The 134,098-nt window shown below is 59.4% G+C and overlaps 8 protein-coding genes and 1 long non-coding RNA gene across 30 annotated transcripts; 3 read left to right on the top strand and 6 right to left on the bottom strand.

The window, feature by feature from the left end:
- Positions 1-469: 469 nt before the first annotated feature.
- CIRBP (cold inducible RNA binding protein) lies at positions 470-5,243 on the bottom strand. 2 transcript variants are annotated; one of them, XR_009694149.1, is made up of 8 exons: positions 5,089-5,243; positions 3,899-4,007; positions 3,707-3,813; positions 3,475-3,613; positions 3,317-3,398; positions 3,170-3,237; positions 778-911; positions 470-620 (listed from the first exon to the last, which is right to left on the bottom strand). XR_009694149.1 is itself a non-coding variant. In XM_061151224.1 (7 exons), the coding sequence occupies exons 2-7, from the start codon at positions 3,999-4,001 to the stop codon at positions 2,802-2,804; spliced, it is 516 nt and encodes a 171-aa protein (XP_061007207.1). In that variant the 5' UTR covers positions 4,002-4,007; positions 5,089-5,243; the 3' UTR covers positions 2,096-2,801. The 2 variants fall into 2 exon arrangements, 1 of the variants encoding a protein (XP_061007207.1); XM_061151224.1 differs by lacking the exons at positions 470-620; positions 778-911 and adding an exon at positions 2,096-2,818.
- Positions 5,244-16,004: 10,761 nt separating this feature from the next.
- MIDN (midnolin) lies at positions 16,005-23,692 on the bottom strand. Of its 4 annotated transcripts, none has more exons than XM_061151220.1 (9): positions 23,546-23,692; positions 21,713-22,343; positions 20,603-20,690; positions 20,353-20,415; positions 18,233-18,361; positions 17,843-18,148; positions 17,516-17,663; positions 17,107-17,352; positions 16,005-16,439 (listed from the first exon to the last, which is right to left on the bottom strand). In XM_061151220.1, the coding sequence occupies exons 2-9, from the start codon at positions 21,943-21,945 to the stop codon at positions 16,162-16,164; spliced, it is 1,491 nt and encodes a 496-aa protein (XP_061007203.1). In that variant the 5' UTR covers positions 21,946-22,343; positions 23,546-23,692; the 3' UTR covers positions 16,005-16,161. The 4 variants fall into 4 exon arrangements, with proteins under 4 accessions (XP_061007203.1, XP_061007204.1, XP_061007205.1 ...); XM_061151221.1 differs by having other exon boundaries at positions 17,516-17,660; XM_061151222.1 differs by lacking the exon at positions 18,233-18,361.
- Positions 23,693-26,719: 3,027 nt separating this feature from the next.
- Positions 26,720-28,951, bottom strand: ATP5F1D (ATP synthase F1 subunit delta). Its single transcript, XM_061151219.1, has 4 exons — positions 28,687-28,951; positions 27,927-28,080; positions 27,358-27,446; positions 26,720-27,267 (listed from the first exon to the last, which is right to left on the bottom strand). Exons 1-4 carry the CDS (start codon positions 28,825-28,827, stop codon positions 27,145-27,147), a joined length of 507 nt encoding a protein of 168 aa, XP_061007202.1. The 5' UTR covers positions 28,828-28,951; the 3' UTR covers positions 26,720-27,144.
- Positions 28,952-33,259: 4,308 nt separating this feature from the next.
- On the top strand, positions 33,260-40,289 carry CBARP (CACN subunit beta associated regulatory protein). Of its 2 annotated transcripts, XM_061151215.1 has the most exons (10): positions 33,260-33,519; positions 33,636-33,744; positions 33,834-33,973; positions 34,144-34,208; positions 34,556-34,700; positions 34,862-35,033; positions 35,292-35,429; positions 35,867-36,077; positions 37,276-37,459; positions 38,560-40,289. In XM_061151215.1, the coding sequence occupies exons 2-10, from the start codon at positions 33,643-33,645 to the stop codon at positions 39,620-39,622; spliced, it is 2,220 nt and encodes a 739-aa protein (XP_061007198.1). In that variant the 5' UTR covers positions 33,260-33,519; positions 33,636-33,642; the 3' UTR covers positions 39,623-40,289. The 2 variants fall into 2 exon arrangements, with proteins under 2 accessions (XP_061007198.1, XP_061007197.1); XM_061151214.1 differs by lacking the exon at positions 33,260-33,519 and having other exon boundaries at positions 33,588-33,744.
- Positions 40,290-40,420: 131 nt separating this feature from the next.
- On the bottom strand, positions 40,421-57,725 carry STK11 (serine/threonine kinase 11). 4 transcript variants are annotated; one of them, XM_061151218.1, is made up of 10 exons: positions 56,933-57,656; positions 49,254-49,337; positions 48,575-48,664; positions 47,958-48,090; positions 47,738-47,874; positions 46,888-47,015; positions 44,778-44,835; positions 44,402-44,595; positions 42,233-42,451; positions 40,421-41,530 (listed from the first exon to the last, which is right to left on the bottom strand). In XM_061151218.1, the coding sequence occupies exons 1-9, from the start codon at positions 57,220-57,222 to the stop codon at positions 42,249-42,251; spliced, it is 1,317 nt and encodes a 438-aa protein (XP_061007201.1). In that variant the 5' UTR covers positions 57,223-57,656; the 3' UTR covers positions 40,421-41,530; positions 42,233-42,248. The 4 variants fall into 4 exon arrangements, 3 of the variants coding, with proteins under 3 accessions (XP_061007201.1, XP_061007199.1, XP_061007200.1); XM_061151216.1 differs by having other exon boundaries at positions 40,421-41,538; positions 56,933-57,649; XM_061151217.1 differs by having other exon boundaries at positions 40,421-41,460; positions 56,933-57,647.
- Positions 57,726-73,454: 15,729 nt separating this feature from the next.
- LOC133062337 (uncharacterized) lies at positions 73,455-76,978 on the bottom strand. The gene is made up of 2 exons (XR_009694147.1): positions 76,582-76,978; positions 73,455-76,201 (listed from the first exon to the last, which is right to left on the bottom strand). It is a non-coding gene; the product is annotated as an uncharacterized LOC133062337 (long non-coding RNA).
- Positions 76,979-77,138: 160 nt separating this feature from the next.
- Positions 77,139-119,547, top strand: SBNO2 (strawberry notch homolog 2). Of its 14 annotated transcripts, none has more exons than XM_061151201.1 (34): positions 77,139-77,258; positions 91,446-91,637; positions 94,242-94,315; positions 94,930-95,038; positions 98,500-98,619; positions 105,045-105,137; positions 105,948-106,121; positions 107,639-107,722; positions 108,031-108,127; positions 108,456-108,610; positions 108,714-108,847; positions 108,927-109,017; positions 109,116-109,259; positions 110,544-110,661; positions 110,927-111,032; positions 111,426-111,579; positions 112,207-112,383; positions 112,637-112,734; positions 113,436-113,518; positions 114,375-114,566; positions 114,775-114,944; positions 115,386-115,517; positions 115,955-116,090; positions 116,167-116,279; positions 116,381-116,452; positions 116,549-116,657; positions 116,771-116,845; positions 116,960-117,103; positions 117,183-117,277; positions 117,381-117,473; positions 117,628-117,759; positions 117,938-118,014; positions 118,100-118,290; positions 118,381-119,547. In XM_061151201.1, the coding sequence occupies exons 2-34, from the start codon at positions 91,518-91,520 to the stop codon at positions 118,863-118,865; spliced, it is 4,347 nt and encodes a 1,448-aa protein (XP_061007184.1). In that variant the 5' UTR covers positions 77,139-77,258; positions 91,446-91,517; the 3' UTR covers positions 118,866-119,547. The 14 variants fall into 14 exon arrangements, with proteins under 14 accessions (XP_061007184.1, XP_061007182.1, XP_061007181.1 ...); XM_061151199.1 differs by having other exon boundaries at positions 77,139-77,269; XM_061151198.1 differs by lacking the exon at positions 77,139-77,258 and adding an exon at positions 80,696-80,852.
- Positions 119,548-120,776: 1,229 nt separating this feature from the next.
- On the bottom strand, positions 120,777-123,166 carry GPX4 (glutathione peroxidase 4). Its single transcript, XM_061151197.1, has 7 exons — positions 123,013-123,166; positions 121,947-122,041; positions 121,725-121,869; positions 121,431-121,582; positions 121,296-121,320; positions 121,097-121,156; positions 120,777-121,024 (listed from the first exon to the last, which is right to left on the bottom strand). The coding sequence occupies exons 1-7, from the start codon at positions 123,094-123,096 to the stop codon at positions 120,992-120,994; spliced, it is 594 nt and encodes a 197-aa protein (XP_061007180.1). The 5' UTR covers positions 123,097-123,166; the 3' UTR covers positions 120,777-120,991.
- Positions 123,167-127,994: 4,828 nt separating this feature from the next.
- Positions 127,995-132,846, top strand: POLR2E (RNA polymerase II, I and III subunit E). The gene is made up of 7 exons (XM_061151196.1): positions 127,995-128,188; positions 129,625-129,799; positions 130,615-130,730; positions 131,079-131,159; positions 131,515-131,573; positions 131,686-131,764; positions 131,872-132,846. The coding sequence occupies exons 1-7, from the start codon at positions 128,132-128,134 to the stop codon at positions 131,935-131,937; spliced, it is 633 nt and encodes a 210-aa protein (XP_061007179.1). The 5' UTR covers positions 127,995-128,131; the 3' UTR covers positions 131,938-132,846.
- The last annotated feature ends 1,252 nt before the right edge of the window (positions 132,847-134,098 follow it).

Raw genomic sequence — 134,098 nt, 5'->3', positions numbered from 1 at the left:
CACACCCTGCTCGGAGTTAATACAACCAGCCCAGAGCCCGAGGCAGTGGAACCACGGCTCAACCCTAATGTTCTGCACCCCAAGACTGGGGCAGAAAGCAAGCAGCTTGGGAGCAGGGCCACCAGCCCCTTGGGCTGCAAAGATGAAGATGCCCAAGGTCACTACCAAGACCTCAGCCTGGGCTCTGGGAGAGATGCCTGCCCCCCCGGGATGGGGGACCCAAGGAACCACCTCCTCCTCTGCTCAGTCTGGCCACACCCTCAGACCCTGATAGAACAATCCCAGGGGAACAGCCCAAGGCGGCAATGAGCTGTCAAGCTGGTCTTCCTGGTTTGATTCCAGCTCATGCCCAGAAGGCAGGCCGAAATAGGTTTTCTCCAGTGGACTCTCCACCACACCCCTCCCATCTGGACCACCCCTGCAGAATTGGTGTCCGCCCTCCACACCACGCCCCAAACGAGACTCAAGATTTGTGGGTGGACACACCATCCCTTTATTCAAACGTGACTTCCACACTTTCTTGTCACATCGCGGGTGAGGACCGACCGCCTTGCCAGCACCACAGGCCTGTCCTCCTGGAGCACCTTGAACCCCGTGCCCCAACCTTGCCAGTAAAACATCTGCTGAAAAGATAGGAGGGATTGGGGGGAGCACAAGGGCCACTCCAGCAGGAGGCGAAGACACTGTCCCCAATGGATCATGATGCCGGGAGGGGAGAACCCACTGCAAGGGCCTGGGCCAAAGGGCCACATGCCTCCCACCCCAGGAAGCACTTACAGGCGACGGGCTGCGAGGGCAGGCATCCGTGCCTCTGGCTCGATCCTGGGTAGAGTCCCTCCTGGGACAGGAACCCCAGGTCAACACTGTTCTCAGGCCACACTTCCTCCGGGTCACACTGACTTCCATTCAACCTGCCAAAGCAAACGAGTGTTAGCCCTTACCCCCTGGCAGAGCTGAGCTCCCCTCCCTGCTTCCCCCAGAACAATCCACAGCTCCTGGGAGGGTCTCAAGCTAGTCATCGGGGCCAACCTGAGGCCCCGCCATGAGCAGGCCTGAGCCTTTCAGATGGGTCAGGCTACCTTCCACTCTTAAGCAGAGCCAGCCACCCACTTGGGACGGAGCTGCTTAGAAAACGGCACAAGCTCTGGGGAAAATGTCATGGCAGCAGCAGACACCGTAGAGAACTAGTTAGGAGTGTGACTTAAAGAGGTCTGGAAAAGACAGTCAATTGATGAACAAAAAATTCCAAAAGGCAGGGCGTTTGGTGGTCTCCAATCCTACTATCGGGTGGAACCTACCGGTGAAGCTCAACTGCCCAGGCTGCTCGCCTGGCTGCAGGTGGGGAAGGGCAAATGGCTGGGGCCTGCCTTTGGTTCCACCTTGTTTTTATTTAAAAAAAATAAAAAAGAAAAAAAATAGAAAAGCAAAAAAGTCAAAGGAACATTCCCCGGGTAATATGGCTTTCCTTTCATATGAGCGCCCGAGAGAGGAGGAATGCGGACGAGCAAAAGGAGTTACCTCGGTGACAGGACTATCTCCACATATGAGCTAGCCCAGGGAGCGGCTTGCGTCTCAGAGGGTTCTGTTGGGCGCACAACACTTCTGTCCTCCGAGGGGCTGCAGCTTCCATAGGCTAGCAGAGAATGCTCAGAACTTGTAAAGCAACAGCAGAGCTAGCTAATGAGCCAGTCAGTCTGTGGTCACCCAGGGACACTGTCTGCATCCGCTCGCTCTCTGGCCTGATTCTAGATTAAGGGGCTCAGGGTCAGCGTTGGGCGCCCCCATGTCCACTGTCCCTGCTAGGCTGCCCGCCCATCGAGCCCTCCAGCTGCCATGGCCAGAAGAATCCCAGGGCTGCCCTGCAGTCCGAGAGCCCACTCCCGTCACCCACCTGCTCGCCTAACTGGGTGGGGGCAGTCAGTGGTCACAGGGGCCCAGCCAGCGTCACTGGCTCTACCTTCCTCCTCTAGCTCTGGGAGCTGCAGGCAGGATGGCAGCCCTAGTCCTCTAGCTGCCCGCTCTGCTCTACTCTGCCTGCTTCAAGCTGGCAGCAGGACGCGTGTGGTGCGATCAAAGGGAGATGCTCAGAGCGAGGTTCATTCAGACAGTCTTTTAATCAGCTTCGTGAAGCCAAAGAAAACGGCATACAAGGATTCCTCAACCACTTCAAATACAACAGTGATGGCATATGTGTATGACTTCCAGTAAAAAAGGACAATATAAACACACGTTGTCAAGAACCTCTTGGGGACTGTGGGTCGCCCAGGACAGGCGGGCAGCCCGGGCACCTCCACTGCCTCCTGCACGGTCTGACCACGCTACACTCAGAAATGTTACACCAAGTTGGAAAAAAGCCACAGCTTGCTCAGCTTCCGACAAAGAGAGCGGATCCAGAGTTCGTTCAACCTCAAAAAGGAGCAACCTCACGGGGTTGACCCCACTGAAAAGAAACGAAAATGGCAACACAACCAAAAACAAAAACAAAACCCTCACAACCCCCAGTTATTTTCTAAAAAATCTCTTGGCTAGTGGTAAAAAGGTTAAAAGTAAAACTGGATGTGCTTTTCAAAACGATTTAAAAACCCTTAAAAACAGAATGCACTTCCTTAAAAAGCAAAGGGCAGCAGTGAGGCCATCTGGGGGTCAGAAGCAGTCAGGCTGTGTTTGACAAGATCAGAACCAACAAAACTACAGAAGTGGGCACAAGGAGGCGTGGTCACTACACACTAACGATGCAGCGGCGCTCCCCAAATCCTTAAACACACAGCCATTGGAAGGACGATCTCGAGCAGGAAGGATTTTTACTCGTTGTGTGTAGCTGAGAACAAGAAGCAGGCACAGTGTAAAGGCGCGGAAGCAGACGGCAAGAGGCAGCAGTCCACGCCTGGCCCGGCCCTGGGGGCCCAGCCCTGCAGCCTCAGGAGCAACCAACCCCCCCACAGCCGAGGGTGGCAGTGGCCCACACGCACGGATGCTGCCTGCCCACTCTGCTCAGAGGCCCTGGATCTCCCTTTTCTCCTTGGTCAGTAGAAGTGGCTGCTGGCACCAAGACCCAAGAGGGCAGTCTTGTCCCTTACAGGGTCAGCAGAGTAACCAGCTCTGATCGAGACTGGCAGAGCGCACCAAGGCGCACTGAACTCCCACCACCAGCCCTTGGAGTGCCACTTACCATAACTGTCGTAGCTATCTCTGTAGGACCCGCCAGAGCTCCGGTCGTACCCGCCACCCTGACTCCGGCTGCAAGAAGGACAAAGATGGGCATGGAGGGCACCTCAGGGGGTTTCCACCAGCCCCCACCCTCTACCGCTGCCCCCACCTGCTGTAGTAGTCTCTGGAGCTTCCATAGCCCCCACTCCTGGACTCGAACCTGCTCCCCCCATAGCCGCGGTCCCCACCTCCTACAGAGGGCACAGAAGGAAAAGTGTCAGCTCCTGCAGCAATGCCCCCCACCTCATCCCCGCAGGTGGCACTCACCTCTGGAGAAACCACGGCCCCGGCCCCGGCCCCCGCGGAAGAAGCCCCGGCCTCCAGCAGAGCCACCTCGGTATCCACGGGATCGGTTATCAGATGACTTGCCTGCCTGGTCCACCCGGATCTGCCGCCCATCCACAGACTGGAGACCAAGAGTGAACACAGTAAGCCTCTACACCTCCCGCCCTAGGTCTGCAGCCCAGACCCTCCGGACCCCAAAGTGGCCACCCCTCACCTTCCCATTCATAGCCATCATGGCGTCCTTGGCATCGTCGATGTTTTCAAAGGTGACAAACCCAAAGCCCCTGGATCGCTGGGTCTCCCTGTCTTTCACGACCACCACTGTGCAGTAGAGAGGTCTGAGGTCAGGACCCCGCCCTCCCTGTGTGCAGCCCTGCTCAGCCACCTCCTCTGGCACCAGTCTCACCTTCAGAGATCTGTCCGTACTTTGAGAAGACCTGCTCCAGTGACTGCTCATTGGTGTCAAAACTCAGCCCTCCGACGAAAAGCTTGCCCTCATCTGATGCCATGGTGGCCTGAGGAAAACACCATTGAAATACTCTTAGGTCCTGCAAGGGCTTCCAAACTCACCCCTCCCTATTTTACTTTAAACAAGTAACATATGCTCATGGGGGAAACCGTGAGAAATTATTTAGCTGCCCTTTAACTGTCCCAAGCCCACACCCAGTACTTCATCTCAAACAAGCCCTTAATTCCTTTATCACTTCGGGCCCTTTGCCTCTACTCTGAGCGTGGGCCAAGTCCACCCCTCTCAGCCAATACTCGGAGCTCCGAGAGCTGGGTCCACACCGCGGTTCTGCCGCGCTCGTCAGTGCTACTTGACCATGGGGCCCCCAAACTCCAGCCTGGTGACACCCTCACAGAAGGTGTAACACTGGACCCTTAAATAGGGCATCGACCACCACTGCCATGGGCTGAGTGCACCTTGGCTTCCGCACTTTGCAAACACCGGAGGACTAAGTCCTAACCAGACCATCATGGCAAAGTGCTTGGTCCCCTGGATGGTACTGTGCAGGGAGTGGCGGGGGAGCTGGAGCGGGGGCGGGGGTCGTCTGCGCTGGGATGCCAACGCAGGGCGGGATTGTGGGGCGGTGCTTAGATTGACCCTTTCTGGGACACAGGCTTCCGCCAAGGAGCCAGAAACAGGCCAGAAGGCGACCTGCAGCCGCGGAACTAGGACCCAAACTTAAGCCGTGGGTGGCAACGGTGCTGTGTTGCCCTCGCAGAACGCCAATAGGAAAGCGGGGAGGAGCCCTGGCCCGGCCACGCCCAGCATGCGCATGCGCCCTCGCGCGCGTCCTGCGCCACTCCATCCGGGCATTGGCGCTCCCGCCATTTCGATAGGCGCTGTCTCGCGCTCGCGGCCGCCATTTTACGGAGATGTCACGCTCGCGGCAGGCCTGGCCCACAGGGAATGCCGTCCGGCCAAGGCTCTACCCGGTCTACGCTGCCCCTCGCCGCTGGCGGGGCGGACTCCACCCCGTGCCCGCCCTGGCACCGCCCCCGCCCAAGGGCGTGCCGCCACCGCCCCGCCCAGCTAGCCGCAGGCCGCCCGCCGCCCCGGGCCCGTGGAGCCGGTGCCACCAGGGCCCTCACCACTGAGTTGGGCAGGTCCCTGGCGCAGGCGGGAAGACAGGACAGCAAAACGACTCGAGCCTCCTAACGCGCGAGTGAGGAGGGGGGCGCTGTGCGCCTGGCCTTATATAGTTCGCCGCCAGGCCCCGCCCCTGAGCTATCCTCCCCGCGCTGCGCCGGCCAATCCCAGGCCCTGGAGACCGTGGCTGTGCCTCATATTCATGAGCTGGGGGGCCGGGCCTGTAGCGGTCCCGCCCCCTCCCGCGCGTGGGCGCTGGGCACAGGGACGCGCGGGGTCCGCAGTCCCCAGCCAGTGAGTGGGGGGCGGGGCAGGTTCGCGGCGGGGCGGAGCGGACCTACTTCCGCATGCCAGCCCCCTGGCCTGTGGCGGAGAACAAAGGGGCTCTGGCGGATGCTGCCAGAGCATCTCCTGGGAACCTTCTGGGGGTCCCTGAAACCCCCAGTTTTGCGATGCTCGAGCAATTACCGACTAACCAACCTCACTTAGGTACCCAGAACCACCCGAGATACAGTTCTCAGACACCCGAACCTTCATCTGAACCCCAGCATTAGTCCTTATAAATTTGCCAACCTAACGGACAACCCAGAACTCCTAGAACCTCAACTCTCCTGAATACACCACTTCATGTGGTCAGTCCCAAAGCCCGCCCAAACCCTAACACTGAGACAACTCCATTTATGTGGACCCCAGTATTCTCCACGATCCGAATTTTTCCTGCTTCCCAACTTTGTTTCCTTACAAATTCCAGACTGCATCCACACCTAATTCCCACCCCAATCCTGACTTCACCAGGTCTGGTAGGTGGCACCCACACCCCACAGTCAGCCGGCCAGACATTTTTGTGCATCCCAGGCTCTAGATTGCAGACTGACCTTGACTTGGGCTCTCAAACCCACAGAGCTGGGCTCTGTGCCCAGCCCTGGAGTCTCCACTGCACCCCAACATTCAGCTCAGCCCCCAACTTCACTGTGTGCTCCAGCCCCCTCCCTTCTCCTCAAAGCACACTGTTTTGCACACCTAGAACCCACTCACTGCCCATGCCAGGGGCGTGCCACTTGGCTCCTCCCCATGAAACTTTTTCCTGTCTGGGGGTCCCAACACCTCTGCTATTGCAGAGATATTCACCCCCAAGGCTGTTCCCAGTTTCTCCTCTTGTCACCCCTTTCCCCCTGCCCAGGCCTTGGCTCATACTACCTTCTGTGGCCCTGAACCCTTCCATGGGGTGCAAGAAGCTAGTGCAGACCTCTGCCTCCCCAGACCAGAGGTCCAAGGTAATACTCCTGCTCCAGACGGTCTTCAAAGGCAGACATTCTGCTAAAAGTTAGAGGGATTTGAGGGACTTCCCTGCTGGTCCAGTGGTTAGGACTCCCCACTTCTTATGCAAGGGTGCAGGTTCAATCCCTGGTCTGAGAACTAGGATCCCATATGCCCCAAATTGAGGTTTAAAAAAAGAAAAATTAGAGAATCCGAGAAGAAAGACCTCACACGCATACCAGGCAAGCTCCAGGCCTCCCAAAGCCCCACACTCGATCCCACACTCGGGTGGGTCTAGCTGACACAGTAGGCACGGGGGTATGGACACTGTCTACTGTGACAAGGTCGCTGGGACCCTTCCCAGTTTCAGGCAGTAGTTCATGACTCCTGGCAGCCATCTCTCTGCACCTCGTCCCCCACACCACAGCCCCCACCATACCACTCTGTCAGCAGCAGCAGGAGCTGCTGCGTCAGCCACTCACGCAGGGCGGTTATTAAAAGGAGCAGAGGGACTCATCGCTCAGCTCCCCCTCCCGCGGCGCCCATGGTGGAGCCCGAGGGCCGGGCATGCACAGCCGGAGAGTAATCCCCCCTCCACCGGCGTTCTGATCTGCTCCCCCAGCAAAGTCAGGTCGGTGGCTCCTGGCCCCAGCCCAGGCAACGGGGGCCCCGGAGTCACAGGGGACCCTCATCACTCTTTGCCTCCCGCCCCCACTGTTCTGTGGTTCCTAATCTGCCTTCTCCTGGTTTTATGAAGTACCTTGGTTCATTCATTTTTCCACCAGCAGTTATTCAGCGTGTACTTACTACGAGGCTGTTGCTTGGTACAGGGCTGAGTAAGTACCCACGACTGTCCTGGGTTCCCATCGCAGTGTGGACCTATACCTGTGGATACCTGTCCTCAGGTGCGCCTGCCCCGGGCACAGTGTGGGAAGTGTGTGCTTGCGTCTCAGGTGTGGTACCTGTATCCGTACCTGGCTGCCGGCGTGTCCCTGTGACTCAGTGTGTAACAAGGACTGTTTGTCCCCGTGAGCGGCGGGGTGGGGAGGGTGGTCGCAGGGGGCTGGGACCACCTTGCTCCCTGCCTCGGCCCTGCTCCACGTTCTCCCCGAGGACACAAGGGGGCGCTGCGGCCTCGTTGTCAGCCTGGCCAGGGGCTCCCGGACCCGCCTCGCGGTCCAGCCGACTGCCAGGAGCATTGGCGTGGGAGGGGTTTCCCGTCCCGCCCTCAGGCCCCACCCCCACCCCACTCCTCCGCCAGAGCGCTTGGGGTGGTCGGGGAGAGGGGGCTTAAAATAGCCTTGGGCGGGGGCGAAGCTGCTATTCGCGGCCGCGATGCGCGGCTTGCCGCCTGCCCGGCTGGACGCGAATTAGGCCGAAGGTCTACTTCTGGGCACTCACAAGACGCCCCTCCACAGGCGCCCGCCCGAAGATCACCCCACTTCCTCGGGGCAGGACACCTCACCCGCTCGCGTTGCCACGGAGGCGGGGGCGTGGCCGCTGCGCTCCCGCACCGAACCCCCAGGCCTCCCCGCTGGGCCCGGCCCGCCGGACGCCGGGTCCTCCCCCGACCCCGGCTAATGACCGGGCGGGAGGCGGTAATGAGCGTCTGGGCTCGGGTCGGGCGTGGCCGGGATGAAAGGCGCGTAGAGGGGGAGAGACCCCGGGGCCGCGTAATTACCGCCCCCTCCCGGCGACCAGGCGAGGGCCGGGCCGGTGCACCTGGCGGCCGCTCGGCGGGGCGCGGAAGTGAGACGGTCCGGGCAGAAACTCCAGCCCGCCAGCCTGGCCCAGATCCCCGGGGCCAAGAGCCAGGGAGGGAGAAGTGGGGACTGGATGTATGTGTATGTTGCCAGGTGTGGTGCACATGTGTGCCTCTGGGCAGGGGACCCGTGGGTGCAGAGATGGAGAAACAGGATCCGAGGACCATGCCTGTGTAAGCATGAAAGTGGCGCTGTGTGCACGTGCACATGGGTGTGGAAGTGTGTGCACAGAACTCACGTGTATGTGTATGTGCAAAGTGGCATGGAGGTGTGTGCATGCGTGTGCACACATGGAAACATGTTTGCATGGTCATTTTCTATGTGCAAGAACAGAGGGGTTGTGCACAGACCCCAAAATATGTGCAAAACCAGGATGTGGAATCAGCCCAGAAGGGCTGGGTGTGCGTGACTCAGGGGACCAGAACTCCCAGATCATATGTGCCCATGGCTGGTGGCATGTTGTGACTCATGACCCTGGGGTGGGCACATGCCTTGTGCTGTGTCAGCAGCAACCAGGGCCTCTAGGGCAGAGGAGGGTGACAGGAAGGAGGCCAGAAGCCCGGAAGAAGAGGTTAACTGCCCCCATTTCCCACCTGCATGTGTAGGGGGCACATGTGAGATCCCTAGGAAGCCCAGGTGTCTGCCCACGGTGAGTACAGAAGAGTTAGCTGACTGCAGCCTGGCTTCTGCTTCCCTCCTGTTCCTAGGAGGGGGCTTCCTGGTGGAGGGGGTCATGGCGGGCACCTGGGTGGAGCTCCCAGTGACTCATGGCCCAGGAATGTGATGGCTGTCTCTCTTCTGCTCCTGCCCGGGTCCCTCATCTCAGGAATACAATGGTCAGGCAGCTCCTGGACCATGCTAGTGACTGCAACCCCCACCAACTGCAGGCAGACTGTGAAGGGACCCAGGGGACACCTGGAGGCCCACACCAATACATGCATTCACGCATGAGACATATCAAGTGTGTGTGAAATGCAGGCCCAGTGCAGCCACTGCATGCTTATGGAAACCCCAAAGCTTCCCTGGGTAGGGGTGGTGGGGAGGCAATACCTCCTGGGTTTCTGAGACTGGGGCAGGGCTGTGTGGCCCACAGCCCCACTGCAGAGGCAGGAGGAGCTCTCCCACTGAAGCCCGGTCGACTCCCTTGACCTTGGCCCTATATACAGGCTCACTGCAGACACATGGAGGGGCCAAAGGACTCCTGACTGGGGCTGTAGTTTCCATGGCAACATTGGGAATGGCAAGCATGGAGAGAGCCCGCCCTCCTGGGGCAGCTGCCAAGGGCTCAGGAAAGACACCTCTGTGACCTGTGTGTCCAGGCAGACGTACATAGCAGCCTCCACATCCCTGCCCCCACACCCAAGCTGGCAGACACAGGTACCCACAGGACTTGTCCTGCTCGCTGCCCATCCCCGTCCCTCCTTCACGGGTCAGGGACTGCCTGGGTGCCCAGCTGTGAGGGCAGGCAGCGTCTGGGCTTCTGTTTGAGCCTAGGTGCCGCAGCTGAGAATGGGTGCAACAGCAACACTTCCCTGGGTCAGCAAGGATCATAGCGAGGCAACCAGGGCTCACCCTGGAGTGGCTCCTAGGGCCGTTTTTCTCTTCTTCCTCTGGGTCTTAGGCCGCTCAGGGGATGGTCCGCCGTGCAGGAGGAAGCCCCACTTTTTCTGACGGTGCACCTACGCTCCTGCACCTGCCCACCCCAGTGGCCGCTTTGCTTGGCTGGGCCTGCAGGAGGAAGGGTGCGTAGGCAGTGTCTGTGGCTGGGGCGCCCTGGGTTTGGGTGCCGCCTCCGCTGAGCAGCGTCTCTGAGGGTCTGAGTTTGGGCTGCCTGATGTGACCTTCAATGCTGTGGTTTTTGTCAGGGAGGTCTTGGCCCTGGGTGAGAGCAGGTTCTGAGGGTCACACAGTTGACTGAGGTTGTGGTACCCATAAGTGTAGGTTGGGGTAGGTTTGGGACTGTGGGGGGCGTTGTGTATGGGGGTCCCTGTGCTGCAGGCGAGATGAGCCTCTCTCGTGGACTGCAGAGCGGGTGCAGCGCGCGTGTGGGACGGGGAGGCGGGTTGGTCTGGGTCTGGTGGCAGTAAGGGGCCCTGCGTGGGCGTCCGGGGTTGGGTTGATTCTCCGCGAGGCCCGTGGGTAGCGTTCGGGGTGTGGGCCGTGCACCGGGCAGATGTAGCCAGCCGTCTCCGGCCGGCTCAGCCTGCGGGCGCTTGACCTCCTTCTCCCGACCTCGTGGGGCCGGCCCAGCCCACATTCCAGAGGAGTTAGGGGGTGCCCTCTCCAGCCCCCGCCGGCTCCCGACCTCTCTGACTCCAGCTCAAGCCTTCCCGCAGCATTTCGGGAACCCACCACTGCAGCAGCTGGCTCCAGGGAGGGGCGGCGAGGCGGGGGCGGAGGCTGGAATGTACGCCGGGGTTGAGGGAGGGGGCCCCCAAGAGGGGGCGGAAGCGGGGGAGAGGTCGGGAGGAGGAGCCGGTGAGGCCGAGAATGGACGAAAATAGAGGGAGACCGCCGAGAGAGATGGAGACTCCAACAGAAACACAGACAGACCCAGAAACCAAGAAAGGCGGAAAGAAAGGGAGACAGGAAGACACAGGAAAGGAGAACTCAAAGAGAGGAGGGGGAAGGGCACACGTGGGTGAGGGGAACCGAGGCAGCAGGCCAGGGCTGGGAGAGGATCCCGTCGGGAAAGCGCCCCAGGTGACAGCGGCCCCGCCCCCACTTGCGAGCTGGGCGGCTCACCTGTCCCAAGTGACACCGGAGGCTCCTTGTCCTCTGCCCGGCCCGGTGGGGGCGGCCGTGGGTGGGGCTGGAGGGGAGACTCCTGAATTGAGCCCTAGCACCCTTGGCTGTAGCTTGGCAACTCCCATTCCCAAGGCGTCTGGAGAGGAGGGCGTTCCCGCCAGGCCTGGGCGAGGGTGGCTGTGCTGGGGCACACGCCCGGTGCTGGAGGTGCTGGCGCGCCCCAGCAGGGCACCACTCACCCTCACCTCCCCAGGGACCTGGCTTCTCTCAGCGTTCCTCCCAAGCCACCCCAATGCCGCGTCCTTTGGCATTTCAAAACCGTGCAGCTAGCCCCAATTACCCATTTGGCCGCCCCGCAGGGGACTCGGGCCTTGTCAGGCCTTGAACAAAAAGACGTGACCCCAGTGACCTTCTCTTTCCCGCCCACAGCTGCCTCATCACCCCAGAAGCACGGCCCATCTGTGAGCCAGCACCTGGATCCAGGCCTCTGTCTGGACTCCACACCTTGGCAGCCACACCTGTCCACACCTCCAGTGCCAACCCTCATCTAAGTGTTGGGGCTGTCAGCCCCAGCTAGCCCCAGGGGTAACCCCGGACCAGAGGTTTTGGCTCACATCCTCCCCACCTGGCAAAGGCCACCTTGTTCATACTGATCGCTGCCTTCTCTGAGTGGACTACTGGTCACAGCAAAACTGAGGCATATCCAGGCAGAGATGAGGTCTTCCTGCTGCTAAGACCCTTCCTGGGTCCCCAACCTCCGAACTCCCTGCAGCCCCCTTGCCAGACATCTCACTGTGAACCAGAGGCCCCCTTCAGACAATGCCTCATCTGTCCCTTCCCAGGCTTGTCTAAGCAGAGCCCCAGACCAGACATCTCCTGGGATGTTCCGGCCTCTGCTCCCTCCACCTGCTCCTCCTCCTTGGGGTCCCCATCTCATCGCCCCCAAGCAAGATTTGAGGAATCATTCCTGTCGGGTCTTTGCCGTCGCCTTTTGTTTTAGGTCCCCCAAACTGACTTTCAGATGTTTCCCAAATGCACCCGCATTCACGTCTTCAGACATCTGCGCACGCCGTGCCCCCAACATGGGGCACCATTTCCCTCTTCCTGTAATTGGCAAACTCCTATTCTTTTGGCAAAGCCTTAGCCCAACTGCCCTTCTCCCGCTTCCCGCCCTGCGCTCCCCTAGCCAGGAGCTCGCGCACACAGGGTCGGGGGAAGAGACAACAGACAATGGCCGGGCTTGAAAGGCGGGTGCATGCGATCGCGCCCGTGCGGGGGTCCACGTGCGGCACCCTCAGGTACGCCCCCTCTTCCATCTCAGAGCTGCAGCGGTCGTCAGACCCCTTGGCGCTCCTCCCGCCCCCAAATTGCGGACGTGCGGCCGGAGGGAAAAGGGGGGGGGGGGGCACACGCCCCCGCGCCGCGCCTGCGCACTCGGCCTGGTCACGCCGCAGTCCCGCCTCCGGCAGCAACCCCGCGCGGCTATTGGTGCGAGCAGAGCAGCGATCGAGGTGGCCGCCAATGAGGCGTCCCAAGAGTAGGCGGGGCCTGAGCCTTTCAACGCTAGGTCGGGGGCGGGCGTGGCACCCGCCCCACAGTGACGTCAGGCCCGGTTCGCGGCGCGTTGCCATGGAAGCCGCGTTTCCAGCCCTGCGGGCTTCCGGGGGCCGCCCCCTCCCATTCAACTTTTTCCTCCTTGGGAGGAGGGGTTGGTTGGTGCAGGGCCGTCCCCGCCTCCTGTGATTCCGCAGCCCCTGCCTACACTGGGCCTCAATTTACCTTTTTGTGCTGCCCACGCCCACGTGGCTTGACCGGCCGCCTCTCAGGTCGCTGCACCCCTTCGGCTGGGCGCCTCTCCCTCTTTGCCCCCCCCCGCAGGCGTGTGCGTTTCAGGCCCGCACAGCGGGAAGGGACCAAGGGCCACAGTCCCAACCCGGGGTGGGGTTCTAGGACTCCCGGGTAGGGCTGTGACCCTCGGACCCCAGGGTTGGGCGCCAGACAGCGCCCTGAGAGGAGTACCCGGCAGTAGACCAAGTGCCCCCCCCCGCCCGCCCTGCACCGTGCAGACACAGCTCCTGTGATTCAGCGGGTGCCTTGATCTACACCCTCCTTCCTTATCCCCTACCCAGCCCTGCAGTGGCCAGCTGGTTCACAGCCCTAATCTCCGGGGGTCCGGCTGCGTGGGCAGGGTGTTCGACCTTAACTGTCCCATCCCCACCTCCATCTTGTGGTCCTCCGAACCAGAGGGGACGTTTGCGCTTTTGACCTTAAGGTCTGAAGGTATAAGGTGGACCCGGGCATCCTACCTTCCCGGCTTGGTTGTGCGATGATCTAGGGGTGACTGGGTGGCAGGAGGGGCAGAAGGGCCTTAGCAAGTGCTCCCAGGACACTCCTGGACTGCACCTGTTCCCTTCCCCCTGGGTGGGGCTCCTGGAACTGGGGCTTAGGAGGGCTGGGTCTTGGCTACAGGAAATGAGCCTAGGGACGGTGGTCACTAATTTAACAAACACCCCCAGTGCTCTGGACCAAATGGTATTTCTCTCTGGGCCTGGGTTTTCTCATCTACCAAGTGGGACGATAATTAGTTCTCTTAGGTGACTGTTGTGAGGAAATACATGTAAAACGACCATCAGTATTATGGTGTGTCTCTGCCCAGCCCCAAAGTGGATGAAGGTGGGACTTGCCACCTGGCCTGGCCCTCAGGGAGCCCCAGGTGGGCTGTGGTGGAAGACGCAGACTGGGGAAGTTCCCAGCGAGAGCTGGGGCACTAGGAGTGTTCCTGAGTAGGGCACGGACCGAGCAAAGGCCTGGAGGCTTGATCGCAATGGTCAGGGCTGGGGAGAGCTGGAATGCAAGGCTTGGCAGGCCGAAAGGAGTCCACTAAGGGCCAGGGTGGAGCCAAACTGACGGGCCTTGAGTGCCTGCCCTAGGCCCTGACTTGACTCTGGGTGCGACGGGTGTCGTGGAGGCCTGGCGCCACCCCCCCAGGGGTGGAGCTTGGGCCAGGGGTCCTCAGGCTGCCCACACACCCCCCCACGCGTGGGCGGGCGGATGTAACTACTTCCCCCTTTCTGTGGCTGGGGAACCCGTGGCCCCGTGTGCGCGGCCAAGTCTCCCTGGAGACTAAGTCTTTGGGCTCGCCTGCAGCCCACTTAGAACTGAGAGGCCCCACCCAGGGCACACAGACCTCGGGCAGCCCCGTGCCCACACCCTGCAGGACTTCCCGCCTTGGGTACCGGGAAGTGGCCGGCTCCTCCCTCCCTTGCCAGACAGCTTCCTGCCCACCCTCACCCCAGGGCGGGGAGGGAGTGTGGGAACTGTTATGGGACGCGCCCCTCTCCCCGCAGCCCTTCCACTCTCCGGGATGGTGGGCTACCCCAGCATCTGACCTGGTGGCCCTCCTGGTAAAGACCACCCTCTCTCATACTCAGAACCCCCTCAGTAACCACTCCACCCTCCAGGTGAGCAGGCCGGACGTACACTTGTGTTTCATTTTCTGTTTATTCCTTGAAGTCACCGTGTTTGTGTAGGCTTCTTTTCCAATTTCATGTTTTCATACAGGAAACTCCCGCAAGGTGCTGGGACACCCCACAGACCGACCTCCCCTCCAAGGTGGGTAATGCTTTCTGGGGAGGGGAAGGGCCCTCCCTAGGGCAGAAAGGGTGGACAGTTCCTGCCTGGGGCCTCCACCCTCAGACTAGCGGAGGCACATACTGTTATTTAAAAATCGTTAAAAAAAAAAAAAAAACAAAACCATCAGAACACACATTAAATAGATATCCAAGACAGCGTTTCAAAAACAAACCCGCCCCTTTTTCTTTTTTTTGGAAAAATGAAAATAAAAACAAAATCCTTGACCCCTCCCCTGAACCCCCCCCCCCCCCGTCCTCCCACCCACCCCCCCCACAAAAAATGTACAGAGCTACAGTTAACACAAGATGTTCACATCTGAAACCATTAACTTTAACACATAACCTGGGGTAGGGTGAGGACCTGGGGTTCATCTAACAAGGAGGGGCAGGCAGAGGGTGGGGGGAGTGTTGCGCAGCAGAGGGGCAGGGCCAGGACAAGACTGACAGGTGGGGGGCAGGGCCCAAACGTCTCCATTATCAGTAAAAAATAAGTGAATGAAAAAATAACTCCACCCCCACTGAAATGGCCCCAATAATGGGGAGGTCTGCCCCTCTGCCCTGGGGATGCCCCTGGGACAGGGGCGTGAGTGGGGGGGGGTCCAAATTAGACCAGCAGCGAACCCCCCCCACGGGGGGTTAATGCTACACAGCTTTGCCCCTAGTGGGGGTTTCACAGCTCAGCACCCCCACACCTCCTGGCTGCTGAAGGGCCCCCCAGACACAGTCCACAGGCCCAGATCCCTCAGGTTGGGTGGGAAGAAGGGCCGGGGGTGGGGCATCAACCCCAGCCCCCCCACCCCAGCCATTTCTCTCCCTATTTTTCAAGAGATTCCCAACCACTATTGGCTCAGTCAGAAAATTAATAGTCTATAAATACCCCAAGCGCAGAAAAACGGGGTGGGGTGGGAGGAAACGCACAGTGCGTGGACGGCGGCGAAGGCTGGCGGCAGGCTCCTCCCCCCCTTTCCTTTCCTGGCAGGAAAGGGTCCCCAGCCCGCACCCCAAGGCAGGCTCTGGCCAGCCTCTCCCCTGAAACGGCTTTTCTTTTCTTTTCCAGGAAAAAGGAACATGGAAAAGGAAATCAGGAACAAGAATTCGAACATGGAAGAGAAGCAATCCCTGGCAGTCATGGGCTTGGTCGCGGTTGATGCGCACCTGACCGCGGGGTTCCTCGCCCGGTGGTTTCAGAGCCAGGGTTTGCGGTGGGGGCTCTCCTCTCCGCGGCCCCCTCCCCTGTCTGTAAAGTGCATAATGAGGCATCTACGTTTTTGACTTAAACCTGAAAGGAGTGGGGAGGGAGGCAGAACGGAAGGGGGGGGCGGCTTCCTTGTCTCCGCTCTCTCTCAACCATCTGGAAAGACTGCTACATATTTGGAGCTTGGGAAGGTGGGCGGGAGGGACCCAGTGCAGGTCGGGAGAAGGATGAGGCAATGGAGGAAGGGGCGGGGAGTGTGAGCCGAATCAAGGAGGCAGGAACCCAAGTCCACGGAGAGTTCGGAAAACCATGGTAGGAATTGAAATTTTAAAAAAGAAAAAGAAAAAAAAAAAAAAAAAAAACCACCGGAAGGACACGGAACTGGGAGGGGGGAGCCTCTTGCTGCACCGAGAGACAGCCTGCCCTCCCGTGCGAGGCCACACTGGCGGCCACCCAGGGCTGGGGCGAGGGACAGGGTTCCTAGGCCACCACGAACTCTGATTTGATGTCGGGGTTCACTTCTGGCTTCCAGACGGAGTCCTCGAAGTCGAGGCCCAAGCCAGCCGCCTCGCTGGGGCCGCCACCTCCCCCGCTGCCGGTGCTGTCGCTGCGGCCGGCCTTGCGGCTGGGTGGCCAGTGGTAGGGACCGCGGGCATCACGCCGGGCCTTTCTGCGGAGCCGTTTCTGCTGGAGCAGCAGCTGCAGGCGCTCCACCTTACAGCGGGTGGCTCGGTTCTCTGTCTGCCGCAGCCGATCCCCTGCAGAGGACGCGGTGGACATGACTCTGAGGGTCCCTTGGAGGCCAGAGTCCCAACCAAATGCAAGGACCCCCAGCAGCTGCCCCTGGATATCAGGCCCAACCCAGGACACTCCCTCCAGCGAGGGAGCCAGGCAAGAATATCTACTGAACCTTCCATCAACTGGGCTGTCAGCTCCATGAGGGCAGGGTTGGCCCAAGACAGCCTTTAGTGACTCAGCTGTCATAAGCACTAGCTGCTCAGGCTGTATCTGTTTCCCCTTCAGGACCCGGTCTCAGGGGCCCACTTCACAATTCTGAAGGACTTGGAATGTGTCCGGAATAACCAGGTTTTGTGGGGGCAGGGGGGCGCAAGCTGCCCTTGAGCAGGAGGAGAAGCTGACCCCCTCCCTCCCTCAGGCTGACTGGGCCATTCACAGTGGTTTCACCCACCATCTGGAGAAGGTGCCCGAGGGGGGTGAGGAGGAAGTGCGGATGGAGCCCCCTCTGGAGGACACAAAGACACTGTGTGCCCCAACACACACACTCCCTTCTCTACAGGCGCCTGCAGAGCAGGGTGAGCGGCAGCTGGCAGCCCCCTCCCCACCACCGGGGGCTCAGCTGCTGGAAGAGGCACACAGAGAGGCCTTGAGAGACCCATTGAGGGGGGGTGTAAGGGGGACACTTACCCGGGGGCTTGCACAAGCGGGCCTGGCTCAGGGAGGCCGGGGCCGCAGCCGCCAGCTTCTCGCAGGAGGTAGTTTTGGGGCCGAGGTCTGGGGTGCACTGGGCATGGCAACGCAGCTGTGTGAGTGATGGGGGCATGCCCTGGTAGTGCCGTGTGGCACTTAAGAGGTCATTGAGGATCTGCAGGATGGTCCCGATGTCCCGCCTCGGCCGCCCGCTGCTGTCCTGGCAGTTGGGGTGCAGCGTGCCTGTGGGGAGACATGGATGAGGACACCCCTGGCTGACTTGGGCACTTGCACCCCCCATTGATGGACCTGTGGCCAGCTGTATAGCCAGCCACGTGCGTGGTGACCTGGGGAGCGTCTCATCCCTAGTGTGTGTTACCGCTCATGGGGACACTCTGACACCTACCAGAGAACGTCCCTGAGAAGACCCCTGGGGCGTGGTTCACAAAGCTCTCGATGACTGCGCCAGGTTTGCGGGAGCGGGAGGTGGGGCTGCCCCCAGTGGGGGACGTGGGGCTGGCACCGGTGCTGGCAGCGGGGGAACAGTCCATCTGCTGATGGGGGAGGAGGGCACATGAGCTTGGGGTGCGAGGGTAACCCTTGGGGTTCAGGGCCAGGGGATCACCCACCACACCACACAAGCCCAGGCTGTGGGGAGAACTATGGGATTCTGGATACAGAAGACATATCTGGGGCTCTGCTGTTCTCCCGCTGCACCCTTCCCCAGACTCACCTCGGGGCAGGTGGTAGAGGCTGAATGGGAGCGGAAAGAGCCGGCAGTGACAGGTGAGGATGCGGGGGCAGGGCTGGTGGGCACTGGGGGGACGCGGGCGGCACTGGACACTGGCCGGCAGGGAGAGGACACAGGGGTGGTGGTCATGCTGGGGTCCCCGCGGGTGGCGGCGGCAGCAGCAGCCAGCACGTGGCGGTGCTGCAGTGGGGCATGCTGGGCTGCAAGCTGCAACTGGACAAACATCATGTGGTCCCCCACACGCAGCGCCAGGGTCAGCGGCGAACGGCCTGACAAGAAGTCACTGACCTGCAGAGAGAGGCCTGTCAAGTCTAGGGCCCTAGCCCACAGTGCCCCCAGCCCGGCCCGGCCCGGCCCCCCACGCTGTGTGACCTGGGGCCTCTCGCCGCCCCTCTGTGGGTTCTGGGGTCCCTGTCGGTGCCACGGATGCTTAAATAAAATGAATCGGTATTTCCGGAAGCCGCCTCCGCCAGCCCGGCCCAGGTCGGGAGCCGCTGGGGGCTGTGGGGGGACAGAGGCAGATGAGACGGGGGCCTGGCCCACCCTGGCCAACTTGGTTCTTTCAAGGGGAAACCGAGGCCAGAGGGGGCGGGGCCCAGCCGGCATCTCTGCTCTCAAATAACCCCCAGCTCACACCTCTCCCCACCCTCTCTCTGCCTGCACACTGCAGGGGCTAGGCTCAGGCCCCCTCCCAGCTAAGCTACTTGGGCAGCGAGTGGGAGGAATTCCTGGACAAATTCTTGTCCTAACCTTTGCTTTCTCAAGATAAATATTTATCTGTCCTGGGCGGGGCTGAGGCTAAGGGGGAGGCGTTGCCTCTGCCGGCAGTGGGGGGGCCCTGACCATTCACTCTGTGGCCTGAGTCCCCCAAGGCCTCAATACAGCCCATGCAAACATGAATCTCCAACCTGGCAACCCCTTTGGAGCAGGTGAGGAGCCCATAAGATCCCCCCATCTGCACTGGCCCCCTCCTTTGGGGGCCCGCCAGCACTGCACTCTCCCCAGGGGCCGGGATTGTTGGGGGGGGGGGAGTGGAGGTTTCTGAGAAATGACACAGGCCAGGATGACTCAGAACCACCTCCTCCCTGCTCTCTGCTGGCAGAGGCTGGTGTAACCTTCCCTGCTTGGGGGCCGTGGGGAGGAGGCAAAGGAGGCGGACAGAGCGCACTCCCCACTCCCCGCAGCCCCTTCTGCATGTGCCCTCCCCAGCCCGAGATGCCCTTTGCAAAAAGGGCCTGGGTGGCTTTGTAAGAATGGCTGCCCCCCCACAACTCCACCCTGCAACTTCCTCCCAGGGGAGGGCGAAGGGGCAGGCATGACTTGGTGCCAGGCAGGGAAGCAATGCTGGGAGCCCAGTCACTCCGCCCAGCAACTCCCCGACTCCCTCCTGACGCAGGCACCCTGGGGCGGATGTGAACCCAACACGCCCCAGGGGCCCCCTGCCAACCACAGCACCGCCCCCCTCCCCAGGAGCAGGGAGCTCAGGTCACATCTGCCCCAAAAAGCACACCCCCAGCTGGCTCCCGGCTCTCCCTCCACTTCTCTGCCCCTCCCAATGGCGGACCACCCAGCTCCCAGGGCCCCTCCTCCTCCCCTGTGCTAGCCGGCTGGCAAGGGCAGGACGCAGCACGCCGGGGAGGGGGCGAGGGCCTCGGGGCAGGAGGAAGGGAAGCCGCTGAGCAGGTTCTGAGGCCGGGGGCCAGCCCAGCCAGGGAGGCTGAGGACTTGCCACCCCCACCCTGGCAGCAGGCGGATAGCTGAGGCCTGTGTCACCCTCCTAGGAGGAGGGCCCCACTGCCAGAAAAATGAGGAAAGGAGGGGAAAAAAAAAAAAAAAAGCTGCAACAAAACCGGGAACCCTGTGTGGGCCAGCCCCAGCCTTCCTCCTCATCGCCCTCCCGCGCGCTTACTAAATATTTTCCTAACATCCTGTCTGGGCTGTGCTGGCCCCAGGGCTGGGTGCCCCCACCCCCTCCCCCTTTTGGGGCAGAGAACAAAGGCCAGAGGAAGGAGGAGTAGGGGTGACTCCCCACCCTTCACAATGGGGTCAGAGAAGGCGGAAGGAATGTCACCCAGAACCACCCCCCCATCAGAATGTTAAAAAGGTTGCTCTGGGGAAACCGCAGTCTGGCCAGGGGGAGCCCTACGACAAAGCCAGTGGGGCTGGGGACCCAGGCCCCGGTGTGTGGGAGTGGTGTGAGAGCATGGGCCAAGGTCACCCCGCAGGCAGGCTTGTGAAAGCTGGGCCCCCTCCCCCATGGCGGCCACCGTGGGAGAGAAGGCTCTCAAGGTCAGGTGGAGAGTGCTGGGGGGGCGGGGAGGAGGAAGAGGAAGCTGGGTGACCAGGCCAAGCTGGCACGAAGGCGGAGCGGCACGTCTCCTCCCCTTCCCACAGGCCTCCTGGGAGCACAAACAACCCCTAAGCTCTCTGGAGTGGCCGGGTACTCCACCGGTTGCCCCCAGGGGTTGGGAGAGCGCTGGTGCGCGTCTTACCTGGGTCTCCGTCAAGCTCTCCAGGGCCTGCATCACAGACTGTTCTGGCCTGGAGGCCTGAGACTACAGAGAGAGGAAGGAAGAAAAGGAGACGCTGAGGGTGGGCCCTGACAGAGAAGTGGGGTGGAGTGGGGTGGGGTGTGCAGCCCTGCAGGGAAGGGGTCCTGTGTCAATGCTGGGGGCTGTGCTCGCAGGGGAGGGGGCTGCCTGCTAACGCGGGGCTTCAGGGCTCGCTGCCCCAGCCATTTACCATGAGGCCCGCCTCCACGGTGGGCACGAGCGTCAGCTTGCTGCCATCCCCCACGCCGAACTCCTGCAGCTTCCCCGAACTGAGCCGGCTGAAGGGGGGAGGAAGGAAGAGGGTGAGGCTATGCCGCCGAGACAAGGCAGGGACTCGGAAGCAGAGTCCGCGGGGGAGGGCTATGCTCATGTGGTAGAGACAGGAGTCCATCGTCCCCACCCCTTCCTGGTTTCCAGATCGAGGGCCCTGAGTTTGTGTGGAGGGTGGAGGTCAGACCCTGGGAGTCCCATGCTGGCAGTTCAGACCCCTTATTCCAAGGCACCCCAGTTCTGGACTGGGACACTCCAGCTAAGCCTCAGAAAAGCACCTTTTCACCATCCAGGCCCAGCGCGCCCCTTGGCACCCTCCTCCCACCCCGGGGCCGCCCCCTTGTAATTCAACCACCCAGGCCTGGGCTGTCCCTGCGGGCCAAGCGCTTAGCCTTTCGGGGCTTTGCCGGGCGGGCTCCCCTCCTCCCTCCCTCCCTCCCAGGCGCAAGCCGCCGCCGCTCAGACAAAGGAGACCCTCCCCCACCCTCCCCTCCCCCACCGGGCCCCTCCGCTGGGGATGGACATTGCGTGTCCCCGGAGGCCCGCGGAGGGAGGGCTCCCCGGCCTGGAGGCGATTTAAATCGCAGGGGGGAGGGGTAGACTGCGGAGAGCGCTCGGTGGCGAGAACAAAGGGGGGCAGAGAGACGCGAGTGGGGGGTGAAACAGTCAGACGCAGTGGGGGCCGCTGAACAGATGCGGAAGCCGGCGGGTCGCAGGCAGAAGAGGCCGCCGCAGAGCCCCCCACCCCCGCAGCTGGGACCCCTACTCCGCCCGGAACTCCTGCCTTCCCGTGGGCGACGCCGCCTAAGACCGACCCGAGGCGCCCTCGCAACCGCCTTTGTGCAGCGACCCCGGGCGGGGGAGGGGGCCGAGACACGCAGGCCGAGCAGAGGGCGCCCGTGAGCGCGCGGCGCGCCCCCGCCCCCCGTCTGGCCGCCCCCTTCCTTCCCCGAGCGGCGCGCTCTTTGTTCCCGCCCCGGGGCCGGGGCCCGAGGGGGCGGCGCGGGGGCTGGGGGCGCGCGGTACCTACGTGTCTTTGTGGAGCAGCGCCAGACGCTCCTTGGGCACTTTGAGGCGTTGGGACAGCCGCTTGCGCAGCCCTTCCACCGTCTCGTCGGAGGGCACCGACAGCTCGTAGCGGGTGCCTGTCGTGCTGTGGATGGCCAGGCTCATGGGCGCCGTCTCGGCCGTCGGGCTCAGCTCGCAGGCGCCGCCGGGGGCCCCGCGCCGGCAGCTCCGGGCGCCGCCGGGCTGCGGCTCCATCCCCGGCCCGCGCTGAGGGGCTGGGGTCCGCGGGGCGCCGCCAATTCTCGCCGCGCCTCCGGGCAGAGCGGGTTGGGGGAGAGATCCCAAACTGGTTTCCTCTGCGTCCCTGGAAGCGGGGGGCAGCGAGCGTCGCTTTGGAGAAGGTCCCAGGAGTGGAAGGTGAATCAGAAATCAAAAATCCGAGTAGAGCTCCGAGGTCGCGTCGGCTCGCCGGGGCGCCTTCCTAGGTGGGGACTACACTCCCAACTCCTTTCCAGGGCGGCGGGCTCGGGGAAGGGTCCCAGAAGAGGGGGCGCCGCTCACCCAGCCGCGCTCAGGGATGTCTGCTACTCGGGCCGTGCTTCCCCTCGCGTCCCCTCCCTTAGCAACAGCCGCCGCCGCCGCCGCCAGAGGATCTGGGGGAGAAAGTAACAGAAAAAAAAGTTATAATGTATCAACGTTCCGAGGGGCGGGGCCGCCGCCCCCTCCCATTCACTACTTACTCCACCGGCCCGCGCCGACCAATCAGCGTGCGCCGAAGGCCCAGTCGGCAGCGTGGTCCGGCCAATGGGAGCCGCCGAGGCACCGCCCCACGTGGCCGCGCGGGCCCGCCCTCTCGCCCCGCCCCCGACCCGGTGGCCAAGCGGAGTGCGGCGGGGGCGGAGCCGGCTCCGCTCCGGCCCGCCCCCGCCCCCGCCCCGCCCCGCCGCAGCCATTCATAAGGCCGGGACCCTCAACAAAGGGCGGGCGGCGGGGCGCTCGGGGCCCGAGACCCCCGGGCTGGGGTGGCTTGTCGTGGGATAAGGCGGCGGCCCGAAGCTGGAAGAGTAGGAAGCCGGGGCCTCCCCCTGGGCCCGTCCGGGAAACCGCTGCAAGCGGAAGCGGGACGCGATCCCCGCGCCTCGTGGCTGGGTCCCCGCTGAAGGACTCGCGGCAGGGTCGACCTGCGGCGCCCCCTTTCCCGAGAAGCGTGAAGCCCCTGCAAGGGGTGGAGCTGCGGGCGGGGCCTGCACCCCAATGACGTGGCCGCTGCTGGCCGGCCCCTCCCGCGCCTGTGCCACCTCGCGTCCCACCCCCGTCCCGCGGGCCGGGCCCGCTTCCCGAGTCGCGCCCGCCCGAGCCGTGACGTGACGCGGCGTCCCCGGCTGCGCCCTCGCGCGCCGCTCGGGGCTGCGGTGAGTCAGCAGCGCTGGCGCGCCCTCTGCCGGCCCCGCCCGGGAGCGCTGCCCAGAGACCGGGGCAGGGGGCGCCGATGCAGCCCGGGGTAGGGGGCAGTCAGACGCGACTGCGGGCGTTAAGGGAGCCTAAGAGCGTGAAGCCTCTGCGTCAGTAGACTGGGGCTACACAGTCGAGGAAACAGAGGCCAGAACGGAAACTAACTCAAGGTCACTCGCGGGGAGTGGGAGTGCCCCGGGGGCGGGGCGGGGCGGGGGCAGAGGTCCAGACTGGGCTCTGCCGGCAGCGCCGAGTCCTTCCCATTCTACGTCCCAAGGGGCTCCCCAGGGTTGGAGACACCTTGAACCCTGCCTGCTCAAAGAACAAAGAAAAGTAGGGCACCCTTAAGAGCCTAGAGTGAGAACCCTCTTCTTTGGCCAGCGAGGTCCCGCCCCCCACTCACCGGGAGCGGATCGTCCGAGGTCCCAACTGTCCTGAGTGTACCCACGTCCGGGACGAGTACGCGGTGGCGGAGCCGGTCTGGGGCTGAGCGGGCGGCCCCCGAGCCTTTATCCGCACCGCCTTCCCTCGGGGTGGAGTTTAGGCGGCCAGGGGGCGGGGGGCCGGGCGGTCGGTGACGCAGGCCGGCCCCCGCCCCTGCCTGTCGGCCAGGGCCCTGGGGCACCGTCCGGCCTGGGCCACCCGCCCCCTAAGCTTCGCCCTTTTAAACAGGGAGGGGTGTAGCCCTCCTGGTTTGCTACGAATCAAGGGTCACGGTCGGCAGCGCTGACGACTGAGGGCACCCGCACTCCGGCCCCCGCCATAGGGTTTTGGGGTGCACGGCTGGATTTGCTGCCCCGCCCCTTTCCTGCTACCCCAGGCCCGGTGCTTCCGCTTGGGGGCGCCCGCATTGGGGAACGGGAAAGGGGGGCCTGAGTCAGCGGCCTGCGTCCAGGAAAACAGGCCCGTCACCTGCCTGCAGTTGGGGGTGCCCCCAGCCAGCTGCCCTGGCCTCCTGCATCCCTTAACGGTGACCTCAGAGGGTATTTATGGAGCGATTCACCAGCTCCAGTCCTGCCCTGTGCATCTGTCACTACCTGCTGGGCTCTGTGACTCTGGAAGGCAGTGACCTTTGTGAGCTCCTGTGGTATGGAGTGAGAAAATACGGCAGGTCTCTCCGGAACCCCAGGGATACAGGGCCCTCACCTAAGCCTGGCAGTCGACATCAGCCCATTAGGTTAGCTCACCTGCTGGTGTCCAGCCTTAGCTGTGGGTGTATTCACCCTACCCATCTTACAGGGGATGAAACCAAGGGCATACAGCCATTGGTTTGTCTGCAGCTTTGTCCCTGCAGGTCGTCTTGTGTAGGCTTTCTAGGGTGACCCTGACTGAGGGCAGTTCCCTCTCCGTCCTCCTTCCCTCTCTGTCCAGAGGGGGACCCCAGGCCACCCCCATCCACTTATCTGTGCCTCCCTTTATCTGACCCAACCACCTCCACCTCCACCCTTGCCCTGGGGCCCCTCCCAGGGCTGTGCTCCTTTCTAGGATGGAGCCAGTCCTCATCCTGCTCCCACCCAAGGCCCCCCAGCCTCTGCCCCCCACCCTGTCACAGGCACACCTAGACACTCCCAGTCGCACAGGATCAGGGCTGCGCCTGAGAGATGGACAAGAGCTTGCCAGAGACAGAAGAGCTCCAGGGAGGAGCAAGTCCATGCCAAGTACAAGAGGCTTGAAAAGAGGGCCCCAAGGTGAGGTGTGGGACCAGGCCATGGGCCTGCATCCAAGGAGAGCAGGGAGGCAGCATGGGGGACGTGGGCTCTGAAGCTGCAGCATCTGAGCACAGTAGGGCTCCAGGGCGGGCAGGCCAGGTGGGACCCTCAAGTCGTCAGGTGGCACTGGGTGGGGGTGTTGTGGAGACCTCAGCTGGGTCTCCGATCTCACCTGGCTGGGTTCCTCTGCCTGCAGGGGAGTAGGCTGGTCCTGGCATGGGCCCCCTGAGGATCACACACACAGGAGGGGACCAGCCCCTGCCTGGCTTTGCAAATCCAAGTTGATTAAATTTGCCAGATCAGCCTGCTTCAGGCTCTCCTTCTCAGAAGACCCCTCTCACCTGGCTGCTGGTCCCAAGTTGCAAGCACACTCTAGGTATGAGGGCATGCCTTCCCAGGAAGGAGATGAGCACCATCTAGCCTGCGCTCTCAGTAGGGGGTCATGGTCCCTGGTTCCTGGCCCTGTCACCCACTCCCACCCAGGGTGCCCTGACCCCAGGACAGGACCTGGCCTATGCTGGCCATCCCTGCAGTCTATCAGCACAGAGGTCCCCAGGCCAGGCTCCAAGCATTGCCCATCCCTCAGGGGGCCTGCTCTGCGCTGTAGGGCCCGGCTGTATCCCAGTCCCAGAATGTGGCCTTGGGGCGAGGGGCCGGAGGCAGGTTCCCTGGTGTCAGGGCTGCTGCTTCAGTGGTCGGCGATGGTCTCCTTCTGCAGGCCCCCTGCCATGTCCTCACTCTTATTTATAGACCAGATAAGGAGCTGGCCAGGAACTGGAGGACCTGTGCCCTAAACCGGGGGGGGGGGGGGGGGGGGGGGGGGGGCAGGGATGGGGTAGGGCTGCACCTGAGCCCCCACAGCAGTTCCAGCATTGTCTGAGCTGGGGGTTCCTGGGCAAGTGGGGGCCGGCCACTTGGCCTTCACCTGCCCAGAAGGATCACCCGGACAAACGCCCTCTTCAGACCTGCAAGCTGGCATGGCAGCTCCCAGGACATCAAGCCTCAGAAACAGCCGTGGGACAGTCATTTGCACGGGACCATGACACAAGACCAAACAGCCCATCCGTACCAATGAAGAGCCCTGGAGTGGCCTGTCACCTTCTAGCTGCCAGTGACACACAGGGAGGCCCAAGCTCTCCCACACATTCACTCCCCTGGAATCCCGCCAGCTCTGCTCAGACCCAGGGCCAGGAAGGGGGCAAGGCAACTCCTGCCAGCCACCTGAAGCCAGCTCTAGGAACACCCCTCAGTTGCAAAACATGGAGTGACTGGCTGAAGGAGGTGGGACAGCACTGAAGCTTCCAGGTGCCAGGACTGCCCCCGCCCAACCACCCCACCCATCCGGGGCCATTCCAGGGGCCGGGGTGCCACGGAGGTGCCAACACCACCAGGGACTGGGCACCCAGCCAGCTGGGGCCACCCACAGGCCAGGAGAACACAGGGCGGGGCCTTCGTGGGAGCAGGCAGAGCCGGCCCCTTCCCAGTGCAGCTAGGGCGGGGCGCCTGCGAGGCACACGGCACAGTCTGGAACCTGGTGGAGCCCTGCTGTCCGCTGGGCAGCCCAGGCCCAGCCCACAAGTGGCAAACCACACCCCTGCCCACCATCCTCAGACCCAGCTTGGTGACCTTTGCCTGTCCCCACCCTCTCGGGGTGAAGGACAGAACCCAGCCTGGTTTTACTAGCAGTGCCGCTACCTCCCCCAGCTTACTGCAGACACTCAGAACGTTTCAGGACACAGCCTGCGGCCCCAGGAAAGCTGAAGCTGGCGTTCAGCACCCCACCTTAGTGGGCAGACACAGGAAGCCAGCGAGACGCTGGGCTGGATCCGGAGCCCACCACCAAGCAGGATAAAATCAGCGTACACAAGTTGAATCCCAGGTCTTTAATATGGGCTGGGCAGGGGGCAGGCTGTCTGCTGGCGGTGGCTAGGAGCAACAGTCTCTGCAGCAGACACTGCAGGGGCAGAGTGGTGGTGCAGATGGCAGGAGACCCCCCCAGGGGGACAGCATTCCCTGCGGGCAGGGCAAGTGTCCCAGCCTGCCCCCAACCACCGACCTGCCAGAGCTGGGTTGTTTCCCTGGGTTTATTTAGCATAAAGGGGCAGGGCCCCAAGAGGCGCTCTGGGCAGAAACTGGCACTGTGCTGTCCCCTAGTGGCTTTTTAACAGGACAGCTCCCCGCAGGCCCGCTCCCTGTCAGCCTGCACCCACAGGGAGCTGGGTCTTCATGCCAGGCCACCCTTGCCCAGCTCCGGCCTGGTCTCCCGGCTGGACCAGTGTGAGGCAGGCACCGCCTACTCCAGAGCCTTCACCAAGGCCTCGTTGGCCTCGATGCGGATTTGGATCTCAGCCCGAGTGGCCTCGTCTGCTGCCCCCAACAGCTCCGACTGTGCCTTCTCCAGGTTCGCTTTGGCTGCCTGCAGAGGGTGGGGGTGGGTGAGGGCTGAGCAGGGACCTCAGCCCGGCATCTGTTCCCACCAAACCCCAGCTTCCCCTGGGACACTCACCCCCAGATCCAGCATGTCCAAGGTGACGGCTTCCTCAGCCAGTAACTGCACGGAGGAGTCAGCATTCACTGTGACAGAGCCACTACTCACTGCATGAAGAGGGAGCTTGAGAGTTAGCCCCATAGCCCCTGTGAGGCTGGGAGGCTGACCCTACAACCTGGCTCCAGGGTTCAAAGGCCCCAACACACAAGTGGACAGGTGGCCACCAAGTGCATCCACTGGGGGTTGGACATGGAGACAGAGACCCTGCTCTTTGCCCAGCAGCTAAGTTTGGGGTGATCCCCAGCTGAATTCCAGTGCTGGACAGGAGCCATGCTGTGGAAGACCTTTACAGAACCAAGGACCCCTTCTCCAAAAGGCCCCTGCCAGGCAGCACTCTTAGATCTCTTTCCCCAGTCTGTCAGTCCCAACTGCTGAGCGGTTACCTCCCAAACCACAATTAGACCACTGCCGGTATGGGGGCGGTCTATGTCCCTGGCGCCCTTTCTCAAGCTGCCAGCTGAAAACTGGACTGAAAACAGTCGGCTGAGACGAACGTCCCCTACTCTCTGTGTGCCCACTCGACTCACCGAAGTATTTGGAGGTGGTGCCATCCTCAGCGTGGACCACAACCAGGCCTGGCCGCAGGACCTGCAATGTGGGCACATGGGCTGCAAGGATGCCGAAGGCGCCGGTCTGCGTGGGCACGTCCACCTGGCGGACGTTGGCGCCGTTGAAGAACACCTAGAGAACACACGTGAAGAAAGGGTCACCTAAGGCTAGTCCCTCGGTGTCCTCTGTAGTTAAATAGCTAGAACAGGACTGACAGCTGGGGGTGGGGGTGGGGGGCACAGGCGGGTCCGCTGCGGCCAATGTTTCAGAGGGGTGCAGCACCTTCCTCTACTTGAGGACGAAATCGACACCCTAGCCTTCGCGGAAGCAGATCCGGTTAAAGCACCACCAGCGAGCCGCCAGGGAGGACACACTGAATTCTGCAGAAGGGCCGAGGGGCTCAGGTTGTGAACCCCGCGAAGACGGGTACATGTCGAAATAGGGGCTGAGGGCAGGCGACCCGAGAACTGGGGGCTCGGATCCCAGACCACAGGTCCGGCATGGAGGTGGTCTCCGACCTGAAGGTTGGGGGATGGGATCCCGGACCACAAAGAGGAAGGGCGAGGGTCTGGAACGCGGGTCCCCGACCTGAGGGTTGGGAGTTCGCATCCCGGATCACACGGAGGAGGGGCGCGGGTCTGGAGTGAGAGTCGCCGACCTGAGGACTGGGGGCTCGGATCCTGGGCCACATGGGGGAGGGGTCCAGAATGGGGTCCCGAGCACCGCGGACGTCCGAACCTGCGTGGGTGAGGCAAAGGTGAAGGACATCTGTCCCGGACCCGCCGCAGGGGCCTGAGCAGCGGCGGCCTCGGCGTAGGCGCGGACCTGGCGTACGAGGCGGCCCAAACCCGGACGGCGGAGCAACGCGGCGGGCAGCATGATGGCTGGCGGACAGCGGAAGGCAACGCTGAGGCGAGTTGACTCCTGTTAAACACGAGCGGCCTGGAGGGCGAGGAGGACGACGCGAGAGGACTTCTGGGAGCAGGATCCCGGCGAGAGCGCACGCGCGAACTACGACTCCCGGCGCGCTGCGCGCGATGCAGAAGACGAAGCACCACCTGGGCGCGTGGCATGCTGGGGATTGTAGTTTCCTTCCGGTGAGCGCTCCTAGCCCTGTGGTACCTTGAGGGAGATCGGTTACACGACTCTGCACCCTGAGGACCAGAAGCCTGCACGGAGAAGTTACGGAAACACTTAATTCAAGATTTGGGGGACGCTCGTTGGATGTCAGGCGCTGGGGAGACATCAAGGAAATAGCGAGATTTCTGCTCTAGTTTGGGGTGGTGGGGGCGTTTAATAGACATTAACGTAATATAAGAGCGCCCGAGGTGGCAATAGTGGTAAAGAACCTGCCTGCCAATGCAGGAGACGCGAGTTCGACCTTTCGGTGGGGAAGATTCTCTGGAGGAGGGCATGGCAACCCGTCCCAGTATTCTTGCCAAGAGAATCCCGTGGACAGAGGAACCTGGTGGACTACAGTCGATAGGGTCGTAAAGAGTCGGACTCGACTGAAGAGACTTAGCACGCGCGCAACACAGTTTATAAGTTGTGCAGTACATTACGAAGTAACAATTTTTTTTTTTAAAAAAGGAGATAACAAATACATAAAAATAACAAAGGGGCGAGGGCCGAATAGAACAGGCTGTGACTGTGGGAGGTGCAGGCGGCGAACCGGGGACGGCATCCCAGGTAGAAGAGTATTCAGTTCCTGCAAGCGTCCAGCAGGAACCTCTTGGCTGTAACCCTAAGGGTGCCGGCAGAGGGCGCACTGCGCCCAGAGGTGCGCTCCCCTCGGCCCCGCCCGGCCACCGCCCCCGCGCGCTGCTGACGCAGGGGCGCGTGCGCGCGGGCGGCCCAGGGCTGCGCTGCCGTCACCGCGGCCCGCGCCGCCTCGCTCGCGGCGCTGACGTCACCGCGCCGCCCCCGCGCTCCGGCAGGTCCTCTCCAGGGGTTGGGTCCTAGCCCCCACCTTGGGCTCCGGGAAAATGCGAAGTCGGGCTCCGCGGGGCTGGGACTTAACATCGGAAGGGCCTTGGCTGAGGAGTGGACGGATGCAGAGCGCCAGGGAGAGGTGTCACACCTGGGCCCGTGGCTGCGCAGGTGCTGTGTCCAAAAGAGGCTCCCACACCAGGGAGGCCCGAGGCCTGGGGCCCAGACCCCCGCCAGACCCTCTACCACAGCGCTGTTAAGGGCTCCTAGGGAGTCGGTCCCTATGCGTTGGGCATCCTAGCTCTAGTTGGATGTTTGCAGAGGGAAGCTGTACTCCCATTTCTTAGGGGTGCGTCCTGTCCACGCCGCCTCTCGGAGCCCTGGATCCTACTGGAATGGAGGCCTATTCTAATCCGCGCCTCAAACCAATCTACTGGACTGGTCTCTAATTCCCCTTCCAGGGTAGCCAAGGGGACGGGGCTACCTGTTATCCAGGTCCCAAACCTGGGGTTATCCTGGAATTCTCTGCTGGACCGGTCAACAAGGGTCCTCCACCCAGCTCTGCCACTGCAGCCATTGCTGGCTTGGATGGCCCCCCCCCCCCCCCCGCTCCTTCCTGGCCTCATCACAGTGCCTCGTCCACGCACAGCCAAGAGGGACAATATCACTCCCATCCTGGGAACCACAAACTGGCTTCCCCCTGTTCCTCTGGCATGTTCATCTTCAGCCCACACACTCTGGGACCTCAAGGACTTTGCACATGCATTTCACACGTGCCCAGAGCCAGCCTTCCTGGGTAGTTGTCCCCCTGACTGCTCCTTGTCCTCCATTGGCAGTGTCCCCTTTTCATCCACTTAACACTCATGTTCCCTCCACTGTACTCCCCCCAGGGATATGCTCAGGGACCCAATGCAACTGAACTCCTGCTCTGGGAGGTCAAGAGGCAGAGGTGAGCAGGGACACAACACACAGGAACAAGCAGCAGGCAACGACACGCAGGGCCTCGAAGAGAAGCCAAGTGTAGCAGGGCATGGGAACATGGGGTGAGAGTAAGAGCTGAAGGAAGCAAGGCAGGGAGCAGGCCGTTCAGGTGTGGCAGCTGCAGGTACAAAGGCCCTGGGGTTGGAATGGTCCTTCCACTCTCACTGCACAGGAAAGCAGAGCCACTGAGCTGTGTTGAACACAAGGCCCGGCAAACTGGGATGGGACCCCAGCCACGCTGGTGGTAGCTTGATGACCTTAGCATCTAGAGGGAGGATGCATAGTTGTCTGAGAAAGAACAGCTTTGGGGCTGACTTGACATGGAGTTTCAGCAGGGTAGTCCTGTTTGGTGGCACTCACAATAGGTTGGGTTCCATTATCTCTGCCAGTCTTAACAAGGCGACCCTGACAGTGCAGCCCACACAAGGGAAGAAAGATGGACACGTGCCCCAGAGCTCCCTGGCTGTGCACCCAATAGGCTCCCCAATTGGGAAAGCCATCGACGGGGAGTCTGTGCACCCCCAGGACACTGGGCTGCGGGGAGTCGTGCGCCCCAGGACCAACACCCCTTTGGTTCCCCCGTCCCCTGGGATCCACGGGAAGGGTCGAGGAATCGTGCGCCGTGGACCTGGTACGGAGATTCAGCTGCCTCTGGAGAGGGCGGCTCCGCGTGGGGAGGGGGCGCCCGGGAGCGTAGGCTCCGCCTCCCGCCCCCTCCGGAAGGGAAGGAGAGGCGGCGGCCGGCGCGGAGCAAGCAAGCGAGACGCGGTGGCGAGAGCGGTGGGGGCGACCGGCCGGGGACCGGGCGGCTCCCGGCAGTACCGAGCGGGTCGGAGCTGGCTAGCCGCCAACGCGATCACGTGTGCAGCCCCTCCTCTCGCGCCTACCTCCCCCGCGCGCCGCGCTCTCCATTCATAAATTCTCCTCCCGCTACCGCGGCTACCGGGCGCCGGAGCCAGCCGGGAGCGCTGCGCAGCCGCCTGCCCGCCGCCCATGGGCCGCGCACCCCGGCGCTGAGGTAGGCGCGCGCGGGCCTGGGGTTGCACCGGGTCGGGCGGGGGGCAGGGCGAGGCCGCACGGCTAGCTCTGGCTAGAGATCTCCGGCCCTTGTCCGCGAGGCGGCGAGGCCGGAGGCTGCGAGCAGAGGAGCCGTGGCCGGCGTGGGGGCCAACCTGCGGCGCTCTGCACCCGGACTTCGGCGCCCGGCATAGGGACCCTCGCCCACGCCCTTCCCAGCCTGTTTCCCCTTGAGAAATTCGGCCAGAGTCGTGGCATTTCCGCCCCGTGGCTTAGCCCGAGGTTGAGACATGCCCGAAGTCGGTTATCTGCATCTCACTTCTTGCCATCCCCATCTCCGGGGCCGGTTGGGGACGCGGGGGTGGGCGCAGTGGCGAGCCCGATCCGGAGCCGAGGCCCCGCGGGACTTAAGGGTGGCCTGTGGCCAACCTCCGCCCTAGGTTCACGTCCCCGACTGCCCCCTAGAAGCCCACCTCCCTTCCCCCTTGGCCTCCTACTGTCTTTCCTGGTCTCCTGTCAACGTCCCTGTGCCTTTGCTACCTCCCCCTCTAGCCTGAACTCATTTCCCGACCTACATAGAGGGGCCCTCTCCCCCATGGATGCAGGGGAGCCGCGACCAGCCTCTGACCCGAAGTGTCGAGGACACCTGGCTTTTGCCAGGCCCCTCCCCTGCAATGGGCCTCGGTCTCCCCGGTCCTCGCGTCCAGTAGGGTGAAAACCCCGATGGATTGGGGGCGCTGGAACCTGTGCACAGTCTCTCCCATTCCTGTGGGCAGGGGCCGCGCGCAGTGCCCAGTCAGAGCTGCTGGTCATCCTTGCCCCAGACTCCGTTCCCTGACATTCCAGAGTGTGGCCGCCGGTCTATCCCATCCGGAGGGCGTGTTGGGGAGGGCGGTCAGGTGCAACGTCTAGGCAGTCCCTCTGCTGAGATCTGAGACCCTTCCTGTCTCGGCGCCCCAAGCGTCAGGCAGACGTGGAGCCGGCCGGCTCCGGCAGCGAGGGGGTGCGGCGGGGGCACGCGGGCGGCCGGCACCGGCGGGCGGCGGCGGCAGCAGCCATCTTGCCGCCCGGGGCTGGCTCCGGCCGCCCCAGTAGGAGGCCTCCCTCCCCCGCGCCCCCTCCCCTCCCCAATGCTCCCTGGCAACCCGCCTCCCCCCCCCCCCCCAGCTCGGCCTGCTAGCTCAGTCACCATGGGAACCAGATTCTTGAGGGTTGGGAACAGATGCGCCTCCTTTGGCCTTGTCACTCCCACTAGCGCTGGGCGGAGTGAGTCCTGAACCTCCTGGAGTCGTGACCTGGGGGTCCCGGGGCTCGGCATCTCCGTCCCCTCCCCTGGCTAGACAGCCCTGCGGATGGTCTTGAGTACCCGCTATTTTGGAAACCGTCTCCTGGGGCCGAGGCTCCCCGGATGGGGCAGGCCAGACCCCTGGGGTCTGGCGGTAGGTAGTGAGCTGATTCAGGTCTCAGTTTCCCCTTTCCTGGGCAGGACTCCCAGCCCGCGCCACCTTGCCGGGCCGGCCCCACCGGCTGGGGAAGCTGGTTGTTGATACGCACGCGCCTCCTCTTTTTCAAAGAAGGGGGGACATGGAGGTCTGATCCGAGCCGGTGGGGGCTGCCTCGGGGCTCCCCCACTACCACCACTCTGTGAGTCACCGCCCTGTGTGGGCCCCTGCTCCCGCTCCCGGGAAGGCAGGCAGGAGGGGGGATGCGGGAGCTGGAGCTGAGCAGGCCCTGCCTCCGCGCCCCACCCCTCCTCCTAGCCTCAACATGCAGCCCACGGCCACCATGGCTACGGCCGCCGCCGCCGCCACCACCACCGCCACGGTCGCCCTGACCACGACGTGGGACAACGCCACGGATCGCCCCACAGTGAGTGAGGGATGGGGGGAGAGGGGGTGGGGCAGGGCTGCTAGAGGTCATGCCCACTGGCCCTGACCCCTGACCTGCTGACCCCGCAGGCAGAGCCCGACCCGGTCCTGGACAACTATCTGCTCCTGATGGTGGTGATGGCGCTCTTTGTCGGGGGTGCCCTCGTGGTGCTGTCGGGTGCACTGCTGCTCTGCAGGCGCTGCTGGGAGGTGCACCGACGCCTCCACAGGTGCGCAGACCCCCCCAGGGGAAGTGGGACAGGTCAGCATGAGTGCCCCGCTAAGAACAGGTGCAGTGAGCTCAGGATGCTGCCTGTGGACAGGAGCCCTGTTGGGGCCCCAGGGAGGGCAGCCAGTCTGGGTCCACAGGCCCACCGTGCTCTCTCACTACGCTCCCCAGAGCCCCAGAGGAAGCAGAGAAGACCACCACCACCTACCTGGACAACGGTGCCCACCCTGCCCAAGGTGAGGCGCTCTGCCAGGCCCTGTCCCAGCCTGTCTGCCCCCACCTGGCCACTCCGCGGCCGCCCCCCTTGGGCCACCTGACCATCTGTGTCTGTCTGTCTCCCCCACCAGACTGGGCGCGGCTCGATTCCGACTCATCTCTGTTTCCTTAAGCCCACGCGTAGGTGCTCACAGGCGCGTGCTGCGTGAGTGAGTGTGTGAGCGGATGAACGAGTGCCCGTCCACCCTCCCACCCTGCCCCGCCCCTGGTGGTTAGCCGGGCCCTCTGTGCTCCCTTCCCAACCACTCCCCTCCCTAGCTGCCTGCCGGCCCACTCGTGGCCCACCCTCTCTTGGCTCTCCTCGCAGACCCTGAGTTCAGGGGGGAGGATCCGGAGGGTCAGGACACCGAGACCCAGCGCTTCTTGTCCACCAGCTCCACCGGCCGCCGGGTGTCCTTCAATGAAGCAGCCCTGTTTGAGCAGAGTAGGAAGGCGCAGGACAAGGGCCGCCGGTAAGGAGGGCCAGTGCAGCGGCTAACCTGGGAACTCGCCTTGCCGCCCCCGCCCTCCCCAGCACCTGGTGGGCAGACTGACAGTGGGGCTGGAGAGGGCACTGGGGTGTGTGTGTGGGGGCCCGCTCGCTCGAGGTGACAGGCAGGCGTGCTGGGCGCAGGTACACCCTGACGGAGGGGGACTTCCACCACCTGAAGAATGCCCGCCTCACCCACCTGCACCTGCCGCCCCTCAAGATCGTCACCATTCATGAGTGCGACTCCGGCGAGGCCAGTGCAACTGCCACACCACACCCCACAGTTGCCCCCAAGGCCAGCCTTGCCATATTCCAGGTGAGTCAGGTGTCAGCTGGCCCGGAGCTCAGGGGTGGGACCCCACCCCACCCCACCCCACCCCACCCCACCCCACCCCACCCCACCCAGCAGGTACCACCTTGCCCACCCACACCCTCCCCCAGCTGTGCCCCTCACCTCAGCGTGGGAAGTGGGGCCTGGCCAGGTCCAGTGGGTGGGGGTCCAGCACACCCCCTCACCCACCCGTGCTCTTTGACCTGTCACTGCTTCCTCCTCCCCCCTGGCTCTGTCCCACAGCCCCCGGGGAAGGCCCTCACCGGCCGCTCCGTGGGCCCTAGCTCCGCCCTGCCAGGTGACCCCTACAACTCGGCCGTGGGCCCTGCCAACTTCAGGATCAGCCCCTCGGCCTCCAGTGACTCCGGGGAAGGCAGCTCGGTGAGGCCTCCCCCCACGTCCTCTGCCCCCTCCTCCAGCATGGGTCAGCCTATGGGCCTCTACCTGGTCCCCTCCCCAGGAGGAAGAGGGGCCAGTTATACACGGGGCACATATGCACCTGGCTCACCTCCTCCAGGGTTGTCCAGCAGCAGGAGAGGGCATGGTCAGGACCATCCCAGGCTGTGGGACAGGACATCCCCTACCCTGTCCTGTTCTGGGCTGGGCAGGACACAGCTGGCCTGTGCCTGGGGAACCTCTCAGACAGGGTCTGGGGGGTGGGGGGAGGCCCAGCCCCCTGGTTTAGCGTGGCCCCCACGAGCCCCAGCTCTCTGCTCTTCCTCTGCACTCCAAGGAAGTGACAAGTGGCCCAAGCCAGGCAGGCACTCGGGCAGCAGGGAGGGGTCAGCGGGTCTCAGAGCATCTCTCTCCTCTCACAGCTGGACACTGGGGCCAGGAGCGCCAAGCCTGGTGCGCAGGGGGCCGCAGCAGGGCCTGGGGATGTGGGCCCAGGCTCTGGGGCAGGCCCCGTCCTGCAGTTCTTCACCCGCCTGAGGCGTCATGCTAGCCTGGACGGGGCCAGCCCCTACTTCAAGGTCAAGAAATGGAAACTGGAGCCCAGCCAGCGGGCATCCAGTCTGGACACAAGAGGTAAGCTGCAGCCCCTGGTGGGGAGTGAGGCCCAGGGAGATGTGGAGCAGCAACCGGCTCTGCACCGTCGGGGTGGGGGGGGATGGTCCCCCATCCCCACCCCAGACTGGCCAGCATCATCTGCTCACCAGTGGGCATCTGGCCCACAAGCTGGTCAGGAGGGTAACCTGGGGCTGCACACAGTGCCCCAGTAAAGCCAGGGCTTGTCCAGCTGGAGCGGACAACAGTGAGCTCCAGTGAGGCCTCGTACAGCGTGTTTCTGGCACTGTTGTCAGTTTGCTGTGCTAGTGAGAGCACTCCTAGATGGCATGTACAATAGTATGGCTGTGTGCCAGTAAAACTTCATTTACAACCACAGGTGGTGGGCCTTTGATGCTGCAGACCCCTGCTCATGGAGCCCTGGACACAGGGCTTCTAAACCTCAACCCAAGGGCCATGCAGGTGGGGGGTGGCGGTGGTGGGGTGTGGCACCAACTCCTGGGACCAAGGCTGCTCATTGGAGCTCAGCAGGGCGAGGCTGCTAGGGCACCTACTGCCCTGTGGTGGAGGTGGCAGGTCCCAGTGCCAGGAGAGGCAGGGTGAGGCGACCAGGGACAGCACGAGTCCCCTTGTTGGAGCCAGGCTCCTGCACCATGGGGCGAGGGACGGCTGATTTCTGGTTGAGTGCTCCTGGCCGGGAAGGGGAGGGGAAGGCTTGTCCTGCTGCCCCACTGGGAGCCTAGATGGAGCCTGTAATTCCAGAGGTGATTATAAGCAAATGCAGGCAGGAAGCAGCAGAACCTGTCTGCTGGGTTACTACCATCCCCACCCCTGAGGCTCCACCACCCGGGCTCCCTGGCCCACCAGTGAGGCAGGATCTGGAGCTGGCAGGAGAGAGCATCACCTCTCCCCCTTCCCTGTCCCTTACTTGGCCCTACCTTTGGCCTTCAGCCAGGCCGTGTCTGTTACCTGATGTCTAGGAAAAGTCCTTGCTCTGGTCACACCTGCTTGCTGCCTTGGCACTTTCATTCATGCCCGCCCTGGCCGCCAGGTTCTTGGTCCTGGCCTTCCCGTCCTCGGTGCCTTGGTTTCCCAGCTGCACCATGGGGCGGGATAGACTCACCTGGCCCAGGCTGGTGTCTGCTGGCCTGGCTCAGATGTGGGCAGTGAGCCTGGTGCTGGGAGGGCTTAGGCAAGTGGTCGGTTTTCCTTTGCACAGGCTCCCCCAAGCGACACCACTTCCAGCGGCAGCGGGCGGCCAGCGAGAGCATGGAGCAGGAGGAAGGAGATGCCCCCCACATGGACTTCATCCAGTATATTGCCAGTGCGGGCGACACCATGGTCTTCCCAAGCCCCTGCCCCTTTCTGGCCAGCCCCACCAGCCCGCCCCCCAGTCTCGGCAGGTATTTTTCAGTAGATAGAGGTGCTGGGGTGGACCTGTAGGCCCCTGCCCCATCCCATCCCCCATAGGTGGCCCAGAGGATGGGCGGTCGAGTCCCTCTGGCTCCACAGTCTCCTGGAGGCTGCCTCACTGGGGCCATCTCTCCAGCACAGATCGGAGAAGGGAAGCGGGGGAGAATGGGTAAGGGTAGAGGGATGGCTGGGGCCCACTGCTTCCTGCTGAAGCCTAGGGCGTGAAGGTCTCTGCTGTGGACCCAAGGTACCTCCCACTTGCTGGTGCTCCTGGGGCTGGACAGCTGCTACTCAGAAACTGTTGTGACCACTTCTGGGGGTGCTGCCCTCTCCCCCAGCCCAAGGGCAACTCTCGGGAAACTCTGTCAGCAGGATGAACAACTGGACCCCAGGAGCAGGGCAGGCTTCCTAGTCCTGGGTGCTTCCTGTTTGGGGAGATCAACACTTTCTATGTGCTATCTTCCTCCTGGGTCCCTGTCAATCTGTGGTGGGGGAGCTAAGGTGGCCCCCTGGGGGGGGGGGTCAGCCAGGTGTCCGGGCTCAGTTGGACTCCACTTGATCCAATCCAACCCCAGCAACCCTTTGGTACACGAAGTTCTTAGTAAGAAGGCATCTCCTGAGAAGAGCCTTAACTCTTTCAGGGCGAGGGGCCAACCCCCTGCACTGCCAGCAGATGCCCTGGTCACATTTTCTTTTAACATTTTATTAATTTTTAATTGAAAGATAATCGCTTTACAATATCGTGTTGATTTCTGCCATACATCGGCATAAGTCAGCCATAGATACATGTATTATACATATATCCCCTCCCTCTTGAACCTCCCTCCCATCTCTCATCCTGTAAGGCCCTGGTTGAACTGGCAGGCGCCAGGACGGCTCCGGGTTAACCCAAGAGCATCCAGGCCAAAGTGGACAGGCAGCACTCAGAAACATCATCTTCCACGGCCCGGCTAAGCCTGGAGGGTTCCTACCTGTGCCCATCCTCCTGGACCGAGAAGCAGGGTGGTCAGGAGGCGGGTGGGGGAGGGGGCGTGGAGTTGGGGGAAGGAGGAGGCCTAATGCAGCCTCCTGACTGCGGCCTGGTTTGCAGGCTAGAGGCAGCTGAGGAGGTGGGCGCCGCAGGAGGAGCGAGCCCTGAGTCCCCCCTGGAGCGCGGCATCATCACGGGGCCTGAACAGCTACAAGACTCAGATGGAGAGCGAGACGCGGGGCTCGAGCAGGCTCCGACCATCTACCGCGATATCTGGAGTTTGCGTGCCTCGCTCGAGCTGCACGCGGCTGCCTCCTCAGACCACAGCAGCAGCGGCAACGACCGTGACTCGGTGCGCAGTGGCGACAGCTCGGGCTCGGGCTCCGGGGGCGCCGCACCCGCCTTTCCACCGCCCTCGCCGCCGCCCACACCCATGCCGCGGCCGGCGGATGGAGAGACAGGCGGACCACGCAAGCTGCTGCAGATGGACAGCGGCTATGCCAGCATCGAAGGCCGCGGCGCGGGGGATGATGGGCCCCCCAGCGCGCCTGAGAAGCGCTCCTCCTTTACGAGTGCAGGCCGTGAGGCCACCGTGGGCTGCAGCTTCGAGAGCTCCGCTCCAGAGACACCCGTCCGTCCCCGCAGCCCGCGTGCCTGGCCTCGCCGTGCCCCGCGCCGCGACTACAGCATCGACGAGAAGACAGACGCGCTGTTCCACGAGTTTCTACGCCACGACCCGCACTTCGACGATGCCCCGTCTGCCACAGCGCGCCATAGGGCGCGCGCGCACCCGCACCCCCATGCACGCAAACAGTGGCAGCAGCGGGGCCGGCAGCACAGCGACCCTGGAGCACGTGCTGCGCCCCCCACCCCATCGACAGCCCAATCTGGTGCCCCCCGCCCCGCACGCGCACCCCTGCGCCGCGGAGACAGTGTCGACTGCCCGCCCGACGGCAGAGCAGGCGACGACCCAGCCACATCCTCCATCCCCGTCATCGAGGAGGAGCCCGGTGGTGGATGCCCGGGGTCCGGCCTGTGTGCCGGGACCCCGGGTGCGCTGCTGGACAAGCTGGCGGCCACCTTCGACGACAGGCTCTTTCCGCCGCGGCTGGCCCAGCCGGTCGCCGTGGCCCCTGCCTTGGCCACGGCCGCGCCCACGTCCCCTGACCACAGCCCGGTCTAAGCCTGCGCCCCGCGCCCACCTCGTCAGCTTATTCGGCACCGGCGGGGCCCCGGTGCCGGACATACCTGGGGTGCGACGTCCCGGCACGCCTGCGCTGGGACCGCCGGCCTGGAGCACGAGCGCGGTTCCCCAGGCGCCCCAACGTGCGCACGCACAGTCCCTTCCAGGCACTTCGTAGAGTCGACTAGAGGGAGTGTGGCGGATTCTCACCTTGGGGTCCCAAGGGCCACACTCAACTTCCCTTGGCCCCAGACTGTGGCCTCGGGGTGTTGATGGGGGTTGCCAAGCGCACAGCGCCGCGTCTCTGGCGCATAGCTACGGAAAGCGCATGCACAGGGCTTGCAGCCAGCCGGGGTGATACGGGCCAACTGCGCAACACGCATGCGCACAGCGCCTCTCCCAGAGACCAATGAAGCCTCGAGATTTGCTCGATGCGCACGCGCTGCAATTCGCGCCAAGACACATGCACAGGGACCGCAGGGTGTCAAAGCTCAATCTCTTGATTGAGCCGTCCCTGGCTAGGAGGTTAGCTCGAGGCCGCGGCCACCAACCCTTCGAAGCCGTTTACCTCACCGCGGCGAGTGCTCGCGGCAGTCCGCACCCCCACACACACCCCCGAGCAATAACCGCTGCCGCCGCCCCCAGCCCTGCACACGCCTCCCACCTCGCTCCTTCCCAGTGTCTGCACCCCACACCCGCCCTCCGCATGTTGAGCGGGCCGCACGCCCTGTAACCGCTCCGTCCAAAGAGCCGCCAGCACTCACCAGTGTTTGAGACATAAAACCCAAATGGTCAAGGTTTCAAGTTTCCCAAGCTTTATTTATTGCCAAAAGATGGGGCAGCCCTCGCCAGCGGCCGAGTCGCCCTGCCCCGCCCCTCCCTCCTAAGCTTCCTGCAGTTTGTGTACCATCCAGTGATGGAGCTTGTGTTTTGTTTTCTGGTTGATCATAAATATTTACTGCATACTCTTGCTTGCTCTGGGTTGTTTCTGAGGACCCGAGAGCGCAGATGTCTTGGGCAGAAGGGGATGAGGCACACCCCTAGCCACCATGCTGTGAAGCTGTGGGCCCTGGGCTGAGCAGAGGGGCCTGTGCAGCTTTGGGGAGGCTGGGCTCTCTCTGAGAGCAGAGATCCAGCATGGCTAGAAGCAAATATGCCTAGGAGGCCCAGGTCTCCAGCAAGTAGCCTGGCCAGCCCCTCCACTGTGGGACCCACAAAGGACCCCAGGCTCAGGCTCAGATCCCCTGACAGCATGCTGCCACCCACAGTTCCCAAACACCCCTCACAACCACAGCTCAAATCCACCTGTTTTATTTTTTGTTTAAAAAATAAAAATAAAAAGGAACCAACCAAACAACGAACACAAGGAGGCCGCCTGGTTCCCTTGGGCATGGGCATGCATCTGGGTCGGCAGGCCTGTGCGTCATGCCCATCCCGCTGCGGCTGTGGTTGATATGAACACATCACCAGGTGTGGGAGGTGCTAACCAGTGGCAGAGTAAAAAGAGGAGTTGGGGTGGACGAGAACCAGTAGTCTCAACGTAAAGTGCATGGCGAAGGCTGGCATGGGGCCACACCTGGCCCTCTCCCTCCTCCCCTAGCTGGGGGAAGGGGCTCAGCACAGGATTGCAGTCAGCAGGAGGTCGTGTCCACCGGCCACCGAGGGAGGGCCAGATCCCAGTCCCTGCTGTCACACAGCCACAGTCCTCCAGGACCCTCTGGCTTCCAGAGGAGCAGTCAGCATGGAGGGTGCTGTGGCAGCCTTCCTGGGCGGTGGGCAGCAGGCCAGCCGTCGACGGGAAGACTGAGCAGGACCTGGCCGGGGCTCCTGGAGATGGACTGAGACCAGGACACAGGCAGGTCACTTCTGGGCCAAGCAAGGTCCTGTGTCACAGGCAGCACGCTCTCCCTGGATCCCTCCAGAAGATGAGAAAACGGAGGCCTAGTCACGCAGTGCTGTCAGACACCTCCACTGGCCAGGGAGAGCTGCACTGCCTCAAGGGGCCACCCCAGGAATCTCTGGTCACCTGGTAGGATTAAGCAGGGCCCTTGTGCCACAGAACCAGGCCTCCCTGCAAAGAGCTTCTACCCCACCTGACCGGTTCTGATACTGGCAGGTTAAGTTCTGTGGGGGCCTTTTCAGAGGCAGCTCCCGGGGAGAGGGGGCATGGATGGACAGGGGCTGGACCCTCAGGCCTCCACCCCGCTGCTCGTATCCTGAATGGCAATGGGGGCGCAAGCACCTGTGAGGCCCACCCAAAACGCCCTTTGTGGACTGGGTGGTCAGGGCTGGAAGGAGGGAGCAGGGAGAGGAAACGACAACCTCAGTCAGAGCACAGCCCCCTGCAACCCCCAAACTCCTCCAATGCCAGGAGCAGCCTGGGCGGGACAGGAGGCAAGCCCCTCGGGTCTGCAAAACAGGCTGTCAGCTTGAGGGGCCTTCCTCCTGCACACACACACACCAAGCCCCCGCACCACACCAAGTAGCCAATGTTCTGCAGAAAGTGACTTCCTTCAACTCCAACCCAGACTCCAGGGACAGTGACACAAACCAAGATGGTAGTATCCACAATGTGCCCCCCCAACCCCTCTGGTCCCAGCCCCATCCTACCTGCGGGCAGCCACCCTCACTGCTGTTTGCAGGCCGACAGCCGGCGGATCTTGCTGCTGGCCGAGCAGGCCTTGCGGGCAGGGTTGGAGGCAGCGCTGGCCCGGCGCTCTGCCCTCGACCTGGTGTTCAGCTGGGTGGTGTCGGTGCCATTCACGCACACAGCCTTGGGAAGGACCCGGTTCTGTGCGCTCCGCCCAGCCTCCTCCTCCAGGACCTGACCTTCAAGGGGAGAGGGCCAGAGTGTGCTGACTGGGGATCCCAAAGCACACGCGCTCTGCATCATTCCTGCCCAGACCCAGGCCCCCAACCACCTGTCCCATCTGACCTGCCCGGTCCTGCCACAGGGCCTCATCCAGGGAGTGGGAGGGTGGGCCTTCAAACCAACCGGCCAGAGTCAGGCCCAGCCCATGCTCACCTGCCCATTCAGCTGTGAGCCGGGCTCCGCACTCAGGTGAGTGGGAATGTGGTGGCGGACCAGAGATCTGGGGCCCGAGCCTCAGCTCTCTCACCTGGGTGAAGGCCAGAGCCCACTGGGCCCTGTGGAACACAAGGGGCTGTACTTGGGCCAGGCGTCCAGACTCGATGTCACTCTCGAAACAGCCCACCCTGGCTCTCCATGCCAGGCACGAAAGAACAGAGAGGCAGGCTCGGGCACCTCCCATACCCCACGCCTTCCCACGTGGCCTGCCAGCCCTCACTGCGCCCTGGGGCCCTGCTTCATGCCCGCTGAGCAGTGGGGGAGGGAGGGGTGCAGGAGCCCATGCTGACCACAGCACACCCTCCTCCCATGGATACCAGGAAACCACCACAGCTGCCTTGAGCCCATCTGGTCCTCACACAGGAATGCGTTTCCACCAGCGGCGTCTGGGGCCTGACTCGGCCTCTGGACCTTGCCGGAAGCCCCCTAGGCATGTGTACAGGCAGCAACTCAGGTCAGAACTCAGAGCATGGCAGAGTGGGCGGGTGTCAGGAGCCTGCTCTAATGGAAGAGGGGGCTGCCAGGGTGCCGAGTACCCCAACGCTACTCAGACCACAAGGGCTCAGCCTCCAGCACAGCGACCACAGCTGGGGGGTGGCCGGCAAGAAATCTGCTCCACTTGCCCTCAAGGCACCAAGGGCACTGGCTCAAACAAAACCAGGGTGGGTGGCAGGAAGAGGGACAGACCAGGGAGACCCTGGTGAGCAGATCATGAGATGGGACTGGAGCAGAAGCAGCCCTAACACAGCCTGCCGTTGGCCTAGGGCAGTTCGGCAAGGGGCAGCTGCCTGATCTCACTGCAGGCTTGTCCCCCATCTGGAGTAGGGACATTTCTGGGCTAGGGGTCTAGCTTGGGCCCAGAGAACTGCTCTTGGACAAGCATTCCGCACCCAGGAAGAGTAGTCCAGGCCTCTGGCATAGGCCTGAAGGGACGGCGTGTGGTCAGTGCCCAGCGGGGCTTGGGGGATCCGGCAGGGTCCACACTCAGCCAGCCAGACACCTGTCCCAGAGCCCCAGTGCCTCCAAAAGGAGAACACCTTGATCCTATCCTGCCAGGGACAGAGGTCCAGGAGGCCTTACTTGGGACTGGGCTGTGGCCAAGGTTCCCAGGGCAGGGTCTCTGACCTGACCCCAGGACCCCAGTGGGAAACAGCTACAGCCAGCCACCATGGGCACCAGAGGCCTAACATGTGCTGGGAGGGTGGGCCCATGCCCACAGGCCACCCTGCACACAGGCTCTTTCTACAGAAAACACCTAAGTCCTGGCCGACGAGCCAGAAGGAGGCAAGCAGGACCGCACACAAAAAGCAGGCAGACCTTTATGCGGAGCCAGTGGAACCAGCCCCGGGGCAGCACAGAACCGCAGATGCGGTGGCGGGGCAGTGGCCTGGCCTCCCTCAAACCCCGGGCAGGGTCAGCGAGAGCCCGCAGTGCACGGGGCGCGGGCCGGGCGGGGCGGTGCTACCCTAGGGCCTGGGCTCTGCGTGGAGCTCCTCCAAGGCCCTGGCCTCAGCTTCCTCTCCAGAAAGTTCTGAGCACGGGCTCTCCCGTGGGCCTCTCTCTCTAAGCCCTGCCTCAGACGCCTCCTCGCCACCTGGGGAAGAAGGCCAGGCATCAGCAGGGCACAGGCACCGAGAGGGCCACCGGACCCTCAGGCAGAGCCCCCGGCCCTCCCCACGACCGGGGCTCACCGGGCACTGTGAAGTCCTGAGTGTAGATGACGTCGTCCTCAATGTCGAAGAGCTCGTCATCCACGTCGTCGGCACAGCCGTGCAGGTCTTCCAGGTAGGGCACCACTGTCATGCCCCGCCACCGGTCCTTGCAGTCCGCGCTGGGCGGGATGGGCACCGGCTGCTCGGCTGGCGGGTGCTTCTTCCGGAACCAACTGTGGGAGCGGGGCATAAGGGTCTCCAGGCTGGCTCCCCACACGGGCCCACCCTCATTTCCCACAGAGAACTACGTGGCGTGCAGAGATGGAGAAGGGTTGGGCCAACAGGAGAGACTGAGCCGGCAAGACCCCTGCACCACGCCCTCCCCCTCCAGCACCCAGCCGGGCCGGGGACTCACCTGTGCTGCCGGATCTGCTGTATGGAGAACCGCTTGGCCGGCTCATACTCCAGCATCCCTGCCAGGAGACCAGCCGGGGGCGGGGTCAGCGCGGGCAGAGGCCCCGCCCCTGCCTGGGAGGGGTGGGGGCGGAGGGCGTGGCGCGTGTGAGCGGAGCCCCGCCCCCGCTGCAAAGCGAGGTCAGGAAGGAGACCGGAGCAGGCTGGAACACAGGACAAGAGCCCACCCCAGGGATCCTGAACCTGTCCACACGTCCCAGGAAGACAAAGCACAGGGGTCGACCCTGCAGTGCCCGCCCGGCTCTAGCCAGCAAAGCCGGTGATCGGCAATCCCTGCCGGAACCCCAAATCCCCAAGGCGGCAGCAGGAGAACCAGGGGCCTCCAGAGGGACACACCCTAGAACCTGTGTGAAGGCCTTTGCCCAGGAACGGGACATGCAGAAGAGGCAAGGCAGCCCTGTAGGCCTCGCTGGGCTGCCCTGAGGTGGCAGGGCTACAGGGGTGCGGAGCCCACAAGCCCTGTCTACCTGCACCACCACCTCCCCACCCCCTACAGGTGGCTTTGTTCTCAGAAAGTGTAACTTTGGGATGCTGGCCGTCAGAGCTGAGCCTGAGTGGTGCAGAAGAGGAAAGGTCATGGTCACAGCCCTGTTGTGGGAGAGCCAGGGCAGGGCTGGGGCGGTGTTCCAGAGACCTGTGGGCAGGAGGCTCGCCGCCCAGCTATGCAAGACCTCTAGGCATGCCCAGGCAGAGAGGACAGGACACTGCCTGGACCTGGGGGACAGGGATACCAATGCCCTCCGCCATCTCGTCAGCCAGACTTGAGGCTGCTTCTTATTTGGTTGAGCTGGGTCTTAGGTGCGGCATGAGATCTAGTTCCCTGACCAGAGATTGAGCCAGGGCCCCCTGCACAGGGAACTTGCAGTTGTAACCACAGCAGAGAAGTCCCCCCTAACTTGGGACTGTTTCAAGTGTTTATGGGAGTGAAGGCAATAACAGGTCATCATCTGTGTCACTGGAGCAAAGAAAGCTTAAAACTGAGAGAACTCCAATCCATCAGTCCCCGTTGAAGGGAGGAGGGTCTGAAACATCAATCTCTGCTAGAGCTGGGGGAGGCCCGGGGTGGGGGTTGGGCCATGAGCCTTCAAGGAACACTTGGGCAGGGAGGGCCAGGTCTGAGTCGGTGGGGCTGCCACCTCCCACACTCCAAGACCCTGGGAGGGCGGGGGAGCCCAGTGCCTGGCTGACAGGGTGGCCCTGATGCAGAGGGCAGGACTGGGTTGCACCACTGCAGAGCACTTGAACTGCAGCTGCTCAGCTTCACTTCACCTTCACTAACAACCAGAGAACTGGCGTGACTCGGTCATCAGGAGGCTCCGGAGCCACGCAGGACTGTGAAGCTGCTTGTTCATCTGTAGGCCACATATAGGCTAAAGCAGGATTAGGTGTCTGGCACAAGCCAAGTGTCAGGTCAGTTACACAAGCCCTGGGGACTGTGGGCAGAGGACTTAGGACGGTACCAGTCACACAGGCGATACCCTGGATGTGCTGTATCATCAAAACTAACTTCACCAGGGAGCTCCCTGCCAGTGCAGGGGTGAAGACTCGGTGCTTTCACTGCTGTGGACCTGGGTTCAATCCTTGGTCAGGGAGTAGGATCCCACAAGCCATGTGGGGTGTGCAAAAACATAAAACACTAACTTCAGCCAAACTCCAGGATCCTGGTGTGGCTTTATGGCGGCCATGGTGGGCCAGGCCCCTGTGTGCGGGGACAGTGCCACCTGCTGAGCAGCCTGGGAACTGCAGCAGAAAGAGATCCTGCAGGAGACCCCCTCACTGTTACTTCCCATAGGGATGGGTAATCAGGACAGGGTAGAACCAAGACCCAGGGCAGGTGGCAGAGCCCAAAAGAGCCAGGGACCCCTCCCACGCTCCACTCGGGCTGCTCTCCAAGCCTGGCTAGGCTGTGCCCACCTCCCATGTGGGGGGGGTGGGGCAGGCAGCTGTGGCTGCAGCACGGAGATGGCTCAGCTCTCAAGAGGCCAGTGGTCTAGGGAAGACCCTCGGGAGCCCCCACACCTGCAGCCTGGCCTCCACTCCGAGGGCCTCACCTCTGAGCAGGTCTGAGAGCGGGGGCCCACAGTCCCCCGGGATGGTATAGTCCCCCTTCCCGATGTTCTCAAACAGCTTGTAGATGTTGTCGCCCTCGAACGGGTACAGGCCTGTTGTGATGTTGTACCTGTGGCCCGGAAGGACAGACCAGTCAGAGCCTGCCCTGTGGCCCTGGAGCCTCTGCCACACTCCCCCACCCCCACTACACACACCCCACCCCCTGCGGGGATCGGACATGAGGACCATGGTCTGGAACACACAGTGTTGTTGGCTCACTGTGAAGACACGAAAAGCCACTGGACTGTGCACTCTAACAGGATGGGTCAGGGGACATCTGTCAGTGAGCTCTCAGTGGAATAAAATGGATGCCTCTTTGCCCAGACCATCAGCTGTCCCAAGGGGCTGTAGCGCCAACTTGCCTTGGGGGGAAGAACACAGGCCCCCTCGCTACTGCCGGGCTTATGGAGGGACAGACGCCTGCAAGGCAGTCTGGGTGGGAGCCAAGCATCACTGGTGACTCGTGATATCTTTAAGAACTCAGCCCCAGGAGTCAGGACAGAAAGCCTTGCCCGAACAGTGACAGGTGACTCGGGCAGGGGCAACAGCACAGGGGGAATCAGCGCAGGGGGACACCAGCACAAGGCGAGGTGGGCAGGAGGACAGCTGGTCCCAGTGCGTGTGCCCCTACCCACAGGAGTTCCTGACCCTGGCTCCGTGGCCTCCCCAGACACAGGGGACCTGCCAGGAGGGGCAGGTCGTGAAGGCCTGGAGTCTGAACCGAGTGCCTGGGGCTGGGGTGGGTGAGGTAGAGGGACCCTGGGGTAAAGGGACCAGGCCCAGGGCACTTACAGCGTGACTCCCGCTGACCAGATGTCCACCTTGAAGCCAGAAAAGGTGTCCAGGCCATTGGCGATCTCAGGTGGCTGGAAGGCTGGGGAGCCCTGGCTGGTCCGGCACGTGTCATCCTCAGCAAACGGGTGCAGTGCCTGTGGCAACACCAGGTAGTCCTCAGGAAGTGGCTCCAGGGGCTGGACCCCATGCCCTGTCCGCCCTGGGCCCCCCCACGCACCTCAGCCACACCCAGGTCAGAGATCTTGAGCGTGCCACCAGTGGTGAGCAGCAGGTTGCCGGGCTTGATGTCCTTGTGCACGATGCCCTGGCTGTGCAGGTACTCCAGGCCGTCCACCAGCTGGCAGAAGTACCTGCGGGCACAGCTCTGTGACCACCACCCAGGGCCAGCCACCTGGGCTGCGCTGTCACACCAGTCTCTGGTCTGGAAAAAGCCATGCTGCTCACCGCCCCTGCCCCCGTCCCGTCCTACCATAGGCCAGCTGGTCCTACAAGCAACTCAACTGGGGGCTGACTCTCCAGGAGAACTTGGCCTCGGAGCAGTGAGGCCCGGTCAGGGGCTCCCCCAGCACCAGGAGGCCCCACAGCCTCAGGCAATGGGCATGCGGGGCAGTGCGTGTGCAGAGAGGAGCCGGTGGGCAGCTGCAGGGTGTGCACAGCAGCCAGGCTACACAGTTGCAAACTGGGCGCCAAAGCCCTGAGTTTTAAAACACACTTGAACTTCCATCTCATTCATGCTCAGAATAAGCTCTCTGAACATAGGACCAGGTCCTTTAAGGCCCTGGCCCGGAGTGACCTACAGGAGCAGGGGCAGCGGTGGGGCTCGAGCTCACTCACCCATGGGCCTGGCACACAGGGAAGCGCTTCTCGGGCACGCTGTCCAGCATCTCCTGCATGCCACACACGCAGTACTCCATCACCATGTACGTGGGCCGTGCTAAGGAAAACACGCAGCAGGCACCCTGCTCTGGACAGGACGGGCCGTGGGACACAGACAAATGCTGGGGGTGGGGCTGCAACAGTGCAGTGAGTGGGAGCACCCGGGAGGGATCACGGGCACTGCAGTGGATCCCCACCCCTCCATGGATCCTCCAGGGCCATCCTGTGGAGCTCAGGACGCCACCTTTGGGCTTAGCCTGCACAGTCCAGCATGAAGGCCCCTGGTTGTTCCATCCCAAGGAGGAGCTTAAGTCTTGCCCCACCAGGGGCGTGCAGGATAGAGGCCCATGTGGGCCTTGGGGAAGAGAAGGCTGGAATTATGGGGGGGAAGGGGAGGGAGTGAGGAAGGGTGGGAGCCAATGTCAGGTCGAGGCCCCCCAGCCACACCTCTTTGTGGAGAAGAGCCCAGTCATTCTGCATCCAGCGGGTCAGGGATAGACCCCTCAGCAGGACCCTAGGCCTCTAGACCTGGGCTCTGGGAGTCACAGCCCAGGAGGAGAGGGGAAGGCCAAGGAGACTGCCCATATGCCCACCCACCCGTGGGGACATGCCCACCTCCCCACCCCCTGCAGGATATATCTTCTGCTTTTCCTCATTGTACAGCACATCCACTAGCTGGATGACGTTCCTGTGCCGCAGCCTCCTCAGCAGCTGGATCTCCCTGGAGAGAGGATGGGTGGTCAGCCAAGTCCCAGCAGCCCGGCTGCACCCACCATGTGGAGGGCACTGCACGGAGGGTGCTGGGTCTGCCAGAGCCCGGCAGGGCTTCAGCACAGCAACAAGACCAGGGACATCCAACACTTGGACTGAAGGTGCATGGAGACCACAGCAAGGGCGCACGGGGCAGCACGAGGGGTGTGGGAGCTGGGACTCCAGAGACAGCCCTCTCCACCCCCACCCCCGCTGCCAGCGCAGCTCCTGAAGATTCTCTGCAGGAGCCGGTGGGCGTGAAGGGGGAAAAGCTGGAGGTCTGTGAGGAGGCTTCACAGAACGCTAAACAGAGTCACCAACTGACCCAGCACCTCCACTCAGGGTATGTGCCTGGGAGGATTGAGAACACGCGACCTATGCACATGTGCTCATGGCAGCACCATCCATGGGAGCCCAAGGGTGGACACAATGCCAGTGTCCCTCCACACCCAGGAGCATCCCTCAGCCCTGAAAAGGAGAGAAGCCCTGATACTTGCTACCACGTAGACAGGCCCTGAGAACACGATGCTCAGTGAGAGAAGCAGACACAGAAGGACACGCAGGGTGTGATTCCACTAATGGGAAACGTCCAGAACAGGCTGATCCACAGATACAGAGAGTGGGTTCCTGGTTATCAGGGGCTGGGGAGGGGATGGGGTGACAGAGGAGACAGGGCTTCTTTTTGGGGTGATGGAATGTCCTGGACCTACACAAAAATGACCATTACTAAGAAGATACCAAGTGCCACGAAACTGCATGGTATGTGAGTGATACCTCAATAAAGGTTTTGTAAAGTCCTCACCAGGAAGCCCACGCGTGAAACATAGGAACATCGGGGCAGGTGAGGGCCCATTCTCCTGAGACTCAGCTTCCACCCCTACCACTGTCCACATTTCATGAAAAGGTTGCCTATTCCAGAAAACCCAACCCACCCTCACAGACCAGTGCACGATCCTGGGCCCTCATAGTGTAGGTCCTCCTTCCATGTGGATCATGGCCCAGCACTCAGAGCGCCCACTCCCCAGAACCAGTGCACAGGAGGCCCTCCACTTGCAGAAGGAAACACAGCTTTACAGTGGCTTCTTGCAAGCCCACTGGCTGCCCCGTCCCTGCCCAGGGTCCCCTCCAGGCCAAGAGGCTGCACATCTAAATGCTCCCCTGAGCTGAAGCGGCGGGGCGGGGGGGGTGACTCAGAGGCTGGGATCCAGGTTCATACCATCTAACCACCAGGCATTTAGCCTGCTGTCCAGCGTGAGCAGGGACCACACACACGGCAGCTGCACCTGGGCACTGACCCTAGCTGTGCAGGCTCTGTGGGTACGTGGGAAGCAGACTCTGATGCGAGGAGTCCCCCTACATCGTGACACGACAACCAGGATGTCTCCCAGGGTCTCTAGGTGTCCCCGGGGACAAGGCAGAGTGGTGAGTCCTGGTGGGTGGGGCAGACTCCCCAGCCCTGCCTCTGCCAGGTCCTCCCTCAACCCGCCCAGCTTGGGCCCACTGTGGACCCGTAGGTCCAACTCACTCCTGCAACGGGCCTTCCCTGGCTGCTGTGGGCCAGGCACTGGGTCCGTGGGCACCCTGTCCTGGGGGCCCCGTCAGACGCGCCAGGCCCACCAGCACTCGTCGGCAGTGGCCCTGTGCTCCCAGGCTTCCTTCCCCCATCACCTCATAGCTCTGACTCCCAGCCTGCTGCCGGCTCCCCAGGGCCAGAGCTCAACTGTGGTAACTCAGGGCCCCTCCCCTGCCTATAAGTTCTCCACCCCCTCTATCTGACAGAGAGGTGGACACCCCAGGCCGTCCAAATGGAAGCCTTTGTCCTGACAGTGGTGACCATGCCTCTTGGGGTCTCTGCCTCATGCTGCCTGGTCAGAGTACAGAGCAGCTCCTTTCAGAGGTACCAGGAAAGAAGGCCCTGGGGAGGGGTCCCAGGGCAGCTCCCTCAGTGTTTGATGCCTGCTGGACTAACTGGCCAGCAAGGGCACCCACTGCAGGGATGGGATTTGCAGCCCAGCGGGGAAAGCGGCACGTGGCAGCAAGCTCAGTAGAGAGCCCACAGGCTGTGGCGGGGATGGGACACAGGGCCCAGTGCAGACTGAACACCTGTGGCATGGGGACAGCTCAAGTGACCATCCCCATCGGCCTTCCTGCTGGACACGGGAGGGGAGACACGAAGGAGGGCCCAACCCAGACCGTGACTCTTGTGGCAACAGGACAGCCCAGGTGTCCGTCCATCCCCTCTCCATCCAAAGAGACGCTACATAAACCCACGTGTGGAGACAAGGAGCCCTTGACACCTGAGCCAACACATGGCCACCTCGGGGAGGCAGGCCTCACAGCCAGGCTTCAAGCAGCAGCCGCCAATCCTAGTGTGCAGTCTCCAAACTCGGATGCGGCTGCCAACCACACGCGCGGTGGTGTTCGCCCCAGGCCTGCCCAGGCGTGGACAAGCCCAGGCTCTGCCTTCTGTGCCATGAGTACCCGTCCCGGGACCATCCGCCCAGCCGAGCCTCCCCCTCCGACCACTGCCACTGGGGCAAGACTCCTCTGCAGGAAAAGTTTAATGCAGGAGGGACCCCCAGGCAGTGGACAGCACTACCCCCCACCCCAGTAAAGCCAGCTCTGGAGGGAGGGCCTATGTAAGGGCCCTCAATCAACATGATCACAGCCTTCCAAGAAAGTGAGTGAGCCCGCTGTCAACACCAAGGAAGGGGTGACACCACCAGGAAAGGGGCCACGGTGTCAAACTCTAACAGAAGGGAACCGCACGCCCACAAGGCCAGGACCAACCACGGCAGAGACAGCACAGAGACACACTCCGAGTAGGTGAGGGGGTGCCGGAGGATCCCTGAAACATGCACTGCAGGAGCCGAGATGTTCTAGTCACCTAGGAGTAGCACCACTGGCCAGAGAAAAAGAAAAACATTATTTAAAGAAAGAGGAAAGCCAGGCGCTCAGCCAGGATGCAGGAAGTGAAGTGAGAGGAAGCAAGCCTTCCGGTCCAGCCGCAGCTGCTCAGGGAGGGCATTGCAGAGACCCGCCTGTGGCGCTGGGAGCAGAGTGGACCCGGGGCGGGCTCACTGACCGCCCACAAGGGGAAGGCAATGAAAGAGCCGGGTCCTAAAGCACTGGAGTTCACAGAGGGGTGCAGCTGCCCCCACGGCCACCCACCTCAGGGCCCAAGGACCTGCCACCTCACTCCCTCTAGATGCTGACGGGTCCACAGAGAGCAAGGAAGGGGTGATGGCTGCTCTGGCCGAGGGTCACTGAGCAAGACCCCCTCACCCCTCGGTCCTCCTGCTGATGCTTCCAATCATGTGGCGAGGGGCAAGAGACAAAAATGAAGAGAAACTCAAGAAAAGTGAAGTTCAACACAAAACACATGCTCGCACAACTGCCGAGCAGCACAATTCCTAATGGGCATCAGTAGGGGACGACCCATACGTCCACTGATGGGGATGAATACACATGTCCACACACGGGGGCATCGGGAGTAGATGACCCACACGTCCACTGATAGGGATGGATACACACACATGTCCACACACACATACGGGCATCAGGAGGGGGTGACCCACACATCCACTGATGGGGTCAGATACACATGCCCCCCCGAACACACGGACAGCATCAGAAGCTCTGACAGTTGCTACCAAATGGACGCACCTGAGAACATGAGAGGAAGAGACACAAAACACATAGCGTGTGATTACACTGATGGGAAACATCCAGAACATGCCGATCCACAAACACAGAGAGTGGGTTCCTGGTTGTCAGGGGCTGCGAGGGGGAGCAGGGGTGACTGCTGACGGGGATGGGGCTTCCTTTTGGGACATGGACTGTTCTGGAACTAGAGGTAGGTTGTGGTCGCACTCTCCAGGAAAGTACCTGACCGTGAGTTACCTGCTCACAGCTGAGTTTCACATCATGTAAAACGTGTCTCACTAAAGCTGTTCAGAGAACATGCCACCTCCGGCTGTGTAGTAGACACATGATAATGGGCGACTGGGCTGTGACTTCCAACAGGCTTCTGGGTGAGGGGCCAGTGTCCCCCACGCCCCAGCCTGGGGAGTCCCTATGGCCCCCGGACTCCACTGTGTCTAGTCACCCCTCAGCCAGGACGTGCAATGAGAGCCTCGGTGCCTCAAGCAGCAGCCGTGCCCTGGTGATGCCAGCTGGCCTCAGGGAGGAAGCTTTACCAATACCTGGGTAGTGGGGGTACCAGCAGATGCCAGGACCTGGCAGAGGCCACTTGGGATGCGAACAAGGGCCAGAAAAGTCCAGGCTCCGCTAAAATCCCGACCACTCACTCTCAGGTCCAAGAGCCTACCAGTCACCACTGCTGGCCTGGAGACTGGCACTGGGCACTTGGGCCAGGACGCAAGGCAGGAGCACCAGGAACGCTGATGAGGAGGGAGGCTAGCAGGGCCCCGAGTTGCCAGTCCCGGCTCTGCACAGCTCACCGAGCACATGCATCTGGCACACAGCAGGCACAGGCCCTGAGCTGCCCTCTCACAGAAGGAATGTGGGGTGGGAGAACGGAGACTGTCCCTGCTTCTCAACAGCTGATGGAAAAGCCCACAAAGAACAGGACCTTGTGACAGGTGAGAATCCTGGGAGCTGGGCCCACCTGGCCTCCCAGGGGTCAGGGCAGAAGGGTGTACACTCACTATCTGTACAGGCATGAAGCCCCAGGGCTGCCCCCGGCCAGGGAGGCACCAGCGTGGCCTCAGTGGCTGACCGGAAAAACACAAGCAGATACAACTTACATGGAAAATGACCCTTTTCATTAAAAAGTTCTTGGATTGGTAAAGAGAAGTTCGAAGGTGTCAGTGTTAAAACGACGACTGCTTTCTTTTTCACTTCTTGATGCTTTTCTGAGTCTTCCTATTTCACAACAAGAACAAGTTAGCAGGACTTCCCTGGCAGTCCAGTGGCTAAGATTCTGAACTCCCAACGCAGGGGGTCCAGATTCCATCCCTGGGTCGGGGAAGATCGCCTGGAGAAGGGCATGGCAATACCCTCCAGTAGAAAACCCACAGAGGAGCCTGGCAGGCTACAGCCCATAAGGTCGCACAGAGTCAGACATGACTAAGTGACTTACACACGTGAAAAAAAGAACAAAGAGGGATAGGCACAGACCACAGCAGCCCTCCTGGGAGAAGCCACAGGAGGGGAGACTTCCTCTGTCACACACTGCATTTCTTAAGGAATGCGTCCCATCCCAACTGGAGCTGCGGGACTCCTGAGGCTTTTCTGGAAAGTTCCGGACACTTCACTCCATGAGAAGAGTCTGGAGTTGAGTTTATTAAGTCTCTCCAAGACAAAGGAGCCTTTTTTCCCCCCTGTAGCTGCCTGGCAGCAAGGCTGACCCAGAAGCCTGGATCTTGGGGCCCTGCTTGAGCGCCCACACAGAGCAGTCCAGCACGTATCATCAGGATTCAGGACAAGGGAACAGGATGCTCAGAGCAGGGCTCGCCCTCACGACATTCAGGAAGGAGGCGTGAGGGTTCTAACCTGAAGGCACACACCCAGCGGGCCCTCCCAGCACCAGCCCGCAGGTGGCCGATACGGGGCCAGAGCTGTGTTCGGAGAGGGCACGACCTGTGCCTCTGGGGCTGAGAAGGACAAAAGGGCCCGACCCTGCAGCTGTGGCACCTCACAGCGACCCCCAGGCCGCTGTGGATGCCAACAACCCTGCCTCCCCAGGCTCAGTCTCCCCAGGGCTTCCTTCAATGGACATTGTTTCCACAGCTCCTGAGACCACAGCTGATGGCTCAGGAAACCAGAACTGGGAGCCGTGATCCTCTGTCGGGTGGCCAAGCAGGAGGGAATCTCTGGGTGGTGATCGCCCTCTAACTTGACCTTGGCCACATACATTTGCAGATGGGGAGGGGCTTCCTCAGGTGTGTGTCACCCTTTGGAAGAACTTGGAAGAACTCGGCACTCACCCACCTGACACCTCTCCCTCATCTCAGGCTGGGGCATCTGCAGATGTTCCGGGTGCACGCCCCTGGTCCCCCACTTTCTCTGAAGCCCCCGGGATGGCCAGCAGTGGCTGCGGCGGCCCTAACCAAACATCAATTGGTGCTGGTAATGAGCCTGGCCCCTCCCAGCTTGGGATGCAGCAGAGCGTAAGGCACCAGACACTAGGACAATCTACGCCAACTCCATCCAGGAGGGCTTGTCCAGGCTGAAAGAGTCCAGCATCCCACTCCTGGGACAGACTCAGGGATGAGGCCTAAGAGGAGCCAGGAGGACAAGGACAAGCCCTGGAGAGTATGTGTGTGTGTGTGTGGGGGGGGGGGGGGGTGTTCCCTTTCTGCCAGCAGCATCCAGAAGCCCACTGCCCCTCAATCTGCAGTGGTGGTCAACTGGTAGCCCGAGGGTCACCTCTCCCCCACACACTTCTGGATTAAGGAGAAAAGGTGACTCAGAGAAACAGGGAGTGGGGACTGGATCAGAAGTGTGGCCTAACTTAGCCTGCAGGAGGGCACTGGTACCCACTGTCCCCTGGCCTGTCTCGTCCAGGACACTGGTGGCCCCTGCCTAACCCTCACCATCAGGTGACAGATGGGCACAGAGAACTGGCTGGGCTGGTCCTGCCCTTGCTGGGGGTCCATGGCTGGGGCACGGTCCGCAGCTGGTCTGGCCCCACTGCTCTGCTCTCCAGGTGTCCCACAGAAGACAGAAGCAGCTGGGCGCTCACTGTCAAACTGCCCGGAGAGCAGGGGGGCCGGGGGGAGGGGTGAGAGTGATCAGGGAGCAGCACTCCCAGGACTGGCCAAGGTCACCAGCCAGTCCTGCCGCCTGGCCCATTAGATAAAGCCCTGGGCTGGGGTAGGGTGGGATCCCCAGGCAGCAGAGATAAGGAGGGGGTGTCCCCTCCCAGAACCAGCGAAAAGGACAGAGGCAGAGCTCCCACCACCTCAGGGATGCCTATGGCCAGACAGGTGCCTGAAAAAACTCTGTGTAAAAAGTTTGCGGGGACACAAGCCGACCCCCACTTCTCAGGAGCCACAGAGCCTGCAAGTCGTGGATGTGTCCTGTGGCACATCCCAGGCGAGTGAGAAAGGGCCAAGTTCCCCCCCTGCAGACTGATAAACCGGTGCAAACAATTATTTTTGGCAACCGCAGCGTCCCCCTCCAACAGGGTAAACAAATGGCGTGTCCCAACCCTAGTAACAGCCTCACGCTGGGAGGAAACCTGCTGGCGGCAGGCTGAGCCCTTCCGAACCCAACTGCTTTTGGTTTTCCGAAGCCAAACCAAGTACCTGAGCCCTCCGGACAGCTAAAAAGGCACAGGGGGAGAGGGACTCCCCCTTCCGAGGAGCGCCCCGCAGAGGCTGAGAGCCCAGGACGCCCAGCCGCAACGAGCGATCCTGACTTCACCGAAGTCCCCCAAAGAGTTGCCCACGACTCTCCCTGGCAGGTCGACTCGGGGTGCTTAAGGAAACGGAGGACGAAAGAAAGTAACTGAGAGGAGAAGGGAAGAGGAAGGGAGGGAAGGGGGAAGGAGGGGGCCGCCCAGCGGCGCGCGTCCCCACCCAGGAAGCCCGCACTTACTTCTTCACGTTGGCCTCCCCGTTGGGGATCCTTCGCAACTTCTTCTTCTTGAGGATTTTGACGGCTCTTCTGCACAGTGTCTCCGAGTCCAGCACCTCCTTCACCTTACCGTACGACCCCTCCCCCAGCAGGTCCCCCATCAGGTACTTTCCGATGAGCTTGGCCCGCTTGCGGCGGGGCTGGTAGATGACCTCGGTGGAGTCGATCCGGTGGATGAATGTGTCCATCCCCACCGACATCAGCTCGCCCTCTGTAAACATGCCCAGCTGCTGCGGGTCCGCCACCTCCATCCTGAACTCCAGGCCTACGTCTCCGGCCGGCGGTCCCTTATCCCCTTTGTGAACTTCGCGGGGAGTGGTTCTTCCTTTTGTTTCCCCCCCCCGCCCCGCCTCAAAATTCCCTTCTCCAAAATTGAAAGTCAACAAAATCGAAAAAATGAGAGAGGAAAAAAAATAAAGGAAAACCCTCTTGGAAAAGAAACGATTGTACTGAACGTAAGTTCAAAAGGCGCGGCTGGTCCAGAGCCCGGGCACCCGGGCGTGCGCAGCGTCCCAAGTTTGGGGGCCGCCCGACCTCGGAGCTTCGGGGCGGGCAGGCGCGTCCACGGGGGCCCTCCGGAGGCCGGTGGGGCCGCGAAGTGCTAGGTCATCCTCCAGGGACTTTAGACCCTCGAACGAACACGGACGCGGCCGGGCCGAGTCTTCTCCGCGCCGTCCATTACCAGCGAGCCATGGCGCGCGCCCCGGGCCCCGCGCAGGCCAGCTCTGGGACTCCCAGAGCTGGGCAGGTGAGCTTTGCCGGGGGCAGGGCGCGCAGCTCGGGGGCGTCTCCCGCCGTCTGGGGCTCCCGAGACGCCGGCAGGTGCGTATCCGGAGCGCGCGGGGCACCTTCGTCCAGCTCGGCCGGCTCCCGCCAGCGCCGGGGCTGCCCGGGGCCCGCCGGCTGCAAGGAGCAAGCCTCGTCCGAGTCAGCCGCCGCCCGGGCGCCCGCACACCGGCCCGGGACACCGAGCGACCGCGCGGGCCCGGCGGGCGCCCCGCCCCAAACGGCAGCCCGCGCTCGCTCTCCGCCCGAACGCCGTCGGTCGCGGACGGCGGGGCGCGCGGGGCTCCGGGCAGCCGAGGCGGCGCAGGCCGCAGGCCCCGGACCGGGGTTCCCGGGCTTGCCGGGGCCCGGGCGGCGCGTATCCCGCCGCGGCTGCCGCGCGCGTGGAGCAGGCGGGGCGGCGCGGGGGCCCAGCCCATGCAAGGCGGCCGCGCTGCCGGCCGGCGCCCGCCGCCGCTACCGCCGCGCCCCGCCTCAGTCGCGGGCGCCCCGGGCCTCCTCCCCCTTCCGCGCCCGACACGCCGTCGCCATCTTGTTTACCTCCTCCCCCGCCCTGCACCGCCTCTCCGCCGCACGCCCGCCGCGGGCCCGCCCCTCGCCGCGCCGACGTGCACGCCCGTTGGCCTAGCCGACCAGCCCCGCCCCGGCAGCGAACCCTGCCGCCACCGCCCATTGGGCCATTTGGACCCGGGCGGGCCCTGCAGCGGGGATTGGTTCTCGTTCGGCCCCGCCCCAGGGGTGGTTACTGCTCGCTCATTGGCCCGTGGACACGCCCGTCAAGTGGAGGGGGCGGGAAGCAGGCTCGGGGAGGCGAGGCAGTGGCGTTGACCTAACTAGGATCAGAGTTCGCAAAGGCCAAAGGGCACCTCGGACCGGGAGTCGGGGGAGGGTGTCTGGGCGCGGCCCTGGCTGGCCCGGATGCGGCTCACAGATGCTGGTGGGCGCCTGCTAGGGTCTGTCCCCCGAAATCCCGTTTGAAGCGAGGTCAAGGGTCAAAAAGTAGCTGAAAGTGGCCAACTGAAGGCAGAAAACCTTTATTAAGCATCTCTCAGGCCAGACCGGGCGAGAAGTGCGCTGGACCATCTCTACCCTAAAGAATCTCACGGGGTAAAACGCAGTACTCAGCTGGCCTAGTGCCAGCAAAGTGCTTTGGATGAAAAATATAGAGATGGCAAAATACTAAGGCTTGATGAAACTGAAAATTCCTCCAGGCCTGTGGGGTTTTTCTACCTTTCTGTTTTTTATCACTTGATTATTTTGCCAGAACAAACTGCTTGTCTTTAGTGGGAACGGTGGGAGCTGACACCGTCAGATTTGGGCTCCAGGTTGCGAGTTCTGAGCCTGACACCTGTGGACTGCCTAAATCTATGTGTGAAATTGAGTGTGTCCTTGTGTGTGTTCTTGGGGACATCTAGGACTTTCATCAGATTGTCAAATGACCCACAGAAGGCGGATTGCTGTGGCTTTGGGGGTGGGGAACCACAAGTCACACCAACATACCAGCAAGCCCTAATCAAAACATGTAGATTAGCCCCAAATTCCTTTTCCTTAATCATAAAGAGCAAAGCAGAAACCAATGAAACAGAACAGAAAAAAAAAACAAACAAACAAACACAGGGAAAACTGATGAAGCCAAAAGACTGTTCATTGAAAGGATCAAAACAACTGATAAAACTCTGGCCAGACTAAGCAAGAAAACTAGTTGACCTAAAAGGATTAGATATAGGAACGACTCTATGTCCAAAATTCAATAGGAAATTGACCAACACCTGAAAAGGCACTAAAATGAAAACTCTATGAAGAAGAAATAGATAATCTGCATAGTCTTACATCTATTAGAGTAATTAAATCTGTAGGGAAAAACCTTTCAACAAAGACAATTAAGGCCCAGATGTTTTCATTCATGAATTTCCATCAAACATTTTGGGAAGGACTTCTCTGCTGGTCCAGTGGTTAATTAAGAATCTGCCTGCCAATGCAGGAGACACCAGTTCAATCCCTGGTCCAGGAAGATTCCACATGCATCAGGGCAGCTTACCCTCTGTGCCACAAGAACTGAGCCAGCACTTTAGAGCCTGTGCTCTGCAATTTGGGAAGCCCCAGCAATGAGTAGCTCCCACTCTGAGGCAACTAGAAAAAGCCCACGAACAACAATGAAGACCCAGGGCACCCCCCCAAAATTTTTAATAATAAAAAATTTTAAGAAGAAATAACATTGGTTCTAAACAATCTTGCAGAAAACAAAGAAGAGGCAACACTGCCCAACTCAAATTCCTTTTGGTATTTTCTGTTTTTAACTGCTGACTTATGCCCAACTTCCTTAGAGTCTGGGGGTATTTGATAATCTTGGCATCCCACTCTCCTTCACTCCACCCGTCTCCTGATGTGCAGGACACATGGAAGGACATAGGAAATGTTTGGTGACCATTGCAGAAAGAGTACATGAAGGTGAAATCTTGGCTCAGATGTGACCTCCTCCAAGAAGTCCTCCTGGTCATTCCCTCGAATGTAGCCCCTTTCATGTTTAGTTTTCTTCTTAACACTTGTCACCAGCAGAAATTATCATATTTATACATTTTTTCTCCATATTTCTTTAGTCTCTGGAACTGCACTGGGAGCTCTCTGGGGCTGAGGCTGGATATATCTTGGCCACTGCTGTATCCTCAGCAACTTGAGCTGTCATTCAGTACAACAGCCACTGGCCACATGTGTCTGTTAAGCTCCTATAATGTGGCTGCTGGGTGTAATACACACTGGATTTATATATACATATATATATAATGTATTTATTTTTGATTGCACTGGATCTTAGTTGCTATGCTCCAGCTTTCTCTAGTTGTGAGTGTAGGCTACTCTTCATTGTGATGCATGCACTTATCACTGCAGTGGCTTCTCTCACTGCAGAGCACTGCCTCTAGAGTATAGGTTCAGTAGTTGTGGTGCATGGGTTTAGCTCCTCCTTGGCATGTGGGATCTTCCCGGACCAGAGACTGAACTGGTGTCCTTGCGTTGCAAGGCAGACTCAACCACTGGACCACCAGGGAAGCACTACACACTGGATTTTGAAGGCCTAATGTGAAGGGGGAAAAAGTATGTATGATATTTATGTATGGGGCTTCCTGGTGGTTCAGCGGTAAAGAATCTACCTGCCAATGCAGGAGATGCAGGTTCAATCCCTGGGTCAGGAAGATCCCCTGGAGGATTAAATGGCAACCTGCTCCAGTATTCTTGCCTGGGAAATCCCATGGACAGAGGAGTCTGGCAGGCTAAAGTCCATGGGGTCGCAAAAGAGTCAGACACAACTTAGCGACTAAAGAACAACAACAATATATGTGTATATCATTAATAACTGTAATATGAAAACACTCAATAGCATATTGATTGCATATTGAAATGATAAATTTTGGATATATTAGGTTAAAAGAAATATATTATTAAAATTAACCACTTCAGGGAATTCCCCAGTGGCCCAGTGGTTAGGACTGGGTGCTTTCACTGCCTGGGCCCAGGTATAGTCCCTGTTTGGGGAACTAACATTCTGCAAGCCACAGGGCACAAACAAAAAGTAAATTAAATAACATAAAAGTAACACTTCATTGGAGAAGGAAATGACAACCCATTCCAGTATGCTTGCCTGGAAAATCCCATGGACACAGGAGCTTCGTGGGCTACAGTTCATGGGGTTGCAAGAGTCTGATACAACTGAGTGACTAAACAACAACAAAACCACTTCATACCCACTATGATGGTTATGTTTTTTTTTTAAATGGAGTATCAGCAAGGATGTGAAGAAACTGGAACTTTCATATAGATGGTATTGCTAGGTTGGAAAACCAGTTGAAAGATTAACATTGAGTCACCACATGGCCCTGTAATTCCAATCTGAGATTTCTGCTCAAGAGAAAGAAACATACATCCACATAAGAACTTGTACACAGATGTTTACAGCAGCACAATTCACAGTAGTCAAAAAGTGGAAACAACCCACATATCCAGCAACAGATGATGGACAAACTGATCATGGCATGTCCACATATTGGAATATTGTTCAGCATGAAAAGGACAGAGGCATTGACATACATGGATGAACTTGAGAACTCGATGCTCAGTGAGAGAAGCCAGACACAGAAAGAATCACACAGTGTGTGATTCCATTGATGGAAAACGTCCAGAACAGGCAAGTCCACAGAGACAGGAGAGTGAATTCCTGGTTGTCAGTGTCTGGGGTGGGGATGGGAGTGGGGTGGAGGGGGTGGCTGCTGACATGGGCGGGGCTTCCTGTTCCTCTGAGTGAGGAGTAAGAGTACCGTATGTCATGAAATACAAGAGGCCATTGGAAGTGAGGTGTGCTATTACTTTATGAATCACCATAAAAAGGAAAGACTTAACAGTCAGAGATGACACTCTGGATCCAGAGAGGCAGCCTGACCTCTGGGACAGTAAACTGTGACAAATGGGATTATTAATAGACATAGGCAATAAGTATGAATATTTATGGTAACCCTGGGGAAAAACAGCTTTGACGAAGAAAAGTTCTCACCCTCACCATTCTTCAGTTTCTTTTTTTTTTTTCAGGTTCTACTAAAGACACTGGGTTATAGGTTGGAGGCCCCAGGGTTGGATTTCAGGTTATCACTGAGAGGCCCCAGTTTCTAGGTGGGGTCCTCAGGTTACATGTGGAGGCTCTAGGTTACAGGTGGGGGACCCAGGTTATAGCAAGGGGTCCCAGGTTATAGATAGGAGTCCCAGATTATAGGTACGGAGCCCGAGGTTACAGGTGGGAGGTTTCAGGTTATAGATGGGGGCCCCAGGTTATACTGGGAGATCCAAGGTTATGGGCTCATGTTAAAAGTGAGGGGCCCCAGGATTGAGGTGGAGACCCCAGGTTATAAGTAAGGGCACCAGGTAATAGCTGGGGGAGCCAAGGTACAAGTGGGGAACACCTGGTTATAAATTGGAGCCCCAGGTCATAGCAGGAGGCCCTGGTTACAGGTGGAGGACTCCAGGGCATATATGGGTGGCCTCAGATTATAAATGGAGAGCTGTAGCTTACAGGGAGAGGCAGGTTATACTCAGACCCCTCTAGGGCTCAGTCGTCCCCTCTGCCTACCCCATCCCTCACACCTCCCCTCACACCCTCCCGCCCCCCTACAATTCTCACAGACACGCATGCACAGCTGGTCCCTAGACCTGTCTGCTCCTTCTCACTCCTCTGGCTGACCCCCTTGCTTCCCTCTGAAGCCAAGTCCCCTTTCACCCCCTCCCTGAGGACTGAGGAGGCAGAGGTCCTTCTGGCCTTCTCCTGGCTGACTGCCCCACCTTGGGTCTCCTCCCATTTGGTGGGTCTCTTAAATGTTAAGCTCTTGGCCCCAGGGCCACCCCTTTTCCAGGGGCCCAGCTGAGGCCCCCACTTGAGAAATGAGGCCCCTGGGAGTCAGAGAAAGTGAAGTGAAGTTGCTCATTCATGTCTGACTCTTTGCGACCCCATGGCCTGTAACCCACCAGGCTCCTCTGTCTATGTGATTCTCCAGGCAAGAGTACTGGAGTGGGTTGCCATTTCCTTCTCCAGGGGATCTTCCCGACCCAGGGATTGAACCCGGGTTTCCCGCATTGTAGGCAGATGCTTTTACATCTGAGCCACCAGGGAATGCTGGGAATCAGAGGGGTCCTTCCAAAATCAAGGTTAGTCCCCACCAGGAATCCAGCAGGCATTGGTTAGGGGATGGCTTGGCCTGGGCTAGTGTGGCCACCAGGGGGCAGGTAAGGATCATGGCTGAGGCTGGCCTGGAGTGGTGTGAGCTTGTACTTCGTGTGTGTGTGTGAGCTTCTGTGTGTGTGTGTGTGTGTGTGTGCACATGTTGTATATGTGTCTGTCTGTGTGTGAGCGTCTCTGTGTGAGCATCTGTGTGTGTATATGTGTGTATGTATGAGATTCTGTGTGTGTGTGTGTATGAGCATTTCTGTGTGTATGAGTATCTGTGTGGTGTGTGTATGTGTGCATGCCAACATCCACTGCATGCCAAGAGAGTCCCCAGCGGTGACAACTGCAGATGCCCCCAGAGGTGGCCCAGTGACGCCTGGGGGGCAGGACCACCCCACACCCCACACCCCCAGTTGGGAATCACAGCTTTAGAGATACACACTGAATTATCTACAGATAAAAGGACATAATGTGCAGGGTTTTGCTTCAAAACGTTCCTGGGTGCGCTGTTCAGGCCCAAGGATTTGGGAGAAAGTGTTCTGATGTGGCCACTACTGTATTGTGTGTGTGTTTAAAAATATTTTATTTATTTATTTGAATGCACTGGGTCTTAGCTGTTGCATATAAGATCTTTAGTTGCAGCATGTGAACTCAGTTGCTGCATGTGGGATCTAGTTCCCTGACCAAGGATCGAACCCAGGCCACCTGCATTGGGAGAGTGGAGTCTTAGCCACTGGACCAGCAGGGAAGTCCTGTCACTACTGTTTTCATTTTTAAGTAAAATGTAACATGTTGAGTGGAAGCTCCCGGAAGAAATGTTCCTGTCCAGATCCCCAGAACCTGTGAATGGGACCAGTTGAAGTAGGGGGTCTCTGCTGTGGTCATCAAGACAAGGATCTTGAGGTCAGCCTGGGTTATTTCAGTGCAGTTCAGTTGCTCAGTCGTGTCTGACTCTTTGCGACCCCATGGACTGCAGCACGCCAGGCCTCCCTGTCCATCACCAACTCCCAGGGTTTACTGAAACTCATGTCCACTGAGTCAGTTATTCCATCCGACCGTCTCCTTTGCCGTCCCCTTCTCCTCCTGCCCTCAATCTTTCCCAGCATCAGGGTCTTTTAAATGAGTCAGTTCTTTGCATCAGGTGGCCAAACTACTGGAGTTTCAACTTCAACATCAGTCCTTCCAATGAACACTCAGGACTGATCTCCTTTAGGATGGACTGGTTGGATCTTCTTGCAGTCCAAGAAGGCAAGTCCAAGGCAAGAGCCTTCTCCAACATCACAGTTCAAAAGCATCAATTTTTCAGCGCTCAGCTTTCCTCATAGTCCAACTCTCACATCCATACATGACTCCTGGAAAAATCAGAGCCTTGACTAGACGGACCTTTGTTGGCGAAGTAATGTCTCTGCTTTTTTTTTATTTATTTTTTCATGTCTCTGCTTTTTAATATGCTGTCAGGGTTCATCATAACTTTCCTTCCAAGGAGTAAGCATCTTTTAATTTCATGGCTGCAGTCACCATCTGCAGTGATTTTGGAGCCCCCAAAAATAAAGTCTGCCACTGTTTTCCCATCTATTTGCCATGAAGTGATGGAACCAGATGCCATGATCTTAGTTTTTTGAATGTTGAGCTTTAAGCCGACTTTTTCACTCTCCTCTTTCACTTTCACCACGAGGCTCTTTAGTTCTTCTTCACTTTCTGCCATAAGAGTGGTGTCATTGGCATATCTGAGGTTATTGATATTTCTCCCAGCAATCTTGATTCTAGCTTGTGCTTAATCCAGCCCAGTGTTTCTCATGATGTACTCTGCATAGAAGTTAAATAAGCACAGTGATAATATACAGGCTTGACATACTCCTTTTCCTATTTGGAACCAGTCTGTTGTTCCATGTCCATTTCTAACTGTTGCTTTCTGACCTGCATACAGATTTCTCAAGAGGCAGGTCAGGTGGTCTGGTATTCCCATCTCTTTCAGAATTTTCCACAGTTTATTGTGATCCACACAGTCAAAGGCTTTGGCATAGTCAGTAAAGCATAAATAGATGTTTTTCTGGAACTCGCTTGCTTTTTTGATGATCCAGCAGTTGTTGGCAATTTGATCTCTGGTTCCTCTGCCTCTTCTAAAACCAGCTTGAACATCTGGAAGTTCACAGTTCATGCATTGTTGAAGCCTGGCTTGGAGAATTTTGAGCATTACTTTACCAGCATGTGAGATGAGTGCAGTTGTGTGGTAGTTTGAGCATTCTTTGGCATTGGAATGAAAACTGATCTTTTCCAGTCCTGTGGCCACTGCTGCATTCCAAATTTCTGGCATATTGAGTGCAGCACTTTCACAGCATCATCTTTCAGGATTTGAAATAGCTCAACTGGAATCCCATCACCTTCACTAGCTTTGTTCATAGTGATGCTTCCTAAGGCACTTGACTTCACATTCCACGATGTCTGGCTCTAGGTGAGTGATCACACCATTATGATTATCTGGGTCATGAAGATCTTTTTTGTACAGTTCTTCTGTGTATTCTTGCCACCTCTTCTTAATATCTTCTGTTTCTGTTAGGTCCATACCATTTCTGTCCTTTATTGAGCCCATCTTTGCATGAAATGTTCCCTTGGTATCTCTAATTTTCTTGAAGAGATCTTTAGTCTTTCCCATTCTATTATTTTCCTCTATTTATTTGCACTGATCACTGAGGAAGGCTTTCTTATCTCTCCTTGCTATTCTGTGGAACTCTGCATTCAAATGGGTATATCTTTCCTTTTCTCCTTTGCTTTTCACTTCCCTTCTTTTCACAGCTATTTGTAAGGCCTCCTCAGACAGCCATTTTGCTTTTTTGCATTTCTTTTTCTTGGGGATGGTCTTGATCCCTGTCTTCTGTACAATGTCACGAACCTCCGTCCATAGTTCATCAGGCACTCTGTCTATCATATCTAGTCTCTTAAATCTATTTCTCACTCCCACTGTATAATCATAAGGGACTTGATTTAGGTCATACCTGAATGGTCTAGTGGTTTTCCTTACTTTCTTCAATTTAAGTCTGAATTTGGCAATAAGGAGTTCATGATCTGAGCCATAGTCAGCTCTGAGTTACTTAGGTGGGCACTAAAGCCAATGACAGTTGTCCTTATAAAAATCATACAGGGGAGATCTGACGGCCAGAGAGAAGCCATGTGAAGACGGAGGCAGAGACTGGGGAGGTGCAGCCACAAGCCAGGACACCTGCAGCCCCCAGAAGAGGCAGGAACGCCCCTGCCCTGGAGCCTCCAGCACTGCCATCACCTTGACCTATGAAGTCTGGCCTGCACAGTGTGACTGTGTACAGTTCTGTTGTTTAAAGGCCATTTGTTAGGGAAGCCCCAGGAAGCTTATGTGAAAGTTTCTGAGAATTATTTATTACAGAAAAATTCACCCTTTTTAAGTGCACAGTTCTATGAATTTTGACAAAAAGATATAGTTGTGTAATTACCACCATAATCAGGAAATAAATATTTTCATCACCCCAAAAGGTCCCCTCTTGCTCCCTGTAGTCACCTCCCTCCACCCCCAGCCCTCTCCAAGTAAGCATTGAGTTTTGTCCTTATAATTTGGTCTTCTCTGAGTTGCCATGCAATGAAATAGGACAGTAGGAGCCTGGCTTCCTTCATTCACCCACAGAATTCATCTGAGATGCATATGTTGTGAGCACTGGCTCCATGTTAGGTCTGGATGATATCCGTTCATATGGACATTGTGTTTTCTTTTTCATCCATTCACCAGTTGAGGACCATCTGGGCTGTCTTCAGTTTTCTGAGATTACAAATCATGCTGCTGTGAATACATGTGCACAGCTTTTTTGCTGTACAGAAGATTTTATTTCTCTTGGGTAACACCCAAGAGTGGAACAGCTGAATCACCTGGCAATTCTGGATTTCCCATTTTGAGAACCCTTAATCTGTCTCCCAAAGTGGCTGCATTCCTGCCAGCAACATCGGAGGGGCCTGGTGGTTCTGCCTCCTTGCCAGCAGTTGGTGGTGTCCAATTTTTTTGGTTTTAGCTTTATCATTCAGATAGGTGGCACATTAACACACGTGTCCACAAATATGCAGCCACATAGAGGAAAGGATGAATGTTCAGTTATGTGCTAAATAAAGTGTTAGTCGTAGGAAGTAGGTTTAACCACAAAAATCCTTTCAATTCTTCTCCACACTTGAAAATATTCATAATAAAAGGTTGGAAAAAAATAATCCAAGGGTGGACTAGAGAGAACACAAGACTCGTCTGGAGTCGATACTGGTTGAAGCTAGATACGGGGTGGAGGGGTCAGTCTACCTTTTCCTCTCCCATGTGTCTGAAGTACTCCACAGCAAAGAGTTGGGAGACTCATACCTCATGCTCCTTAGGATGGCTATGAAGAAAAAGGAAAGCCAGAAATATCAGGCATTGGTGGGGATGTGGAGAAATTTTTTGGAAGCCTTGTGCACAGCTCATGGGAATGTAAAAGGGTGCAAGCACTGTGGAAAACAGTCAGAAGTTTCCTCAAAAAAATTAAACATAGAATTACCACATGACCCAGCAATCCCACTCCTGGGTACAGAACCAAAAGAGTCAAAATCAGGGACCTGAAGAGATATTGGCACACCGGTCTTCACAGCAGCATGATTTACAACAGCCAAAAGGTGCAAGCAACTGAGTGTCCATCAATGGATGATGGACAGACACAATGTGGTCCATTCACACCACGTGGCCCATCCATGGTCATCCCCAGCCATGAAAAGGACAGAAGCCCTGACTCGTGCTACCACATGGACAGACCCTGAGAACACGATGCTCAATGGGAGAAGTGGACACAGAAGGACAGACACACAGTTTGTGATTCCACTCATAGGAAGTCTCTGTGGTAAAGATGGAACACTCTATGGTGAAGATGTAAGTCTTTGTGGTGACGATGGACGTCTCTATGGTGAAGATGGAAGCCTCTATGGTAAAAATGGACATCGCTATGTGAAGATGCTGAATTTTATGAGTGGGGCACACCTTTTTATGGTAAAAATCTACATAACATAAAATTCAACATCTCAGCCATTTTTGAGTGCACAGCTCAGTGGCATTAAGCACATTCACATTGTCTTGCAACCATCCCCACCAACACCTCCAGAACTTTCTCATCTTCCCAAATTGAGGCTCTGTCCCTGTGAAACACTGACTCCCTGTCCCCTCCCTCAGTCCCTGGCCCAACAATCTACTTCCTGTCTCTGTGGATCTGACTTCTCCAGGGACCTCCTGTGAGTGGAATCAGACAGTGTGTGTCCTTCTGTGTCTGGCTTCTCTCACCGAGCCTCACGTCCTCAGGGTTCATCCCTGTTGTAGAAGGTGTCAGAACCTCCTTCCTTTTTAAGGCTGAGTAACGTTTCACTGTGTGGATGGACCACGTTTGTTCATCCATCATCCATCGATAGACACTTGGGTTCCTTGTAACTTTGGCCATTGTGAACTCACTACCAGGAACACTCCCACACAAGGGGTCAGGTCTCTGCTTGCAGGGCTTGGGACTCACACCTGGGAAAAGAACTTCTAGGTCGGGTGGTGATTCTGTTCAACATTTTGAGGAGCTGTAGGACTCTCTCCCTGCAGCTGCCCTCTGGGTGGACTTTTGACTCTTGAGTTTTGAAACAAGGGGATGAACTACCTCTTTGAAAATTTAACTCATCACAGGGAAACACATCAGCAAGTTCTAGACTGTGGGAAACTTAACAGGAAAAACAACCGGGTTTCAAGCAAAAAAAAAAAACAAAAAAAAAACACAAAACATACAAAGAACAAAAAAACCCACCAAACCACAGAAAAGAATGGGGGAGGGGAGTACGAAGTTATAAATTAAAATGTGAGCGGCATCAGCTACATTTTGTTTACACATTTATGCATGAGCAGGTTGGACTGGGTCATCAGGGCTAGCATCTACTCAGACGCTTGGGCACCAGAAACCCTGAGTGGATGAATGAATGGGCAATCAGGGTGACGAGGGGAGAAAGCCTGCCCAGTGCGAGCCACACTATCCACGCCTGCTCCCGCTCACTCAGGACCCCAGTTCCCAGCCCCAGCTCTGCTCCTTTGGACCTTGGCAGGCCCACCTGTGCAATGGGCCATTCACTGAGACCCAGGGTTCCTGGATGACTGGGGAATCACCAGGAAGGGGCAAGGCAGGCGGCCAGCCCCGTGAGAGCAGGGTCCTGACAGGCGGAGGTCACTGGATATTCATCCCCAACTGTGCCCAGGACTCTCCTCTCCCTGACACCCACAGCCTCACATTGATCCCTCTTGGCCTGCATGGTAGGGTGGAGGCTTTGGGACAGAACTTACCAGAATTGGTAGCATCCCCCAGCCCCGGACCATTGGCCCACCCCATTGCTCAGTTTGGCCTGGGGAGCCAGAGATGTGGTGGCCAGCTTGACACACAGTCAGGCCAGCACAGACCTGAAATTCCAGGACATCACTGGACTCTGGTTGCCATTCTGCAACTGGGGTCAGTGAGGCTTGGGGGAAGCTGGACTGGAGGTGGAGAGGGCCATGCCAGCCCTGTGTGCTTAGGTGTGGCCCTGGCTAGGGGTCATTTTGCCTCAGCCACATTGTCTTCTCATCTCCAGTCACCAGACCAACTTCTGCCTCACCCCAGGGCCTTTGCTCTTGCCCCTCCCCCACAAGTGCCCACACAACTCCCTCTTTCACTCATTCCAGTTGCAGCTTCATGTCCCCTGACCTCCCTGGCTAAGCCCCCACCCCTGACACACACTTGCTGCCCCCATTATTACAGGCTGCCGGGTCCTGGTGCCCCATTCGGGATGATCTCACAAGGTTGTGCTATGGTTCTAAGACCATTAGAACGTGCAGAATGTGGCTGCATTTCCCACCTGCTGTCTGTGGATGCCCCTGCCCCAGGCCACCCGAAGAATGACAGTGATCATCATTGCTGGCACGTGCTGACCCAAAGTTCACCTCTTGATGGCCTGGAGGCCAAGATCCTTCCTCCCTCTCACCACCCCATTTGAGAGAGGAGATTTCTGAGCTAAGAGAGCTCACAGCATCCTTTGTCAGGGGCATCATCGTCATCGTTCAGTTGCTTAGTCGTGTCTGATTCTCTGTGTCCCCATGGACTACAGCACACCAGGCTTCCCTGTCCTTCACCATCTCCTGGAGTTTGTTCAAACTCATGTCCATTGAATCAGCTGCCATCCAACCATCTCATCCTTTGTTGTCCCCTTCTCCTCCTGCCTTCAGTCTTTCCTAGCATCAGCGTCTTTTCCAATGTGTCAGTTCTTTGCATCAGGTGGCCAAAGTATTAGAGCTTCAGCTTTAGTATCAGTCTTTCCAATGAATATTCAGTGTTGATTTCCTTTAGGATTGACTGGTTTGATCTCCTTGCTGTGCAAGACTCAAGAGTCTTGTCCAACACCACAGTTCAAAAGCCAGGAACATATGACTGTGTAGAGCAGGGCTCAGCCAGCCCTTTGTGTCAAGGACCTGAGAACAAACATTTTCAGCTTTGCGACTTGCTGGACTCTCTTGATTCTCCACCTCTGTTCGTCATGTCACGGAAGCAGTCACAGTGGATGCTTAGTGGAAGGTATACATCTTTGCCAAGGAAACTTTATACCAACATGTGAATTTCATGTCATTTTCAAGTGTCACAAAAGAAGTCTCCTTTATTTTTTTCACCTACTTCGAAATGTAGACATCACTCATAGGGTGATGCAGTCCTCATACACATGGACAGCAGTTGGCCCGGGCTCACAGGCTGGGGTCTATGGACCCCCCTCTCCAGGTGATGGCACTCTATGGCACTCAAGCTCTGAGCTACACAAGGCTGATGTTTCCTCTGCTGAACCTGGAGGCTGTGTGGAGGACAGACCCTAATGTGATCCAGATCCTACCTCCTGCTGGCCACTTCTCTTGAGAGGGTGGGGCCAACAGACTGTGGCCAATGTGACATCATGCCATGCATGGTCAGACCTATATCCCCTCCCTGTGGGTTTGACAATGTGAGTAGCCGAGTTGGAGGAGCCCACGTGTGGCTGAGGGCAGCCTCCAGTCAACACCAAGCAAGAAACAGGGCCCTCAGTCTTAAAGCACCAAGAGTATAAATCCTGCAACAATGTGAGGGGCCTGGAAAGTGACCCCCTCCCCAATCAGGCCTCCCAATGAGCTCTGAGCCCTGGTCAACCCCAGTGATGTAGCCTGTGCAAAGGACCCAGCTCCACCGGCCCTTGGAAACTGTGAGATAATCAATGTGTGTGTTGTTTTAAGCCTCTGTTGTTTGGGGAAATTTGTTACATGGCAGCTGCTAACTAGTAGAGGCCATATGTGGCAATCACCCCAGCTTCTGCCATTTGTCCATCCACTCACTACTTTACATCCAGCATGCATTTATTGAGCACTACTGTATACCACTCACTCATTTATTAATGCTGCCCTGCTAAAGCCCACAGTGGGATGACAGGCCAACCTTGCCCAGCAGGAGACTCTACTGCCCAGGGCTACTCCCCCCTGCTTCCAATCCAGTCCACAGTGTACTCACCCCATTGGCTGACATCATGGGGTTCTAACCCCATTGACTGACTCCATACAATCATGTGATCCCAGTTTGGCCAATGAGGGCTTTCCCTTACCTGGCCACAGAGATTGATTCAACAAGGCCATGTGACTAAAGTTGGGCCAATCAAAACCTTCCCTGGGACTTTTGCTGCTTCTCTTGCAGAAGAGGTGCTGACCTTTTGCTGGGGCTGTTAAGTTCATGTGGGGATTTAGTCAAGGGTTGCTGGTACCATCTTTGTCCCAAGGTGGGGAGACTTGAAGAAAAAAGCCAAGAGCAAAGATGGAAGAATTGAGAGATGACAAGGTGAACAAATGTTTGTGACACTGTTTGAGGGCTCTGGATCCAGCTGAGTCTGATACCAGCTGGATCAGAGGGAGTCCTGCCCCCAGGGGATACTGGGGCACCTGTGGTTGTCAAGACTGCGGGGAGGACTTCCGTGGTGGTCCAGTGGTTAAGACCGTGAGCTTTCACTGCAGAGGTCATGGGTTTGATCCTGGTCAGGGAACTAAAATCCTACATACCGTGCAGTAAAAAAAAAAAAAAAAAAAGACTGTGGGGCTTCTGGCATCGGGTGGGTAGGGAGCAGGGATGCTGTCCATACCCCACAGTGCCCAGGACAGCTGTAAAACACAAAGAACCATCTAGTCCCAAATGTCAGCTGTGCTAAGGGGGAGAACTCTGAGTTAAATCTATCCCTGAACCTTTCAGTTCCACAAGCCCAAAATTCCCATTTAAAAGAAAAAAAAAAAAAAAAAAACCTGCCCGTTTCGGTTGCAGTTTCTATCACTTGCAACCAAAATATTCTAACCAAACTTGGAGGGAAGACTCATGCAGGGGGTTTTGGCAATGGAAGCTGCAGGTGTCCAGCCTAGGTGGGCTTCATCCCATGGGGTGGGGTGGGAGGATGGATCAGGTCTTATACTTTGATAATTTTTAATAGGTTTAGAAATCTAAAGTTGCAAGGATGGTATTCTTCTGAAAAGAAAGAGATTTATTTTGTCTATTAAAATTCCAATTATCCCTCCTCCAGCTACTACTAACTGGGTATGTTACAACAAAATGGCAGACCAAGGGATTGCGATTTTAATCATACAAGGCTCAGATCTATGACTTGGAACTCAGGGAAGGTCAAAGAGGCTGAATAAAGCCTATATTTTACAGTACAGCAGATCTGTACTCCAGAGTCGCCACCCCACAGAGTCCTGCTCAGTTTTAATTTAGAGAACAGGGCAACTATGACTGTGATAACTTAAAAAATAAATAAATAAATAAATAAAGTTGCAAGGATGGTACAGGGAGTTCCTGTCTTCTGGCAGCCACTTTGTCCGGACGTTAACATCTTCCATGAGTGTAGGACACGTCATTAATATATTGTGATCAACTAAATTCCTCACTTCAAAAAAAATATTTCTTTAGTTTTTCCCTAAGGTCCTTTTCCTGCCCCAAGACTCCCCATCAGGATTCCCACATGACATTTAGTCATTACAACTCTGGGTTGTGACAATTTTTCAGACTTCCCTTGTTTTTACTTATTTTATTATTTATTTATCATGCCTGCATTGCAGGGTATTTGGGACCTTTGTTCCCCTGAGCAGATGTTGAACCTCCACCCCCTCGTTAGAAGCATGGAGTCTTAACCACTGGACCACCAGGGAAGTCCAGATTTTCCTTGTGTTTGATGGCTGGACAGCTTTGAAGGGAGACTGGTGGGAAATCTCGTAGATCGTCCCTTGATTGAGTTTTTCCAGTGTTGTTCTCAGACCTTCACAGGCAGCACTAGTGGTAAAGAACCCACCTGCCAATGCAAGTAGATGTAAGAGATGTGGGTTCAACCCGTGGGTCGGGAAGATCCCCTGAAGCAGGGCATGGCAACCCACTTCAGTATTCTTGCCTGAAGAATCTCATGGACAGAGGAACCTGATGGGCTACAATCCATAGAGTTGTACAGAGTCAGACACAACAGAAGCAACTTAGCACACATGGTGGTGTTCTCAGGGTTAGACCAGGGTGATGGGCTTGGGGAGGAAGACCACAGGGTGAGGAGTTATCCCAGCCCATTACATCAAGGGTCCCCACTGTCCACACCGAAGATCACGGTCAGTGGTCATGGAATTTCTCCAGTGTGTTTGAAACCTGTTGCTTTTGGAGGCCTTCCTGGATCCGAATGCAACTTTAGTTTAGGATTTCATGACGTCTTGATTGTGACATCTGTCACCCTTTTGATTACAGGGTCAATTGCCCTTTGCTTTCCCTTTTGTTAGTTTGGTGAAATTCACATGACATACAATTAACTGTTTTATTATTATTGCTTATTTATTTTGGCTGCTCTGTGCCCAGACTTTCTCTAGTTGTGGTGAGTTGGGGCTACTCTCTAGTTAGGGTATGGGGGCTTCTCTTGTTCATGAGCACAGGTAGGGCGCTTGCACATCAATAGTTGCGGCACATGGGCTTATTTGTTCCTTAGCTTATGGGATCTTCCCTGACCAGGGATATTGAACCTGTGTCCCCTGATCAGCAAGTGGACTTTTAATCACCAGGGAAGTCCACAATGGACCATTTTAAAATGTACAGTACAGTGGCGTTTAGTACATTCACCCTGTACAACCACCACCTCTAATTTCAAAACATTGTCATCACCCCTTTAAAACATCGAATCCCCAATAAGCAGTCATTTTCACCCCCTCCCTAGCCCCTGACAACCAGGAACCCACTCTCTGTGTCTGTGGATCTTCCTGATCTGGACACTTCCCATCAGTGGAATCCCATGGTGTGTCTGTCTGTCTGCTTCTTTCATTGAGCATCATGTTCTTGGGGTCCATCCACGTGGTAGCCAGTGTCAGGGCTTCATCCCTTTTCATGATGAATGATGTTCCTGTGTGTGGAGGGACCGGTGTGTGTGTCCACCCATTAACTGAAGTTGATGTTATTCTTGTTCAGTCGTGTCCAACTCTGTGACCCCATGGACTGCAGCATACCAGGCTTCCCTGTCCTTCACCATCTCCCGGAGATTGCTCAAATTCATGTCCATTGAGTCGGTGATGCCATCCAACAATCTCATTCTCTGTTGTCCCCTTCTCTTCCTGCCCGCAATCTTTCCTAACATCAGGGTCTTTTCCAACGAGTCGGCTCTTCGCATCAGGTGGCCAAAGTATTGGAGCTTCAGCTTCAGCATCAGTCCTTCCAATGAATATTCAGGGTTGACTTTCTTTAGGATCGACTGGTTTGATCTCTGCAGTCCAAGGGACTCTCGGGAGTCTTCTCCAGCAACATAGTTCAAAAGCATCAATTCTTCAGTGCTCAGCCTTCTTTATGGTTCAACTCTCACATCTGTACATGACGACATTAACTGAAGTACATGGGGTTGTTTCCACTTCTGTTATGAATTGTGCTGCGATGAGTTTGTTTTTTTAAAACATTTTTACCATAACGTCCCCAAGCTCACAGTGATCCTCAACAAATTCTCACAAAAACCCTCCAAAGGAGGTACTGTGATTTTTCTCCATTTTACAGGTGGAGAAACGGAGGCACGTGGAGGTTAAGTAACCTGCCTGGGGTCCCAGAGCCACTAGCAGAGCTGGGATTTGAACCCAGGAGGTAGTAACCTCATGCTCTGCTGCTGGAGCTCCATCCTTTTGGCTGGTCATTTGTACAGCCCTGGGGATATCAAATGACCAGCTCAGTACCCCACTTCCAGAAAAACTCTGAAGCCCCAAATTCTCACCCTTTGGAACCCAGCTTCCTGGCCTCACTTAGCAGGTTCTGATGGGGACTCCTGACCTGAGGCTGGGGAGTCTGGCTTCTCCCTAAGCCTGGGGGCAGATTCCACAGAGTGATCCAAATGCCCCCGATGCCCCTCAGAAGCCTGGCCACTTGCATGCCACTGGAGCCTGGACATGAGTCAGCTGGTCCCTGCCTGGCTTGGAATTTCCCCATGGGTCCAGGCAGATCCAAGGTGAAGGTTCAGGAAGTCCCAGCACAGGTGACATCAGTGCTCAGCTGGCTGTGGTTTACAGCGGGGAGGTTAGGCCAGGGCAAGGCAGGGCCTGGTCCACCTGCCTGGATCCTCCTCTGGCACTTGTGTTGCAGGGACCTGTCCTGTGCCACAGGGGCAGTGGGTCCATCTCCTTGTGACCCAGGAGCATAACGCATGTGTTGGGTGCTCTGCTCTGTCCCTCGTGCCTGGCCCCGGGATGATAAACATTTAGTGGATGAATGCGTGGTATGTTACCAAAGCTGAGGTCCACCTCCTCCCCCCCCCCCCCACCACAGCCCTCCCACCCTCCTCTGGGTAACCCCCACCAACCCCCAGCCTACACCTACCCCTGCTCCCCTCACCAACAGCTCCCTGCCTTGGCTGGCTCACTACTGGTGCTGGATAGAAAGAAATTCAGAGGGACTTCCCTGGGGTTCCAGCGGTTAAGAATCCACCTTCCAATGGAGGGGAAGCGGGTTAGATCCCTGGTTGGGGAACTAGGATTCCACATGTCTCAGTTAAGCCTATGCACTGCAAATAAGACTTGATGCAGCCAAAAATAAATAAATAAGGAAGAAATACAAACTTTGGCTCTTTGGCTTTGGGGCAACAGCTCCACTTCCTCCAGCCTCTGTCTTTCCACCAGATGAGATTCGCAGATGTGGCCCCCTGTCCAGCATATGTGGCAGATCAGGTGACCTCCAGCCCCACCCTGACCATACCACACCATTTCTTCAGAACCTTCAGTGGCTCCCTAGTGCTCCAGGATAAAAGCCTCACCCTAGCTTTATGTTAGTTGGGGGGGGGGGGGGGGGTTGAGGGTAACAATGCCTCCTCCCTCTTCCCAGCCTCACTGCCTGAGCCCCACATAGGTGTTCCTTGGGGCCTTGGCACATGCCAGCCCTCCCCCTACACTTCTTCCCCTGTGGGCTTGGTGGGTGAATTGCTGATCTTTCTTCCCCTCCCACCTGCTCCCCAACCTTAGGGCCCAGCCAGGACCCAGCCTGGGGTTGGGGGGTACTAGTCAGGTGTCACATTTAACCCCTGCAGCCCTGGTGTCCCCGGCCCAGCGGAGAGGCGGGAAGCCCTGTCTGGGGCGGATCTCAAACCTGTTGGACAGGTTTGCTGTTCCCAGAAGTGGCCCCGGCTCAGAGGCAGCCTAGCCAAGCCTGGCAGGATCCAGCTCCGGGTCAGACACGGCGGGAGGGAGCTGTAAGGCCCTGGAAACCGCCAGCCAGTGCCTGCGCCTGAAGACGCCTCGGGGCAAGTGTCAGGTGGGCACAGAGGGGGCGGGGTGGCTGGACAGGGCGGAGTCGGCTCCGTGTGTGCGGGAGGACTAGTGGAGCCGGGGACAGAGGTTGGGACGAACCGAGGGACAAGGGGACAGCGATCGAGAGAGAGACACCGTGGTGGGGGGGGGGGGGGGCGGGGGGAGGAAAGACGGAAAGTGACCGGAGGCCGGGGGACACAGACATGGCTCGTGGGACCTTGCTGCCTCGGTTTTCTGTTCTTCACCCCGGAGGCGCCGACTGGGGCTCCAGGAGGAGAAAAAAGAGGAGAGCCGGAGAAGAGATGGGAAAAGGAGGGGAGGCGGGGAGAGGAGGGGAGAGGGAGCCGGGAACCGACCACTGGGCTGGGGGGAAGCGGGTGCGGAAAGGAGAAGTGGTGAGGGACCCGGGCCCGGAGGCGCGGGGAGGGAGGAGGCGCTGCGCGGTCCGGGAACGCCGGGGCTTTCCAGAATGTGGAGAAACAGGAAGTGGCGAGTCCCTGCCCCTGCCCCCGGGCCGGGTCCACCTGCCCCGCCTCACCTGTCCATCACCCGACTCCTCCTCCCTGGGCGGGCCTAGCCCCGGGGTCCTACCCCCGGGGGAAACCGAGGCTGGTGGGAGACTCCTGACTTAGGCCGAGAATCACCTGGCTCAAAGGGAAGCCCCCAGTGATCTGACCTCCATCCGTGTGAAGTTTTCTGCTCTTTTGAAATAATGATCCACATGGGGAACTCGCCTGTGTGTTTGGTGCTAACATCTCGCCCATTTAGCAGGCGGGAACGCCGAGGCTCCGCGAGAGGGAGCCGCTCGCCAGGGCTTCTCCTGGGTCCCATTTCTGTGCGTGGCACTTCCCACGTAGAGTGCCTTAATTTCACCAATAAAAACACAGAACTTCCATCCTAGTTAGAGGTGAATTTCAGATACACCGAGGCTAGTTCTTTGGTATAAATATAGCCCAAACGTTGCCTGGGCTATACTAGCACGAAAAATTATTCTTCTTGTACCTGAAATTCACACTTAACTTTGTGTGCTGCATTTTATATGGCGACCCTACTTCCTTGAGCCTGGTCAAAGTGTCTGGGGGACAGTCAGGTGCCCCTCCATGGGGCAGGGGAAGAGGGAGGGGTTGAAGAGGAGGCTCTTTGACCTTAAACAGAACTCCACCAGCAGACCTGGGGTCTTCTGTGAGCCTGTCGCCACCAGATGAAAAGCCTTGGTCACTTCTGACGATTGAATGGAGTCACTTAGGTGACCCCATGATCCAGATGTTCAGCTGGAAACATTCATAACGTCTTAATACTAGGCACTGTTCATTTAGCTGTCTGAAAAATAATAGCCACTATTATCTGTGGGAAATGGAGGCACAGAGAGGTTAAGTCACTTTCTGGGGGTCACACAGCACCTAGGGCCAGGTTTTGAGCTCCAGAGTAGCATCCGTTCTGGTCTCCCAAGCTGCCTCTCGTGATTCCCTGGAAATCCCCAAATCTGACTAATTCCCTAGACATCCCCAGACTTGGCAGTTTCCTCCATGCTGAGATGGCTGGACCCACCCCGGCCTGGGCAAACTGCCCCCGTTTCAGGCAGAATTACCCATAGAGATCTCGTGCTTTTCTGAGGTGGACGTGGTGGAGATCGAGTCCACGCCTCCCGGCGGCTCTCTCTGTGACCTGAGCCATCTGTGGAACAGTTCTGCGCCTCAGTTTCCCCACCGGCAAAACGCAGGTACTATCAGTCAGACCCCAGAGGGCTGCAGTGGGGGCAGGGCCAGCTTCGTGGGTGTGTAACTTAGGACTTCGATGTGAGCTTGGGGGGCTGTGCTCAGTTTAACGGTCCTGTCTTGAAGTTCTTGCTATTTTTTGAACAAGGGGCCCTGCGTTTTCACATGTCACTGGGCCCTGCAAATTGTTTGATGGTCCTGTGTGAGCAGAAACTGAAACATGCCACCAGATGCTCCGTGAATCAAATTTATTCACCCTTTTGAAGCTTAAGTCTGTTGCTCAATTGGATTTCTTCTCATTAGCTATAAAGAATAGTTCCAGGGTCACGGTTACAACTCAATTGCCAAAAATAACGCATGCCAAAGTGGAGCTCCATCTGGATATTACTTCTCTCTGGGTCCCAGTTTCTCCATCTGCTCTCTTGTGCCTGTGGGTTTGGGTACAGGAGGTCCTGAATTTTTAGGGTAAACAGATTTTTTTTTTTTCTTTTTTTGGCCACACCCCATGGCATACGGGATCTTAGTTCCCCAACCAGAGATTGAACCCACGCCCCCTCCAGTGGATACAAGGAATCTTAACCACTGGACTGCCAGGGATGTCCCAAGGGAAACAGATTTTTTAAACATACTCATCTTCCTTACCAGATCTGGCCTTTGAACAGCTTTTAATTTGCTCTAAGTTTAGCTGTCTGGCAAACTCCTACTTGAACTTCAAAGCCCCAGCCTCAACACCCTCTCAACACCGCCCTCCATGATGCCCTAGGCAGAGACTTTGTTCCTCACTGAGCCCTATGCCTGATCTTGCAGATGGGAGTGTCTGGTCCCAGCTCTGTTTCCCCTAGACTGGGGGCTTCCTGAGGGCAAGGATGAGAACTGAGTCCTCTCTGGGGGCCCCGGACTTGTCCAGCTCAAGGCCAGGCACATAACAGCATCCATAACACTTCATTGAATAGACAAGCAAGTGAAGAGGTGGCCTCTAAATTCAAGGGGTTGGACCAGGTACATGAGGCCTCTGGCTGGTTGGTAAGGTGGGTCCAGGAAAAGGTGGCAGCGTCTTCATTCTCTGATGGGGAGGGGGTGGTGCCTCCTGCACTGGCCCTGTCTGACTTGCCAGGCCCAGCCCCTGGTGGGTCCAGTAGGCCCTAGTCACAGGAACACAGCAGGCCTGTTCCGCAGCTGAGTCCCATCCTGTGCTTGACAATGAGGCAGATCCCAGCGTTGTTTGCATGAGGCCCCTGTAAGCCCTGATGGGGAAGGAGACAGCAGGGGAGCCACTCAGGTCTCAAGGCCCCTGTCTGAGAGGATCCTGCTTTTCTCAGGATGGCCTCTGGGGCTTATCAGACCCCGTGTGCCTGGCTCCCTGTCCGGGGGCGGGTGGTCCCAGGACTCCTATTCTAGAATAGAGATAGGTTAATGAGCAGACTACTATTGGTAGGAAGGCAACCAAGAGAGAGAGTATGATAGGAGGACCCAGGGCCCTTTCAGATGGTTGCGAGGCCAAGGTCTGGGGTGTCTGAGAACCCCAGTGGCTGAAAGGTCAGGGTCAGAGTGCACCAGGGGAGGGCAGAGTCATGCAAAGATCTGCAGGTAGGCATGGTTCCTCATGCTGCAGAGGAGGAAACGGAGGCTCACTCGAGAATTCGAGCCCCTTCCAAAGGCAGAAGGGCCTCAAGGGGCTGGGGGAGGGGGGTCACCGAGAGAAGGCCCCACGCCCAAACCCCGCCCACCAGAGGTCCCGCCCCCACGGCATGACCGGAAGTGCGCGAGCCCCCCCAAGATGGCGCCCGAAACCCGGAAGTGAGCGCGGCCGCGGCGAAGCTCAGAGAAACGGAGGCGCCGTGGGCTCCGCGCCCGGCCGGACCCGGGTCCGAGGTGAGGCGCGCCCGGCCCTACCCCCGGCCCGCTCCCGCCACCCCTGCCCGGCCAAGCCGCTCTACCCGGCCCGCGGAGGCCATGGCACCCCGCGGCCGCCCGCGCCCCGAGCCGGGGGTTACGGAATTCTGGGGTTCCGGGGCCGCGGGCGGGGGGAGCGCGGCGGCGTGTCCCCGCCCTCATGGGCGACCCCCTGATCCCGCCCTCCGCCGCGACCCTCCCGATCCCGTCCTTCGCCGTCAACTCTAACTCGGTCCTCCTTGGCGACCCCAGACCTTGCGCCGCTCCGTCTCCCCCGCCTGACACCCGCCTTGGCATGAACCCTGAAACAGGGCGACTCCCAACCCTTTCCTCTCTTTCTCCTGGCTGATTCCCTGATCCCCCGCTATCTGGCGCTCCCTGGTGATACCCGGACTTTACTTTGTTGACCCTTGACCCCGTGCTTCTCTGTGGCTCTCCTGCACTTGGTGACCTCCTCCTGGCTGCTCCCCGGTCATTCCTTGACTCCTCTCTTCTTGTGACTCTCCAGCTCCGTGACTATAGCCCCTCCCTCTCTGGGTGACCCCTGACCTCAGGCTCCTCGCAGATTCCCACCCTTTCTCCGCAGTGACCCTTCTTCCCGGATTCCTGCTGTCCTGGCTTCTCCGCCCTGCGTTTTTATGGGTGCGATCCCATGGCCTTGGGATGGGGCCCTTGCTGGTATTAACTGAGCAGGCAGAGCATGTTGGGTTAGAGTGTCTCCTGGAGCTGGGCGCGGAGCGCTGGTGGGCAGAGGTGGCCCCTACCCCAGGGCTGCTGAGACCTGGAGCCTGTGGAGCAGTAGCCTGTGTGGATTGATGGGAAAGGTGAGGTGTCCTCCCAGCACCAGAGCACTGGTGGGGAGAGGCTGGTGTCTGGGAGCAGAGGCGTGGATAGCCAGGTAGGAGTGTCTAGCATCATGTTGTTACATTCTGGAAAGGGAGAGACAGCTGAGTGTGGGAAGTGTGTCGGTCCTGCCTGCCCTGGGCCTCCTTTCTGCCTGTCCACTGCCTGACTGGCCAGGTGTGATCCCCTCTGTTTGCACCTGGCCTGGAAGCCGTCTGGGAGGAAGCCTACTGGCAGTTGGAGGGGTGGTGAATGTTGCACCCGTGATGAGGGGGGCTGGTGTTGGACAGACTTCAGATGGGAACCTGCCTGCCTTCTGCCAGGCCAGGTGACCCAACCCGGAGGCCAGTGTGATGGGTCTGTCCCTGTAGGAAAGATTCCAGGCAAGTGGGGCTGGGCCCCCAGAGTCCAGAGGGAAGAAGGGCCACCTGTCAGAGGCTGAGGTTCCAGGGAAATCTGTAGAGGTCAGGCCCACCCTTTCTCCAGACTAGACAGCCTGAGCTGGATCTGACCCTGATTTTGTGTCCCCACTTGGGGCTCTGTGTGCCTGGCTGTGGGGGGAGTTTGACAGTTACAGACACTGCAAGCAGAGGAGTGGCTGTGTACCCCATCCTTGGGCTGAGACTTGGGCCTGCTGGGCGGCCTGGGGAGGCCACTCCCTGCCCATTTGCACCTTTTCTTCCAAAGGCCCTGTATTTTCGTAGGGGAGTCCCCAGAGGTGGATGATGGCTGCTTAGGGCTGTCTGCTTGGGCCCTGGGTGAGTGGGCCGGAGATGGGTGATCCGTGGGCACCCCTCGGCCGGGGACACCCAGGTGGGCATCGAACAGACCCTGGGGAGTCTGACGAGTGTGAGATGCTATCCCTAGGGACAGCCAATGTGAGGACCTAGGGAAAGGCATTCGGGGATTTCAGAGGGCGGGAGGGCCCTTTGTTTAACTCTGTGCCTCTGAGCAGACATTTGCTCACACCTGTCTGGAGCTGGACCTGCCGTGTGTGTGTGTGTGTGTGTGTGTGTGTGTGTGAGTGACACGTGCGTGCACATTTGGCGGAGATGTCTATGCTTTGATAAGGGGGTGAGGGGCCTTGTTTCTAGGGGAGCCCGTGTGGCAGAGTGCAGAGGAGGCAGTTGGCTTTGAAGTTAGGGTGGGGCAGCATTGGCCTCAGGTGTGCAGCCCAGGGCCGGGTCTCTCCAGCTACCTGGTCACCCCGACCCTTGGTGGGATGGGGAATGGAGGCTGGACTGCCATTGGGGACATGACCAGCCAGCTGGCCTAGCTCAATTCTAGTAAAGTCTCAGAGCACCACCCCCCCCCACCCCGCCAACCAACAGGGGCTGGGCCGGAAACGCTGACCCAGCAGAGGGCTCTGGCCTCATGAGCAAGCCGGCTGGGAATAAAGAGGCGACTGTGTCCAGTCTCCAGAGGCTGCCTCCCTCCTTACAGGGCCTCCACCCCATGAAGCTTTCACAGCCGCTGGCGGGGGCGGGGTCTGCCTGTTCCTCATGTGGGGTCAGGTCATGGAGAAGTGGGGGCACCTAGAGGCTGACACGAAGAGTGGGGACACCAGCCGCCTGGGCAGCCACACAGGTCCAGGGGGCGTGTGTGCATCTGCCCACGTATGTGCCAGTGTGTGTCTGTGACACACACATGTGCAGCAGTGCACGTACGTGCTGGAGTGTGTATGTGTCATGTGTGAGTGCTGCATGCACATGTGTGCGTGGTGTTGCCTGTGTGCATACATGTGAGAGTGCATGCATGTGTGCCTTGCGTACGTGCAATCCGTCAGTGGGCCAGCTTGGAGCATCTCCAGCCACTTTTCTGCAGCCAAGGGCCGCGTGGTCAGGCGCTGGGAGGGCCGGTTGCAGCCAGCCGCCTGGGGTGGCCAGGAGCGAGGTCACTCAGGCCCAAGCCTGGCCAGCCCTGCTCACCCACCATCTCCCCGTCTGCCCAGCCCAGATACGGCCTGGTGTCCGTGGGCCCCTATTCCCCCTGGAACTGCCCTGTCCCCTGCTGCTGGCAGGTCAGTCCCCCATGGGCCAGCTGAGCGGGGCTGGGACAGAGCCAACTTTCTGCATCTTCCTGCCATGGTGACAGCTGCCATCCTCCCTTGCTGGGGGGTGTGGCTGCCTTGTCCTCAAGTGGATGACTCAGGTGAGGGCGATTTCTGATGCTCTAGGCTAGCCCGGGTACCCACTGCTAAAACCTGTCATTTATTTATGATGATGTGGACCCTGAGAACTTGATGCTCAGTGAGGGAAGCAGACACAGAAGGACACACAGGGTGCGATTCCACTGGTGGGAAATGTGCAGAATAGGCAGATCCACAGACACAGATAGTGGTTCCTGTTTGTCAGGGGCTGGGGAGGGCATGGGGGAGACTACTGATGGGAGTGAGCTTTCTTTTTGGGGGTGATGGAATGTTCTGGAATTAGATGGAGGTGGTGGTTGCACAAGTCTGTGGATGTATTGAAGGCCACTGTGCTGTTCACTTTAGATGGATGAAGTGCATGGCATGTGAATTGTGTCTCCATAAAACAGAAAAGTGGTTAAAAAAAGAGACAAAAAGAGACAGCAGGGCCTGGCCTGGGGTGAGGGGGTGTTGGCCCATGAAGACGGCAGAGGAGGTGCTGTCTCCCTGTTTTATGGAGGGTGAACAAGGCTCCCCTGGGAGCTCCCCAAGCCCCAGCTCTGCCCTGACAGCTGCCGACAGGAAGTGGGCTTGTGGGGAGGCAGGCTCCTGGTGCAGGGGTGCCTGGGCCGGTTGTGGGCAGTAGGAGGCCCAGGAACCCCTCCCTGAAGCCTGGCCCTGTGGGAGGAGGCACCCTGGTAGCTGTAGCTGGTAGTGCCCTGACCCTCCTGTAGGCTCCCGGTTGGCTGGGATACCCAGCACGTTTCTGCCTCCCTCCCACCCCCTCCATTACAGTGACTCCTCTCCCGTCAGCCCTACACTCCCCCTGTGCTGCCCACGGGGCAGAAAGCGCATCCATGGCCAGCTATGCTGGGACACTTCCGGGAAGGCGTTGAACTTGGCCCCTGCAGGGGGTGGGGTGGGGTGGGGGAGCAGTGGTCACCCAGCACCTCCCTGGGTCCTCAGGCACCCCTTCCGTGCCAGGTGTTGCACAGCCTCCCCTGGGCCCCAGAGAGGGGCAGGTGCCTCCAGCCTGGCCTCCGTCCCCAAGTGAAACCGAAAGTGACCTCTCCGGCCTTCCTGCCGGGCCACATCCCGGAAGGCTGGCGCCTGGCATTTCCCAGGAGTTGGGGTGGGCGGGAGTCACTGCAGCCTGGGGTCAGAGGCTGACCCAGGAAGTGGGGATGAAGTGGGGAGGAGTAGTATTGCGGGGCAGGGAGCCTATGTGGCCCTGAATCAGACTGGGACGGGGTGAGAGTCCCGCTCAGAGATGCCCAGAGCCACCAGGAGCCAGGGCCCCCCTGGAGGTGAGGTGCAGTGAGGGAAGGCTGATCCAAGAGCTGTGACAGTGGGGGCGGGGGTGGGTGGACAAGCCTGAGCACTCCGCCCCTGAGCCCTCTCCTATTCTGAACATTCTGGTGTGTCCTCAAAGATCAGTGCCACCAGGGCCACTCTTCCCCAGCTTGGGGGTGTGGCTCCAGCCTGGAAGCTGCAAAGGGGGCAAGAGACCCCTCCCTACCACCCACCCATAGCCCTGTGGGGGCCCTTTTGCTGTCGCTTGGGGTATGTCAGCTGACCGGGGATTTGAGGGGGGTTTCATCAGATTTGGGAGCTCAGCCTATTGTCTGGGGGGCAGGACTCAGAGTGCACCCCCAGGTGGGCGTCGGGGGCTATCCAGGACACCCTTAGGGGTGGGTGATCTTCACCATGAGAACCTGGAGGAAGGCGCCCCATGCTGGGACAGAGTTGGAGTGCTGCTGCCCCCACCAGATCCAGAACTGCCACTCGACTTGCAGGACCTGCCCATCTAGACGCCCCAGCACATTCCTGCACTTGGGGTGGGAGAAAGGCCCCGCTAGCCTGCAGCTCCTCTGTGGCCCTGAAGAGGCTGCCCCATGAGGGGCCACTGGGGGCTTCACCACCTCCAGGCACCTCTGGAGTGTTACCGTGCGTAGCCCTACCACCCACCTGTCCACTCATGGGCTGTGTCCTAGCTGTGTTCTGGGGTCAGCTCAGTAAGGGCCCTGGAGATGCCCCTGTCCTGATCCTGGGACCTGCAGACGTGTCCCTTCACATACAAAGGGATTTCGCAGCTGGGATTAAACTAGAGACCCTGAAATGGGGTGACCCTGGGTCCCCAGGGCCCCAGCATCGTCACGGGGTCCTCATGAGCCGAGGACTCTCTCCAATGAGGCCAGAAGGGATGGAGGGTCAGAGCCCAGGGGCGTCTGTGCGCTGCGACTGTGGCTGCTCTAACCACGGGGCAGCCCTGTGGAGAGCTCTGCCCCGCTGGCAGTGTCAGCGCTGTGCCAACCCTGGGAGACCCAGAGCCAAGGGCTGGCGAGCTTGCTTGGACATCTGACCTGCAGGCCTGGGGGAGGGTTTGAGTTTGCGGATGCTCATCTGCACAGGAAAAGCAGACACAGGCCTGTCGGTGGGTCTTGGGGCCCCTGCTGCTGCGACTTAGGAGTGTCTGCCCTCTTCCCAGCACAGGCCCTTCCTCCTGCGGCACAGGGGTGCCCTTTGGCTTGGGCAAAGGTCTCTTGTGATGTTCTTGGCACCAGGCTGGACCATAGGAACCCAAGGAGGGCGCTGGCCAGTCTGATTACTCGCCCAGGCCTAGTGTGATCTAGCCATGGGGAGCACCCTCCACTGTCCATCTCTGGACTCTCCAAGGAGCTGGGCAGAGGGACCTGGTGTGCCAGCTGGCCTGAGACTCTTGTCATCAAGCAGCAAGCATCAGGAGGAACAGACTCTTCTCCCTGCCAACTCTGGACATCAGTGTCCAAGGACTAGGATGTCAGGCCTGCGGGATCCAGCTTAATGTCCACTCAGGGGAGGAAGATCTGGGGGTCAGAGGAGACCACAAGCTCAGTGTATCTAAAGCCTTTTCAAGACCACGAATAAACACGAGCCCTGAGCAGGCACTTCCCAGAAGAGGAACCGTGCATGCATGTGCCCTGTCTTCATGGGCAGCCACTCCATACCCGTCCACATGGATGCAGGTTGGAAAGGTCCATCAGCTGCAAGGGGAGGCCAGCTGGAGCACCATCCTTTGGGCTCTCTCCTGATAAGGCTGGACTGCACCTGAGAGTGGGGACCAGGGATCAGGCCCTGAGACCTAAGCTCAGCGTTTCCAGCTGTGACTAAAGAAGCTCCTTGTCCTCATTTCCCTTCCCTTCTGGGCCATTGACTGGGTATGAAGGGCTCCATGCCCCTAAGCTGTGTCCTTGGAGCTGGTGGGGGTGCTGACTGGCCTCCCAAGGGCTGTGAGACTCTGGCAGGTCCTTATAGATTCAAGGTGGCTCTCTAGGTGTGGGAGCTGCTTTGAGAAGCACCTGGCCCGCAGTCGGCCCTCAAAGTACCCTGGGCCAGTGGTTCTGTGCCCGCTAGTGGACAGGTCTGCGGGCGCAGACACAGCTAGTGCAGGTGACTCTGAATTGGTGCCCATAGGACTCAGCCTTGAGGTCTCCTCTTCTGCATAAACGTTCATCTCCGCAAACATTACTCCGTCACCTGGGTCTGGGGTTGGTTCTCCTCCAGCTAGGGTTTGTCTTTGCCTTCCATCTGAACGTCCCTGGGTGGCTGTAACAGCTGACCACAGGCTCAGCTTAAACCACAGGGATTTACTCTCCCAGTTCTGGAGACCAGCTGTCTGAGATCCAGGTGCAGCGGGGCGGTGCTTCCTCCACCCACTCCAGGAGAGGGTCCTTCCTTCCTCTCCCAGTTCCTGGTGTGGCCCACAGTCCTTGGTGTCCTGGTCTTGTGGGCACAGCACCCCTGTCTCTGCCTTGTTGCCACACGGCCACTCCCAGGATCTCTGTGTCCAGATTTCCCTCTTGTAAAGACACAGGCCCCACTACCCCATCTTAACTCCTTTTGCCTGTGAAGAGCCTGCTTCTAAGTGAGGGCCTGTTCCTGGTGGACCTGAGCTTGGGGGTCACCCCTCTCTCCAGCATGCCTCACCTGTCCCATCACTTCCGCCCACACACACCCTGGGCCCTCCTCCATAGCCCTGGACCCCCGTCGCTCACCAGCGGGCCCTGTGTCCCCATGTGTCCCACCTGAGTATATGGCCTGGTCAGTCAGTGAGGAGGGGGCCCTGAGGCTTCCCTTGGGACCCACCCCCTCCCTTTTTGGCCCACCCACGGAGGTGGCTGTGCCCTTCCAGGAGTCCTGACAGAGTAAGCTGTGCCAGCCAGCCCCGATGGGACCTCAAGGCCTGGTCAGTGCCCCAAGGCCAGGTCAGTGCTCCTTCCCCTTGCCTGACCTTCCCTGCCCTTCTGCCCCTCCGACTGCAGCACATCCTGACCCGGCTGGACCCCTCTATCAGGAGTAGAGGAGACTCTGCGGGTACCCCTGCTGGGGACAGACCCTAGGCTGTCTGACCAGTAGGGCAAGAAGGGGCCTCCCCACCCCAGCCCTCCCCCAGACATCCCAGACCTGGCCCCCTGATTCCACTTAGGCCACTGCCCCCACCAGCCCCCCAACTCATTCCCCCATCCCAGATCCCAGGGCCAATGCTCAGAGTCTAGCCGAGGGGTGGCCAGAGGGACTGCTGGCCTATGGCCTGGGGGAGACTGGCAGGTCCCTGATGCCTGGAGAGGAGGTTCCTGGGGGACCTGGTAACATGTGACCACAGGAGCCCAGGCACCACCAGGCAGGGGTCCGGGTGGCTGGTTCCGAGGGTGCCTGGGGGGCTGAGCCCTTAGTGCGCATCAAATGGCCCACCCTGGGGGCACTGGCCCTGCACTGAGGTCTGGCCAGGGCACTGAGGTGAAGTGGGCTCAGCCAAGAAGCAGGGGTGGCCATGGTCACTCACCAGCTGGGTGCATCCCGGGGATCAGGCTGCCCCAGATCTGGCCTCTTCCTACATTCCACCTCCTGCCCCGCCATCGTCCTGTCCAGGCCACCAATTCCTTGATCTTTCTGTTGTACAATGACTCATTTGAAATGTGATCTCAAAAGGAAATCCTGCAACTCAAAGCTGGGTGAAGTGCGGGCCCCTCCCCAAGAGCACCTCGCGAGCACCCCTGCCGCACGTGCCATGGGGCTCACGTCTCAACAAACATATGCTGTGGCCTGGCTTCCTTCATACCCGGGGAGTGCAGCCTCTGAAGCTTGGGAGCTGGTGATGCTGTCCTGACCCCAGGGAGGTGGGCAGATTGGGGCCGCTCAGCAGAGGTCAGAAAGTGAGGGGATGGGAGGACTGTGTTTGAGGGTGCAACGGGGTGAAGTGGGCTGAAGTTGGTGGTGGGGCCCGGAGATGACCTTGGGTCTGGGCATCCAAGGACGGCGACGCTGTAGGGGTGGCCTCTGGGAGTGTGGGGATGGTGCTGGGCACAGTGTCAGCCCCACCCCAGCCTCTGACAACCAGTAACCCACTCTCTGTGTCTGTGGATCGTCCTGTTCTGGACGTTTCTCGTTAGTAGAATCACACCCTTGTGTCCTTCTGTGTCCGCTCCTCTCACTGAGCGTCGTGTTCTCAGGGTCCATCCGCGTGGTAGTGAGTGTCAGGGCTTCACTCTTTTTTGTGGTTGAGGGATGCTTCCAGGTGTGGAGGGACACGTATGTTGATCCATCATCCACTTGGGGACACTCGGGCTGTTTGCACCCTTTGGGTGTTGTGGATGTGAGTGTTCAGGTTGCTCTGTGGGCGTGTCTCTGTTCTCCTGGGTAGACACGTGGGAGCAGGACTGCTGGCTCCAAGGTTACTGTGTAGCCGGGTGAGGTTCTGCCAACCCCCAGGTGGCACCATGTCCCCTACCCCCATTTGGGTTCACGATCCCCAGTGGCCCTGTTGACTCGCAGCCCCGTTACTCCCCTCCCCACAACCCCCCCAGGTCTAGGTCTGAATGCTCTGCTTGGTCAGAGAAGACTTCTGGGGTCCCCAGGGCATGCCCCCCTCGTGTCTTGGTAGGACAGGACAGACAGGTCCCGTCACAGGAACCCCCCCCTCCAGTCATGACTCCCCCATGCAGCCTAGAGAGCCTTCACCACGGGGACAACTTCTTCCTCTGGAAGGACATGATGCCCTGGGTTGCAGTGTGGGGCCTGAGCCTGCGGGGCCAGACACTCAGAACGGGTGCCATACAGGCCTGGCCTGCTGCCAGTGGGGGTCCCTGGGGCTCCATGCACCCCAAGGACAGCCCAGGGGTCCCCCTCCTGTGCCGTTTGGCAGTGGTCTCTGGATGGTGCTTCCCAAGGGAGCAGCCCCAGCCTCTGTAGGTGTGGAGCTGAGAAGAGCCTGGGAGTGAATATAGGATCAGCCCCACATAGACCTGTTGAGGAGTCTCTTGAATCAAGGAGCTTGAATTGACGGTTTCTGTGATGGCTGTGGTCACTTGAGTGGCTTGGGGTCTTGGAGGCTCCGGGCTCCGTGGAGTTCCTGACGAACCTTATGCCCAAACAGCCCATTCTCCTGATGATCAGACTGAGGCTCACAGAGCTCTGGGCCCCGAATCTTTGGAGATTATCCAACCCTTAGACATGGAGCTGGGTTTGACCATCCGCTTGACCGAGGCCACGGGTCCTAGAGCAGCCATGTGTTCCTCCTGGTGCCGCCAGGTCCTGATGGGAGCCGGGGGACTGGCATCCTGCCAGCCTCTCTAGCCGAGGCGGGGCGGCCCAGCCCCCACAGGCTTCCTGAAGGGCTGGACGCGACCCCTGTCCCTCTGGACCTCGGGTGAGGCACTCACGGGCAGCGAGTGGGTGCAGGAGGCTCTCCCCGCCCCCCGCGGGATTGCACAAGACTCTGTGTGGCAGAGATTACTGGAAGTCCTGAGGATTTCTTCACTCAGGGCTTGGCTGGGAGTGGCAGCTGCCTCCCCTTCCTGCCTCTCTGGGTGATTAACGTCCCGAGGCCTTGTCCTGAGGGGCGTTCAGTCAGCCTGGGGTCCCCACCCTCCGTTGGTGATGTGGCCTGCAGTATGTTGGTCCTACCCAGACCATGGGCGGGTGGGCATGGCGGGGTGGGGAGATCACGTGGGACTGGGTTGTCCCCTGTGCATTCCCTAGCTGGGTGTCTGCCCCCCTTGTCAGTGGGACCCTATGTGATCCTACCTAGCCCCACCCAGGTCTGGGGGCTCCTCCTGGCTCAGCCCAGCTGCCCAGAGAGCCTCGGCACACTTGACCTGGCTGCAGTAGGATGGGGCTCCCGTGGCTCTGCGGCCCCTCCAGCTCAGAGCTACCAGTTGACTAAACCTCTTCTCTTCCAGACGCTAGTCACAGATCTGGGGGTGTGTCCCTGTGGTTCACACTAGGCTCCCAGGGCTCAAGGTTCCCTTTATGGGTGGCGGGAGCGGCCCTGGAGCCCACAGGATTCAGGGGCCTGAGAACAAGGGTGGGAGTGCAGCGGGGCCCCCACCCCCAAAGGGCTGCCCTCTTCCTGGAGGTCTCGGCCATTTGCCTAGGAGGGAGTGACGGGGCAGCTGATGGATCCCTCAGCACAGCCCCTGCGTGGGTGGGGTAGTCAGGTGAGCTGGGGTCATCTGAGGGTTCCCCTAGGGATCCTGCCGCCCCCAGCCCACTGTCACCAGAGGCACCCTTCCCCACCCTTTGGGGTTGGAAGGCAACTTTGGGATGTGCCTGTCTTTCCCCAGGTCATGATGCCGCCACCGCGGAGCAAGAAGCCCAGATAGCTGCCCCTGCAGCCTGGCTCCTGGAGCCCCCTGATGCTGGCAGTGGGGCCCGCCATGGACGGGGAGCTCCCTCCGCACGAGCCCCCGCCGGCTGGCAGCGTCCTGTACAGCCCGCCGCCCCTGCAGACCCCACTGTGTGGGCCCAGCGTCCAGGTGAGCCCCAGCCCCGGGTGTGTGGGGAGGACCCTTTGGGGGTCATGCGCCACCCCCGAGTCCCTCACACGTTTGCTGTAAGGTTTCTGCCAGGACCTCGGCTGGCCCTTGGGAACGTCTGGCCTGGGTGACTGCCCCCACCCATGAGACAATAGCTGGGACTGCCGGCCAGTCACACTCGTCCACTCTGCTGCAGCACTTTTTTCTCCTTATTTTTCAAGACTTTATTTCTGAAGCATTTTTAGGTTTATGGGAAAACTGCACAGAAGGTTCCCGTACAACCCTCCCTGCTCCCCTCCGCTCTGTTAGTGTCTCAGGGTCCGCAGGGTGCTGAGCCCAGGAGCCGGTGCCCATCAGCATCACTGTCTGAGGACCGTAGTGACATTTGGTTCATTTTTATTGCTAGGTGTTCTGTGGGTTTTGACTGATGTCAGGTGACCCGTATCCACTGGTCAGCATTACAGAGCAGTGTCACCCCCCTAAACCCCGCTGCCCCCATCCATCCTTCTCTCTCCAGAGTCTCACCTTTTTCAGAATGTTCTAGGGTGGACAGTAGGAGACTGTATACTTTTCAGACCAGCTTCTTCCCTTTAATGATGTGTGTGCAGGGCTCTCCTGAGTCTTTCCATGGCTTCACAGCCCATTTCTTTCCATTACCTGCATGTCCCACGGTTGGTTTATGCTTCCACCTGCCGGGGGACAGCTCACTTGCATCTGAGCTCTGACGGCTGTAGTAAAGAACCGCAAGTGATGGGATGACTAGGGTGCCAGGCCTCCTCATATCACAGAGGGTATGGAAGCCTTGCACTGAGAAGGGTCCAGCATACTCCAGCGAGTCCGGCCTGCCTAGAGCAGAACAGGGCTCCTTCCCTGCAGAAGAGAAAAGAACCTGAATGTCTTGGTGGGGAGACTTGAGCTGCTCAGCAGGGGGAGCAAGTGGGATGTGGGTTGCATGGGCGCAGCAGCAGCAGCAGGTACACTCGGGTATGTCCTCCCCCGACCCCTGCTGGGATGGGAGGGAAAGGTTGGTGGGGAGAGAGCGAGGATCCAGCTTGGGGTTCAGAGAGGCCGGGCACTAGGCCTCTGGAGCAAGGCAGAGTTCCAGGTCAAGGGCCCAGAGCTGTGAGGACGCATCCCAGACTTCCAAGTGTAGCATCAGACGGGGCTGTAGGTCGTGCACAAACCCAGGACCCACCCCTTGCCCATGAGGCACCCTGACACGGCAGAGCCCAGCACCAGGTCAAGTCGAGCAGGCCTTGCTATTTGGTGGGGAGGGAGTGAAAGCAGATCCAGCTGAAGACCCCCCACAGCCTCAGGCCAGGCTTCCCCCCAGGCACACCTGTGCCCATCCAGCTATGCCCACAGGGGCCCTGCCCTCCTCGGCCCCGCCTCTCTCCAAGCCTCCTCCCACCCATGCCTTCTCTGACTTGTGGCATGAGGTGTGTTCCTTCCTCACATGCCATGTCTCTCAGTTTTGTGGGTTTGGAGCCTGCGCCTGTCATTCTTAATAACCCTTCAGGATTCCTCCTCCTCAGCGTCCCATCATCTGCTTAATTATTTCCCCGTTGTTGGGCCTTTGGAGCGACTCTAGTTTTCTGCCGCTATAAATAGTGCCACTGTGTTTTCCCCCTGCTCCTGGATGAGTCCCTAGGGGTGTGCTTCTGGAATAGAATTCCTGGGTCAGAGCGAGCCCCAGCTCGGGCAGGTTTGCAGACGATGGAGCTCTTCTGCAGGGAGTAGGCTCCTGCCATGTCCCATGGTGATGACCCAGGAAGCTGGCCATGGGGCAGGAGGTGAGCTCTGCAGGGACAGCACCTGTGGACTGCAGGGGCTGAGATACTGGAATCCGGGGGAGGATGTTTGGGCCAAGATGGGGACCTGAGTACGGGGAGGTGCGACGTGGGAGCTGAGCTTCGCTCTGGGCAGTCAGAGCCCACAAAGCAGGCTCTTGGGCTTTGGGACAGGACAGAACCTGTCCCTCTCGGGCCACTGAACATGGGGGTGGTCCCTCAGGCCACACTGGGACTGGCCCACAGTATTGACACTAAGAGCTATCATTTCTTTATTTGAAATTCCAATTTCACTGGCCAGGTTTCACTGGCCATTCTGTATCTTATCTGGCAGTTCTGTATTATCTGCTGCACGCCTGAGCAGGAGTGTCATCTCCTTCATCAGTTTACATGAGGCCTGGGAAGCTCCTGGCTAATCTCCCAGGACCTTCTCCTCCCCAGGGGAGGGCCAGCCTCTTTGTCTTCAGGCAGGCTCTGATTGGCTAGCCTGCATAGGGACCCATCTTGGGACCAGTCAGGTCCCCCAGGCCTGCCGTCTGAAGGCGGTGTCACTCCCACTGGCTACAGGTATAAAATCCCAGGGAAGGCTCTAACTGGTTGGTTGGGGTCATGTGCCCCTTCTCTGAGCCAGTCACATTCTATGGACCTTCCCGTTCACCCTGGCCCTCTGGGGAAACGGAGGCACATGAACCTGCTGGGAGGCCCTTGGTGGGGGCAGGGCTCAGTGCCCTCTGGACCCTGCCCCAGGGCAGTGGGGGGGACCAGGGACCCTGCTCCACCACCCCCTACCCTGATGCCCACTGCTTTGTCATAGGACACCATGCTGCACTACCCCTGGTGGAACAGCTTCTCGCCCACGACATACCCAGCCTTCTCCAGCGAAAGCCAGTAAGTGTCCAGCTCCCAGGGCCCTTCTGGGGGGCCCTCACCCACAGGGGCTTCACTTTGCCTCTCCATCCCACAGTTGGGGCTAAATGGAACCAGAGCTCTCAGTCGGGGAGTGGGGCTTCAGTGTCCGATAATCAGGAGAGTTGAGACCCAACCCTAGACTGACCTGCTGTGATCTGCCTTGACGAGAACCCTCCAGGGAGACAAGCAGCAGTAGTGGGACAAGGGGGCCAGGGAGGGCCCCACTGTGGGGACATCACGTGGGCAGTGAGAAACTATGGGGCTGAAAGGAGCCTGGAGGGCAACTTCGTGAAGGGCATTGGCAAGCTGGGATTTGAAGGATAAATAGGAATTTGCCGGGTGGGGAGCAGGCCTGGAATCCGGCCAAGGAATGGCCCATGCAAAGGGCATGAAAAGAACATGCAGCCAGAGCCTCAAGGTTTTTCTGGGGTTCCATGTCTGGGGTTGTGGGCATGTGGGCCCTTCCTAAGCAGAATTTCTGAGGTGACAGAATTGTTTCTGCAGGCTGGTGACCCCCACTTCTGTCCTGCATGCGGGGTGGGTGGGCAGAGTCCCACCACACCTACCGGCTCAGCTTCCTTTTCCTCCTGCAGCCAGTTCATGAATTCCTCCTTCATCATGGGCCAGCCCTGCATGGACACCAGCTATGGCCCTGCAGCCACCGCCCCCAGCTTCCCACCAAAGAGCAGTGATTTTCCTCAGGTAGGAGACCTTGGCTGGGCTGCGCAACTCTTGGAGGTGTTAGTACCTGCGGACGGGGCTTGTTTGGGGGGATAGCCGGTATAACTTTTCCATAGCAGGGGCTCTGGGTCAGAGGTCATGTCACTGAGACTAGGGGCCCATCCGCTGTCACTCCCACCTGCGTGTGGGTCACAGGCCACATCACAAGTGCTTTGCCCATACCTGTGCTTTCTCCATTTGGGCACCTTCGTGGGTCCACAATCCCCATGCCTCGTCCAGGGGGTTCACAGGAGGTGCCGCGCTTTCCTCCACTCAGCAGCCCTTGATCGAGAGCTGCAGAGAGGTCTGTGGGAAGAAGCCCAATGCCATCCTGGAGGGGGCCTTAGTGCCAGGGTGACCTCCACCTGGGGGCAGGAAGTAGGCGCAACAGGGGCTGTGTGGTGCTGAGTCTCCCTTGGAAGTTTGGAATCCTCAGCCCCAAGAGCTTCCTGTGTCTGGACAGACTCGGCACACAGTCTGGGGACCATCCAGTGGACCAGCTGGGGTGGGGGTGTCAGGTGCTCAGTTTTCCTTTCGTAAAGTGGGAGCTCGTGGGCCCCACCAGGTGACAGGCTGAGGAAGGCCATGGCACACACAGGCCAGTGCAGGCCCACTGGACTCGCATGGACCCAGGCCAAGGCCCTTTTGATTGGTCTTCACCCACCGGAGGCAGCAGGACTGGCAAGAGAGCTAGACGGGGCGGTGGGGGTGTGTGCTGCATTCACTGCATCCCCCCAAATCTGCATCCTCCTGGGACCTCAGGATGAGAACCTACTTGGCTGTCGGGACTTTGTGGGTCAGTTAGTAAAGACAGAGCTGAGGTCATCCTGGTTAGAGTGGCCCTAACCTTGCCAGAAGTCCCTGTAGAGACACAGCGTGGGGAGGCATGTGATGAGGGAGGCAGAAGCTGGGCAGTGGGGAGGCAGGGAGATCCCAGAGCCTGGAGGCGTTGCCCCCATGCCATGCCCTGGACGTCTGCCCTAAATGCGAGATATGTCTGTCATTTGAGCTGCCCCATCAGTGACCTTTATGGTTGCCCAGGAGGTGACATGCTGGTCTTGTGGCCCGGGGAGCAGAGCCTGCCCCTGGGAACCCCTGAGACCCCCCAGGGCAAGGATATTGGAGTGGGGACAGGAGGTCCGTAGATCTAGCCTCCCAGAATCTATAGAAGGCTTTGCGGTTTCTACTGCTGGCCTCTGGTCCATGAGGACACCATTGACCACCAGGAGAGGAAGGTTGGTGGGTTCACACTCCCAGGGCATCTGCCGTGGCCCCTCGTCTCTGGGCATTGGCTCGCCGTGGGCTGGCAGCTGATGGGCCTCTTGTCTACTGGGTCCAGGGCCTGACTCTGTGTCCAGACTTGTTCCCTTGCTGGGACATCCCGTCCTGGATGGATGAGGCCTGGGCCATGCCGAGTCCAGGGCCAGCGGAAGCCTTTGTGGGCTGACCCAGCTCCTGTGGCTACCCATGGGCCTCACTCCCCGTCCCACTCACCGCTTCCACCACCTCCTGGGCTCTGTCAAGAATTCACATGGCTTCCAAGCCAAGAATCCCCTGGGGCACTGCATCCGCTGCTTGCTGCAGGTGGGGAAGAGCACCCTGCATGGCCCCTCATTGGAGGTCACACGTCCACCCCACAGAAGCTCACAGAGTGTGGCCGTAGCCCACTCACTCTCTAGTCTCCCATGCAGGGGGCGACTTGGACCAGGTATCTCTTTAAAGCAGTGAAACGTCTTCAGACGAGCTCTCACCCCATTGCCGACCATGGGGTCACACAGATGTGAGACCGTAGTGCAGCCAGGATCTGATTCTGTTGTCAGCATCCTCCATCTCCCCTGGGACCCCTGTGCCTGTAGCCAAAAGCAGAACGGAGTCCAGAGTGGGCCTGGCGTTCAAGGTTCTTCCCAGCCCAGCTCCCGCCTGGTGGGTCCACTCTGCTCCTGGTTCAGACTGAGTGACATTGTGTGGTGGCTGGCACAGGGACAGCTCCAAAGACATCCTCATTTTGGGACCTGTGGATGTGTCACCTCATGGGGCAGAGGAGACTTTGCAGGTGGGATTAAGCCAAGGCCCCTGAAATGGGATTGATCCCTGGGGTCCCAGTGTCATCACAAGGTCCTTATAAGAGGGACGTAGAGGGTCAGAGGCATAGAGACTGGAGATGCTGCCCTGCTGGCTGTGAGGATGGAGGGAGGGGCTGTGAGCCAGGGATGCGGTACTTCTAGATGCTGGAAGAGCGGGGAGCCAGTGCTCCACTGGAGCCTCCAGAGGTTACCAGTCCCATGAACCCATCTCGTACTTCCGACCTCTAGAACCATGAAGTAATGAATGTGCTGTTGTAAGCTGTGGAGTTCAGGGTAGTCATTACAGCCGCTTCATCACGTGAAGCCCTCACGAGGCCCATGACACATACCAGAAGCGGTTTCTCCTGTTGGTACATCAGAAGGAGTTTTGGAATGGGGAGTGCAGACCTGGGCTGGGGGCAGGCAGTGGGTGTACACCTGCAGGCCTTAACACATCCCCCTGGTAACTAAACCTGAGCCCTGAGTTTCCTGCTGGCCAAAGTGAAAAGGGAAAGACTATTGGGGGGATGTGTGACCCTCATAGCCCACAAGCAGAAAGCTTCCCCCTGCCTTCCCTTGGGGCCTGGAGCAGTTCCATGGAGGCTCCACACAGCCAGCTTGAGCCCAGAACCTGGTGGGGTCAAGCCTGCCTCTGTGTGGGGTAGGTCCCCATCCACCAGTTATCTGGGAGGGATCTACAGCCAAGGGAATTTGCTCTGGGGGTCTAGGGCAAGAGGTCAGTCTGGCTCCCACTTGGAGGTAGCTCTGCTTGTCTGGACAGTCCTGGCCGTCAGACCAGGCGCCCACTGAACTGCCACAGCCCTAGTTCCAGCCAGGGAGGGGTCCACTGAAAATTTCATCCCTGACGCTCTTTTCTGTTTGTTTGAAGGTTTTCGTAAAACACAATGAGCTTTAAAATGTCTTAGCCTTAAAAAATTAAAATAAAATAAAATGTCTTAGCCTTACAGGGACTTTCCTGGCAGTCCACCAGGTTAGAACTCCTTGCTTCCAATGCAGCGGGATGTGGGTTCCATCTTTGGTCGAGGAGATAAGGTCCTATATGCCATATGGTGTGGCCAAAAGATAGAAAAAAAAAATCTTAGATTCACAGCAAAGTAGCCAAAATGATACAGAAAATCCCTGAGCGCCCTGTCTCACCTTGTCTCAGATGGTAAAGAATGTGCCAGCAGTGCAAGAGACCCAGGTTCAATCCCTGGGTCTGGAAGATTACCTGGAGGAGGAAATGACAACCCACTCCAGTATTCTTGACTGGAATATCCCATGGACAGAGGAGTTTGACGGCCTATAGTCCTTGGGGTCGCGAAGAATTGGACAGGACTGAATGACTAACACTTTCACTTTTCTCCCTGCCTCACCCAGTTTCCCTGCATATTACGTGTACCAGCTTACACGGCCAAGGCCGACATCACAGGTGCAATCCACATGACTACACTTGTGTGCCCCCATATGTGTGCTGAGGCTTCGAGGAGAACCAACCAGGTGTCTGTAGGGTGCCCCACGCTGGGAGGGGTCGGAGTCCCTGGCGGGAGGCCCACAAACATAACACATCAACTCCAAGGCCCTGTATCAGTGTGTCTCGTTGCTGATGGGTTGATGTAGACCCCTGCTGGGGCAGCGTCCACTGAGTCCCTCCACTGTGCACTGCAGTTGGCACTAAGCCGCTCAGACCCCAACACCCCTGACAGCTCAAGGGGCACCATGTGGGGTCTCCAGGCCTGGGGTGTACTATGTGTTTGCAGGAGATGGCTTTTCTTTATTCTTCATTTTTTAAATTGAAATATTATTTGCATTTCTTATAATTCAGTTTTAGTACATTCACAATTGTGCAACCATCACCTCTAGATCCAGAACATTCCATCCCCCAAAAGAAGCCCCAACCCCTTTCCAGCCGCTGACAACCAGGAACCCATTGTCTGTGGATTGGCCTGTTTTAGACATTTCCCATCATTGGAATCACAACCTGTGTGTCTGCTTCTATCATTGAACATTGTGTTCTCAGGTTCCCTCCATGTGGCAGCTAGGGCCAGGGCTTTAGCCTTTTTCCTAGCTGAATCATATTCTACTGTGTAGAGGGACCACATTGTGTTGACCCATCCTGTGGACGAACTTGTGGGTCATTTCTGCTTTTCGGCTACTGTGAATCGTGCTGGTGAGAACATGCATGTACAGACTGCTGTAGACATGTGTTGCAGATGTGACTGAATCTCTTTCAGGGGGATGTTTGGGGCCTTGTTAGGGTCAGGGCTGGGGGGGAGTGCTCAGCCTTCCAGACACACCTCTTCAGGCTTTGTGCCTCCAGCTGTCCCTGCCCCTACCCCTCCAGGCCCTCCTCTGATCCTCCCCACTCTGGTTTTTTTGGAGTCCTGGCTGCAGGGGTAACCACCCCGCCCTCCTCTGCTGCCCCCCAGTGCCCAGCCCCCTGCACGCCCCCCCCCCCCCCCCCCGGGAGCAGGTGCTATCCTGTCCCTTCTTCACAAGCTTCCCTGGATCCTTGCATCTCTGCCAGGCCCTGGGGAGGGGGACTCTGCAGTGCATTGAGCCCTTCTCTCTCTGTCGTGAAGGTGAGCATGTGCCCTGAGGGTCCCTCCAGGCATCCCAGGTGGGCCTGGATGAGGGCGCTGTCCATTTGCCAGCTGGGCTTCTGGGAAACAGGATGAGGTCACAGCTCGGGAAAGTGCTTCGCAAACTCTCGGCAGCATCCTACGTGGGTTGTGGGGAGGAGCAGCAGCATCTGCGTTGCGGGTGTATCTCCCACAGTTGGAGGCCCCGCCTACCCAGCCAGCAGTTCCCAGAGCTCCTGGTACTGGCTGCCAGCACAGAGTTGCTTCCCATGGGAAGCCCCTGGTTCACTTCCATGGCCAAGGCCCCTGCTCCGGGGTCCTCTGGGGGGAGGGCCTGTTCTGCCTCTCTCAGCACCTGGGCCCCAGGTGTCCCAGGATTGTGGTCCCATCATGCCCCTCTCACCTCCGTCTTCACCCGGTCTTCTCTTTGTACACATCCAGACCTCCCTTTTGTAAGGGCACCAGCCGTTACTCCAGCATGACCACATTTTAGTTGACTACTTCTGCAGCGACCCCTCCCCAAAGAGGGTCCCATCATGGGCCTCAACCACCCCTACGTGTCCAGCCCAGTGGTGGCCTGGGGACCCGAGAGTGTCCTGACAGCTGGGCAGCCACACGTCAGACAGGGACAACGAGCCATCTGGTGATAAGATACAGGGGACAGAGTCTGAGCCCACTCCTGGCAATCCTACCAGTTTCCTGCCCCTGAAATCTAATAACAAAAGTTTGTGCTTGTCCTTTTTGGATCTTCTTTTCATGTCAGTCTCCTAGTAGTTCTTTTTAAAACTGAGACAGAATTTACACACCTTAAAATTTATTCCTCCAAAGTATATTTGCACAGCTGTGCAACCACCACCTTTATGTAATTCCAGAACATTCCATTACCCTAAAAAGAAACCCCATCCTCATTAGCAATGACTCCCCAGCCTCTGACAATCAGGAACCCACTCTCTGTGTCTGTGGATCGGCCTGTTCTGGACGTTTCCCATCAGTGGAATCACACCCTGTGTGTCCTTTGTCTGCTTCTCTCACCGAGCGTCGTGTTCCTGGGGTGTGTCCACATGGCAGCAAGTGTTAGGGCTTCCCTCTTTTCCTGGCTGAGTGACACTCCCGGGTACGGAGGGACACGTGGTTGTGTTCACCTTTGGCTGCTGTGCGTGTGTGGGTTTCCATGTGGACCTGTGTCTCCACTGCCCCTCATGGGTGCCTGGTGGTGGAATCACGGGGTCATGGAGTGACTTTTCTGAGGACGCTGCCCCATTTCACAGCCCACTTGCCGTGTGGGGTTCCAATTTCTCCTCATCCTCCCACATTGGTCCCTGCCGGCTTCATGGATCCAGCCATTCGGGCGGGTATGGAAGGTGTCCTGCTGGTTTCAGTTTACGTTTCCCTGTTGCCAGACTGTGTATGTCCTACCTCTCCTGGTTGCCGTTTCTACATGTTCCTTGCCTTCAGCAGTGGCCTCCAGGCCATGTGCCCCCCACCTCCTCCCCAGCTGTGGGCTTCAGACTGAGTGGGGCTGCAGCGTCAGGCCAAGGTCTCCCTGACCCCAGGGACCCTCCCAACTAGAGTCCTGGGGCACTGGGCAGGTGCAGGGAGGCCTACAGGCCCACCTGCTTCTCCTGGTTAAGGGCCGGCATCGAACTGTCCTGGGATGGGGGTGATCAAAAGAAATAGTCCAGGATGGGGCGCCTAGCCTGACGGCTTTGTGTCCCCCAGCCACTGGCCCTGTCTGTATCTCTCCCTCTGTGCTGGGCTATGGGTTGCAGGGAGAGATGGAGAAGCGGAAGGACAGAAACCCCTCGCCAAGGCAGGAATGGGAGCTAGGTGGGACCTCAGAGCCCTGCCAGGGTGGCCCTCCAAGTGGGGGGGCAGTCTACAGCATGGGCAAAGGCCCTGGGCCAAGCCGCCTAGGGAGGCAGGTGCTGAGGGTCAGCTCTAGGGCAGCCAGGACAGGCAGTGAAGGTCAGGGTGCAGGCTGAGGAACTGACGGCAGATCCAGGAGGGGCCAGCCTTGGTTTCCTCCCCACAGCATGGGGTCTGTGCCCCTTGAGTTGCTGCTATGGGCACCCCCAGGACAGCCGTGGTCCCTGCCAGGCGCAGTTGGGCCCAGACTCTGGAGGGCAGCGATTTGGGGAAACTGAGGCTCGGTGGGGAGGGCGCCAGGACAGCAGGGTACAGGCCGGCAGCAGCAGGGTTCAGGCCGGTGGCGGCAGGCCGGCGTTGTTGACAGCCGTCTGTGGCTAGAATCCGCCCCGTTCAGTAATTCTCTGCACTCTGCCAGTAATCGCCCTGACTTACCAGGCAGGCATCATTTCCTGAAAGTCAGCCGGCCTTAGGGGAAGTAGGCGCCGGCGGTGACTAAACCAACATGCAAATGCAGCCGGGCGGGCGCGGGCTGAGGGCTGAGGGCTGAGGGCCGGCCAGGCTGAGCCCCCGCGGTCATGAGGCAGCTGCTCCCGCTGCCTCCCAGAGACCCGGCCATCACCATGTCCCAGCTGCGCTTCTGGCTGCAGTTTGCCACTATCGGCAAGGTAATCCCGCTCCTGCCGGGTGTGCAAGGCCGACGGGGCGGTGTGTTGGGGGCGGGGCGGGCCTGGCCCGTGGGAACAACCAGGGTGGGGGTGGGGAGGCGGGCTCCGTCCGGCTTTTTTGGCAGCCAGGGTGATTCCGCTGGAGTTTTCCGAGCAGAGCCACGTGGGATGTGGGGACAGCCAGGGAGGATAGGCAGGGGGGCAACAGGGGGCCAGAGCCACCCCACCTGGAGTCTCGGGGGCACTCCAGGCACGGGGGCACTGGCTCCATGGGCCGGGGTGGGGCACGGCTTGAGACGGGCTCTGATGGGACAGGTAGGAATGGTCCTTTCCTGTCCTTCTGTCCTCCCATCCCTCCATCCCCCTTTCCCTTCATCCCTCTCTCCTCCATTCCCCTGACCCCCATCCTCCCATCCCTCTGTTCCCCGGTTTGTCCTTGGGGCCCCTGGATCTGTGTCTGAAGGGCGTTTCTGGTGTTGCTTCCTCAGCTGGGAAGGGTTGCAGAGCAGACCCAGAGTCACCTCCAGTCTCGGGGCTGTCCTGTTCTGTCCTGCTGGGTACTGGTGGTGGACATGAGATGGGGGCATCGCTGTGTGGGCAGCTCCTCCAGGTCCCTCCAGCTCCTCACTGGTCCGGGGTCTCTGGATGCTGAGAGAACTGTCAGGGTAACCAGCCAACTCCCCACTCAGGGGCTGCAGTGGAAGGAGCAGGGTGGGGACACAGGTCAGAAGGTGACTGGGGGTGGGGTGGACACAGGCTGCTGAGTTGGCTTTGGTGAGGGCCGGGGAGCTGCTGCCCTGGCCTGACTGGGCCTTGGGACCCAGAGAGGGTAGATCTGGGTTCAGGTCATCTTGCAGGTCTGCTGTGGCTGCCGGGGGTCAGGTCTTGACATGGGCAGGCGCCCTCTCACTCGCATCCAAACACCCACCCTGGGCAGGGCAGGAGGGGCCCTGGGAGCCCTACCCCCAACCCTGGTGACCCCAGTGAGGCCCCACCTCTCTTTGCCCCCGAGGATCCAGGGGCCCCCAGATGATGCTGGCTGCCCCTCTGGGCATCTGGTAGGGACAGGGTCCACAGACTGGGGAGAGGGCACCCACTTCCTTAATAAAGTGTACTTTTCAGAACAGGGTTAGGTTTATAGCGAAGCTGTGGATCAGTTCAGGGTCCCTATGGGTCACACCTCAGCTCAGCACTGCCTGCATCCCAGCTCATGGGCTGGTGCTGATGTGTCATCCTCAGCCAGGGTCTGCACGTCCCCTTGTCCTCTCTGCCCCAGGACCCCATGTCACCAGGCCCCCTTGGTCTTGCCATTGTCTCCCCTTGGGGGTGGGGGCCTGGGCAGTTGTGGGTGGAGAGCTGGGGCTGGGCATCCTACAGGATGTCCCCAGTCTGGGCTTGTCTGGTGTTTTCTTGTGGTCACCCTGGGACCATGGATTCCTAGGGGAGGGACCCAGGAGGGGATGTGCCCTTCTCACCTGTCACACCAGGGGTCCCTGCTGCCAACCTTGACCTGACCTCCTGGCTCCTCCATGGTGGAGGGGGTGTCCTTCCCCTGCACACTGTCCTGGGAAGGGTCTCCGTGCAGCCCTCTCAGAGGGTATAGCCCTGACTATGGCTGGCCCTCAGCCCCGCCCTGCGTCTTGCCCACTGCTCAGCAACTGTTCTGCCTTCAGGGAGCAGGGCAACCCCTCAGGGCTCCAGGTCTGCTGGCTGATGGCCCGGGCCACCATCACTGTGCCCAAACTCAGTGCCATCCGCTGGGAGGACCACACAGATGTGGTGCCAGGGGATTTCAGCAAAGACAGCTTTCCTTGCCTGTATCCAGACCCCACCCCAGCCAGGCTGCAGAGTCTGGGGACCTCCTCATTGTCCACCAGGCTCAGGATGGGCCACCTCTGACCCCAGCTGACCAGGGATGGGCTGGGGAGCAGGCAGGTCAGACCCCCCAGCCCTCACTACCTCAGTGTCCCCTGAGATGGGTGTTCTGGCCTGTTGAGTCACCCAGCTCTTGTGTGAGGGTGCCAGGAGCCTAAAGTGGATCACGGAGCACCTCTTCCCACTCCTGGGGTTGGCATTCCCCTCCTGCTTCCCTTCCCGCTCTGTCCCAACCTCGAAGATTTTATTCACTGCCTCGCCTGGATTTGACCAGGTCACGGGGTCTTGCCACTGCAGGCGGTGGGGGAGGTTGGGGTCTGTCCCCCCAACACCGTGAGACCAGGCTGTGCATGGTGGGGGGCAGGGGCCAGTAGGGGCCTAGTGGACAGAAAGCTTTCCTTACAAACCCCCCAAGCCAGGGCAACATGCTGTGGGAGGCCATCTTCCCAGGGCCCCCAGCCTCAAACTGGCCGACCTGGTCCTGCCCCTGCCATGCCCCTTCCTGCCATTCCCCCTGTTCTCTGGGCACGGTGGGTCCCACCTGCCTGTTTGGGTTCCCCTGCCTGCTAGCATGGGAGCATGGGGGTCTGGGGAAGCTGGTCAGTGTCACCTGGAGGTCCCCTCACCCCAGGGCGGGGGCAGGTGGTTCCCATGTAGATCAGTGGGAGGGGAGCCCCAGAAACACTCTGCAGAGGGGTGAGCCAGGGTGCCTAGTCTTAGTGACCTGGGGCTGAGGGGACATCCCCCTCTACCCCCCCAACCTAGCCAGGAGCTAGCTCAACTGTGGCCTCCAGGCCCCAGCCGGGCACCTTGGGTGGGCCCCACTCTCCAGCGTCCCTTCCTCCCTAGAGTCCACTGATCTTGAGTCCCTAGGCTGGAGACCCAGCTGGTCTGTCCTGCCCACCTTCCTTGCCTCCCCCACCCCCCACCACAGGTTAATGGGACACATGCAGCCTTCCTGGCAACCTGCCTCAGCCCACCTGGCTGTGGCCCTCCTCCCGCCCTGGTGGACAGTGACCTGTGGAAGGTGCGCTGGGCTGGGTGCTCCCAAAGGGCTTGTTCCCTCCTCCTCCACCTTGGCCCTACCTCCTCTGCCCCTCCCTGCTCGAGAAATGCTCCCACTGACATGCCCTCTGGGACCACAGGCTGTCCATAACTCCTGCCCCATGTCAGGCAGGCTGGAGGGCTCCTTCCCTGGAGTGATCAGCTGAGCGTGCCCCACGTTCAGGCCAGAAGGGCTAAGGGAGGTGGCTGGGGCCTTCACCTTCCCCAGCTCCAGGCACTGGGGGGCCCCTGCATCTTGGCATCACCCCTTCACAAAGGATAGGTGTGCCCTAAGTAGACTCCAGTGTGTACTTGTGGGGTCTGCTTTCTTTCACCTCCCCTTACTTTTCCCCTTTCTTTTTAAAACAGAAAAAACAGCTCTATTGCTATAATTCATGTACCATACAGTTGACCCATTTGAAATGTATAATTCAGTGTTTCCAGTGCATTCATAGAGTCATGCAAGTGTCATCTCTGTTTAGTTCCAGAACATTCCATCACCCCCCCAAGACACCCCATCCCCAAGAGCAGTCACTCCCCTCTCCTCCCCAGCCCCTGACCACCAGGAACCCACTTACTTTGTGGATCAGCCTGTTCTGGACATTTCCCATCAGTGGAATCACATGCTGTGTGTCCTTCTCTGTCTGCTTCTCTCACTGAGCATCATGTTCTGAGGGCCCATCCACGTGGTAGCGAGTGTCAGGGCTTTATCCCTTTGTGTGGCCAAGCATCATCCACGGCATGGCTGGGCCTGTGGTTCTGCCTGTGTGGCCTCACAGCCGCCCATACCTAGCCTGTCTTCCAGGATTCCTCATACCTCGATGACCTCTCCAACGCTTCCATCTTCTCCTCGTCCGTGGACTCCCTCTCGGACATAGCCGACACGCCCGACTTCCCGCATGCTGACAGCCTCAGTCAGGTGCCTACCATCTGGGACGTGAGCACCGGCCCCTCCGCCCACGACAAGGTCAGTACACCCAGCCTCCAAGCTGGCAGCCATGCCAAGGCTGCTAAGACCCAGACAACGCTGCTACTCAAGGTTGCTCGTGTCTCCCATGTGGGCCTGAAGATGCAGGGGCTCCCAGGGCGAAGGGGGACTCTGGCGAGCACAGTACACACTAGCGGATGTTGGTGGATATCTGCCCAGCTGCCCTGACGGGTTCAGTGCCCGTGAAACTCCTGGACCCTCAGGAAGGGTCAGGGGGATGTGACAGGCCCAGAGCAGGTGCAGTAGGCAGCCCAGGCCCAACCCTACTTCTGGCTGCAGGGGCCCAGTGGGGCAGTAACCCTGCCCTCCCCTCACCAGGGCTCTCCCGCCGGCTTCTAGCCTCTACCAGGCCCAAGCGGGCAGCTGAAACCCTACACGTACTCCTGCTGCGGCCAGCAGGGCTGCGGGAACCTGACTCAGCCTTCCAGGAACCTGAGCTCAAGGCTGTTTGTTTGTTTTTGTTAATTCAAAAAAAAAAAAAAAGGGGAGATGGAATTGAGAGTAGGTTTCTGATCTCCTTGTACGTCATTTCCATTTTATTTTCAAGAAAACTTTGTGTTTTGTTTTCTTTTTTAACTTCCCTGGTGGTCCATGGGTTAAGACTGTGCTTCTACCATAGGGAGGCACAGGTTTGATCCCTAGATAGGGAACTAAGATCCTGCATGCGGCACAACACAGGCCGCACACACACACAGACACACACATGTGGCACAACACAGGCCGGACACACACACACACATGCGGCACAACACAGGCCGGACACACACACACACACACACACACATGCGGCACAACACAGGCTGGACACACACACAAACACACACACACACACCAAAAAAAAAGAAAAGGAAACTACACTTTTGATTAAAAAAACAAAATTTTTTTACTTTCCTTCCAGTTTTATTGAGATGTAATTGACACATGGCACTAAGTTTAAGGAGATGCACACAGCACAACGATTGACTTGCATGTGTCATGAAAAAGGACCACCATAAGTCAGTGAACATCCACTGTCTCATATCGATACAACAATAAAGAGATAGGGGGACTTCCCTGGTGGTCCAGTGGTTAGAACTCGGCGTTGTCACTGCTGAGGGCCTGGGTTCAATACCCGGTTGGGGAACTAAGAGCCCACAAGCCACACAGCATAGCCAAAAAAGGAGAAAAAAAAGAAGTAGAAAACCATTTTATTTTCTTGTGCCCAGAACTCCTTGCATTTACTGTTAACTTCCATATACAACGTACAGCAGTGTTGTCTACTTATCATGCTTCATGTTGCGTTCCTAGTTCTTCCTTATCTAGTGCTTTGTGTGCCCCAGGTACTTATTTATGCAGCAGATCTAAGTGGGCAGGCAGCAGGAGGGAGGCTTGTAGCCAGCTGAGGGGCTTGAGGACAATCGGGCAAGCCCTCCTGGAGGCTGGGGGCCTATCCAGGTACTTCAGCCCCACCTCTGGCCTGCAGGCTCATGCCCCCTCTCGCTGCCTCTCCCCTCCAGCTGTTCCCGCCCAGTGGGCCATTTACAGGCCTTGAGGACCCTGTGTCCTCCCTCCCCAGCACCCCACTTCTCATCAGCTACCAGGTGAGCCAGGTACCTTCCCTACCCCTGCCCACCCCTCCTGGGCACTAGGGAGGGCCACTCAGGCACTTGCTGTGTGCAGAGTCTGGGCCAGCTTCGGAGCATGGTCTATTTTACAGACAGGGAAACTAAGGTCCCAGGGAGGCACCATGCTGCGGGGGGGGGGGGGGGGGGGGCAGTGGGGGAGGGTAACACCTTCTCATCACCTGAGTCACTGCACTGGCTAGTGGTCCAGGCTCCTGCCCCTGACAGGGAGGCTGGCAGATTGCAGGGGACAGGACAGTCCCCAGTGTGACAGCACCTCTCCTCAGGCTCAGAGTCAGCCTGAGGAGGACGACGAGGCCGAGGAGGACGAGGCAGAGGAGCTGGGCCACGCGGAGACGTACGCTGACTACGTGCCATCCAAGTGTGAGTGTCCTGCTATGGAGACCCTCAGCTGCACAGCGCCCGAGGCCTGGGTCCTCTGGCCTGGGGCGCCAATTTTGGGGGTCTCTGAAGGTACCTGGGAACCTTAAACTGCCAGAGCAGGTGTGTGTGCTGTGGGTGGGCTCCTGAGGGACTCTTCTGTAATCACGGTTGTGATCCTCACCTGGCACAAAACCAGCTGCAGGCCGAGGTTACAATGGAGAGGCAGGCCGCCTTCTTCCGCACCTGGGAGGCTTGTAGGAATCTGCCACCTGCTGGCACTACGCTGATGGGCACGCCCCTGACCTGCCCTCTCGGCCCATCCCTACAGCCAAGATTGGGAGGCAGCACCCGGACCGTGTGGTGGAGACCAGCACACTGTCCAGTGTCCCGCCGCCGGACATCACCTACACCCTCGCCCTACCCTCCTCGGACAGTGGGGCCCTGTCCGCCCTGCAGCTGGAGGCCATCACCTACGCCTGTCAGGTGATCCCGGGGTCTCCCACAGGGTCTGCGTCCTGCGTGGGGATAGTCTCAGTGCCCACCCTGGCCCTGTCGCACGCTGAACCCCCTTCCCCCACCCCGGCAGCAACATGAGGTCCTGCTTCCCAGCGGGCAGCGCGCAGGCTTTCTCATCGGAGATGGCGCAGGTGTGGGTAAGGGCCGCACGGTGGCCGGCGTCATCCTGGAGAACTATCTGCGGGGCAGGAAGAAGGCCTTGTGGTGAGCTGCCTCCCCTGGGTGCGGGGCGGGCCTGCAGCCGGGGAGGGGCCTCCTGAAGCCTATTGGCCCGCAACCCCAGGTTCAGCGTCTCCAATGATCTCAAGTACGACGCGGAGCGCGACCTCCGGGACATCGCCGCCCCCGGCATCGCGGTGCACGCACTGAGCAAGGTGGGTGGGCCGCAGCCTCAAACCTGGTGCGGGTCGGGGTCTCGGAGCCCAGCTCTGGCCAAGCCACCTCACGCACAGATGTCCGCCCTCTCCCCCAGATCAAGTACGGCGACAACACTACCTCAGAGGGCGTCCTCTTCGCCACCTATTCCTCCCTGATCGGTGAGAGCCAGGCCGGTGGGCAGCACCGCACGCGCATCCGGCAGATCCTGGAGTGGTGCGGGGAGGCCTTCGACGGCGTGGTATCCTCGCTGGGATGGAGGCGGAGCCGAGTGCAGAGGCGGGGCTAGAGGGGCGGGGTCTAGGACAGGGGGCCGGGAGACCCTGACAAGTCCTATCCTGGCAGGCTCTGGAGGGGAGGAAGCGCGGGAGGAATTCCCGGCAGGGAGGGCCTGGTGTCAGAGGCTCGCCCTCAGTGACCGTTGCTACCCGTCCCTGGCTGTCTGCCTAGGCCTCCTGGCTCCAATGGGCCGGACCTATGCCCACAGGATCAGGGTGGTGTTGGCTGAGACACTCCAGGCGGTGAGACTCAAGGTTTGGAGATGGAAAGCAGTTCCTCCCCCGTCCTCATCCAGCCGCCTAGTAGTGGGGCTGAGTGGGCCGGCCAGGCCAGGCGATCCAAAGGGGAGCCAGGCCAGAGGCCCCCCCCCGCCCCAGCTTGGCCAGCTGGTGTGGGTCCCAGGCCTCTCCCTCCTTCGCTCTTAAGCCTGAGATCACTTCCTTTTTGGTCACACCAAACTGTAGGAAAATGAAGTGTAGGAGAGTATAAGCTAGAGTCTGATGTTTGTGTCCTGTCCACCTCTTGTTTCACACACTCCTCTTACCAGTAACAATCTTCCAGAGGACCCACCTTGGCCTCCCCAGAGCTGGGCATTCAAGGGCCACAACTCCTGGGGATTTCTGCAGGGGCCCACAGAGGACCCTCAAGCTCTATCCTCCCAGGATCTGCCCTTGTTCCCAGAAGTGGGGCAGCTGCATTCTCCCGAGGCTCCCCCTCCCTCTTGATGAGAGGAGACCTGAGGTCCTCTGCTCACAGGACAAAGTCCGTACAGAGGCCCTCAAGCAAGATACAGCAGCAGGTCTACTGATGCATCAGCTCAGTAACAGCATGAAAAATACCAAGGTTAACCTCACACCCGGGGGCAGGCTGTTGGCATCAGGCTAACTTTCTCACCCATGTTCCCACAAGTTCTCCATTGACCCTATGTACATTTGTGTGGACACGTGCACACACACATGGCACTCACACCTTGTCTTTCAGATAGGTTTGTGACAGACTTACTTGTCTGTAACTTGCTCCCCTGAAAACATGAAGAACTTTCTATGTTTTCCAACTTCTGTGAACATCACTGGGGTCTAGGGCTATTTTCCAGTGGCCCTGGTAGCCTCACACCCCAAGGACCCTGCCCTGTGGCCAGAGACCCCAGGCACCTTCTGGAGTTACCCCAGCCAGGAAGGGAGGCAGTGTGGTGGGTCTGTGGGGCGGCCTGCCTTCCAGAACAGTCCTTAACCCACGCCTACCCCAGATTGTGTTTGATGAGTGCCACAAAGCCAAGAACGCAAGCTCCACCAAGATGGGCAAGGCCGTGCTGGACCTGCAGAACAAACTGCCCCTGGCCAGGGTGGTCTATGCCAGCGCCACAGGTGAGGGCCCGCTCATCGATGGGTGATGCCTGCCCCAGCGCAGCTGTAGGGGCATCTGATCTACAGCCCACTCCTGCCATCCACCTTGCAGCCTGTCTGCAGAGGTACCAGCCCCTGTCAGGGCTTCCCCTCTGCCCACTAGCCGTGGGCACTTTTCCAAGAGCCTCGGGTCCCTATTGCTGGCCCTCATGCCATTTCTGGGGCCCCATCCAAGGCCGCCAACCTAGCCAGGTCAGAGGAGCTGACAGCGGCCCCCCTCCCCTAGGTGCCTCTGAGCCCCGGAACATGATCTACATGAGCCGCCTGGGCATCTGGGGTGAGGGCACGCCCTTCCGGACCTTCGAGGAATTTCTGCACGCCATCGAGAAGAGGTGCGCTCTTCATGCCCACGTGATGGAGGTGGGGCCACAGAGGGCTCTGCTTGTCATATGTGGAGGTGCACCCCTCCCACCCACTTTGCTGTGGCAACCAGGGGGTCTTAGAATGAAAATTGCATGCTTTCTCTGCCTAGTACTTCCAGTCATCTCAGGGGAAGGGCCCTTCCCTGCCCCCCGCCAAGGCAGACCACTTTCTCTTTCCAAGGCGCACCAGGCCCTTGATGACCATAGGGCCTTTGCAAATGCTCTCTGCCCCACACACCGCACCCCGTGCACCTAGCCCTTCCTCACTCTTCACAGTGACAGCCCCTACCTCGCTGGCTCCATCTCTTGGGACCCAGCATGTGGTCCCTAGCTGGCACCCAGGCAGCCTGTGCTTGCCCACAGGGGTGTGGGCGCCATGGAGATTGTGGCCATGGACATGAAAGTCAGTGGCATGTACATCGCTCGCCAACTCAGCTTCTCTGGTGTCACCTTCCGCATTGAGGAGATCCCGCTGACCCCGGCCTTCGAGCGCATCTATAACCGGGCAGCCCTGCTGGTGAGCCTCTGACCTAATGGACAGCCTTGGTGTCCCCTTGGAGTTCTGCCCCATCACCTTCAGCATCTGCCCTTGAGGGCGCCACTCAGATTAGTCAGACTGTAGACAGGAGGAATTGGCTAACCCGCCCACCTCGTCCTTGGTGGGAGCCCAGCATCTCAATCCTGTTCAAGCTGGGGATGCTGTCAGACTCCCCTCCCCTTGTCCCCAAGGTGTGATCCAGAGCTGGTGGCCATTTCAGTCTCTCTCCATGGGGCCATTCTAGGTGTTGCAGGGTGTGGAACAGCCTCTCTGGCCCCACCAGGTCAACACCAAGAACCCCTCCCTGGTGACAACTACAGATGCCCCAGACATGGCCCGCTGTCCCCTGGAGGCCAGTGGCAGGAGGCAGGCACGGCAGATATCCCCACCACTCTGGAGGTGTTGTCCATTTACCCTCTGACTGCATGAGCGCCATTTTCACCATGGCTTTCCCAACGTTATACATTTTGGATTTTTAGCATTTCTGACCATCCAGTTATCGCCAGGGCCTTTGTATAGCCCCACTTGCAGCCCCCATCCTCTGGCCCTACATTTCTGTGGGGCGGGGGCCGGCAGTAGCAAGCTGAGCTGGGCATGTCGTTGCAGTGGGCCGAGGCCCTGGGCGTGTTCCAGCAGGCAGCCGACTGGATCGGCCTGGAGTCGCGCAAGTCCTTGTGGGGCCAGTTCTGGTCAGCCCATCAGCGCTTCTTCAAGTACCTGTGTGTGGCCGCCAAGGTGCACCGGCTGGTAGAGTTGGCCCAGGAGGAGCTGGCCCAGGACAAGGTGAGCTGGGCTGGGCTGAGACCCCAGAAAGAAGCGGGCACAGACTTGTGTGGAGAACAGGGTTGTCTGGGAGCTGAGGCCAGCCATTGGTGCCAGGTTAACGTCCCAGGGGATGTGGGCTTGTTGGGGTCTGGCAGCCTGAGAAGCACAGGGGAGAGAGGGCGGAGTAACAGGCCAGCCCCAGGTTTCCAGCTGCAGGGGTGGCTATGGGGGCAGGGGTGCCAAGCCTGCTCACACACACCCACCTCCGCAGTGTGTGGTCATCGGGCTGCAGTCCACAGGTGAGGCGCGGACCCGGGAGGTGCTGGGCGAGAAGGAGGGACAGCTTGATGGCTTCGTATCTGCCGCCGAGTGAGTGACACTGTAGGGCCCTTTCCCTGTGTGGCCAACCCTGGGGCCGACCTGGGGCCTAGCCCTGCCTGTGACCCCAGCCGAAAGAGCCAACCCCGACCCTCAGAGACCTTAGGTCCAGCCCAGGTTGTTAAGCCGGAAAGGGTAACCATGGGGACCCAGGACTCTGTGGGCGGTGGCCCAGGGTCCCAAGACTTTTGAAAGAGTCTTCCCCAGGCTTGCCCCCTACGTGGGTACCGGGCTATTTCAAGGACTACACAGATTTTAGGGACTGTCTGGTCCCTGAAGCCCCTGGCCTCCCGTCTCACCCTGGGGGAGGATCCCAGCATGAGGTCCCTTACCCGCCCTGCCTCATCCCGTCTTTTCCTACATGGTCCAGCATGTCCTCCCTTCCGCTGGGCCCCCCACCCTGGGATGCCCCCCTTCTTCAGAGCCATGAGAGCTTGCAGGCAGAGCCCCACCCAGCCCCCCACCTACATTCCATCCATTGCCCACCAAGTGTGGGTAGGACCCCAGTGGGTCCCCCGCCCCCGGCCCTGCAGCTCCTTCCCCCTCTACCCATTTTCTCTGAGCCCCTGTGCCCAGACCCACCCTTAGGGCCCCTTAGTGCTAGGCATCCACTCCCCACAGAGCAGCCCTTACACATGGGACCCAACCCTCGGTGTCTCCCAGTGAAAACAAACTCTGCATCTCACTTTCAGAGGCGTCTTTTTGTCGCTAATTCAGAAGCACTTTCCTTCAACCAAGAGAAGGCGAGAGAGAGGAGCAGGCAGTAAGAGAAAGCGTAAGTGCCCGCCACCCGCCTGGACCTTGCCCCCATGGCCCTTCACTGCTCCTGCCAGCCCTCCAGCCTCCCTCCTCTCTGACCTTCGACCTGGGTTGGTGTGCTGCCACACAGCCACATGGCCTGAGCCCATCCCCACCCCAGCCCTCCAGCGCAGCTGCTCAGTCAGCAAAAAACCCCAGTGCTGCAGGATGGCGGTGTGGCTAGTGCATCCCCAAGGCCTCCAGCCTCATCCCCAGAAGGCAGGACCTCGTATTCCCCAGGTGAAAGTGAGCCTGAGGTTGAAACCACACTGGTCCAGGGGACCAGGATGGAGCTCTTACAAAGCACCCCAGGATAGGGGAGTGGCCTGAGGACCTACCTGCAGGCACACACTGCACCCTGTTCTTGCAGGCAAAGGCTGAGCATCCTCTCATCAGGGGGACGTGAGGCTCAGAGAGACCAAGCAACTCACCTGAGGGCACACAGCTAGCCTTGGGGCCCAGTCCTGCCCCTCAGGCTTCCTGGGAGCACCCTGCAGGGTGTCTGGGACAGTATCCAGGTTACTTGGGCCCCTGGACTGCCATCCCCCAGGGCTTGGGCATGTCCTGTGGCCGACCCACCCAGTGCCGCCTTGTGAGGTGGGGCACGTGGCCTCCCCAGGCACCACCCAAGGACACCCTGCTATGTCAGGAAGTCTGGCAGGGTCGGTAACACACCCCCACCAGCATCAGGGCCCAGACATGCCACACACAGCTGCACAGGGGGAAGGGACTTGGGCTGTAAGCCCTAACCATCCAGGCATGCAGCCTGTCCCTGGACCACTGGGAGTTTCCCCGGGACCAGGCTGCAGTGACCCTTGACTGCTTCTCTGCAGGGCGGCCACGGGGCCGTGGGGCCAAGGTGCCCAGGCTGGCATGTGAGGCGGCGGGTGTGATCCGCATCAGTGATGACAGCAGCACGGAGTCGGACGGCGGCCTGGACAGTGACTTCCACTCCTCCCCCGAGTCCCTGCTGGACGACGATGTGGTCATCGTGGACGCCATCGGGCTCCCAGCCGATGACCGCGGTGAGGCCCAATACCGCCCTCCCCATCCTCACTTCTCAGGCTCTAAGCAGGAAGTCAGGGGTACATGAGCAGGGGCAGCCAGGGGTTCGGGGAAAGATTCTGGACCCCCACTACCCATGGACTCCCTCATCCTTGAGGGCCCATGGCTGGGAGCAGGGCTGTGGACAGGTGGCCTGGCCCAGTTCCCCCTGACCCTCCGGCCCCACAGGCCCCTTGTGCCCCCCACAGCGGGACCTGCATGGCCCCGGTGTCCTGGAGCGGGTTGAGCGGCTGAAACAGGACCTGCTGGCCAAGGTGCAGGCGCTGGGCCGGGAGCTGCCAGTCAACACCCTGGACGAGCTCATCGATCAGTTGGGGGGCCCAGAGTGCGTGGCCGAGGTGAGCTCTGGTGCCCCCTGGTGGCCAGCTTGGTGGGGGTGGGTGGGTAGGGGGTGGCTGCTGGGTCCAGTATCCTGCTCTCCCGTTCAGGCAGTGCTACCCAGGCCCAACCCCCGACCCCCTCCCCCTTCCTCTCTTCCACTGTGTGCCTGTGCGCTTTCCCGGGATGGGCCCTGGTGCCACCTCAGGTCTGTCTTGGCCCCGTATGGTCGGGTTGCAATAAAAAGACTCAGGAAGATGAAGTGACAGTGCCTGCTGACCACTCCATGGGTACCCGAGCCTAGGGAGAGGCCAAGTTTGGCAGCCCCCACCACCCACCCACACCCAGGAGCCCCAGGAGCCAGGTGGCGGGACAGATGGGGAAATTGAGGCCCATGGGGACCAGCCCCTGGGTGGCCATGCCAGCTGACAACCTGTCCTCTCTCCCCACCACTGCCGTAGATGACCGGCAGGAAGGGCCGCGTAGTGTCCAGACCTGACGGGACAGTGGCGTTCGAGTCACGAGCGGAGCAGGGTCTCTCCATTGATCACGTGAACCTCAGGGAGAAGGAACGCTTCATGAGTGGGGAGAAGGTGGGGGCCCTGGGGCACCCCGTGTGTGGCTGCATGTGGGCTGAGAGGCGCAGGGCTCTTGATAGACTGGCTGGGGACCACCAGCAGTGTGTAGGGGGTGTGCTGTGCTTGTGTGCCTGAGTAGGGCCCCCTAGCCCTCGCCAGTCCCACTCTCAGTGTGAGTCGTCCAGGCTCTCTGTCAGCGCCTGGCCCGCTGATGCTGAGCCACCCCGTGGGAGCTGATGTCTGCAGGGTCAGCAGACTCTGGGGGTGACTCAGGATGGTCCAGACTCCACTGTAAGCCCACAGAGGCCCCTCAGGGACACACATACCTGACTTTCCTGTGTGGATCACCCTGAATGCTTCCAGTTAACCCAGGGCACATGGGGTGTGGGGCAAGATGGAGCAGGCTGCCCGCCCTGCCGCCCCTCTCACCCATCCCCAACCATGCGTCCCAGCTTGTGGCCATCATCTCAGAGGCCTCCAGCTCCGGTGTCTCCCTCCAAGCTGACCGCCGTGTCCAGAACCAGCGGCGCCGGGTGCACATGACGCTGGAGCTGCCCTGGAGCGCTGACCGAGCCATCCAGCAGTTTGGTGAGCCCTGCTCCCGCCCCAGGCCACTTCGCCGAAGGAGGCCCACCTGGTCCCTAAACACCCCTTCTGCCTCCAGGCCGGACCCACCGCTCCAACCAGGTCTCTGCGCCGGAGTACATCTTCCTCATTTCGGAGCTGGCAGGGGAGCGCAGGTTTGCTTCCATCGTGGCCAAGCGGCTGGAGAGCCTGGTGAGCCTGCAGGCAGGGGTCGGGCTGGTAGCTCCCCAAGGGGGGCGGGCCAGGGAGGAGCAACAGATGGGTAACGTGTGACGGCCTCCCATCCTGGGCAGGGGGCTCTGACCCACGGGGACCGCCGTGCCACTGAGTCCCGGGACCTGAGCAAGTACAACTTTGAGAACAAGGTACCCGAGGAGGTGGGGCCCAGGAGAGGAGTGTTCCTGGGGTGCTGAGACCTGGGGTGCCCCAGTCTCTGACATGGCCCTTGGCCCTCCCCGCAGTACGGCGCCCGGGCACTCAGCTGCGTCCTCACCACCATCCTAAGCCAGACGGAGAGCAAGGTGCCATTGCCCCAGGGCTACCCCGGAGGGGATGCTACCTTCTTCCGTGGTGAGCTGGTAGACCCCCCACACATACACACCAGGGGCAGAGGAGACGCTGGTGGTGAGGGGGAGCCCCGGAGGCTGTGGCCACCAGTCGTGCGAGGCTCTCCCTCCCCGCAGACATGAAGCAGGGGCTGCTGTCAGTGGGCATTGGCGGGCGTGAGTCCCGGTCCGGCTGCCTGGACGTGGAGAAGGGTGAGTCCCTCGATGGCTGGCACCTCCAGGATGGGGAGGGGGGCGGATATGAGGGGAGAGGGGGAAGACAGGGAGGCAGCCTGGACACAGCTTGAGGCACCCTGCCGTCCGCAGACTGCTCCATCAGCAAGTTCCTGAACCGCATCCTGGGGTTGGAGGTGCACAAACAGAACGCACTCTTCCAGTACTTCTCCGACACCTTTGACCACCTCATCGCTGCCGACAAGAGGGAGGGCAAATACGACATGGGCATCCTGGGTGAGCCCTGTGGGGACACCCTCCCCTGGGCCGGGCCCCAGACCACCATTCATCCCGCTCACCCGCTCACCCTCCACAGACCTGGCCCCTGGCATCGATGAGATCTACGAGGAGAGCCAGCAGGTGTTCCTGGCGCCCGGGCACCCGCAGGATGGACAGGTGGTCTTCTACAAGGTGAGCAGCCCTGCCCCGCCCACTGTCCCGCCCAGCCCTGCTCCCCGCCGATCCCCGCCCGGCTCACCGCCCCTCCCGTGACTTGACACTGTAATGCCCGCAGATCAGTGTGGACCGCGGCCTGAAGTGGGAAGAGGCCTACGCCCGGTCGCTGGAGCTGACGGGCACCCACGATGGCTTCTACCTCTCCTACAAGGTGGGTCCTCCAGCGAGCCCCCAACGCTCTCCCAGGGGCAGGACCCAGGCTGATGGGTTGGCAGGGGAGGGCGGTGGCTATCCTCATGCCCTCTCGGTTGACACGCCTTCTCGGATATGCGGCGCGCCCCCGCCCGGCGCACTGCCCCATCCAGGTCCGCGGCAACAAGCCCAGCTGCCTGCTGGCCCAGCAGAACCGCGGCAAGCTCTTCACCGTGTACAAGCCCAACATAGGGCGGCAGAGCCAGCTAGAGTCCTTGGATAGCCTGAGCCGGAGGTTCCACCGGGTAGGTCCCCGGGGCCGCCTCTGTGCACTTAATGCTCCAGTGTCCAGCAGCCCCCAGGCCGCCCCCTGCCGCTAGGTGGGGGATGAGCAGCCCTGGGTCCTTTGCGCCGCAGTTTCCCGCCGACCAGCTGGGGAGCGCGGACAGGCTCCTGCAGGGGCTCAACCCGCTGTGTCCTCAGGTGACGGCAGAGGAGGCCAGGGAGCCCTGGGAAAGCAGCTACACCTTCTCGCTGACGCACTGCAGCCACACCACGTGGTGAGGGCCTGGGGTGACCTGGGGGCACTGTTGGGGGCACGCGCTCGCTTGCGGGGCAGCTGGTGAGAGCCGTGGTCCCTCGCAGGAACCGGCACTGCCGGCTGGTGCAGGAGGGCAAGGACTGCGCACAGGGCCTGCGGCTGCGCCACCACTACATGCTGTGCGGGGCCTTGCTGCGCGTGTGGGGCCGCATCGCCGCCGTCATGGCCGATGTCACCAGCAGCAGCTACCTGCAGATCGTGCGTCTCAAGACCAAGGACAAGAAGAAGCAAGTCGGTGAGTCGAGGGGGTGGGCTGGGGGGAGGTGGGCGACCTCAGCCCCGCCCTGCAGGCCCTGATGCTCCCGCCCCTGCCCCGCCCCCGCAGGCATCAAGATCCCAGAGGTCTGCGTGCGCCGAGTCCTGCAGGAGCTGCGGCTGATGGACGCTGACGTGAAGCGCAAGCAAGCGCGCACTCGGGGTCTCCTCGCGCCGCCACCCACCCCACGCCCGCTTGCTTTGCCCTTTGGCCCTGGGGAGGTCCTGGACCTCACGTATAGCCCGCCGGCCCAGGCCTTCCCCGCGCCCTCACCCTTCACCTTCCCGGCCCTGGGCCCGGGCCCCGGCCCCGGCGGCCAGCTGCTGGGCACCCCCGACACCCCCGACGCCCCAGCTGACCCCGTGGCACTTCTGCACCAGGGCTGTGAAATCAACTTCAAGGAGGTGCTGGAGGACATGCTGCGCTCCCTCAACGCCGCGCCGCCCCCTGAACCCCCCGGGCCTCTGGGTGCGGGGGCGGCGGGCGCACCGGCCGGTGGAGCACCGGAGCGGCAGAGCGTCATCCAGTTCAGCCCCCCCTTTCCCAACTCCTAGGTCCAGACATCCTTCCCGAACGAAACTTATTTATCCGTAATAGGCTCCCATCTACACGGGGAAGAGGGTGGCTAGCCGAGCAGGGCCAGGACCCCAGCCGACTACTGATAGGAGCAGGGCCAGGGGCCCCTCGTCCAGCCTCCAAGGCCTCCATTGCAGTGCCTTCCCGCCCGGTGCCTGGGCAGACCCCCAAAATGCTGTCCGCCCCAGGGGGCCCTCCGAGGCCTTGCCTGGTGGGCAGAGGCCTTGTGCAGCCCCCACTCAGGATACTTGGGTGCCAGGCAGGGCCTGGGGTGGTGGTCCTTCTTCTCTGTGCCTCTATCCTCTACTGCCCCCCTCCAGGCCTGGGTTGGGGCTCCCACCCCACCCACCTTACAAGGCCCTGTTCAGGCCTGTACCCCTGACATCCTCAAAACTGGGTGGCCCCAAGAGCTGGAAACTCAGGAAATCCCAGGTGCTCAGGGCCCCACCGCCTCTGGGGGGCTCCAAGGGGCAGATCCCCTCTTAATATATGCAACCCCTCCCTGCTCTCTGTGCCCTAAATTATTGTCCAGCCACCTCTCAGGGGCCTGGAATCCCTGCAGAGCTGGTGGCTGGCCCCCTGGTTTCTATGTGTATTTATAATTAATTCAAGTGTATATATGTAAAGAGATCTTTTTTAAATATATGTGCCTTTTCACTACTTCCCAGGCTGTCTGCTGCTGCGACCTGCAGGGCAGCGGGGTGGGAGGGGGGCAGTGGTGGCAGGTGCCCTGTGTTCCTTCCCAGTGGGGTGTGGGGGAGGTCAGGATGGCTGCTGGCCCTCATCTCTGCCAGCTCATCTCACCCACGTCGGCGCCTGGCCTTGTGGATGCCTGGGGCCAGGCTAGGGGAGACCCCACCTCGCTGGGCCCTTTGTCCAGTGTGATCCTGGCACCTGGGCAGCAGGCCAGCTGCCTTTGAACTGACTATACCAAGCCCGTGGAGCCTTGAACCAGATGCCCTGCTCCCTACCCACTAGAGATGTGACCCCACTGGGCCCCTCTTGGTGATGCTGAGTCCCATTCCTCAGAACCCCTTGATCTGGACTGACCGCCCTCTCTGCCTTGGTTTCTTCCCAGGTCTGCTCCAGATGGTGTTGGGTGTGGCAGGCAAGGCAGCCCAGGGACAGGCGAGCCCAAGAGTTGGGCTCAGTCTGCAAGGCAAGACGGGATGCCCAGCCCATGGCCGGGAAGTTAGAGAGGGACTAAGGAGCAGAGTCAAGAGACCCTGCTAGAAACAGCCAAGGGTGGTGGAGATGGCTCTTGTCCCGCCATCCAGACCTGGCCAGTCCCCTCCCCCTGTAGGTCACCACTCCTGGGGGAAGGCTGCTGATCTTCCTGGCTGGTGGGGGCAGGAGGGGAGCCAGCTCAGCCATTCTACAGCTGTGTGCCCGCCCCCCACTCACAGGATGGCCCCTTTGAGCAGCAGGCAGGCTATACCCACCCACAGCCCTTTCCCGGGGAGTAGGGCTGTATCCGCCAGGTGAAGCCCATGGGCAGGCCTGATGCCAGGACTCTGTCTTCATCACAAGGCCGCATGGTGAGCAGGCCCTGCCAGGCATCGCTCGGTGCCCAAACCAGCCTGGCCTGATGCCCAGCCTGGGTGCAGTGGGCCTCCAACAGCAGGGTCACGAGTCCAGGTCCCCTGATCTCCCACACCTGGGTACACTAGAGGAGACCAAGGCCACCTGGGCTGAGAGCAGCAGCCAATGAGGAGGCATTACCTCCCCCAGGATCAGCTCGCCTGGGCTGGGCTGGGCTGGGCTGGGCTGAGATTAACAACCCCAGGCAGAAGGACACGTGCAGCCCTCTGAACCCCGAAGGAACTCCACCTCCCACTTGCCCCCACCCTCTGAGCCCTGGGTTAGCAAAAGCCAGGAGCAAGCCAATCTGTGTTGTGTTGTACATTTTATTCCCACAAGGCAGTCAGGGGTGGGGTTGCCAAGCCGCAGCCAGGCCAAGGGACCTTCCTCCGGCAGGAGTGCACGCCAGGTTCTCGGGTCTGCCCCACCAGGGGCTGGTTTTCAGACAGACCGTCATAGGCACCAGGGGAAGGCTCCTCAGAACACAGGCAGCAGGCTTGGGTAGGGGCAGCACCTTGTGGAGCTAGAGGTAGCATGGCAAGTCCTTCTCTATCACCTGCGGGGGAGAAGGGGGTGAGGGGCGCCTTTTCCTGAGTCCCCCCAGCGGGCTCCCCGGACAGGCACCTACCAGGGGCTCTTCCATGGGACCGTACCGCTTCACCACACAGCCGTTCTTGTCAATGAGAAACTGCAAGGAGGCCACCGTGGGGCTGAGGTGAGCCAGTGGCCCCCAGCTGCCATCCCCATGGCTCTGGACTCTCAAAGCAGCACAGCTGTGGCTGGTGGTTGTGTCTGTCCACCCCGCCAGGGCATCTAACCCCCCTTACCTTGGTGAAGTTCCATTTGATGGCACTACAAGAGAAGCATGAGGTTGTGAGGAATCCCTTGACAGTTGCAGATCCCCCCTCCACTGCCCTGGGAAAGCCATCCTGTCCTCCCCCGTCCCCGCGTCCCCAACTCACTTTCCCAGCATGCCCCTCCCCTTGGGCTGGACTTTCATCCATTTCCACAGAGGGTGGGCGTCGTCCCCATTTACACAGATCTTGCTGAACATATCGAATTTGACGTTATAGCCAGCGGCGAACTCTTTGATCTCCGCATTACTCCCTGGCTCCTGTGTAGACCCAGGTTGGGGGGGGGGGGCGGTGAGTGGGGAGGGGCCTATACCCTCTTCAGTCCCGGCTTCCACAGACAGCTCCTCTCCCCAGCCAGCACAAAGGGACACACAGGGACATCCAGGGCCAGCCACGACGCACCTGCCTCCCAAACTGGTTGCAAGGGAAGGCCAGGATCCGTAAACCACACTCGGCGTATCGGGCGTGCAGGTCGACCAGCTGAGTGTAGTTTACTTCAGTCTTGCCTCATTGCGAGGCCACATTGGTGACGATGCACACGTGGCCCCTGGAGATGGGATGAGGCGGTCAGGTCAGGGCCACGACCTTACCCCCGCCGCCCCCACTAAGTGGGCAAGGACCCACCGGTACTTGTCCAGGTTAACCATGCGCCCGTCGATGTCCTTGGCTGAGAATTCATGCATGGAGCGAGCACAGCGCCAGTCGTCGCGGGACGCGCACTGCAAGGCAAGAGCTGGCTTAGCGGCCGACTGACCTCGGGGCGTGGCGCCCGCAGCCGCTCGCCCCACTCGCCCAGCCCAGGGTACCTAAGGGAGAAAAACCCGGGCCCTGGGACTAAGCAAAATGTGAGGCTCTTCCTCAAAGCCTCCCCTGTACAACAGGGCGCATTGGGCAGGAGTCATTGAAACCTAGGGAGGGCTCGGGACCCTGCCAGGTGCCCCAGCGGATGGGGGAGGCCGCTGGGTGTGGGGGCCTCTGTGCGCACCGGGTCTTGGGATTCAGTGGCGCAGCCGCTCTCCCCGGCCGGGGGTCCCGCCAGCCCAGGGCTCTCAGGAGCTGGCCTCCTCCGCCGGGGGCGCGCCCTCCTGCGACGGCATATCCGAGCCCTCCGCCTTCGGGGGGCTCGGCGCCGTCGCCCGGCCGGCAACCGGCGCCGCTGCCCGCGACGACCCGGGGAGCAGGCGGCTGCGCGGCCCATGCCCGCAGGTCTCTGACTGAACTTGTGCCCACCGAGAGCCGGGCCCCGGGGACAAAGGGCTGGTAGCCAAGGGCGCCAGGCCGCTCCTCTGTGACGCCACCGCAAGGGGCCCCGGGGCGCGCAGGGCGGGGGAGGGGCAGTGACGACCCGTGGCGCGTGATCCCGGATTTCCACCCCTTCGGCCGCCCCCGCTCTCCAAGCCGCAGTCGGAGAGCCAGAGGCCGACGGCGCCACCCGCAGCTGCCCCGATACAGCAGCCTGTGCGCGTCAGGGGCTTCCAACAGTGGGTTCCGACCGCCCAGCCCTGTCCCCGGCCCCCCGGACGCCGCCTCGGCCCCCGACCCACACTCGGACCGTGACCCCCGCCCGCGCTCTAGCCACGGTCCGGATGGCCGCGGAGGGGGCCGCTGGAGCCCCCCGCCCAAGGTCGCCAGAAGGCAGGTCGCGCGCCCGCCCAACGGCCCGCTGGCCGGCCGGCGGCGCCGCACTCACCATGGTGCCAGCCAGGCCCGGCGCAGCCACAGCCCCGCAAAGTAGCGCTGGCTTCAGCAGGCGATACAGACGGCTAAAGCTCATCTCGGCGGTGGGGGGCCCGGGAAAGCAGCGCTCCTCCCCTCGCCGAACCGGCCAATGGACGCGCGCCGGTGGGCCTCACCTCCCCGCCCTACGCCACGCCCAGCAACACTCTCACTGGTCGGATGCTCAGGCGTCGCAGACGCGTGCCCACACCAGCCAATGGGAGGCCGCAGTGAGGCTGGTGGGGCGGGGCCTGGGCCGGGCTGCGGTTTTTTCGCTATGTGTGACTGCGCATGCTCGTGCGCGGGCGGGTGGTCGCGTCCACGCAGGCGCCGCGGAGGTGGGTTGAGGACAGTTATCCGCACTGAAGGATGCCCGACAACTTGAGATACTACTGGAAGCCCGTGTCAGGGGATCGGGGTGGTGGGGGGAAAGGTTCGCTCGAACTCTCAGAAAACATGCCTCAGCTTACTGAAAACGTATTTGTTTCTTTAAAATGTAAATAAAACCACGCTGGGCGTCGGACTACCCCCACTTGGGCTGCGGTGTCGCTACGAGGGCCTGGAGGTCACCGTTGGCGACAGGCCCGGATGGCGGTGGCGCTGCCGCAGGATGCGCCATCAGCGCACGGCCTAAGGTCGCCGCCCTTGGACCTTAGCTTGGCTTAGCCGCTTATATAAGTGAACGTGAGCCTTGGGGGGGAAGGGAAGCTTAGGCAGTTACCTTGTGGTCCCGCCCCCTTCTCTGAGCGGACGCGCAGGTGTGTGCTTAGAAAGGAAAACACAAGACCAGAGGGATCTGCTGTCACTTCTAACGTGACACAGCACCAGTGCACGCGGTTGGGGACAGAGCGCCCACTGATCTGGCTCCTGGCGCATTTCCACTCGAGGCTCAGGCGTTGGGCCACCGCCCAGAGAGCAGGCCCACCCCATTCTCGGGACCTGAGTCACGGAATTCCACAGCCCAGCCCGCCTGACTGCCCCCCACCCCCAGCCGCGGAAGGACGTTGACCTGCGGTCAGGAGGATGGTTTCAGCTTGTGCTGGTCAGTTTCTCTCTTCTTGGATCCTCCCCGTGGACGTTTCTGCAGAGGCCTGGGGGCAGAACTGTTGGGGCTGGGCTCATTTGGGGGAACTCCCCCACACACATATACACACACACACCCTGCAACCTAGGCCTGCCCCAGGGGGCTTAGTAGGCCGCATTTGGTGGCAAAGGTGACAGGATCCCTGGGGCCAGGTTGCCACACTCCTGTCTTGCACAACAGCCTTCATGTACTTCTGCCTCTCAGCCTGATCAACCAGAGCCGGTGAGTTCTGAAGTCACATCTTTGCTGGAGCCCCCATTGTCTCAGCTTAGCTATCACTTCTCAGGAAATGCCCCCTCACTTCTGCCCTGGGTGGGGGGTGGGCAGCACTGGGTGTCAATGTCCACACCAGCCAGTCTGAGTGGCCCTTAGAATGACACAGCTGTTCCTAGTTTCCCTTATGATGGGATCTGTAACTTTGTCATGAAGATAGCCACCCTCTGCTTGGTTACTTGAGGGTTTCCAGGAAAATAGCTTAGGATGACTCCCCCTCCCCATGGAGCCCACTGCAGGGGAGACATGGGCAAGGTCTCATCCCATTCCTGACTTCATACCAGCTACAGTGAGAGCAGATGGGGCAGGACAAGCTGCCAGCTGTGGTTCCACTGGCTCTGGGAGGGCTTTGTGCCTGGGGATTCGCTGCTTTTCCAAACATTCCTCCCCTTACAGATCCTGGGGAAGCCCCAGCCAGGCTCCAGGAAGGCGCCCCTGTGGTGGCCTTTGAGTTTAAAATTCACATAACAACAACAAAAAATTCACATAACATAAAATTCACCATTTTCACCAAAGCGTACAGTAAAGTGATTTTTAGAATATTCATAATGTTGTGGGACCATCACCACTATCCAATTCCAGAACATTCTTATCACCCCAAAATAAACTCCATCCCCATTTGTAGTTACCCACCTCAACCCCTGGCACCCACCATCTATTCCTGTCCCCATTAAAATTCCTGTGAGTGGAATTAGACAGCACCTCTTTGCTTTCTGTGTCACTTATGTCATTCAAAAAGAAACCCTGTCCCCATTACCTGTCTCCTCAATCTCCCTACCTCAGCCCCTGACAACCATGAATCTACTCTGTCTGGGCAGATTTGCCTGTTCTGGACTGTTCACATCAATGGAGTCATATACTAGGTGGCCTCTTGTGTGAGGCTTCTCTCTATGAGCATCATGTTTTCAAGGTTCATCCACATTATAGTGTGTGTCAGTGCTTCCTTTCATGGCTGAGTAATATCCTATGATATGAATGGACTATATTGTGTTTACCCATGTATCCATTGATGACTATTGTGCTGTTGTACCATTTGGCTTTGTGATGCTGTATAAGACTTTTTGCGTGGCCGTATGTTTTCATTTCTCCTGGGCATGCACCCGGGAGTGGAATTGCTGGCTCACATGGTCACTTTAAGTGTTAAAAGGAGCTGCCAGGCTTCCCCACAGCTGCTGCTGGATTTCACATCCCTGGCCAGGAGTGTGGGGGTGGTGGCCTGATTTCTGACCCCTGGGCTCTGCCAACTGGCAGAGCTGCATGGTGGTGGGTTCCCAGGAGAAAGTTGCAACTCCATGTCCCATTGCTGAGGTCATGCAGTCACAAGCAGAATTCTGATTCATGGGCGATGGGGTGGGGCCCACCTGCTCCTGTGAGCCCATTCTCCCCTCTTCCCTGCCCCAAGTAACAGCAAGGTCACCTAACACCCCCTGCCACCCACACCTGGACTTTCCCTGGGTTACATCCAGGCTGCCCTCGGGAGCCTCCAGCAGTTCTGCCCCCTCCCCCACTCAGATTTGCCCATCAAAGACACTCTTTCTTCTGTCTTAAAACTCACTCTAGGACATCGCTGGTGGCTCAATGGTTAAGAATCCACCTGCCAATGCAGGAGACATGGGTTCGATCCCTGGTCCGGGAAGATCTAGCATGCTGGAGGGCAACTAAGCCTGTGCGTCACAACTGCTGAGTCCAGGCACCCTAGAGCCCATGCTCTGCAACAAGAGAAGCCACCGCAATAAGAAACTTGTGCACCACAACTAGAGAGTAGCCTCCACTCGCCACAACTAGAGAAAGCCTATGCTCAGCAGCTAATACCAATGCAGCCAAAAATAAATAAGATAAAACCCACTCTAGACCGCCTCTCTCCCTACTATATCCACATCTCCAATTTCTTGCCTCCCATAAAGAAAGAACCCCCCTCCCTGGATCTGCCCTGTGTGGTCCAGTCCAATCCCCTGCTCAGTCCGCAGACCTGCTTTGACAGCTGCTCCATTCCCCCCTCCTCCAGACACCTCCTTCACCTGGCTCCAGGATACCTGGTTTCTACCCACCCTCTATTCTGTTTCAGGAACACTTAGGTAGCACCAGCACCCTGCAATCTTCAGCCAAGTACATACGCAGTGGGTGCTGTTCTTGCCCCTGTTCTCTTGCCCCTGTTCTACAAAGGGGGAGGGGGACATTGAGGCACAGAGAGGTTAAGTAATGTGCCCAGGTCACACAGCCAGCACTGGAGCCCAGGTAGCCACATCTCTTTGCCTTCTGCTGTTTCCTCCCCTCCTCCCAGCCTCAGGGCTCAGGCCTGATTTCCCATGCGCTCCATGACCTCATCAGACTCTCAACTCCAGTCTGCACTGTGCGCCTACAACATCCATGTCAGTCTCCACTCCAAGCTCATCCTGAGTTTCAGGCTTGTACCCTGCTGTCCCCTGGATGTCTCCCCATAGGGTTCCCCAGGAGTCCCAAGCTCACCATGTCCAAGAGCTGCTCCTGATCTGCCTCCTACACCTCCCCAGCGAGGTCTGTTCTTCCTCCTCTGCTTGTCTCTGTCTCTCCACATCCTGTCCACCTACAGATCCTGTGAGCGCTGCCTTCCGGACACCCTGGACCTGCCTACAGCTCACCCTTCACTTGAAGCCTCGTCTATCTCTGGCCAGGATGGTCCCCCCTAGCCCACTCCTTGGTCTCCCTGTTTCTGCCCTGCGGAGATGCTGAAAATGGCTGCAAACAAAAACTTCTCAAACCCAACCAGCAAGAGCTCCCAGGATCTGCCCCACCTGACCCTCTGACCCACAGGCTTCCTTGCTGCCAACACACTAGGCCTCAGGGCCTTTGCACACACTGTACCCTCCACCTGATACACTTTCCTTAACATCCCCAGGGCTTCTACCCTCTCACCCTTTGGGTTTTTGCTGGAACCTTCCCTGACCACATTTGAGACTGCTCTATTTTTTCTTCCACAGCACTGTCTCCTTCTAACACGCTGTATCGTTTACTTATGTCCACTGTTTCTGTCCTGTCTCTCCCTGGCATTTAAGGATGCTTGGTCTGTTTTGTTCCCTGTCCCTTTGGCTCCTCATTAAATATTGAATCATTGAATTAATATATTACTGAATGAAAAGTTACTGACACAAGTAAGCTGGGCTGAGCAGGTCTGAGCAAACCTCCTGAATGAACTCGGAGGGGAAGGGCAGATGCAGAGGTTGTGCACTCTTGGGGGTCTGTGGCGTATCCAAGCAGGGGCTGGGCTGGGGCTCAGGGGACAGGAAAGGGGGAAAAGAGAGATGGGTGCATTTCATAAGCACCAGGAACTATACCAAGCTCCTCCCAAGTACGAGCATCTCTTTAGACCCTCTAAAATGGGGGACACGTTATTCTTTCCATTATGCAAAACGGAAAACGAAGGCTCCTCAGTCTCTCCAGAATCTAAACAGTCTCTCCAGCCTGGCGTTGAGCAAAAACCACCACTCCCGAGAGGCCTTGCGTCAAAGCATCGCGAGAACTTCCGAGGGGCGGGTGGGAGGTGCTGTTTGAAAGCTGCTCGCGCAACCAACCGCAGCTTTAGTAAGGCTAGGGCTGCCCTTGGCAGTGCCGCTCCCGAAGGTCGCTGTATTCAGGCGTTCGCCTGCGACAGCCCTGCACGGGTAGACGACGTATTGGGGGCCTGATCAGGACTGGGCGTAGGCACGGTGGGCGCGGGTCGTGCCGTTGGCAGGCGCTGTGTGTGAGAGCGGCGGCAATCATGGACGACGAGGAGGAGACATACCGGCTGTGGAAAATCCGCAAGACCATCATGCAGGTGAGCCGCGCGGGGGCCGCCCTCCTTGGAGAACACGGTGAGGACGGGCCTGGCTGTGCCAGACGAACTGGGCACGCGGCGGCCGAGGCGTGAACGGCGGGTGCGAGGGCCCGCTGATGGGGACGAGCCTCTTCACTCGCAGCCGCGCGGCTGGAGCGGAGGAGTCGAGCCCCAGAGCCCCCCAAGAAGGGGTCAGGATCTCGGTCGGCTGGAGGGAGGGAAGGCGGGAGATGCTGGGTCGCCGTGTGTTTGTGTTCCTGGAAGGTTGTGGTGTTATAGCCCCTGATCCTTGAAGTCCTTAATCAGTAAGAGTTGGTAACAGGCCAGACTAGAAGTTCAGGCAAGGCTTTGTTGGAGCTTATGCTGCAGCAGGAGGGAGCAAAAACAAGCAACAGGCACCCTTCCTAGCTCGTCTTGACTGGGGTGAGGGTGGGCGCGGGTCCAGGGGTCATACCAGAGTGATGAGTTGGGTGGTCTGCCCGCCCTCTGGGTGTTGCAGCGTGCAGGGATCACGCCTGGCACCCAGCTTTTGCTCCCAGCCCCTCAGAAGTGGCAGCGTAGTTTATGACTTTTTGTTGTTTATAATTTGCTCCAGCTGGGCAAGTGCACAGTTATTTTTAGTCCCACATAGTTTATGGGTATTCTCTTGCTGGAGGAGACATTTGTCCAAGTGCAGGCGCTGCAGCAAAGGGTCCCAGCTCCCAGTCTGTCTTACCAGCACCACCTTAAGTGCATAACGCGGAATCCCAGGTTCTTGACGGTGGAAGGAACCCTGGTGGGCTGGTCTGACCGCTGTCTGGTGGCTACTTAGATGCCTTGCCCACCAACTCTTTCTCAGTGTCACAGCAGTCATACCAGCTTTTTCTGTGTACCACATGCTTTAAGCTACCCTATGAGAGGGGTCCAGTGTGATGTCACAAAGACTTGGGGCCTTGATCAAGAGCACCCAGCCTCCTGGAAATCGTGCTGGAGCTAAGGCCAGGCCGTGACCCAGCCTCTCCAACGCTTGGCAGAGCTACCCAAGACAGGGCTGGAGCAGCTGCGCTTCTACCTGATGGTGTCGGGGCCTCGGGAGAGGAGACCCAGGTCTCTGAATGGAGACTCGGCGGGGGGTGGGGGATGTGGGCAGGGCTGGGTGGCATCTCCAACCTTCCTTTCTCTGTCTGGGTCCTCACCTAATCCGTGTGCTCACAGAGCCCCAGTTTCTGAGCAGGACCTTGAATTGCTGAGCCTCAGGCTTTCACTTGGTTTCCCAGCCAGCACCCTCCCAGCCTGCTGTACCTGTCAGACCTACGCCCTGGGGCCTGGCTCTGGACTCAACATCCTCCCTTGCATCTCAGGCCTTTCCCCAGTCTCCTCTGCGGTGGCCTCACCTACCGGAGCTCTGGCTGCTGTCCCACCTCCACTGTGTGATCACCTGCCCTTTCTCTTTGCAGCTGTGCCACGACCGTGGCTACCTGGTGACCCAGGACGAGCTGGACCAGACGCTGGAGGAGTTCAAGGCCCAGTTTGGGGACAAGCCCAGTGAAGGGCGGCCGAGGCGCACGGACCTCACGGTTCTAGTGGCGCACAACGATGACCCCACCGACCAGATGTTTGTCTTCTTCCCAGGTGAGGGCTGCTCGGGGCCAGCTCACAACAGCCACCTGCTGTGCGCCCCAGAATCAGGCACCCACCCTCATCCTTCTGCCCCCTGCCCTCCTTGCTGTGGGGACCCCTTCTCCAGCTTCCCTCTTCTCGATCACCCACCCATTCTCTCTGGGCCTAGAGATCACATTTCCAAATACAGTTTCATTCTGAGATTCTAGGGCCAGGATCCCAACAGAGGGACTTTGGGGGCAGAGTGGGTTAGTGGAATGGGAAGTGAGGAGAGCAGCTTGAGGGGGCGGACGTACTGCACACAGACCCTGGGGCTGCCTTAGGCGCTGACCTGCTGGGCTCCTAGGGTCCAGCTGTTCTGTGGCAGGCCCTGCCTGCTGCCAAGATCGTGAGGACCCCCACTGCTGCAGCATGGAGATGGGTGATATGTGTCTGGCAGGACCATGCTGTCTGGGTCATCTCACCTCAGCTCATCTCTGAGAACCCCAGCCCTTGTCTCATGAACCCCCAGACTACACCACTTAATCCAGGGCTTCCCAAACCTCAGAGCCACTGAGCCCTGGGCAAGCCCAGACTCCCAGACCCCACTTCCAGAAGAGGTCCCTGAGGTCCAAGGGGCCCAGGGCACCTGTCAGCTCCCATGTGACCTGGAGGCAGCCATCCCCCCAATTCTGGGAACCAGTTGCCTGGTTCTTGCTTTGCACACGGGGAGGCTGAGGCCCGAGAGTGGGAGTGGCACCGCAGTGCCTTGGCAGAGCCAGGTTAGAACCTGGGTGCCCGACTGGAAGGGGCCCCACAGCACTGACCAGCCTGTGCTCTGCCTGCAGAGGAGCCCAAGGTGGGCATCAAGACCATCAAGGTGTACTGTCAGCGCATGCAGGAGGAGAACATCACGCGTGCCCTCATTGTGGTGCAGCAGGGCATGACGCCCTCTGCCAAGCAGGTAAGCCTGCCCCGCTGGGGTGGGACGGAGCCCGGCCAGCACCTCTGTCCCCAGGCCCAGGGACCGGCTGCCGCACTAGCTCCCAGCAACTCTCGGAGCATCCTGACAGGTGCTCACCTTTCTTGATGTGAGACCAAGGCCTTATTACTGTGCTGAGATCCTGGGCGGAGTTGGATGGGGTTTCCCAATTTATGATGCGAGATGTCTTTCTGAGCCACAAGGGTAAACCCTGCTCCACTTCCAGGGTGCCAGCTGCCCACAAGGAGGAGCTGGGTTAGGGCGGGCCTGGGGGCCACACGGGGGCGGGCGGCCACCCCTGCTGCACTTGAGGGTTGACGTCTCTTCCAGTCCCTGGTTGACATGGCACCCAAGTACATCTTGGAGCAGTTTCTGCAGCAGGAGCTGCTCATCAACATCACAGAGCACGAGGTAACTGTGCGGGGTCTCGGGTGGGATGAGACTGGAGACCCACCCCCCAGCCCCTCACCTTTTCAGGAACAGCATACGTCTGGGGACCCCCCAGTGTGGAAAGAAGGTAGGGGGACCCAGCCTTCAGTCAGGAGTTGGGGGGCAGGGTGCAGTTTCTATCTCCCCTGGAGCCCTGGGTCCTTGGATTGTGCACTGTGGCCCATCTGCAGGGCAGGTGTGTAGGCTCCAGACACCCACTCCTTCCCTCCCAGTGTGGAATCAGGACTGGCGCAGACACCTGGAGCCCGAGCTGTACCCCTCCCCTGGGGGCTCCCGGGGTCTGTTGCCCCATGGAAACCGGGTTCTCTTCTCACAGCTGGTCCCGGAGCATGTGGTCATGACCAAGGAAGAGGTGACGGAGCTGCTGGCCCGGTAGTATCCTTTCTGGCCCCTGACTGGGCCCAGCTCCTCTCCCCACCCTGCCTTTCACCCCAACCCCAGACCCCCAGTCAGTCCAGCAAGGCCTTTTCCCTGACCTGCTACCCAGTAAACTCCGAGAGAACCAGCTGCCCAGGATCCAGGCAGGAGACCCTGTGGCACGGTACTTTGGGATAAAGCGCGGACAGGTAAGAAGCCATCCCAGGGTGGATCTAGAGCCAGGGCTTCTGGGCAGGGTGGAGGGAACCCCAGGCTGCTGCTCCTGCACTGCTCCAGCTCTGCTTTCTGCCCCTAGGTGGTGAAGATCATCCGGCCGAGCGAGACTGCGGGCAGGTACATCACCTACCGGCTGGTACAGTAGCTGCCTGAGGACAGACAGCTGGCGTCGAGGGGCCAGGCAGTGGCGTTCATCCCACTCCTGTGAGCGTGCCCCACCACTTCCCTCTCTGGAGGCAGCCCCAGTTCCGGCCTGGTTGTGCCCAGCTTCTGTGACGAACAGTCACAGATCACATGATTAACTGCCTGTTTCTCTCCCAGCATGTCCCCTGGGGGACAGAGAGACGGTCGTGACCACCCCCTCACCCCACCCCACTCCCGCCGCTCCTGGCCAGGAGTGTGGGAGCTGGTTGCCTTGGGAAGCTTGCCTCTGCTCCCCCTGGATCCTAGGGCACTTTGCCTCATGCCTTGGATCTGCCTTTCCTGGGCTGAGAGTCCCTGCAGCCTCTCCTGGATGCCAAGCCCTGGCCTTGGATCCCAGCTGATGGTGCCTCTGGAGGGGCCAGGACACCTCAGGGTGGCCCGGCATTCTCTGGTCTCCCCTTGCTGTGTCCCCCATGGTGGCCCTGATGCTGCCTGTCCAGGGGCTCTGAGGACAGTGGTGGTGAGATGGAAACTGGGATTTGGTTGCTTTGGAATGCTGGGCATCTTAAACAATTAAAGCTATTTTGAGTAATAAGTTCACTCATCTGAAGACCAAGGCAAAACAACATTGGGTTTGCTGTGAGCAGCCTTGCTCAGGCTCTAGGCCACTCCACAGAGTCACTGCCCACTTCCCCTGGAGGGGTGACAGGGGTGGGGCTCCAGCATGCCCTCTAGCTTTGCTTCTTGGTGCTCTTGTTCCATAGAAGTTGGAGGTCACACTACCTAGTTTTCCTCTATACTAACTTCAGAGGCCTCCCTCCCCAGGCTAAGTGCCATTGTTTGTATTTTTAATTAATAGCTTTGTTGACACGAGATCTACGTACCATACAGTTCACCCGTTTAAAGTTCATGGTTCTGTGATTGTTAGTACATGCACAGTTGTGCACCACAGTCAACTGTGGAACATTCCATCACCCTAAAAGAAAGCCCCATCCTGTTAGCAGTCACCCCAGCCCAACTACCACTAACTCTGTCAATCTGCCTGTTCTGGACGTTTCCCATCAGTGGAATCACACCCTGTGTGTCCTTCTGTGTCTGCTTCTTTCCTGAGCATCGTGTTCTCAGGGTCTGTCCACATGGTAGCGAATGTCAGGGCTTCTCTCCTCTTCCTGGCTGAGGGACGCTCCTGTGTGTGGACACTGTGTTTCTTTGGTTGATGGACCTGGGTTATTTCCATTGTGAGTAGTGTTGCTCTGAGCGTCCAGGTACACATTGCTGTGGTTGTATTTATTTTTCTGGGTGTGGTGTGTACCTTGGAGTAGAATTAGTCTTGATAGAAGCTCTGGTCACCCTTTGGAGAAAGCTGTCAGACTGTCTTTCCTGTGGCTGCCCCGTTTCTCATTCCTGAGCCCCATAGAGAGGTCCCAGTGTCTCCACCTCCTTGCCAACACTGGTTCTTATGGCCTGGGGGACGGGGAGGGGGTACAGGGTGGCCAGTGGTGGCGCTGTGGTTCCAGTTCCCTTGCCAGGTGCTGGTGGTGGTGAGCATGGGGGCTTGCCAGCTGTCTGTGGGTTACCTGATATGTGTCTGTGCACAGGTCCTTTGCCTCTTGTGTAACTGGGTTATTTGTCTTCCATTACTGAGTTTTAGGGGTTCTTTATGTATCCTAGGCACAAATTACAAAACAGTTCTCCCATGTTTTGTATTTCTTAGGAGTCCCCATGTAGTGTTTTTCTGACTGCCTTGGGTCTTAGTTGCGGCATGTGTGGGATGTTAGTTCCCCAACCAGGGATCAAACCACCGCCTGCTGCGCTGGCAGGTGGATTCTCAACCACTGGACCCCAGGGACGTCCATCCCCCTGCAGTCTTTATTTGTGGGTCTCAAATTCTGGGTTTACTCCTGGGCATTGTGTGACCTGGAGTGATTACTTTCCCACAGACAGATGGTGCTCTTGATGCTGTTTATTGAGGAATAATGCTGCCCTGAGTTTCTACTCTCTTGTAGTGAATGCATAGACCCACGTATGTGTTGAGGTCCTCTTTTCATTGATAAATTTAGGTGGGTTTTTTTTTATTTCATTTATTTTTAATTGGAGGATGATTGCTTTACAATACTGTGTTGGTTTCTGCCACACATCAACATGAATCAGCCATAGGTATG

Source organism: Dama dama, chromosome 9 (assembly GCF_033118175.1).
Source record: "Dama dama isolate Ldn47 chromosome 9, ASM3311817v1, whole genome shotgun sequence".
NCBI classification, from domain to species: domain Eukaryota; kingdom Metazoa; phylum Chordata; class Mammalia; order Artiodactyla; family Cervidae; genus Dama; species Dama dama.
The sequence above is the reverse complement of the archived record's forward strand: the minus strand, read 5'-3'. Positions and strand labels throughout refer to the sequence as shown.

What these genes read in the sequence shown, in the direction of transcription:
- CIRBP (XM_061151224.1), bottom strand. Translation starts at nt 4,001, where the DNA reads ATGGCATCAGATGAGGGCAAGCTTTTCGTCGGAGGGCTGAGTTTTGAC. An exon ending in GGGCCGTGGTTTCTCCAGAG is followed by an intron (nt 3,399 to 3,474) that starts GTGAGTGCCACC and finishes TGCCCTCTGTAG; the next exon opens with GAGGTGGGGACCGCGGCTAT. An exon ending in TCCAGAGACTACTACAGCAG is followed by an intron (nt 3,238 to 3,316) that starts GTGGGGGCAGCG and finishes TCCTTCTTGCAG; the next exon opens with CCGGAGTCAGGGTGGCGGGT.
- MIDN (XM_061151220.1), bottom strand. Translation starts at nt 21,945, where the DNA reads ATGGAGCCGCAGCCCGGCGGCGCCCGGAGCTGCCGGCGCGGGGCCCCC. An exon ending in AGAGCTTGACGGAGACCCAG is followed by an intron (nt 18,362 to 20,352) that starts GTAAGACGCGCA and finishes GTCCCCCCACAG; the next exon opens with CCCCCAGCGGCTCCCGACCT. An exon ending in GGGGCGGCGAGAGGCCCCAG is followed by an intron (nt 18,149 to 18,232) that starts GTCACACAGCGT and finishes CTCTCTCTGCAG; the next exon opens with GTCAGTGACTTCTTGTCAGG.
- ATP5F1D (XM_061151219.1), bottom strand. Translation starts at nt 28,827, where the DNA reads ATGCTGCCCGCCGCGTTGCTCCGCCGTCCGGGTTTGGGCCGCCTCGTA. An exon ending in CCTTTGCCTCACCCACGCAG is followed by an intron (nt 28,081 to 28,686) that starts GTTCGGACGTCC and finishes TGTGTTCTCTAG; the next exon opens with GTGTTCTTCAACGGCGCCAA. An exon ending in TGGACATGCTGGATCTGGGG is followed by an intron (nt 27,268 to 27,357) that starts GTGAGTGTCCCA and finishes CACCCTCTGCAG; the next exon opens with GCAGCCAAAGCGAACCTGGA.
- CBARP (XM_061151215.1), top strand. Translation starts at nt 33,643, where the DNA reads ATGCAGCCCACGGCCACCATGGCTACGGCCGCCGCCGCCGCCACCACC. An exon ending in GTGCACCGACGCCTCCACAG is followed by an intron (nt 33,974 to 34,143) that starts GTGCGCAGACCC and finishes TACGCTCCCCAG; the next exon opens with AGCCCCAGAGGAAGCAGAGA. An exon ending in CCAGCCTTGCCATATTCCAG is followed by an intron (nt 35,034 to 35,291) that starts GTGAGTCAGGTG and finishes TCTGTCCCACAG; the next exon opens with CCCCCGGGGAAGGCCCTCAC.
- STK11 (XM_061151218.1), bottom strand. Translation starts at nt 57,222, where the DNA reads ATGGAGGTGGCGGACCCGCAGCAGCTGGGCATGTTTACAGAGGGCGAG. An exon ending in GGGGAGGCCAACGTGAAGAA is followed by an intron (nt 49,338 to 56,932) that starts GTAAGTGCGGGC and finishes TCCTCTCTCCAG; the next exon opens with GGAGATCCAGCTGCTGAGGA. An exon ending in GCTCTCAGACCTGCTCAGAG is followed by an intron (nt 44,836 to 46,887) that starts GTGAGGCCCTCG and finishes GTCTCCTGGCAG; the next exon opens with GGATGCTGGAGTATGAGCCG.
- SBNO2 (XM_061151201.1), top strand. Translation starts at nt 91,518, where the DNA reads ATGCTGGCAGTGGGGCCCGCCATGGACGGGGAGCTCCCTCCGCACGAG. An exon ending in CCGAGCCATCCAGCAGTTTG is followed by an intron (nt 116,091 to 116,166) that starts GTGAGCCCTGCT and finishes TTCTGCCTCCAG; the next exon opens with GCCGGACCCACCGCTCCAAC. An exon ending in TGAGCCGGAGGTTCCACCGG is followed by an intron (nt 117,760 to 117,937) that starts GTAGGTCCCCGG and finishes CTGTGTCCTCAG; the next exon opens with GTGACGGCAGAGGAGGCCAG.
- POLR2E (XM_061151196.1), top strand. Translation starts at nt 128,132, where the DNA reads ATGGACGACGAGGAGGAGACATACCGGCTGTGGAAAATCCGCAAGACC. An exon ending in TCAACATCACAGAGCACGAG is followed by an intron (nt 131,160 to 131,514) that starts GTAACTGTGCGG and finishes CTCTTCTCACAG; the next exon opens with CTGGTCCCGGAGCATGTGGT. An exon ending in ACGGAGCTGCTGGCCCGGTA is followed by an intron (nt 131,574 to 131,685) that starts GTATCCTTTCTG and finishes CCTGCTACCCAG; the next exon opens with TAAACTCCGAGAGAACCAGC.